The sequence below is a fragment of the Vigna unguiculata genome, chromosome 3 (assembly GCF_037176805.1).
Source record: "Vigna unguiculata cultivar grain cowpea cultivar isolate G323 ecotype 2 chromosome 3, ASM3717680v1, whole genome shotgun sequence".
Taxonomy (NCBI): Eukaryota; Viridiplantae; Streptophyta; class Magnoliopsida; order Fabales; family Fabaceae; genus Vigna; species Vigna unguiculata.
The window spans coordinates 37,199,027-37,343,205 of record NC_140794.1 but is presented as its reverse complement, the minus strand read 5'-3'; the positions used below and the strand labels follow the sequence as shown (position 1 = coordinate 37,343,205).

At 35.6% G+C, this 144,179-nt stretch overlaps 7 protein-coding genes, 3 non-coding genes and 1 pseudogene across 10 annotated transcripts; 2 read left to right on the top strand and 9 right to left on the bottom strand.

Annotated features, from left to right (window-relative positions):
• Positions 1 to 22,531: 22,531 nt before the first annotated feature.
• On the bottom strand, positions 22,532 to 22,603 carry TRNAW-CCA (transfer RNA tryptophan (anticodon CCA)). Its single transcript has one exon. It is a non-coding gene; the product is annotated as a tRNA-Trp (tRNA).
• A 4,344-nt stretch (positions 22,604 to 26,947) lies between these two features.
• TRNAW-CCA (transfer RNA tryptophan (anticodon CCA)) lies at positions 26,948 to 27,019 on the bottom strand. The gene has a single exon. It is a non-coding gene; the product is annotated as a tRNA-Trp (tRNA).
• Positions 27,020 to 39,679: 12,660 nt separating this feature from the next.
• LOC114177551 (uncharacterized) lies at positions 39,680 to 41,214 on the bottom strand. Its single transcript, XM_028062942.2, has 5 exons — positions 40,805 to 41,214; positions 40,481 to 40,558; positions 40,296 to 40,395; positions 40,102 to 40,217; positions 39,680 to 40,022 (listed from the first exon to the last, which is right to left on the bottom strand). The coding sequence occupies exons 1-5, from the start codon at positions 41,162 to 41,164 to the stop codon at positions 39,807 to 39,809; spliced, it is 870 nt and encodes a 289-aa protein (XP_027918743.1). The 5' UTR covers positions 41,165 to 41,214; the 3' UTR covers positions 39,680 to 39,806.
• A 26,948-nt stretch (positions 41,215 to 68,162) lies between these two features.
• Positions 68,163 to 69,273, bottom strand: LOC114175339 (uncharacterized). Its single transcript, XM_028060117.2, has 2 exons — positions 68,665 to 69,273; positions 68,163 to 68,513 (listed from the first exon to the last, which is right to left on the bottom strand). The coding sequence occupies exons 1-2, from the start codon at positions 69,271 to 69,273 to the stop codon at positions 68,163 to 68,165; spliced, it is 960 nt and encodes a 319-aa protein (XP_027915918.2).
• A 4,221-nt stretch (positions 69,274 to 73,494) lies between these two features.
• Positions 73,495 to 73,566, bottom strand: TRNAW-CCA (transfer RNA tryptophan (anticodon CCA)). The gene has a single exon. It is a non-coding gene; the product is annotated as a tRNA-Trp (tRNA).
• A 1,338-nt stretch (positions 73,567 to 74,904) lies between these two features.
• Positions 74,905 to 77,357, top strand: LOC114179749 (putative WRKY transcription factor 3). The gene is made up of 4 exons (XM_028066175.2): positions 74,905 to 75,472; positions 75,960 to 76,513; positions 76,595 to 76,753; positions 76,949 to 77,357. The coding sequence occupies exons 1-4, from the start codon at positions 75,221 to 75,223 to the stop codon at positions 77,232 to 77,234; spliced, it is 1,251 nt and encodes a 416-aa protein (XP_027921976.2). The 5' UTR covers positions 74,905 to 75,220; the 3' UTR covers positions 77,235 to 77,357.
• Positions 77,358 to 92,674: 15,317 nt separating this feature from the next.
• Positions 92,675 to 94,090, bottom strand: LOC146887809 (uncharacterized; annotated as a pseudogene).
• Positions 94,091 to 103,343: 9,253 nt separating this feature from the next.
• On the bottom strand, positions 103,344 to 107,306 carry LOC114176969 (uncharacterized). Its single transcript, XM_028062171.2, has 10 exons — positions 107,152 to 107,306; positions 106,250 to 106,771; positions 105,969 to 106,052; positions 105,770 to 105,874; positions 105,271 to 105,403; positions 104,995 to 105,157; positions 104,704 to 104,832; positions 104,117 to 104,311; positions 103,888 to 104,010; positions 103,344 to 103,803 (listed from the first exon to the last, which is right to left on the bottom strand). The coding sequence occupies exons 2-10, from the start codon at positions 106,539 to 106,541 to the stop codon at positions 103,690 to 103,692; spliced, it is 1,338 nt and encodes a 445-aa protein (XP_027917972.1). The 5' UTR covers positions 106,542 to 106,771; positions 107,152 to 107,306; the 3' UTR covers positions 103,344 to 103,689.
• Positions 107,307 to 114,937: 7,631 nt separating this feature from the next.
• Positions 114,938 to 120,493, top strand: LOC114178520 (putative protein S-acyltransferase 22). The gene is made up of 9 exons (XM_085671134.1): positions 114,938 to 115,302; positions 115,376 to 115,489; positions 116,814 to 117,212; positions 117,413 to 117,481; positions 117,561 to 117,632; positions 118,306 to 118,434; positions 118,583 to 118,663; positions 118,963 to 119,151; positions 119,555 to 120,493. Exons 1-9 carry the CDS (start codon positions 115,261 to 115,263, stop codon positions 120,323 to 120,325), a joined length of 1,866 nt encoding a protein of 621 aa, XP_085527260.1. The 5' UTR covers positions 114,938 to 115,260; the 3' UTR covers positions 120,326 to 120,493.
• A 1,583-nt stretch (positions 120,494 to 122,076) lies between these two features.
• Positions 122,077 to 123,345, bottom strand: LOC114176147 (uncharacterized). Its single transcript, XM_028061085.2, has one exon. It carries the CDS (start codon positions 123,239 to 123,241, stop codon positions 122,306 to 122,308), a length of 936 nt encoding a protein of 311 aa, XP_027916886.2. The 5' UTR covers positions 123,242 to 123,345; the 3' UTR covers positions 122,077 to 122,305.
• A 9,607-nt stretch (positions 123,346 to 132,952) lies between these two features.
• On the bottom strand, positions 132,953 to 135,330 carry LOC114177512 (UDP-glucose 6-dehydrogenase 1-like). The gene is made up of 2 exons (XM_028062888.2): positions 135,191 to 135,330; positions 132,953 to 134,724 (listed from the first exon to the last, which is right to left on the bottom strand). The coding sequence occupies exon 2, from the start codon at positions 134,700 to 134,702 to the stop codon at positions 133,257 to 133,259; it is 1,446 nt and encodes a 481-aa protein (XP_027918689.1). The 5' UTR covers positions 134,703 to 134,724; positions 135,191 to 135,330; the 3' UTR covers positions 132,953 to 133,256.
• Between the last annotated feature and the right edge of the window lie 8,849 nt (positions 135,331 to 144,179).

Genomic DNA, 144,179 nt, shown 5'->3' with positions numbered 1-144,179 from the left:
AGATGGTGAGACCAAAGCCAAGTACATCCAAGACTTGCATTCACAAGTTAAGGAAACCATTGAGAGAAGAGTTAAGAAACAACAAGAGGATGGTAATAAGGGAAGAAAGGAAGTCATCTTCCAAGAGGGAGATTGGGTTTGGCTTCACTTGAGAAAGGAGAGATTCCCTACTCAAAGGAAGTCTAAGCTCCTCCCTAGAGGGGATGGCCCCTTTCAAGTCATTAGGAGAATTAACAACAATGCTTATGAGTTAGACTTACCCCCAAGCTACAACATAAGTAACTCATTTAATGTTTGTGACCTTTCTCCTTTTGATGTAGGGTTTAAGAATTCGTGGTCGAATTCTCTCCAAGAAGGGGAGGATGATGAAGGCATGACCACCTCCTTAGAAGCTCCATCAAGAAGGATCACTAGAAGCATGTCTAGAGGGGAGTCTTCTATTCCATCACCTTTATCTTTGTTTTGCATTACTTTAGTTTGAATTCCCTAAGTTGGTTTCTAGTTGATTTATTTTGGTTGACTTGTTGACTTTGATCCAAAGTTGACCTTTGACCAAGATTAGATTAACTTAAACCAACATGTTAATCCTTGTTTGTCTTGTTTTGTAGGTAATTAAGAGAAAGTAGAGCATGGCTAGGTGGCACTTGGTGATTGGAGCACTTGGATGAAGTGAAAGAGAGAGGAAAGCAAAAAGCATAAAGCAAAAGCAAAAGTAGACATGTACCTTGTCTCCTTTTGCCTTTGTGGTTTATGTCTTAGAAGGTCACTTGGTCTCCTTCCTCTTTTGGCCTAGAATCCTCATGGGAATGCCTCCACCAATCATCTCCCTTCACTTGGCCAAGACTCACTCTCACATTAGGTTTAGGGTTTGCTAGTTAATCCTTTTTCATGTTTTTGTATTTGCTAAAGGACCTCTATGAACTCCTATTTAAAGGGTGCTCCTTGTCTTGTAAAAGGGTTGATCATTTTGTTTCTAAACTATTGTGTTTCAACCTTTAAATTTTCGTGAGCTCTCCTTCCTAGAAGTGAACTCACCTTTGCCTTATCTTGCTTGCAAGTGGCGGCACCATCACTCATCTCTAGGGCTTGGTTGGCTTAGATCCCCCCCTATGAGTGGCGTGCTTCTTCCATTCTTCATCTTCTATGCTTTCCATTTTTATTGTTTCTTCTTTCATTTTGCTCTTTAGTGTTGTTATTGCCGTGTGTGTTTAAGCTTGAATCCAACTCTCTTCTTCCTTTCATGAGCTTGAGAAATGAACCTTCACATCTAGATAGCATGCTATCTTAATGTCCAGTGGGAATTTTCAAAAAGCTTTCTTAAACAACTTCACCATATTCATAACTCTAAAAGGAAACAAGATAATCCTTCATCATTAATTAAGCTAGACATGTTTCTTCCCATGTTCACTACCTCTTTGTCCATAATACGCCTTTTATGTGTACATAATTCTTTGAGAAACTTGGCGTATTTAGGAATTTGTCTCACAACATCCAACAAAGGGATGTGTATCACACCTAGCCGGTTCCGCTAGCATATTAACATATATCACCCTTGACCGACAACTCATATCAGACAAGGCTGGGGGACTAGTGTACCACACCTAGCCAAACTCGACCAAATAAGTAAACAATGTGCACATCAAGGCAGCCAAGTATCCGGCCTAGGCCGACTTAACCTAACTTATACCAGTCTTGACCTAAACTAAACATCTAAAGGGACAACCTACACCAGCATAACCCATCAAGACAAATGGCAGGCCTAGACCGACTACTCCATCATATCCACTAAGTTTAGAACCTAGGTTGACCACTCTAATGAACTCAACATAATGGAAGTGTACGCGCCCAATAAACCTTAAGCGGCCTGGGTCGAACACCCTTAACTCGTGCTTAATTCGTTTAAGTTCCCCACCCTTACCATAAGTAAGCAGCCTGGGTCGAACACCCTTAACTCGTGCTTAATTCGTTTAAGTTCCCCACCCTTACCACAAGTAAGCGGCTTGGGTCGAACACCCTTAACTCGTGCTTAATTCGTTTAAGTTCCCCACCCTTACTACAAGTAAGCGGCCTGGGTCGAACACCCTTAACATACAATCGCTTACGCCATACATAACATACACCACAAATCATCAAAATCTGATACACACATCAACATACAGAAATTAAACGCATTAAGTATAAACGCGAAGAAATGTACCAACGCAACGAACATATTGTACCAGTTAATACAGACATAGGCTCAATAATACTTTTACATCATTAAGAAATCAATGTCCTATTCTGCTGAATCATGGGCCACCTCTGCAACATCATCCACCTTCCTCTCTTCCTCTACCGCCTTATCTTCCACCTCCTCATCATCCCCCTCGTCGTCCTTCACCAACTTTCCGTTAACTACGTTCTTATTCACATCGAACTTGGAATCCGTGACGTCCACATCTTGATGGAAGAAGGTCGCCTGCCGCAACCCCTTCTCAAAACCATTTATGTGCTCCTGGATAATGTTGTTCTTCAGATCATCAAGTTCCCCAACAGCCACATCGTACTTGTCCTTTAAGTCCTCATAGTCCTCCTCCAACTCCCCTATGCGCTTGTTCAGCTTTTCCTTAGAATCCAAGCAACGCACCTTCCATGTTGCCAGCCTTTTCCTCTCCGCTTCCCAGCCTTCTTTTTCCTTTTCCAAAGCCGCCTTCTCCTCCTCCAGCTTATCCACCTTACCCTGCAACTCCCCCACCTCCTTTACTTCCCTCCTATAAAGAGACCCCACACGTTGGCTCAGAACTAAGGCCTTGCTCCCAAACTCGACCATTGTTCTCACAATATGCTCCGCGTCCATGTTGTCGATAGAATTAACAACGATATCAGGGAGGGTAATTGAAATATCCTTCCTAACGGATATCTCCGGCAATTCGATCAACCCGGCTTCAGGCCCCTTCTCCCCACTAGCTGACCCCGCCCCACTAGTCGTTCCAAGAAGAGCCGCCCTTATCTTCTTCACATCTTTGCCCTTCCCGGGGCGGGGCGGTAGTTCAGCCTTCCTTTTCGTTCCGCCATGTACGTGTACCTCCACCACTGATTCCTGTAGGTTGGGAACATCAGCCTTCCCAGCCGCCTTGGCCTTAGCGGCCATTTCCTTCCTCAATGATTGAAAGAGCGCCAGATTCTTCTTGCCGGATTGCGCCATATGCCCTGCAATAACACGTCACGACTCGGATCAAAACAACTTAGCATCATTAACACAGCTTAAGTAATAAACAGATACCTTCAATATCTATTATCGGGTGCACCGAATTATAAACCCTAACTAGACCCTTAGTAGGCAACTTATCGACAAACTTCAACAACATCCCCACCACCTCCTTATCACTAGCCGACAACTCCTCCATTCCCATGTCTTTATATCGAGAAGGATTGCTGGTCCAGCTAAAGGGAAACTTGGTACTCCCATCCGCATTCAAAAAGTGAGATTTACCCCCTTCCTTGACGACGACTTTGAAGTACCCATCCTTGAAATGCTTGAAAGACTGGGAGAAGGCATCCAGTCTACTGATGCTAGGGCGACTTATCAAGGATAGCCAAGTAGCCGGCCGCCGAGGTCTAGTATCATAAAAATACAAGAAAGCGTAAGGGGTGGGCTCCAAGTATAAAGACTGGCACAGGATGTGGAAGGCCTGCAAATAAGCCCAGCTGTTCGGATGCAACTGTGTGGGTGCCACATTTAGCGCCCGCAACACGCCCATAGTAAAATCGTCTAGCGACAATCGTACATGTAGTTGAGAGAAGTGGCACATGTACATGTAGAAAAACTTTTCGGTAGCCCCCTCCTGCCCGTGGCATACCCGGTCGATAGCGCTGACCCTCTCCAAAGAAACAATGCCCCTACTGACACCCTTGGAGATAACAGGTGTGTAATTCAACCAAAAGTTCAGTAAGCAGGACCACCTGAACAGAGATGACTGATCACGAACATCACCCGTCACCCACCCGTAGCCGCCTTTCGTTGGCCAGTTGCTCTCCTCCAACTCTTCGAGGGGATCCTCCCGAACCTCCCTCATAACTTCCATTGACATCCCACTAGTACCAACCACAGAACTCGTACCCTCATCACCAAGTCTCCTATCTGACTCAGTACTCTCGCTACTACTAAACGTAGACATGTTATCACTACTAGACATACCTGGTTTTGATTTTTACGAGAGGATGTCGGTCGAAAGTGAGAACTAGTCGGACAATATTACGTGCACAAAATCTCTGGATTCAGAATTCTCGCAAATGAAACAAGTAACCCCCCATCTGTTTTCAAACCCACATTTATAGTCCACGATCCCAAACGATGGAAATCTTCCCGCCAAAATACCCCAGACCAATCGACATCATCATCACGAAAGATATGACGCTTCAAAATGACGGCGCCAAAACTTTTTCGATTTGACCAACTGACACCCCTTCACCTACCTTCTGACAGTTACAACTTCTTAGCCTTAACACTGTTCACCACACTTAAAGGCTGGGGGACTGGTGTATCACACCTAGCCGGTTCCGCTAGCATATTAACACATATCACCCTTGACCGACAACTCATATCGGACAAGGCTGGGGGACTAGTGTACCACACCTAGCCAAACTCGACCAAATAAGTAAACAATGTGCACATCAAGGCAGCCAAGTATCCGGCCTAGGCCGACTTAACCTAACTTATACCAGTCTTGACCTAAACTAAACATCTAAAGGGACAACCTACACCAGCATAAGCCATCAAGACAAATGGCCGGCCTAGACCGACTACTCCATCATATCCACTAAGTTTAGAACCTAGGTCGACCACTCTAATGAACTCAACATAATGGAAGCGTCCGCGCCCAATAAACCTTAAGGGCCTGGGTTAGGGCCCTGGCCCACTCACAAGCCCCACCTAGAGCCCAAGTCAAGGCCCAGCCCATGGAATGGTCAAACATCATTAATGCTCTATAAATACACGTGGACCCCATCATTTAAAGGTACGCATTCATTAATCATTGATTTGACTCTCTGAGAACTTTGACTTACTTGAGCTTCGGAGAATCTTCTGCAAGTAACCCCTCCTGGGTTCAAGCTGACATGTGTCGATCAAAGAGAGAGAGACCAACTGAAGAGATAGCGGACTACTTGGTAAGGTGAAACTTAGTGCCTAACTTATCTTATTTGTTCTACAGGAACAGGATGTTTATCTCCACTTTCTTGAAAGTATTCAAGATTTCTTTGTCTAACTCCTCCATCTTTTTAGTTTTTGGTTTCAAACGGTTTGGATAGGGAGGAGGAGGAGAATAAGGAGAAGAATTTTCAGAGGAAGTATTAGGGAATACCAACCTGGAGTTATCACTGGGTGCAGGCATTTCAGATGTTGCTTGTGTTGCTTCATCTGATCTTCCTCTTTCATCATTAGGTACAACTTCATTGTCCTTATCTTCATCTTCTTGGGCATCCCCAAGGCCTTGTATTTGCTTACCCAATCTTAAAGTAATAGCACTTACATTTCGCGGGTTAATTACAGTTTGTGCAAGCAAATTGCTCGAGCCTTGTTGAGACTTCATCTGATTTAACTCATTTGCCATTTGTCCAATCTGGTTCTGCAAATTTTGATTGGTTGCTTCCATCATCTGTTTCAACTCATTGATTTGTCCCTTCATCATGTCAGCCATCATTTTCATCATTGCTTCCATGTTTGAGTCACTAGAGGTTGTAGCTGGTTGTGGTTGTTGCCTCTGTTGAGATGGAACATAGACTTGTTGGTGTTGAGGCTGTTGATTTCCCCATTTCTGGCTGGGATATTCCTTCCAATCTGTGTTGTACTTGTTGGAGGAAAAATCATGGTTGTATTGCTGCTGAGGTGGTCTATTATTGCCATAAATATTTCAGCATATGCCTGAGGTTGTTCATTCTCTAACGTCCCTGTCTCTTTTAACATAGAACAAGCCTTTGTAGGTTGATTAGTAGAAGCACAAATTCCACATAAAGTAGAAGGGATAGGCTTTTTCTGTAAGTCTGTCAAGGTCCTTACCATGGCCGCTAAGTCATCCAACTTTCCTTCTATTTTCTTGTGATCTGCAACATATGAAGCTTCTACTCCATGGGTTCCCTTCAACAGAGTTATAGAATTACTCCTTGTTGAAAATTGTTGATGGTTCGACGCCATAGTTTCAATCAATTGTATTGCATTTGTTGGCGTTTTGTCCACCAATGACCCTCCACTTGCAACATCTATCATTTGTCTATCCATGATACTCAATCCCTCATAAAAGTATTGAATGAGGAGATGCTCGTTTATTTGGTGATGAGGACAGGAAGCACATAACTTTTTGAATCTTTCAAAATACTCGTGAAGATTTTCTCTTTCTTGTTGCCTTATCCCATAAATATCTTTACGAATAGTAGCAACTCTAGATGCTGGAAAAAACTTTTCCAGAAATAATCTTTTCAGAGTCTCCCAAGTATTGATGGATCCTGGTGGAAGGCAGTATAACCAATTCTTAGCGGCATCTTGCAATGAGAATGGAAAAGCCTTAAGCTTGATATGTTCCTCTGTCACTGTTGTAGGTCTCATGGATGAACAAACAACATGAAATTCCTTCAAATGATGGTACGGGTCTTCTCCTGCTAATCCATGAAATTTGGGTAGAAGATGGATTAACCCAGACTTAAGCTCACATTCTCCATCTGGATATTGGATGCACATGTTTTGTGTAATTGCTGCATCCGGTGAAGCCAATTCTCTTATTGTTCTTTCTTCCATTCTATCTTCTTGAATTTCTGGTTCAGGTGATGGATCAGAAGATATGTTAATCACCGGAGGTGATTCTAGTGGTACACTGATGAGTTCAAATTTTTGCCCTCATTTAATATTTAAAATTGGGGATTTAATTGAATTTTCTGTGCTTAAAGATTGATTTAATTAGGATTTGTGATTATTGGATTTATTGAGTAAGTTTGGTAAAAGTGGCGTAAAAATTGATTTTAGTTGCATAAAATATTATTGGATATTCTAACGTTTGTTAATGCAGCTGAAATTTATTTTTGGTCAATTAATAGTGTGATTTTAAAATGTTCAAAGTTACAAAATAAGTCCAAAATCAAGAAATTCTGAAAAAGAATAAATCAGGAGCTAAATGCACCCCCAGTTTTTACTTGCACACTCCTTTTAAAGTGGACCACCAAAAACCTGTTCTGCACCCCCAGTTTTCACTAAGTTGCACCCCTCCTACCACTTAAACTCCACTCAACCAGATCATGCCATGTGGCAATCCCCACCTCTTAAAATTAGCCAACCAGAACAAGCCACGTGTCATAATCCTACCCTCACCAAATTAACCAATCAGATTCTGCCACGTCATCACCTTCATCTCCCAAAACCCTAACCCTAATTTTCTCCTCTCCTTCCACCCTCCACACAGCCGCCGCCAACCTCGCCGGCCACCACAGCCCCTTCCACCGTCAACCACCATGAGCACCGCGCCACCATCTTCTTCCTCGCGCACAACCATGGCGGCCACCACAACAACCATCCTTTCCGTCGCAGCACCGCGAGCCACCGCGAGTTTCCGCAGCACCATCTTCTCGCCTTCGCGCCGCCGTCACGAAACACCACTACAGTTCCATCTTCTCGCATCCAACAGCGTCGTTCGCGCACCACCATCAAGCAGCCGCCGCAGTCACCTTCTCCGTCCACACGCAGATGCAGCGAACACCACCGTACCTCTGCAACGCGCGAGCCACCGCGAGGACGCATCCAACATCCACCATCGTTTTCTCGCCTCCATCGCAGCTCCACCACACCACCACCGCGGGTTCTTCTTCCCGTGAGCGCGTCAGCCACCACTGCAGCAGCACCACCGCGTCGCGCCACCACGCCGGAAAACGGCAGAAAACAGCCGCCGTCAGCCGCGCAGCCAAGGAAGAGTGTGAGAGAGAAACCCTAGTTCTGGAGAGAGACGCGCCACGTGTCAGGCTGCTATTGGACAGTCAAACTGGTCAACTGGTCAACTCTGGTCAACTGGTCAAAGTCAGCAGTCAAATTCTGGTCAATTTTGTAAAAATGCTTAAATAAGAGGGGCAGAATTGGAAATTGGACAGAAATTGAGTTGTTAATTAATTAAATAAAAATAAAAGATTTTAGCAACTGACAGATAAAGCCCAAAGTCCAGTGGAAGCCTATATAAAGAGACTTAAGGGAGCAGAACGGGGGGACTGACATTTTTTTACAGCTGACAGCTTAAGCACTTAGAACTCTCTGGTTTTGGCAGATACCATCTCCACCACATCTCTCATTCTTTCTTTTATTTTCTTTCCTTCATATCATCATGTATTTCATCAAAGCCATGGAGGGCTAAGCTTTTAGGGTTGATTCCACTGTAATTTCTTAAATGGATTCTGAGGTTAGATGAATTTATATGTTTTGTTATTTTGATTATTGTTGTGGTTTTTGTTTATCTATGTCCTTTGCTTCTTAATCGAATAGAAAATAATGATTTTAAATCTACATACATGTTAATCATATGAGTTAAAAGGTTTTTAAATAAAATTGAGACTTTACTTTGATTTTGTTTAGAAACTTTCATTTGATTAAATAAGTTTTTGCCAATAATTGAGACTTTAATTTGATTAGAGGTAATTACTTTAACTAAAATTAGTCAAGACTTTACTTTGATTAATTAAGTTTTCTATTTGGTAAAGAAACAAAGGAATAGACATGATTAGGCATAGTAAAATTAATTGAGACTGTACTTTGATTGAATTTACTATGGACAATCTAACAATTCTCACTTTTAATTGAGACTGTACTTTGATTAAAAGTGAGGATGCCAACAAATGAATTGAGTCTTTACATTGATTGATTTGTAAATCAACAACAATAATTAATTTAACAATAATCTCTAGATAACCAATGAAGAATCTTATTTAGAAAAAGCAGTGGAATTGACCTATTTACTATTACTGTGTTTACAATCTTCCGTGTCATTTTCTTTGCATAACAAAACCCCCCCTATTTTTATAGTTGCTAGTTTTAAATTTCATTTTTGAGAATCAAATATTTGAGATCAATTCCGTATTCGTTGTGAGACGACTCAGGGTTATCTTAACCCTAACTATTTTCTTCACTACAAACTGGCAATACTGAAGTTGCTAAAGTAGTGGTAATTTGATCGCCTAACGACAGCGATATCCTTCAGTGGTACACTTTCAGTGGTAGGTTCAGATGATGACGGTGCTCCTTCAGTAGAACACCTGAGTTCAAGTCTCCTGCGTGATTTACGTAAGTTCCTTTCAAGTTCTGAATCAAGTTGATAGAATTGACCCGGATTGGCCCGAGTCATGCCCTATGCAGTTCACCTGAAAGTGTTTCCCGGCAACGGCACCAAATTTGATATCGTTGTCGTTAGGCGATCAAATTACCACTACTTTAGCAACTTCAGTATTGCTAATTAGTAGTGAGCAAAATAGTTAAGGTTAAGATAACCCTGAGTCGTCTCACAACGAATACGGAATTGATCTCAAATATTTGATTCTTAGAAATGCAATTAAAACTAGCAACTATAAAAATAGGGGGTTTTGATATGCAAAGAAAATGACACGGAAGATTGTAAACATAGTAATAGTAAATAGGTCAATTCCACTGCTTTTTCTAAATAAGATTCTTCATTAGTTATCTAGAGATTATTGTTAAATTAATTATTGTTGTTGATTTACAAATCAATCAATGTAAAGACTCAATTCATTTGTTGGCATCCTCACTTTTAATCAAAGTACAGTCTCAATTAAAAGTGAGAATTGTTAGATTGTCCATAGTAAATCCAATCAAAGTACAGTCTCAATTAATTTTACTATGCCTAATCATGTCTATTCCTTTGTTTCTTCACCAAATAGAAAACTTAATTAATCAAAGTAAAGTCTTAACTAATTTTAGTTAAAGTAATTACCACTAATCAAAGTAAAGTCTCAATTATTGGCAAAAACTTATTTAATCAAATGAAAGTTTCTAAATAAAATCAAAGTAAAGTCTCAATTTAATTTAAAAACCTTTTAACTCATATGATTAGCATGAATTTAGATTTAAAATCATTATTTTCTATTCGATTAAGAAGCAAAGGACATAGATAAACAAAAACCACAACAATAATCAAAATAACAAACACATAAATTCATCTAACCTCAGAATCCAGTTAAGAAATTACAGTGGAATCAACCCTAAAAGCTTAGCCCTCCATGGCTTTGATGGAATACATGATGATATGAAGGAAAGAAAATAAAAGAAAGAATGAGAGATGTGGTGAAGACGGTATCTGCCAAAACCAGAGAGTTCTAAGTGTCTGATGTCATGTCGTTTCTGCTATATAGGCTTCAACTAGACTTTGGGCTTTATCTGTCAGTTGCTAAAATCTTTTATTTTTATTTAATTAATTAGCAACTTAATTCCTGTCCAATTTCCAATTCTGTCCCTCTTATTTAACCATTTTTGCAGTTTTGACCAGAGTTTGACCAGTTGACTGCCTATCAGATGCTGACACGTGGCGCAGAAGCACTTTCTCTCTCCAGACTAGGGTTTGTTGTGTTTAGGGTTTCATAGAGGCTTGTGGCTGCTGTAATGGCGCGGCTAACGGCGCGACTGCTCCGACTTCTTCTCCGGCGATGCTCACAGCATGGTGGTTCACGGTGACTTTGCTCCAGCAGCGTTTTCCGGCGTGGCCGTGACTGGTTTTGAAGGTTGCAGGAACGTGGCGGAGTTGCGGTGGTGATGGACGTTGTTGTGTGCTCGCGAGAAAATGGTGTTGCGCGAGATCTGGTCGCGGGAAGAAGAAGATGGTGCGTTGCAGTGATGGTGGTGCAGATTCCGGCGACAAGGCTGCGTGGAGGTGGTGCGCTGGTGGTTACGGGAAAGCTCGCGGTGGTTGCTGCTTGGTTCAGGTGGTGTGCGGAACCTCGCGGTGGTTGCTCGCGATGGAGATGCGTTGGTGGCGCGCGGTGGCTGTAGTTGTGCGGAACCTCTGCATCTGGTTCGCTCTCGCTCGCGGAGAAGATGGTCGCAATGGAGGTGGCGCGTCGCGGTGGCCGGCGAGATTGGCGCGAGGATGGCAGCTTCTCTTCTCCTCTGGTGGTGGCGCGTCGCGGTGGCCGGCGAGATTGGCGGCGGCTAGGGTTTGTGGAAAATTAGGGTTTCTGTTTTGTGAGATGAAGATGATGACGTGGCAGCCTTCCATTGGACAGCTTGTTAGTGCAAGGATTGTTGCCACGTGGCTTGCTCTGGTTGGCTAATTTTAAAAGGTGGGGATTGCCACATGGCATGATCTGGTTGAGTGGAGTTTAAGTGGTAGGAGGGGTGCAACTTAGTGAAAACTGGGGTGCAGAACAGGTTTTTTTGGTGGTCCACTTTAGAAGGAGTGTGCAAATAAAATAAAATCTGGGGGTGCATTTAGCTCCTGATTTATTTTTTTCCAGAATTTCCTAATTTTGGACTTATTTTGTAACTTTGAATATTTCAAATCCACACTATTAATGACCAAAAATAAATTCCAGCTGCATTAACAAACGTTAGAATATCCAATAATATTTTATGCAACTAAAATCAATTTTTACGCCACTTTTACCAATCTTACTCAATAAATCCAATAATCACAAATCCTAATTAAATCAATCTTTAAGCACAGAAAATTCAATTAAATCCTCAAATTTAAATATTAAATGAGGACAAAAATTTGAACTCATCAATTATAAAAATGAAACATCAAATGTCCATTTAATTAATATAAAAATAAAAAAATTGAAAAAAAAACTTCAAAAAGAAGTGTTATATTTATCCACTTTTATCTCTAATATATAAAACACGAGAAACCAACTAAAGGATATACAACATCATGCATACATACACTCTTATATATATATATATATATATATATATATATATATATATATATATATATATATATGTGTGTGTGTGTGTGTACCACACCTAGCCAACTCGACCAAGTAGTAATAAAACGATACGTATATGCCAAAGCAATCAAGTAGTCAGCCTAAGCCGAGTTGGCCTAAGTCTTACTAGACTAAACCGGTAACCTGAACGTCCAGAGAAACAACCTGCACAAGGAAACACATAACCAACATAAACTGCCAAGGAAAGTAGTCGGCCTAGGTCGACTACTCCAATATACTTAGTAAAACTAAGGTCCCCCCTAGTGTTCAGTGAGTCCTTTTAAGGGCCTGGGCTAGGGCCCAAGCCTACTTACAGCCCAAACTGAAGCCCAAGCCAGGGCCCAGCCCTTGGCATAACCAAACATGATTAATACTTTATAAATACACGTGGACCCCAGTAATTTAAGGTATGCATTCATTACTCCATTAATCACAGATTTGACCTTCTGAGAGCTTTGACTTACTTGAGCTTCGGAGTCCCTTCTACAGGTAACCCTCCTAGGTCCAAGCCGACATGTATCAACCGGGACGAGGCCAACTGAGGAGATAGCGGACTACATGGGTAAGGTGACGCTTGTGCCTAACTTATCTTGTTTGTTCTCTGTAGGAACAATTGGCGCCCACCGTGGGGCTCGAGACGAACACCTTTAGTACCCGTTTTTCTCCAAAGATGGTTTCCACCCGCAGCAGAGCTGGAGTGAACAAGCAAGCGGATGCTGGTCCCTTAGGACCTACTGGCATCACCCCTGACCTAGCCGTCATCCTGGACGGCTAGGCGAAGATGCAACAAGAACTAGCAGATCTGAAGAAACACAGCGCTGATGAGATGGAGGCGCTGCGGCAAGAAAACTTTCGCCTTAGGCGAAAGATCGAGGCTGATCCCACACTGAAGGGAAAGGCCAAGGAGGCGTCTGAGGCTGCAAGGTCCCCGGCCTTCCAGCCCACAGAAGAGGAAAGCGAATACAACCCCACCCCTCACACCTTCACCACCACCCAACAAACACCCATTTCCTCTACCCATCCCACTCAATTCCCATCCACTCACCTAGGGCATACTACAGCCCCAACCCCTGCTGTTACCCTCCCCACCACCCAGATCCCCTACAACATACCCACCACCCTACACACTACACATGTACCACCCTACAACCCACATTACCTTCCAACAACCCACATCCCCCCTCACAACCTTACCTCCACCTTCCCTACTATGATCAACCATCCCATCCCACCTCATCTGCTCCCTCCCCACCAGCCCAGACGTCATCATCCCTTCACTGACTTTATCGCCAACACCCCCCTTCCTGCCCAGTGGGAACCCTTCACGCTGGACCGCTACACCGTCGAAACCGACCCCAATGAACACCTCAAAGTATACATCACCCATGTCGCCCTATACACGTCCCAAGACGCAGTCTTCTGCAAAGCCTTCCCCACCACCCTCAAGGGCCCTGCTCTGGAATGGTTCACCACCCTTCCGTCTTACTCTATCGACAACTTCAACGTTCTTTCACACATGTTCTCCAGCCATTTCGCTGGCAGCCGTCCACACCAAACTACCACAATCTCCCTCCTGGGCATTAGATGGGAACAAGGCAAACCACTTAGAGCGTTCATAGATCGCTTCAGTAAGGCAACTCTTCGCACCCCACACCTCAACCAAGAGATGATCCTCCAATGCATGGCACTTACCCTACAACCCAGCCCATTCGCCAACAACGTCTACCTCCACCCACCTGCCTCTATGCACAAACTTAAATTACGTGCAGCCGACTATGTCCACATGGAGGAGATGCAGACCCTCCATACCAAATTCTGCAATGACTATGCAGCTACCACCGCCAACCCTACCCCGCAACCTCCCCGCCCTTATACCCGCCTACGTAAGCCCCGCCAACCCCGTTTCACCAGATATGCCCCTCTTACCGTAGCTCGCTCCCGCATCCTCGATGAGGCCCTACAAGTTGACCTCATCCCTCCACCATGCAAGACAACCACACCTCCTAATGCTGATATGACCAAATATTGCCGCTACCATCGCAACTATGGCCACACCACAGAAGACTACAAAGCACTTCAGGATAAGATAGAAGAATTGGTCTATGCTGGTCACTTTTGCCGCTTCATCCGTAGAGATGATCATTCCTCTCGATCCCACCACCCCCTCGCTCCGACCACAGACGCCCAGCCCAACCCGCTAACCAGGCACCCGAACCAGCCCGCACCGACATCACCCCCGCCGACCCTCCCCTACGTGGCACCATCAACACCATCTCTGGTGGCTTCGCTAGTGGAGGATCCACCTCTTCTACCAGAAAGAAACACCTCCACCATATCCAATCCATCAATCATATCACTCATTCCCACCATAAACGTCGTATGTCTCCCATCATCTTCACAGATGATGACTTTCATGGCCTTGACCATCAATCATATCACCCATTCCCACCACAGACGTTGTATGCCTCCCATCATTTTCACAGATGACGACTTTCATGGCCTTGACCATCAACAAGATGACCCCATGGTCATCATTGTTGAAATCGAAAACTACGCCGTTAAGAAAGTCCTCGTCGACCAGGGCAGCTCCGTTGACATCCTCTACTGGGCCACCTACCAAAAACTCCAACTACTGGACACTGCTATGGTCCCATATGACGAACCAATCTATGGCTCTTCTGACGAACAGGTATCCACCCGCGGCTACATCGACCTCCACACCGTGTTTCGCGAAAGAACCCAAACCAAAACCATTCCAATTCGCTTCCTTATTGTCGACGCGCCAACATCCTACAATGTCCTCCTGGGTCGTCCTTCCCTCAACACCCTTGACGCTGTTGTCTCCACCCCCCACTTGGCCATGAAGTTCCCTTCTCCTTCCGGTGACATCCTCACCATCCACTACGACCAGCCTGCGCCCACAACTCCCAATTCAACAAACCAACCATATTGAGCGACCACCTGGCTCTGGCATCGCCCTATCAGGCGAAGATCTAGACCCCAGAGTAGGTCGGGATGTTCGTCTCGAACCAGTTGAGGAAACCTCCCCTCTTGAGCTTCCCAATGGCTACTCCATCAACCTAGGCACCGGTTTGAACTTTGACGAGCGTGCCATCATCACACCCATCCTCATCAACAACACAGACCTTTTCGCCTAGTCAGCCGCTGACCTACCTGGGGTGGACCCTCTAGTAGCATCCCACAAACTATCCATCTACAAAGAAGCCCGCTACGTCTCCCAGAAGAAACGCAAACTTGGCGAAGAACGTCGGCTAGCGGCTAAGGTTAAGGCCGACAAGTTACTAAATGCAGGATTCATAGAAGAAGCTCAGTGCACCACTTGGCTTTCTAACGTAGTCTTGGTGAAGAAAGCCAATGGCAAATGGCAGATGTGTGTAGACTACACGGATCTGAACAAGGCCTGCCCCTCGCGATGCCTACCCTTTACCCAATATCGACCGACTTGTTGACGGCGCGGTAGGGAATAAAGTGCTCAGCTTTTTGGATGCATATTCTGGGTACAACCAAATCCCCATGGTCGCATCTGACATGAACAAGACCGCCTTCATCACGGACGATGCCAACTACTTCTATAGATTTATGCCCTTCGGTCTTAAGAACGCTGGAGCAACCTACCAATGACTAATGGACAAGGTTTTCAATCATCTAATGGGACAATGTGTTGAAGTCTATGATGACGACATGGTTGTCAAGTCTCCAAGCCACCACCAACATGCCGAGGACCTCTCGGCGGTCTTCTCCGCTCTACGCCAATACAACCTTCGCCTCAACCCTAACAAGTGTGTATTCGGCGTCGACCGAGGTAAATTTCTTGGGTTTATGTTAATCCAACGCGGCATAGAAGTCAATCCCGAAAAATGCAAGGCCATTATCGAGATGCGCAATCCCATTACCATTAAAGAGGTCCAACGCCTCATAGGCCGCCTCACAACCATTTCCCGCTTCCTACCCAAACTGGCTGAACAAACCCAACCCATAGTCCAACTTCTAAAGAAATCCACCTAGTTCACGTGGACTGACGATTGTGAACAAATCTTTCAAAAACTGAAAACCACCCTCACCTCACCACCTATCCTCCACAAGTCGGACATTCGCCAACCTTCCTCGTATACATCACAGTCACCGACCACACCGTCAACGCCACGCTCGTCCAAGAAATAGAAGGCATGCAGCATCCTGTCTACTTCGTTAGCAGAACACTGCAAGATCCTGAAACCAGATATCAAATGGTGGAGAAATTGGCCTTATTTTTAGTCCACGCAGCTCGCCGCCTACGCCCATATTTCCAAAACCACAGCATCACCGTCAAAACCGACTACCCAATCCAAAAAATTTTGCAAAAACCAGATCTAGCTGGACGGATGTCATCCTAGACCGTCGAGCTGTCGGAATTCAACATCCTACACACCCACAGAGGACCAGTGGACACTTCATGTAGATGGTTCCTCAAATCCATAAGGTGTTGGTGTTGGCATTGTGTTAGAAGGACCCAACAACATCCTCATCGAAAAATCCCTTCACTTTGCCTTCAAAACGTCAAACAACCAGGCCGAATACGAAGCTATCCTCGCCGGCCTTTCCCTTGCCCGTGAAGTAGGTGTCAGGACGCTAACATGCAAAACCGACTCCAAGCTTACTGTAGGGCACCTAAATGACGAGTTCCAGATTAAAGACCCCATCCTTCTACAATATTACCATCTGGTCCGAACAGTCATTCAATCCGCCTTTGAACGAGTCTGCATCGAACACATCCCAAGGACCGACAACATCAGAGTCGACGTCCTCTCCAAATTAGCCAGCACCAAATTAAAAAGCCGCCACCGATCCCTGTTGCAGCAAACACTATCTACACCCTCCATCACACAAACTTGTCAAAACCTAACCCACGCACCAACTGACAACACAACCCTTCCCCAAAGCCATAACTGGACCACCCCCTATATCCCATACCTAAAAACTGGCAACCCCCCACAAGATGCGGACAAAACTTGGCTGGCTAAGGCCGCCAGGTATACCATGATAGGCGATGACCTTTACAAACGCGGGTACGACCAATCTCTCCTCAAATGTGTCACGGCAGATCAAGCACAGTATATTATTAAAGAGCTACACGAAGGCATTTGCGGCTACCATTCCGGCACACGTACCATGGCTACTAGAGTCCTTAGAGCCGGGTACTTCTGGCCGATTATAGAAGCAGACTGTCAGGACTATGTCAGAAAGTGCAAACCATGCCAAAAACATGGCAACCTCATCCACCAGAAGCAGGAACAACTCCATCACATACTATCCCCATGGCCCTTCGCAAAATGGGGAATGGATATTCTTGGCCCCTTCTCACCCGGCAAGGGGCAAGTGAAATTTCTGGTTGTAGCCGTCGACTACTTCACCAAATGGATAGAAGCCAAGCCACTAACCACTATCACGGTCCAGCAAGTTCAGTAGTTTATTTGGAAGGATATTATATGCAGATATGGCGTCCCACACACCATCATCACCGACAATGGCCGACAATTTATAGATAAGGAGCTAGTCAAATTCTACACTAGCCTAGGCATCAAACACATCACAAGTTCTGTAGAACACCCATAAACTAATGGACAAGCAGAGGCGGCCAACAAGGTTATCCTAGTGGAACTACGCAAGAGATTAGATAGCGCCAAAGGCCGATGGCCTGAAGAGTTAGTAGAACTGCTATGGGCTTACAGGTGCACCCCTCAATCATCAACAAATGAATCCCCTTTCAGCCTAGTTTATGGTGCAGATGCCATGATACCGGTTGAAATTGGCGAACCATCCCTGCGCTGAGAACTATACGACCCAACCCACAACCATCAAAACATGGCCACTCATCTTGACCTCCTACCCGAACTCAGAGAAAAAGCCCAGATACGTAATTTAGCTGTCAAACGAAGAGCTGCCAGAAAGTATAACGCAAACCTATGTCCACGATCGTTTGCAATCAGGGACTTAGTATGGAGAATGGCCAGTAGTGAAAGAAAGAAGGATGGCAAATTCTCCACCAACTGGGACGGCCCATACCGCATACGTGAAGATGCAGGAGGAGGAGCTTATCGCCTTAAACATTTATCTAGGCAAGAGATACCTAACACTTAGAACGTGTCCCACCTCAAATTCTATTTCAGTTAAATGTATATTGCATTAAGCCGAATACTTGTAACCTTGGGTGTACTCTTTTTCCTCACCTGGTCTTTTTTCCCTAAGGAGGGTTTTGGCCAGGGAGGTTTTAACGAGGCACCCCATATTCAATAAATAAAACGAAGGGTTCTCAACTATACAACTTTCCTATGTTTTTACTCTCATCTTCGCTTAAGTTCCTCACCCTTACCACAAGTAAGCGGCCTGGGTCGAACACCCTTAACTTGTGTTTAGTTCTCTTAAGTTCCCCACCCTTACCACAAGTAAGCGGCCTGGGTCGAACACCCTTAACTTGTGTTTAGTTCACTTAAGTTCCCCACCCTTACCATAAGTAAGCAGCCCGGGTCGAACACCCTTAACTTATGTTTAGTTCGCTTAAGTTCCCCACCCTTAACACAAGTAAGCGGCCTGGGTCGAACACCCTTAACATACAATCGAACGCGCCATACATACACCACAAATCATCAAAATCCATCATTCACAATAACATACAGAACATTAATCACATTAAACATAAATGCAAAAGTGTACCAATGTAACGCAATGTACCAACTATTACAAACATAGGCTCAAATAATATTTTCCAATCAATAAAAATTGAGGTCCTATTCTACTGCATCAGGGGCCATCTCCTCGGCATCACCCGCTTCCTTCACCTCTTCAGTCGCCTTCTCCTCCGCCTCATCACCTGCACTGCTTTCATCTTCCTTGACAAGCCTCCCATCAATAACATCCTTGTTCAGATCAAACTTTGAGTCCGTAATATCAACCTCCTGGTGGAGAAAGGCTGCTTGACGTAGTCCCTTCTCAAAGTTGTTGATGTGCTCTCGTATAATACAATTCTTCAAGTCGTCAAGCTCACCTACAACACCTTCATACTTGTCTTTCAGTTCATCATAGTCTTCCTCCAACTCCCTTATTCTCTTGTTCAATTTTCCCTCTGAATCCAAACAGCGAACCCTCCACGTTGCCAACCTCCTTCTCTCTTCCTCCCAACCCTCCCTCTCCTTCTTCCACGCAGCCCTCTCTTCCTCAAACTTGTCGACTTTTTCCTACAACTCTTCTACCTTTTCCTGACCTCCCTCATTCACCTCCCGCCGATATAAAGACCCCACGCGGCGACTTAATATCAAGGCTTTGCTCCCAAATTCCACCATTGTCCTCACGATATGATCCGCCTCCATACCATTAATAGAGTTTATAATGGTATCTGGGAGGTTGATTGTGATATCCTTCCTCACAGATGTTTCCGACAACTCAATCAAGCCAGACTTCGGACCCTTCACCCCACTAGCCGACCTTGCCCCACTGGCCGACCCCGCCCCGAGTAGGGCCGCCCTCACTTTCTTCACATCCTTCCCCTTGTCCGGGCGAGGCAGCGAGGCGGCAACTCGGCCTTCCTCTTCATTCCGCCATGCACATGTACTTCAACCACGGACTCTTGCAAGTTGGGAACATCAGTCTTCCCAGCTGCCTTAGCCTTAGCGGCCATCTCCTTCCTCAACGACTGGAATAGCGCCAAGTTCTTCTTCCCCGATTGTGCCATGTGCCCTACAATAGCATATCAAACCCCGGTTAAAACAACTTAGAATCAATAACACAGTTTAAGTAACAAACAGATACCTTCAATATCTATAATCGGATGCACCGAATTATAAACTCGAACTAGGCCCTTAGTGGGCAACTTATCAACAAACTTCATCAAAGTCTCCACCACCTCCTTATCCCCCGCTAACAACTCATCAATCCCCATATCCTTGTACCGAGAAGGGGTGCCCGTCCAGCTAAATGGGAACTTTGTACTCCCATCTGTGTTCAAGAAATAGGGCTTGCCCTCTTCCTTCACCACAACTTTGAAGTATCCATCCTTGAAGTGCTTGAAAGACTGGGAAAATGCATCCAATCTACTGATGTTGGGATGACTTATCAGAGACAACCAAGTTATCGGTTGGCGGGGTCTAGTGTCATAGAAATACAGGAAAGCATAAGGCGAAGGCTCCAAATATAGAGATTGGCATAAAATGCGAAAGGCTTGCATGTAAGCCCAACTGTTTGGGTGCAACTGCGCAGGTGCCACGTCCAACGCGCGCAACACACCCATAGTGAAATCATCTAACAGCAGCCGCACATGTAGCTGAGAAAAGTGACACATGTACATGTAGAAGAACTTATTTGTTGCCCCCTCTTGCCCGTGACACACACGGTCGATGGCGCTAACCCTCTCCAGGGAAACGATACTCCCGCTTACACCCTTTGCGATGACAAACGTACAGTTCAGCCAAGAGTTCAGAAGGCGAGACCACCAGAATAAGGATGATTGATTACGGACATCAACAGCTACCCACCCGTAATCGCCCTTGGCCGGCTAGTTACTCTCGGCCAACTCCACTGGGGGGGATCTTCCTGGACCTCCCTCACCGTTTCCATAGGGATTCCACTTACATTACCTCTAGAACCGGTACACTCCTCGTCAACTTGCCTACCTCTACTCCTCCCCGACTCTACACTCTCACTCCTAGACGTAGATAACGACACACTATCACTACTAGACATACCTTTACTCGTGTTTCTGGAAAGATGTCGACTGGAATTGGGAACTAGTCGGATAAGAAAACGCACACAAGATCTCTGAATAGGAAATTCTCGCAAATGAACCAGTAAACCCTTACTTGTTTTGAAATCCATATTTATAGGCCAGAATTCCAAACGGCAAAAACCCCTTCCCGCCAAAACAACAACCCATACAAATCGACACAATCATTACAAGAGACATAACTCTTAAAAACGACGGCGCCAAAAACCCCCTGATTTGACCCCTGACACCCTTTCACCTACCATTAACCTTTCATCACCTTTAGCCTTAACACTGTTCATCACACTTAAAGGCTGGGGGACTGGTGTACCACACCCAGCTGATCCCGTTAACGTACCAACATATATCACCCTTGACCGACACCTATATCGGCCAAGGCTGGGGGACTGGTGTACCACACCTAGCCAACTCGACCAAGTAGTAATAAAACAATACGTATATGCCAAAGCAGTCAAGTAGTCAGCCTAAGCTAAATTGGCCTAAGCCTTACCAGACTAAACCGGTAACCTAAACGTCCAGAGAAACAACCTGTACAAGGCAACACATAACCAACATAAATCGTCAAGGAAAGTAGTCGGCCTAGGCCGACTACTCCAATATATTTAGTAAAACTAAAGGGAGATAGCGGACTACATGGATAAGGTGACGTTTGTGCCTAACTTATCTTGTTTGTTCTCTGCAGGAACAAAATATATATATATATATATATATATATATATATATATATATATATATATATATATATATATATATATATATTCACAAATTATACTCCCATTCAAAGATTATTAATGACAATCTTAACTTTTTTTCTATGATTCGATGTCCGATCCCTCAATTTATAGAAAGACAGGTGGTCGTTACTTTTTACTTCCTCTCGCTACTCAAACTAATATCTTAATATTATTATTATTATGTAAAGGAGATGTGAATAAACAAAACTCCTCGTTTCTCCTTGTACAAAACTCCTAATTTCTCCTTGTATAATACAAAGACACACACATGTATTATATGTATAAATATATGTTTATAATGTATAATGATGTAGATGTTATGATGTAAAAATATATATAAATATGAATATAATTTTATCTTTTTTTTTTGTCATAGTATATTGTAGAAAATAAACAAACATAAAATCAAGTTTTAGAAAATTTTTAATTTTTAATTAACTAAAATATAACTCAATTAAATAACTCGATAAAATTAGAGAAAGATATTCTAATAAGTTTCAAGTATCAAACCACACAAAATAATATCTTCCTTTAAAAAACCATTCAAGAGAAAGAGAACAAAAAAAAATACTAAATTCTGATTATGTAATAAATTACTTATTCAAATGAAAAATGTAACTAATTCAAATAATTTTGAATCTAGTACCTCCTTAAAAGTTAAATCTCAATTTTAAAGAAATGAGAATTAATAAAATAAAAAATTGATGCATACAACGTTATATTGTCTATATTTTAAAAAAGTTCTCTATTAAAATGTATATAAAAAAGAGAATTAAAAAGCGTAAATGTTAATTATAAAAAACGATAAATTGATATGAATACTTATAATGAAAACCAATTAAAATAATTATAGAAAATTTCTAAATCTTATAAGACAATACTGAATTAATTCCATGTGTTTAAAACATTATATATATATATATATATATATATATATATATATATATATATATATATATATATAATTGATTAAATTATAACACTAGTTGGTATCTAATTTTAAAAATAAAACATTTTTATGCTACCTAATATTTTTCTCGTAATAAATGAAATTTGTTAAATAAATGACAAAAAGATTAAGAATTGAACCTGACGTGAATCGAACACGCAACCTTCTGATCTGGAGTCAGACGCGCTACCATTGCGCCACAGATCCAATTATTCTAATTTAATTTGTTGTTATTAATCATTCATTAAGACAAAGGCACGCCACAGATCCAATCATTCATTATTCTAAAATTATTGTTATTAATCATTACAAATCTCAGCCATTGAAATTTTTTTAACAGAAAAAATGAATAAATTAAATTAGAACTGGGTTAGAAAGAAAATTACAAAGGCACGGGACTTTTAAAAAATATAATATATTTATTAAATCAATGTGTGTTTATAAAATATATAATTACAATTTAATATAAATATTTTATTTTATAAAATTAAACAATTTTGTCTGGTGTTTTATTTTCATGTCATGTTTTTGTATGATGTTTATTTTTTATTATTTTCATGAGTTGCTTTCTTTTATTTCTTTTGTCTACTTTCATCTAATTAGAAGTTTCAAAGTGAATCAACCCGACTCACATGGATTGACTCACTAGAGCTGAGCTAAAAAAGAGTCAAGTAAACCCGACTTATTTTTCTGTGAATAAAAAATTTTGCAACTAGAGTTGTCAAAACGAGTAACCCGGTCCAACCCACCACAGGTTGACCACTTAGTGAGTCAACCCAAGCCAATTCTACCCAACTCACTTATTAGTGAGTCCAAAAAAATTGAACCTGATCCAACACATTATAGGTTGGTGGGTTAAAGGTAGGGATGGCAACGGGACGGGACGGGGACGGGTTTCGCTATCCCATACTCATCCCTGTAAAAAAAATTCATCCCCATCCCCATACTCAAACCCAACGGGTATCAAAGTTTTATCACATCCTCATCCCTGTCGGGTAACGGGTATAATCTTGTACCCATACACGTACCCATTTCCTTACTACTTTAATATAAATTTTAATTAATTTTTATAATAATAAAAAATTAGGATAAAGGAAACATAATATTATCAAATATTCAATATTAGGATGATGATTGTTTCTTCGATATCAAATACTTTGAAATAAATTATATTTTTTTATATTTTAGATTAAAATACCAAATGAAATTTCATGAGAACTAAAACATTTATTAAATTTGCAAACTACAAACATTAATGAAACCTAGTTGATAAAATTTAAAAATATTTTTAAAAAAAATTAAAGGGAAACAATATTCAAATTAAAATTTTAAATGTTTGTTTACTTCAATTTTTTAAATTCTAATGGATCTCTTTTTTTATACACTAATAAAAATGATAATACATCACTTAATCAAAATGACGCAAAAAATAAATAATAAACATAATAATAAAATTTTAACATGGATATTGTATCTTTTGAACTCCAATATATGTTTGATGATGATAAAAAAATATTCATGACAATTACATTAAATTTTGATATTATAGTAAATAAAAGTTATTTATACAATTATAGTGAAAAATTACAGTATAATTGATATAATGAGTTAGAAAATAAAAAATAATTGGATAAAATATATTGAAATAGTATTCTACGTGATGAAAATAAACAACAAATAAAAATATTAAAAAATTAACAAATGTATGTCTTAGAAACAATTTGAGAAACTATTGAAAGAAATCACATAAAGGAAAACGAATGTATAATTAAGGATATGATAAGATGAAAAATACCTTAGACATCTAAGAACACTTTTCAAACATCAACATATATACTCAATGGTTGAGGAATAATAGTTTTAGCGAAACAAAAAGGTTCTTCAAATGAAACAAAAATTAATAAAAATAAGTAAAGAATTTTTTTATATTACCTAGTAAATGAAAGGTTTATGCTATTAAACATTTAAATTCAGAGTACTAAACATATTCATGTGAAAAGAAAACATTAAAAAAAATAGAAATATTCAAATATGAGACATAAAAAAATTTAATTAGCATACATCATTTTAACATAATTACATAAATGTTATGATAAGATGAAAAATATATTGGAGATGTGAATGAGTTTCATGACAAACTAAATAACTAGAAGAAATAAAAAATTGAATATATATATATATATATATATATATATATATATATATGGTTACTTAATTAATTGTGAATATTTTAATAATTTAAATGATGATGAAGATATGGCGGGGACGGGTATTATGGCGGGGATATGTACATCCCCATAACCATCCCCATACCCAATTAAAAAAGTCGGGGATTCCCCATACCCATACCCATACCCATACCCAGTCAATGCGGAGATTCCCCGTCAAAACGGGAACGGGTTCGGGCAATACCCATGGGGACAAGTTTATTTGCCATCTCTAGTTAAAGGGGATGGCTCACTAGCTACTTTAATTAAAAAAAATACATTTTTTTCTTCAGTCTCAAAAAAACTAAATTATAATTATGATTAAAATTTAAATAAACTTCAATAGAATCCAAATGCAATCCAAAAGGATGTTAAACTCCAAATACAAACCAAAATCACAAAAATACAAATTATCAATGTATTGATTAAAAAACAACCTAACTCGACCCAAATGCAAAGCCAATATAATAAAAAACACTTTTGTGACTCTTTATTTTTGGGTTGGTGTGCAATCCAGCTCACTAGGGTTCAATCCGGGTGAGTCGGGTTCTAGGTGGGTCAGGTCAAAAATTAATCTATAATGAAATTTGTAAAAAAATTTCAACTCAACCTGACTCGAACCCATGATGGGCTGGGTTGGCTCACAGGTTCCAACCCTTTTTGGCAGCTCTACTTGCAATATGACTCGACCTATCACGAATTGATGGGTTGACTCACTTACAAATATTTTACTTTTAGTTATTTCCTCCTTAAGTTAAGGATATGTTCCTTTTTATTTTAATTTTCGTAAAAAATTATAAAGTTGTTACACATGGAAAATGTTGTCTTTTTGTGCTCCTTGGATTGTTATTACTATAGAAAACAAGTCTTTAAAACTTCAAAACATACATACACACATCTCTCTATATATGTGTGTAAAATTAAAAAATATATTAAGTTTAACAAATAAAATAATATACAACTTATGTTTTTCAATACACATACAGTAAAATATTCTACGTAGATTTTTGTGTCCTTCTTATACTTATAATGTTATTAGTTGATGTCTTAACATATTGTCATTATAATCGCAAACACATAATGTATATAAACAAAGGATAAACTAGTGTTGTTTAACCCAAAATATAAAATACATGTTTTTTTATTATAAAAAATAGTGAATATTGAATTATACTATGTGTTTCTAATTCATTATTTATCTAATACATATAATTACAAGTACATTTTTCACCCATATATCTACTTTTACTTTAGAACCCCAAAAATAAAATAAACTCAATTCAGCTCATGACTCGATGACTTGTATAATAGCAAGTATTGAGCACATATATTAAAGGATAAGTGTTTTTCTTCTGACTAGTTTTTACTTGAACAAACAATAAGTGTACTTCGCCTTACATATGTATAACTGGAGCATTTCATGGTACATGTCAAACTCCTAAAGACCTATTCTTCATTCTTTTAAAAGGATCTCACAACATTATAACAATATTAAAATTTTTTAAACAATGTACTGAAAGATACTCCACGCAAACAACTTTTTTAAGAGTTAAACTCAATTCAATTCGAGACTCAATGACTTGTAAATAACAAGTATTGGACACATCTACCACATACTAACATATTGTTATATAGTAATTTAATTGACTCTTTTATCTAGTTTTGATTAAGTACTTAAACAACATGTAAAACATAAAAATAATAAAGAAAACCATAAAAATGTAAACTTTTTCCCAAGTAGAGAAGCAATACAAAGTTCAAACCCTAAATAAAGTTTACACCCCCTTCTCACACATACTAGTTATCACAAGACAAAATTAAAACCGTGAGATTTTATGTTTTTTATGAACGATGAATGCTTAATATCACACTTAACACGTTATGTACTATGAGAAAGACGAAAAAATGCTGCTGAAAAAACATGTTTAGTACTAATAAATTTTAGAGAATTTCAAAGGACACATTTTAAGAAAATAAACTTTAGTATTCATATTTTACAAGAAACAAAGCTTAAAGTTAATAAAAATTGATAAATGTTTTAACATATATATATATATATATATATATATATATATATATATAAAGTATAAAGCTAATAAAGAATTATATATGCAGTGTATATCCTAAATCCTGATTGTAAAAATAAATAGGATAAATTGATATGAATAATTAAAATAGTTATAAAAGATTTCTAAATCGTATAAAACATTACTGAATTAATTTCATGTTTAAAAAAGTGAAAACATGTAATTGATTAAATAATAACTCTATCTAGTTGTATGCTATTTAGTTTTTTAACGTAATTAACGGAAAATGGTATATAAGTGACAAAATATTTAAAAATTGAACCTGACGTGAATCGAACACGCAACCTTCTGATCTGGAGTCAGACGCGCTACCATTGCGCCACAGATCCAATTATGCTGACAAAACTGATTATTATTTATATTTTATGAAAACAAATACTGTAATTTTACACAGTCATTTGTTTTTTCTTTACCTAAACCGGAATTTCCCATTTGCATCAAATTTAAAAGAAAAAAAAACTAAGTTAGGAGATATATAGAAGATCCCTATTAAATGGGACAGTTTATATAAAATAATAATTATCATTATCAAATAATATATATATATATATATACATACATACATATATATATATATATATATATATATATATATTTATATCAATATATAAATTTGGGAGGTGAACAAAAATATAAAATGTTAATATATTTAATTAAAAAAAAAACTTGAAGATGATCACCTTACTACGCAGCATTGATATCTTGGTGTAAGTAAGAGACAAAGACGAACAAAAATCTGTATGTAGCTGGTCAAATGTCGGAGGGTGGTGCCAAAAGAAGTGAGGGGGAGCAAAAGAGAAACTATAAGAATCCTTATGAAGTGTTTTGTGAGGTATATGGAGGAGGGAGGGAAATAAATGCATAAACATGTTCCAACATAGGGAAAGTTGGAGAGACACATTTCTTTATCTATTATTATTATTATTATTATTATTATTATTATTATTATTATTTTTAGGTCATTTGTTTTATTAGTTATTCAGGCGTTCCATATCTTGATAAGCTTTTATTGCTATTAGGGATGGCAACGGACGGGGTGAGCACTTGTTTCACTATCCATATCCATTTAAGTACAAAAATTCATTTTCATCCCCATAGACAAATTTAACGGGTATCAAACTTTTGTTTTATCCCCATCTCTAGTGGATAATAGGTATAATCTCGTACCCATACCTATATACATTTTCTTACTACTTCAATATTAATTTTAATTAATTTTTATAAAATAATAAAAAATTATGGTAAAGAAAACATAATATTATCAAATATTCAATATTAGAAGGATGATTGTTTCTTCGATATCAAATATTTTAAAATAAATTATAATTGTTAGATTATAATACCAAATAAAATTTCATGAGAATCAAAACAATTATCAAATTTGCAAATATTAATGAAACATAGTTGATAAAATTTAAAAATATTTTTTTAAAAATATAAAAGAAAAAAAAACATTCAAATTAAAATATATTTTAAAGGTTTGTTTAGTTCAATCTTTTAAATTCTAATTAATCTCTTTTTTATACACTAATAAAAGTCATAATACATTATTTGAACAAAATGATACAAAGAACAAATAGTAATCATAGTAAAAGTTTAAAAAACAATTATAATTGCTTACATTTTAGATTATAATACCAAATAAAATTTCATGAGAACCAACACATTTATTAAATTTACAAACATTAATGAAACCTAGTTGATAAAATTTAAAAATACTTTTTAAAAAATATAAAAGGAAAACAAATATTCAAATTAAAATATATTTTAAATGTTTCTTTACTTCAATCTTTTAAATTCTAATGAATCTCTTTTTTATACACTAATAAAAGTTATAATACATCATTTGATCAAAATGATACAAAGAACAAATAATAATCATAATACAATTTTAAAATAAATTATAATTGTTTACATTTTAGATTATAATACCAAATAAAATTTCATGAGAACCAACACATTTATTAAATTTTCAAACATTAATGAAATCTAGTTGATAAAATTTAAAAATATTTTTTTAAAAATATAAAAGGAAAATATTCAAATTAAAATATATTTTAAATGTTTGTTTACTTCAATCTTTTAAATTCTAATGAATCTCTTTTTTATACACTAATAAAAGTTATAATACATTACTTGATTAAAATGATACAAAGAACAAATAATAATCATAATAATAAAATTTTAACATAGATCTTGTATCTTTTGAACTTCAATTATGTTGGATGGTGATAAAAAAATATTCATGACAATTACATTAAATTTTTATATTGTAGTAAATAAAATTTATTTATACAATTATAGTAAAAAAATTACAGTATGATTGATAATGAGTTAGAAAATAAAAAATAATTAGATAAAATATATTGAAATAGTATTCTACATAATGAAAATAAACAACAAATAAAAATATTAAAAAAATAACAAATGTTTACAAACAATTTGACAGACTATTGAAAGAAATCACACAAAGGAAAACAAACGTATAATTAAGGGTATGATAAGTTGAAAAATATCTTAGAGATTTAAGAAAACTTTTCAAATATCAACATCAATGGTTGAGAAATAACAAAAATTGTTTTAGCGAAACAAAAAGAGTTCTTCAAATGAAACAAAAACTAAAAATAATAAGTAAATTTTTTTTTATATTACCTAGTAAATGAAAGGTTTGTACTATTAAATACTTAAATTAAGAGTATTAAACATTCTCATGTGAAAGGAAAATATACAATAAATAAAAATATTAAAAAATAATAGAAATATTCAAATGTGAGGCATAACATTTTTTTAATTGACATACATCTTTTTAACATAATTACATAAATGGTATGATAAGATGAAGAATATAATTGAGATGCGAATGAGTTTCATGACAAACCAAATAATTAGAAAAAATAAAAAATAATATATATATGATTACTTAATTAATTGTGAATATTTTAATAATTTAAACGAGGACGAGTATTATGGCGGGGATATGTACATCTTCATCCCCATACCCAATTGAAAAAGTCGGGGATTCTCCCTACCCATACCCATACCCAGTCAATGCGGGAACGGGTTCAGGCAATACTCACTATGATACCCCTTTTATTTTCCCTTTCTCTTCTCATTTTCATATACACAAAACCCCTCACAAACTCAACATTCTTCTCTCTTCACTAATCTCCCTCACTTTCTCCAACCGTAGGACTTAAACCTCTTCTAATTCATCTTTTCTTCCTGTTGTAGCAAGCAAGTCTGAAAATCAACCCAGAACACCTCTCCCTAACTGAGTCTCCTTCCTATCCACGTAAGTCAATTTCAATACTCCAATTCTTTCAAATTCAAATTCTGGAAGCTCCATTCTAGCTAAACTGAATTTAGGGTCCTATGCTCACTATGTGAACCTCTATTAAAGTTCCTTAGGTGGTGAATTGGGGTGCCTCACGATTGGAAGTCATCTTTGCTTGTTGGTGGTCATTAGAGGTAAGGGAAGCTAGCCTTTTTCTTAAATTTTGTATAGAAATTGTCCTTGGGAACTTGGATTGCATAATTTTGTGTTTGATTGATGATTAGGATCACTTGTTTGTGTTGAATTGAGATTTTGGTATGAATTGTGGTGCTTTGCATGTGAAAACAGATTGGAATTCTGATGATTTCGCTCAGGCGAGAGCTGCTCTCGCTTGAGCGAAAATACCAAAAATTCATCCCTGTTACTGCGCGAGGTCTCGCCTAGGCGAGCTGGTCTCGCTTGCGCGAGAGTCACTCTCGTCTAAGCGAAACAGCTTAGCCTGAGCGAGAATTCGCCCAGAATAGGAGTTGCTCTTTGTTTGGGACCTCGCTCAGGCGAGAGTGACCCGCCTCAGCGAGACAACCCTCTCGCCTAGGCGAGATCTTCTAGCTTGGGCAAGTTCCACTACAAAATTTAGTTTATGTCTCTATTTTAATTAAATGAAGCTATACTAAATGAAATGTGATGTTTGTTCATTCTATGCTTCGGTTGTTGCGATTGATAGTATATGTGAGGGAATTGTATGGAGTTGATTCATTAGAAAATGTGATTGAATTAGGATTTCAAGGGAAATTCTAAAAGGAGTGTTTTAGTGAACGTAAGGGCATAAGGACTCAGGTTTGGTGATATCATGACGCTTCAATAACCATTAAGACTCATGTAGAGTGTAATGGATTATGTCGTGAGGAGTAGCAGGAGGTCCTAGTCTATGGACCCGATCAATCATAGATGCAAAGAGGATTTACCTTGGGAGTGGTTGGGTGATAACCTCTTGTGCCAAAACTCTGTAGAGTTTGAGAACCGTCACAGGTGTAAGCCACCAAGAGCTCCAATGCCTCTTACGTAATCCGAATATTGAGTCTAGAGTCATGCACATGTATTGTGGTTACAATGGTTTAAATAATTTTGACAGATGTGATAAGTCCTTGATTGATATCAATTATTGAACTGCATAAATTCTCTTAATCAAGTTAGCTTACCCTTTCTTGCCTATGTTTGTTCTCTTGTGTGTTTTTCCCTTACAATGATCGCCTACTTTTGGTGTGAGCAGACTGGATCGGAGTTGATTTGTGGCGTGAGAGATATAGCAGTAGCCTCTATTTCATGTTCTGTTTAAACATTGGGTGTTTTGTCAACCCTTTCTTAGTGTAGGCTAGATTGTCTGTATGTATATATATATATATATATATATATATATATATATATATATATATATATATATATATATATATATATATATACACACCTGGTGCAAAAATTGTTATTTTTGGATGACTGTATTGATACTTTATTTCAGTATATTCCTACTATCTGCGTTGATTAATCATAATATAATGTTTTTTTAGTAGCGTAAAAACTATTAAAACATGATGTTACATTTTGGTATCAGAGCAGTGGTTCCTTTAGGATCTGTAGGTGTGAGCTTGCTTGGCTTCTGTTGTGTATTCCTTGTAGTGTCTTTGGCATAGTTGTGGTATCTGTTAGCTAGACTGATGGTTCCTTTCTTTGTGTGGTCAGAGCTATGGCACCTAGGACTCCTCCTCCTCTTCTTCCAAACTCGGATAACCCTCATTTGGTGGGAGCAATTGAAGCGATGATTGCAACCATGCAACAACAAAATGCCAACATGGTGAATCAACACAACCTAGCTTTAAAACAAATGGAATCTGCTAGGCTAGCAATAGAGGCAACTCAGTAGAGGCACTTGGAAGCCCTACTCAGTAGCCGGTTCTTCCCAAGCTCCACCACCCCGAGTGCAAGAGCGGAGTTTGGAGGATTTCCTCCAGCATCATCCATCTCATTTTGATGGCAAGACTAGCCCGAATGGAGCCTATCAGTGGATGCGAGATATGGAACGAATCTATGATGCAAAGAGATGTCCTACAGAGAACATATTAGCATACACTGAGTACCTTCTTGCTGGAGAGGGCGTGTATTGGTGGTCCAACATGAAGATGATGTTGGAAGATAGCAGGGAACCCATCACTTGGGAGCTATTTAAGAAAGAGTCATATGCTGAGTATTTCCCAAATAGTGTAAGGTATGCAAAGGAGGTTGAGTTCTTGTAGCTGATGCAAGGAGACATGTCAGTGTCAGAATATGCTGAAAAGTTTAAACACCTAGGCAGATTTCACACCTTGAAGATGCTTGAGGACTGACAATGTAGGAAGTTTGAGAATGGGCTGAGAGGTGATCTCAAACTCATGGTGGCTCCACTCTCTATCAAGGAGTTCCCCGCTTTGGTAGAGAAAGCACGAGTAATGGAGAAGCTTAAGGCTGAAGTTGAAGCTCAACAATGATCTCAGCAGAAGGTGGGAGGACCATCTGGGTCCACAAGCAGGCATGACGACAGGAGGAAGCCATACCTTAGGCCTCAGCCTCGGGGGCCTAAGGGGTTCTAACATCAACCTCAACAATCTCAGCCTTCTAGGCCGCAATGTTTTCATTGTGGAGGGCCATCTGAAGAGCGCTTGCCCCCAGCTTGTTGGCAGGAGAACATGTCATAGATGTGGCCAAGAGGGCTACTTCATCAAGGATTGCCCCGCTGGTAGGAGTACAGTGTTGAGGCCTCTAGCACAACCTCAGCCACATCAGACAAGGAGAGGTGCAAGGCCTCAAGCGGTTGGCCGGTTGTACGCCATGAATAGTGCAGAGGTGGCCAGATCAGGTAACCTCATCATCGAGTCTTGTGTGATTGCTGGTAAGAGTTTGCATGTTCTATATGATTCTGGAGCGAGACACTCCTTTGTTCGGAATCTAAAGTGGTAGAGTTGGGTCTTCCGGTGAGGGAACTTCAGTATGACCTGGGGGTGTCCACGTCTGCTTATGGGTTCGTCAGAACCTCGACAGTGTGTACTAAGTGTTTTATCGAGGTTGAGGGACGCAAGTACATGATAAACCTTATCTATTTACCTCTAGAAGAGTTAGATGTAATTTTGGGAATGGATTGGCTATTTGCCAATCACATTCTCATTGATTACAATGAGAAAAAAATGTTGTTCCCTAGCTTGGAAGATGAAGATCTGTTGATGTCCTCACAACAGGTGGATAAAGAAATCAAGGAGGGATCTCAACGTTTCTTAATTCTGACTCAACTATCTATTGAGAATGGAGGCAGAAATATTGAAACACCTGTGGTAAGGGACTTCTCATATGTGTTCCTTAAGGACGTGCCTGGCTTACCCCCTTCTAGGAAGATAGAGTTCTCCATTGATCTGGTGCCAGGAATAGGGCCAATGTTTATAGCACCTTACAGAATGGCTCTTGTTGAGCTAGTAGAGTTGAAGAAACAAATTGAAGAGTTGCTAGAGAAACAGTTTATCAAACCTAGTGTATCACCCTGGGGAGCGCCAATGTTGTTGGTTAAAAAGAAAGACGACAGTTCTAGGCTTTGTGTGGATTATAGGCAACTAAATAAGTTAACCATCAAGAACAAGTACCCCCTACCAAGGATAGACGACTTGATGGATCAGTTACACGGAGTTGCGATGTTTTCTAAGATCGATATGAGATCAGGATACCATCAAATTCGATTCAAGTTTGATGATGTACAGAAGACCGCTTTCAAGTTCAGATACGGGCATTACGAGTACGTAGTGATGCCTTTTGGGGTGACTAATGCTCCTGCCTTGTTCATGGACTATATGAACAGAATCTTCAGGCCATTCCTAGACAAGTTCATGGTGGTTTTCATCGATGACATCTTGATATACTCCCAAACTCATTAGGAGCATGCAGAGCATCTGAGAATAGTTTTGAGCATCTTGAGAGAGAAGCAGTTGTATGCGAAGCTGTCAAAGTGTGAGTTCTGGATGACTGCAGTCCAGTTCTTGGGGCATATGATCTCAACTCAGGGCATATATGTGGATCCATCTAAGATGGAAGTTGTGTTAAAGTGGGAGCGTCCTAAGTCAGTAACTGATATAAGAAGCTTTGTGGGGCTGGCTGGCTACTATAGGAGGTTCATTGGGGGATTCTCTAAGATAGCGGCACCATTGACACACCTAACTCGTAAGGATCAGCCTTTTGCTTGGACCAACCGATGTGAAGAGAGCTTCCTAGATTTGAAGCAAAAGTTGACTAGCGCCCCCGTGTTGGTGATCCCTGAAACCAATAGACCCTTTGAGGTTTACTGTGATGCCTCCCATCAGGGATTGGGATGTGTTCTGATACAAGATTGGAGAATGGTTGCATACGCCTTAAGGCAGTTGCAGAATCATGAGAAGAACTATCCCACACACGACTTGGAATTAGCAGCGATGGTGTTTGCACTGAAGATCTGGAGACACTATCTATATGGTGCACAATTCCAGGTTTTCAGTGACCACAAAAGTCTGAAGTACTTGTTTGACCAGAGAGAGTTAAACATGAGGCAAAGACGGTGGATGGAGTTCTTAAAGGACTTTGACTTCGAAATGTTGTATCACCCGGGGAAGGCGAATGTGGTGGCTGATGTCCTAAGACGAAAAACAGTTCATGCATCTCACATGATGGTTAAGGAGTTGGGCTTGGTGGAACAGTTCAGAGACATGCAGTTGCAAGTGGTTTTAGGAGAGGGTGTCATTAAATGCAATCATCTAACTGTGTCTAGTTATTTCCTCGTCCTAATAAAGGAGAGGTAATTATCTGACCCCCAAGTTGTAGAGGACAGTGGAGTTGCTTGGCACCAAGAAAGCCAAGGACTTCATGATAGGAGGTGATGGGGTGTTAAGGTTCAGAGGCATGGTCTGCATACCTGAAGACATAGAAGTGAAGGGTATGATTCTTGAATAGGGGCACAAGAGTCATTTTAGCATGCACCCATGCATAACTAAAATGTATCATGATCTGAAAGAATCTTTCTGGTGGTCGGACATGAAGCAAGATATTGCTCGGTATGTGTCATCCTGCTTGACCTGTCAAAAGGCCAAGGTAGAGCATCAAAGACCTGAAGGGATGCAACAACAACTAGAGATACCAGTGGAAATGTGATACCATTGCTATGAATTTTGTTACCATTTACCACGGACCGTGAGGAGCTACGATGCCATATGGGTTATAGTAGACCGTCTGACCAAGAGTACCCACTTGCTAGCAGTGAACCTAAGGATGTCCATGGCAAAGTTGGCGCATTTGTATATCAGTGAAATCGTGAGGTTGCATGGAGTGTCGTTGAGCATAATCTCAAATCGAGACCTACGATTCACATCTCGTTTCTAGCAAACGTTGCAGAGTACCATGGGTAGTAGATTGGCTATGAGCTCAACGTATCACTCCTAGACGGATGGTCAGCCCGAGAGGACAATCCAGTCTCTTGAGGATCTCTTGCGGACATGCGTGCTTGATCATCTGGGTGCTTGGGATGAGGTCTTGCCTTTGGTGGAGTTTACCTATAATAACAGCTTCCATGCAAGCATTGGCATGGCACCATATGAGACCCTCTATGGTAGGAGATGCAGGACGCCCTTGTGCTGGTACCAAGATGGGGAATCAATGGTGGTGGGACCAGAGCTACTGAGGCAGACTACTAAGAAGGTCAAGCTCATACAAGAAAGAATGAAAGCATCCTAGAATAGACATAAATCTTATGCTAATCAGAGGGGAAGACCTTTGGAGTTTGCACCTGGGGACCATGTCTTCTTGAGAATTACCCCGACTACTGGTGTGAGAAGGGCAATTCGCTCGAGAAAGTTGTCTCCTAAGTTCATTGGCCCCTATTAGATCTTGAGGAGAATTGGACCAGTGGCTTATGAGATCCCCCTTCCTCCTCAGTTGGCCAACCTCACTCAGTGTTTCACGTCTCTCAACTAAGGAAGTATGTACCTAACCCTACCCATGTGCTTGAGATGGAAGACTTGCAGATTAGAGGAGATCTTTCAGTGGAGTTTCAGCCTGTTGATCTTGGTGATACCCAGACAAGACAACTTATAGGGAAGTCCATCAGTCTAGTGCAGGTCATCTGGGACAAGAGAACATGTGATTTCACTTGGGAATTTGAAGAGGACGTGAAAAAGGCATATCCACACCTGTTCTCGGGTAAGTCTCAAATTTTTGAGTCGAAAATTTTTATAGTTGGGGAGAATGTGATACCCCTTTTATTTTCCCCCTCTCTTCTCATTTTCATTTATAGAACCCCTCACAAACTCAACATTCTTCTCTCTTCACTAATCTCCCTCACTCTCTCCAACCAGAGGACTTAAACCTCTTCTGATTCATCTTTTCTTCCTATTGCAGCAAGCAAGTATGAAAATCAACACAAAACCCCTCTCCCTAATTGAGTCTCCTTCCCATCCACGTAAGTCAATTTCAATACTCAAATTCTTTTCAAATTCGAATTCTGGAAGCTCCATTATGGTTAAACTGAATTTAGGGTCCTATTCTCACTGTGTGAACCTCTATTGCAGTTCCTTAGGTGGTGAATTGGGGTGCCTCACGGTTGGAAGTCATCTTTGCTTGTTGGTGGTCATTAGAGGTAAGGGAAGGTGGCCTTTTTCTCAAATTTCATATAGAAATTATCCTTGGGAACTTGGATTGCATGATTTTTTGTTGGGTTAAGTATGTTTTTAGTCCCTGAACTTTAACCCAAAATTGGAATTCGTCCCTCATCGAAACTTTGATAAATTTTGGTCCCTAAACTTTAAAAATGAATAAACATAGTCCTTTTAACCCAATTTTGTTAACTTTTTGTTAGGTTTCAAATACATTTCTCAGTAAATGTTGAGTTGAGAATGTGTCAAATGGTGTAAAAACTCCAATATTTACTAAGAAATGCGTTCGAAACCTAAAAAAAAATTAACAAAATTGGGTTAAAAGGACTATATTCATTCCTTTTTAAAGTTTAGGGACCGAAATTTATCAAAGTTTCGACCAGGGACGAATTCCAATTTTGGGCCAAAGTTCAAGGACTAAAAACATATTTAACCCTTTTTTGTTTGATAGATGATTAGGATCACTTGTTTGTGTTGAATTAAGATTTTGGTATGAATTACGGTGCTTTGCATGTGAAAACATATTGGAATTCTGATAATTTCGCCCAGGTGAGCAACTCTCGCCTAAGCGAAAATACCAGAAATTCACCCTTGTTACTGCGTGAGGTCTCGCTTGAGCGAGAGTCACTCTCGTCTAAGCGAAACAGCTTAGCCTAAGCGAGAATTCGCCCAGAATAGGAGTTGCTCTCTGTTTGGGACCTCGCTCAGGCGAGAGTGACCCGCTTAAGCAAGACAACCCTCTTGCCGAGGCGAGATCTTCTAGCTTGGGCGAGTTCCATTATTGTATTTAGTTTATTTTTCTATTTTAATTGAATGAAGCTATACTAAATGAAATGTGATGTTTGTTCATTCTATGCTTCGGTTGTTGCGACTAATAGTATATGTGATGGAATTGTATGGAGTTGATTCATTAGAAAATGTGATTGAATTAGGATTTCAAGGGAAATTCTAAAAGGAGTGTTTTAGTGAACGTAAAGGCATAAGGACTCAGTTTTGGTGGTATCTTGACGTCCAATAACCATTAAGACTCATGTAGAGTGTAATGAATTATGTCGTGAGGAGTAGCAGGAGGTCCTAGTCTATGGACCCGATCAATCATAGATGCAAAGGTTACTTACCCTGGGAGTGGTTGGGTGATAACCCTTTGTGCCCAAACTTTGCAGAGTTTGGGAACCGTCATAGGTGCAAGCCACCAAGAGCTCCAATGCCTCTTACGTAATCCGGATATTGAGTCTAGAGTCATGCATATGTATTGTGGTTACAGTGGCTTAAATAATTTGACAGATGTAATAAGTCCTTGATTGATATCGATTATTGAACTGCATAAATTCTCTTAATTAAGTTAGCTTACCCTTTCTTACCTATGTTTGTTCTCTTGTGTGTTTTTCCCTTGCAATGATCGCCTACTTTTGGTGTGAGCAGATAAAAGTACAGGTGAAGACACACCCTTCCTGGATAGGAGTTGATCTGTGGCGTGAGAGATATAGCAGTAGCCTCTATTTCATGTTCTGTTTAAACGTTGGGTGTTTTGTCAACCCTTTCATAGTGTAGGCTATATATATACCTGGTGCAAATATGGTTATTTTTGGATGACTGTATTGATACTTTATATCAATCTATTCCTATTATCTGTGTTGATTAATCATAATATAATGTTTTGTTTAGTAGCGTAAAAACTATTAAAACAGGATGTTACACTCACATAAGCAGATTTATTTGTCATCTCTAATTGCTATTATTATCATTGTCTCTTTTTCAATTTCTGAATGTAAATTCATTGTCCTTTATTTATGTGATCATGTATTTTATATTTTAAAAGTTCTTTTCTAAATATTTAATTGTATCTCCAAATGATTTTTTATTTCATAAAACTTTGATTTTGAAAATAGTTTGTGCTAAGCTTTTTAAAAAAAATATAAAATTACAAAATTATACTTGTTTGGATTTTAATGTGGAAAACCAAACAATTCTAAAAGTAAACATTAAGTATTTTACTTAAAATTAAATATTTACATTGAAACCTTTTATTACTCATACATTTCTATTACATACAGTTTTTTTTTTAATTTATTAATATAACTAAGAATAATTCTTAACTGATATTGTTTTTATTAGATTTAAATTTTTAAAACTAATTTTCACCAAAAACAATGACAAGTAAGTTTTTGTCCACAAACATCCCCTGGTATACCAACTTGTACTATTAGTTGAGTTGCAAGACAAACATTATCTTTTTTTTCTTCATGCACCTCCTAATTTCTAATTGCTCTCCTATAATTTTTAAAATGACATTTTATCTTTGTAAAATGATTTCTGATTATCTATTCAAGAAATATTTCATATCAATTTTTTTGGAATTTCCAGAAAAGGATTTTTGGTATAGGATTTTCGTAATAAAATTTCTGGAATAGACCTTTCAGGAAATGTAAAATGCATTCTGAATGAGATTTTCGGAACAAAATTTATAGAATACATAGATGCTTTCCAACATGATCTTCTGGAATGAAGTTTTTAGTGTAAACTTTCTAGAACATATAAAATGTGTTTTGAAATATGATTTCTTAAACAAAATTTCCAGAACATGTATAAAAAAATTTAGAATTGTTTATTGTGTTCCATAAAGCCATTTCCCTTTGCACGGGTGTTCTAATTTAATTTCGAATCCAGATTTTTTATTGAATTTTTTTTTATTGTCCTTTCTTAAACATTAAAGACATATTATATTGATATTTTAAAATTCTTTTAATGTATTTTAAAATTTTAAAATTAGTGATCATTAATATACTTTGAAAACACGACACAGAAAAAGTATAAGTATAGAAAAATCATGCTGAAAATCTAAATTCTTCGATTTCTTTTGCAAATAAAATTAATTACCCTTTTGTTTAACTTTTTTGTTTACTTTTTAACTCAATATTATATTGAACCCAGTCAATTGTTTTTGTTAAGCTCCAAATTACAAATAAGTTGGTACAATTAAACCACTGTGATTAACAAATTATTAACTGAAAAACGAACAAAGGATACTATTGGATAAACGTGTCCTCTAAATTGAATATTTGAATGAGTTACAAATAAAAAATGAAAAGAATAGCTTATTTGTATAGAAGATGGGAAGAATATGAAGTTGAAAGAGTGATTGGATTTACATTTACATTAGTATTGATGGTGAAGTCTAGAGAGGACAAAAATGCATGCTGAGGATGTGAGAACTGAAGCAGCAAAGCAAGCAAGATCAAGTCCTGTCACTAAGGGAATGTCCTTCAACTTCTCCAACACTCCCACTTGAAGAATCATCATCACTGCATGCCCAATCTTCAACTTTGCCTCTGCAATTGATTGCATCCCTAACCACCCTGGTGCTGCCTCAAACTTCATTAAACATATATCAATGTCTTAGCTTTTGTTTTATACTCTTAATACTTGTACTTTCTCATTCAATATGTAATACCTTCATAAGAAACCTTGAATCAGCTTCTGTTTCTTTACTAGTTGTGTTTGATCTCACAAACATAACGTACATTCCCATCCCAAATATCAGCAATGCAGTTCCCACCAGAAACGAGTCTGCATAACATGCATTCAGATATGTCACAAGAAACTAACTGTTATAGACAAATTGTATATATATCTTGCTTTACAAACCTATGGCTTCGATGAGTAGATGCATCATATGTGTTTGATCCAACCCTTGAGATAACATATGGAAATAATGCGCGAATGACTCCATAACAAGAAGGCATCCCTGTGCAAGCACACGTTTGTTCATAAGAGTTTTCTTTCTTCGTCTTCAAATAACAAAAACAAAGCACAAAGCTTCATAAACATACCTCAACAAAACACAGTACGGATCCAATTAAAGATCCTGCGACAGCGAACAAAGTAAAGAATCTGCAATCGATTATGGCCTGCACCAGAGAAAATTGTACATATTAATAATCACATATACTGTGTAGTCACTGAAGGCACACACATGCACAACCTAATCGTTATTGAACTGCACATTTACACATAACAGAATAAAAATATTTGTAATTGGACTGCATGCAACTACTTTGCACATACGCTAGTGGTGAGATGAGTAGAAAAATAAGAATAAAACAAATATAGGAGAATATATTTAATAAGAATAATAATAATATATATACACAAACCTTTTCAATTTGCATCTGAGGTTGTAAATTGCTTGGTTTTTTCCTTTTGACAATAGACCAAAAAAGAACAAGAATGGCAGTGAGAATACTAGCGAAGAAAGCAGCAAAATCTGAGAGTCGTTGTTGAAGCATTGGTTGTGATGTGGTTGTGTGTTCGGTGGTAGCCATCGTTGCTCTCATGGCTACAACTGGTTTTGTTTCTCCTTTAGCAGAAGCCATGTTAAGATCTCCATTGAAACTTGCCCTGCTATGGAGCCGTACACATTTCATATAGAAAGAAGAAGAAGAAGAAGAAGAATGAGATGAAGGAGGAAGTTGAATTGGCCTAGAGTTACGCAGCAGTATTCTAGTGGTTGCCATTGAGTTGAAATGTGTTTGGTCCAATATTGGGGTTTGAATTTTATGGCTTACGAGAATGTCTTAATAGATACCACGAATATATATGCATGCATCATGCACACAAATCAGAGCGAAGATTCGAGGCATATTTTGGTCACTTTGGACACATGCAGAACTTTTGAACGGATTCAGAAACTTACTAAGCCAACACGCGCATGCCAATTTTACGTTTCAACTTTCCAGAACGTGTGGGTCCTGTTGTGTTTTGCATCGACCACGTGTGTCATTACGTTTTTCTTTAAGATATTTAATTTTAGATACCAAAAACGTGATTTTATATTAGAATAAGATATTTTCACATTTCACAATCATCTTTTATTAAGAAAAGATCTAACAGTGAAAAATTATTTAGAGTTTAGGGGCTATAAACTTATTGTAAACTTTTAAGAAATTTTAAACTATTGGCACTTTTTAGATTAAATCCATACGTTTTACGTTTTGTTATATGATAAAATTGTTGATTTCTCAAAATGCTTTAAAAGTAATAATGCATTAAAATTGTAATAATGCATTAAAATTGAATTCCTTAAATTTAAGTGATATTTAATAAAACTAAGAGGCAAATATATATTTTCGTCAAATAAATAACTATCATATGTGCTCGCTCTCAATGATGGGTATTATACTTAATTATGCATGTAAATGTAAATTGAAGAGATAAAACTGTTCAGTTAAAAAAATATTAAAATTAAATTATTGGAACAAAAATATATACCAGTTTATGTTTATTAATTTGATATGGCATCAATATTTTTTTTAATAGAACACGTTTTTAATCAACGATACTAAAATTAAATAACTATCGGTAAATATAGGAATTAAAATTCATAAAATCTAGTAAGGACTAAAATAAAATTTTAATTTATTTTGAGGAATGAAACCTGCAATTTTATTTTGTAAACTACATTGATGTCCTTATGTGCTCCTTCTTTCCAGATAGCATGGCATGGAAGCAGTCAAGCTGTACCAAACAGGCTTTAGTGAGAGAAACAAAGAAAGTTGGTTCTCAACTCTTTTTTTTTTTTTGTTTTCATAAAATTAAAAAAATAAAAAGAAAAAAGAAAAAATTTCAACCACTAAAATCATGAAGACAAGTTCAAAATGTGTGAAACCTAACTATTTTGCAAGCCACTTGAAACGCGAAATTGTTTTGGAATTGTGTGACAATTCTTGGCATGTGTTTCATTAACAAGTGCCAAAGTTTGATTGTCGGTTTGGCGCATACATTTTATATGCAGATCCAACTGCGCATTCCTCGGTTTTTTAATGGTGCATTTTTTTTATTAAAATTTAAGGAAATTGCAAAAAGAAAAAAAAAGAAACACTTCACAGATAAATCATGTTTGTCAATACCACTTCAAAATGGAAAGTATTATTCTGAAATACCTTGATATTGAAATTTCTCTTTTAAACTTTTCTCAGAAAATTAAGTTCAAACAACAACTTTAGCTTAAATGTTGCACACACAACTTCCATTTTATTGGTTATTCAAATCGAAGTATGATTTCATGTATGATCTCAATTTAATCTCTTTTATAACTACTTGGTTCAATTATTTTTTATGTTTGCATACATTATTTTTAACCAATGGAGCAAAGATTTGTTAATTGTACTTTGTATAGATTTAATATCTTTTTTTTTTTTTTTTAAAAAAGGTTGAAATACTTTTGGACAAACCAATAAATATATAACATCTTGTATACATACATTTGTTTGATAAGTTTTTACTTAGGACAGACAAATAGAGATATATAGATCGAAGCATTTCATAATATATAATTTATTTATTTATTTATTTATTGTAAAGAATTTTATTTTCAAATTCTAAATTGAAAAATGATATAAAATAGGAAAGGCCGATCAATTCTTTCACAAATTGGGGTTATAAAGATATTGTGACGATGAAAAATATAAATTAAACTTTCAGAAGATACAAAATCATTTCAAAATAGACTTTGCATGCATTACAATACTAATAAAGTTTCACAAATAAATAATAAATATCAACATGCCCTATTTTTTTCGTGGTCAATGGTGAATATCATTACAAGAAATATGCTTATTACGCTCAGAATTCGTAGATAATGGACAATTTTCGTAGGTAACTTGATATTATCTAAGAATTATCTACAAAACAGATTTCGTAGGTATTCAGCCGGTAGGTAATTTTATCTACAAAATATTCATTCGTAGGTAATTTTATCTACGAAAATTATCTACGAAAGTAATCGTAAGAAAGAACTTTAGTTACCTACAAAAATTTTCGTATGTAAATTATCTACAAAAATCTTCGTAGATAAGTTACCTACAAAAAGCTTCGTAGATAAGTTACATACGAAAGTTTTCGTAGATACCTTACATACAAATTTTTCGTAGGTAACTTAAATATATATAAGAAAAAACAGATTCTAGACTATATATAGAAACTAGTGTATTTATTAACAATTCATACTCTTTAGCTTAGTGGTAGAGCATTTGTCTATAACTCAAGTGATCATCGATTCAAAACCCTAATGGGCCATAATTTTTTATTAACACTATCTATAATTATGAAATTCAACACTATAATTATACATATATAATTCCAAGTGCATTCACAGTAAAAAATTCAACACTATAATTATACATATATAATTCCAAGTGCATTCACAGTAAAAAATACTGAAGTTGTGACAATGATAAAAATTACAAGGACGATATTAATATCCAAGTTTATATCAAAGTAAAAGTACTATTTACAAAAACTAAGCAAACTAATAATACTATCTTCTTGCTTTCCATTGGAAAAAGCTGCCACCTAACGATCTGCAAAGGTTGAATTCAAATACATAAATATAACAAAATGAAAAAAACTTTATTCACCATAATAAAGTTCAAGAGTATACCAGCTTTATTCACCATAATAAATAGGAAGCCTTCTGCATAACCTTTATTTATACTAATACAAGAAGTAAATCTTGAAATATTAGAAAATATCGAAACTAATCCTAAAAGATAATCCAACATATTCCAGATTACTATTAAGATATAAACACAGTATTGTTTGGAATTTTAATATATTATAACATCTTAAGTAAAGCTTATTAAACTTTAAACTTGTTAACAGTAAACCCTTTAGATATGAGTTTAAAAGTATATACAATCCTACTATCTAATATAATATTGTAGCAGCTGCAGTGTTTTTTTTTTTCTATATTAAAATACATGCAAAAATATATTTTAAATATGATTAGTATAAAGTTTTGGGTCATTGAAAGATCATGAATGATTCTCTATAGGTTACATGTCTCTTTCTTAATGCTTAATTACATCATTATTTACATGACATGACTTTTAAGTTATATGAAAAAAGAGACATTATATAAAACTGTTTCAGATACATGAAATTAAACTTAAATATTGTTTCTAATTAAAGCTACATTATAAAGTCCTTGTCTCTGATATACTTGTGGTTGTTAAACATGACAAATCAAAGTCAGTTAGGGACACATGCCCATTGCTATGGATTAACACATTTTCAGGCTTCAAATCTCGATATATTATCCCTATTAATACTGACCAAACAATATCATGTTAAACTTTGTTCTAATGAGCAAGTGTCTTATTTAACTCGCAAGATTTCTTTCATGGAAAGAAATTTCAGTAAGTCACTCCATGACACTTGATGTAATGAAATGAAAAATAATAATATTGCAATAAGATAAGCTCATCCATGTAATTCTGAAAGACAGTTTAAAAAAAGAAGACAATAATGGTTATATATCATGATGTTATATACAATATACGTGTATATAAGGCAAATAAGAGTCTACCTTGACAGTGAAGATACTACATTGCACTACCTCAATTGCATAAAATCTGAAATAAACATGTAAAAATAAATTTGATCAAAACTCTTTCTCATTTTCTTCATTCCATCATCTTAAAAGAAACTTTAATGGCGCCCCATATGTATTTTTATAAATTCAGTATGAAGTAGTATAGTATACCTTACAATGTCTTCCTTTAGAACCTTAGTTGGTTGCTGGTCAAGAAGCATGAACAATTCTCCTCCAGGACAATAATCAGTTATCAAACAAATGTGTGTTTTGGTGTGCAACTTAATCAAGTAAACATAATCACGTGAATATCCTTAATACTCTGCAATTCATGATTAGATGTAAATGAAGAAATTAATTCAGGTTAAGACAATGTAATTCGTTAAATTACTATCCCTTAAACAAGGATCCCATGGTAAAAGGTTGATATGACATATTTTAACTTATGATAGTTGATAAAAAATAATCAATATGCTACTTATGTAAAAGTACTATTCAAGTTTCTAACCTGAAATGAAGCATATAATGCAAGTAGAAAAAGGTGGTCCAACTTGTCAAGAATTTCTCTCTCTGCGCAAGCTCTATGCACCTGTGGAAAGTTTATAAAGGTCAATCTATTACAACAGCAGGGGTAAATGCTGCTATAATATTTACACAATTACAATTAGTATTTCGATGCTGAGAAATCCTTATTCACATAAAAGTTAGATGCCAAAAGGAAAAGAAAACAAAGCCAATACAATATGTAATGTTTACTTTTACAGAAAACATGTCGGTAGGACATGGTAAATAGATCCAGAAGTTAGAAACGAGAAGCTAAACGGAAACTTATGTTAATCATAGAATTCATATTAGAATAGAACCTTGTTACGGTGAGCATACACAACAAGAAAATTTCTATTTAGCTAGAGAAATTAGCGAGGGAAAATATTTGTAGCTAATCCCTAGCTAATTTGCGAGGAAATAACGAAAGAATAAAATTGTAGCAATTTTGTAACAAAATAACTACAGATTTGCTAGAACATATATTTGTATCTAATTCCTTACTAATTTGCGAGAAAATGGCGAAAAAAATAATTTGTAGCTTCTTCGTAGCAAAGTAGCTAGAGATTTACTAGGATATATATTTGTAGCTAATCTTTTACTAATTTGTGACGGAATAGCGGAGGAATAAAGTTGTAGCTGGTCCATAGCATAATTGCTACAAATTTACTAGAAAATATATTTGTAGCTAATCCTTCCTAATTAAAATGTATTATAATTTTTTTTAATTTTAGTAAAGATATATATTTTTCAATTTAAATTTTTTAAAATTATTTTTAGTTTAGATATTTTAAAATTATTTTTAATTTAAATATTTTTAAAATTATTTTAATTTAAATATTTTAAAATTATTTTTAATTTAAATATTTTAAATTAATTTTAATTTAAATGTTTTAAAATTATTTTTAATTACAATATTTTAAAATTATTTTTTTAAATATAATTGTATATATTTAAATATAAATTATAAGTATAAATATTAATAAATTAATTAAAATATATAATAAAATAAGATTGGAGATTAGATATATAAATTTTAATTTTAATAAAAGAATTAAAAGTCTAAGATAAATATAAATTAAAGAAAGAGATAGCTTAATATACTTTAACTAAAACTAATTATATTTTTTATTTACTATAACAGTTTTAAGAAAGAAATATTAAAGTTGTTTTCTATTTTTTTATTTAGAAAAATATTATTAGTTACCCTTATAACTATTTTTTATAAATTTGAAAGAAATAACAGTTAAGTTATATTAGAAAGTTAAAATTAAAATTAATTAAATATATATAAAGTAATTAATTGTAAGCTTTACATTTATTTTAGTTAAAAAGAAATAGGAATATTTAGATAATTTTGTTTACATAATAACATTAAGATAGATTTAATTTTAATTTTAGTAAAAGAATTATAAATTTTAAAAAATGTAAATTAAAACAAGAAAAAAATATACTTGATACTTTAACTAAAAAATTATCCTATCTCTTTATTACGATAGTTTTACAACATTATTAAAAATTTTCTCTGATTTACTTATATTTGGTTATTTAGAAAAAATGTTTTTTATTTGTTCACTAAAAAAATTAATTTTTATTAGGGATTGATTTTTTAGGATTATACGGAACCGTTAGAATAAAAACAATTGTGTTAGGATTTTTTAATCGTAATAACATTTTTTTTTATTTTAATATTTTTAATTTTTAATCTTTTACACTCCTTTCTTCGTGGTTATCTTTCTCAAATTTTGTTGCATAGTATACGTGTCGGAGTGTGCGTGAAGATCAATCCATGGATGGTGAACTACTCAAGTTGTAGTGACAATTCGAGTACATCACCGGCAACTCCAAATTATCGATTTTGAACTTCTCCACACTATCTTCGGCAAAGAGTACATCACCCTTGTACGCTCTATCTGCTTCATCTTTTTGCGATTAGGTTTCATCACTCGCAATTTTTATTTTCAATGGATTCAATAACCGATAATCGATTATATTCTCGGTTTCTTTTCCTTTCTTTGTTCTCTTGTTTCTTTTCCTTTCTTTATTTCATTATTGCCTTGGTAACGTCTGTGATTTGATTTATTTTTCTTGTACTTATGCTTCAGTTAGTATTTCTCTGCTTCAGTTTAGCTTGATAATCATAGGTAGTATTCTAGTACTTTTAAATTCTTGTAATCAATTTCACTTAGCAGTTGTTATTGTTAATTTTAGCATTTAGGAATAGTTAAATATGATTTTAATTCACTACTTTCAGTTTCACCTTTAAATTTGTTTTGTTATACTAAGTTGTCATAGGTTTAAGTAGTAGACATTTTAATTAGGTGTTGTTTTTCTTGTACTTATGCTTCAGTTAGTATTTCTCTGCTTCAGTTTAGCTTGATAATCATAGGTAGTATTCTAGTACTTTTAAATTCTTGTAATCAATTTCACTTAGCAGTTGTTATTGTTAATTTTAGCATTTAGGAATAGTTAAATAGGATTTTAATTCACTGTTTTCAGTTTCACCTTTAAATTTGTTTTGTTATACTAAGTTGTCATAGGTTTAAGTAGTAGACATTTTAGTTAGGTGTTGTTTTGTGAATTTGACCTTTTCATTAGCTTTCTTTAATTGATTTAAACTTGCTTATATATAAATATTGCATTTTATACATCATATAGTAGAGTTAAATGTAGAAGTAGTTTTAACGATTGTTACCATTTGTCATGTTACTAATTTTTGGTATAGATTGATTTTCATATGCACTTTTTCCTTATCTTTGTTGTTTTCAGTCTTTAGCTCGGATTTTAATTCTCTTTTGGTGCTTTAAACTTGTATGAGTAGTGTCAATTAGGATATCTTTTGTTTTTCTTTAAAAGATATTTTTTATATTAGCAACAACATATATCACTGAGATGTTGAACTGATTTAATACAGAAGATGGCAATCCTACCCACACTCTAACAGAGGATAATTTTCTTTCCTGTCTCTAGTAGTTTATGGTATGTGATAAATAATACGTGTGTATTAAAGCTATATAAATGAAACAAAGCATCGTGTAATCACCCTACTAATTAGATTGGACTCTTGAGCATACATTTGTTTTTTCTGAAGTCTACACACATTAATTGAATACAAATCTGTATTCAATTCCTTGAACTTATACACACACTCACACTCATGACCTTTATGTGACAATTTTATATTAAAATTCATTAAAATTTGATATTGCAGCCCTAATACCTCACACATATAAATTTTATTTATAAATTATATTTGTTGTATTTAGAATTGTTCAAAACTTTATTTCCCAATCCCACTAAACATAAAGATTTTGCATATGTTTATGTTTTTGTAGTTTTACATATTGTTTTATTTTTAACTGCAGAATATAAATACTTATACTTTAAATTTTATGTTTATGTTGACTTATTTTTATTTGAGAATGAGTAGTGGAAAGAAAAATTTATTTTCATTAAATTAATAGGGTGATGTGATATTTTAATTATGTCTTCAATTAGTGTCAATCCATTCTTTTCAAAATGTTGACCAATATTTAAACTATCTACAAGGACAATGAGACTTGATAAAGGATGGATGTTGGGAAGAAAAGATCAATTTGGTAGTATAATTGAGGAATTTAGAAATGATGTTGATGGCTTCATTTAAGTAGCTAAAAGAGATCCGAAGTTTGCTGATGTAACAGGGCGCATTCCTTGTCCATGTGAAAAATGTAGGAATCGTTATTGGGATATATCATTTAATGTGGAAAAGCACTTGTATCACCATGGATTTATGGATGGGTACACAAATTGGACCCTTCATGGTGAAGAAAGGTGGACAGATGGTGCGTCTGTTGTCCAAGACCGTCTTGAAGGAAGTACAAATCCATATCATGATATGGTTATGAATGCTTTTCATGCTAGATCAAATCCAGAAGTACAAGAGGTGGAAGAGGATCCAAATCCGTCAGCTAAGAAGTTTTTTAACCTATTAAAGAGTGTTAATGAACCTTTATAGGATGGTTGTAAGAAGCATACAAGATTGTCAGCAATAACACAACTCCTAAACTTGAAGTCATAGTTTAACATGAGTGTTAGTTGTTATGATCGAATGATTGCTATAATCAAAAGCATGCTTCCAGAGTCAGAAAGATTGCCATGATTCACACAGCAGGATCACGAAGCTTTGGACAACACTTGAAAAAAATGGTATTTTTACTTTTCACATTTGAATTTATAAGTCAAATATAATGCATTGTAATTTGTCACATTCAAAATGCAATATCAGATAGCAATTGTCTATCAGATAGAAATGAGTTGGTCACTTGATAGAAAGAAACAAATATTTTGGAATTGGTTAGCTGATAACTTACTAAAAGGAGATATGATACAGAAAGATGGAGTTATATTGTACATGTTTGATATAAACCAACTTCCATACTAACATGGCAGAAAGTAAGATGAATATGTCATTTTACTGTCATTAAGGAAACTAATCAGTTTTTATACATAATTTGCATTTTTTTTACAGGAAGAAGAATACAAACGCCCAATTTCTTATGGTGAATTATACAACAAAGTTCACAAACGAAAAGATGGTCAATATGTGTCTAACAAAGCAAAAAGCTTCATTGTAAGAATGTGTTTATTTTATAAATGTTAAACTACTTATTTATATAATATTGCTAACATATTGATTTGATGTAGGAATCATATGAAAATGCTATTACTGAAAAATATGGGAATGATGTTGACATGAGAAGCCAAGGTGGTTTGCTTCTTGAAGATTTGATGAAGATTGAATGAAGCTCTTTTGAATTATCTTGAAGCCTTAACCATTGGAATGAAGCCTACATTGATGAAGGAAAGGAGATTTGATGATATCCATGGTGATCAAGGCTGGAATGTGTGCTCTTAAGTTAAAATGTCTCTTTTAGTCTGTTGAATGGTTTTTCAACAGGTTAAAAGGTTGGTTGCAGTAGTCTTAAACTGCAACAAATTCAATAAGTTGATTTAGTTTTTAATCGACTGATTTCACTTAAGTCAAGTGAAATCAACCGATTGATTTGAAAATCAACCTGTTGAATTTCGTAACAGTTTGACTATAAAAGCTGTGATTTTCGAAAGAGAGGTCAGTTGATCATTTTAGAGCACGATTTGGTTCTTGAAACTTGTGGAAACTCTCTCCTTCGTGATCATAGGTGTTGCAGTTATTGAAGATTGATCTTGGATCAATTCTTGAAGTTTTTGGCTTGGTTTAAAGCTTGGAGAAAGTGGTTTATGGTAGGCAAGGTTGTGCTACCACTGAGGTTTGATCTTTCTCAAGCTTTGTGTGTGTGCCTGGTGGTTTTCCAGGTCTGCAAGAGGGTTCTTGTTGTGCTCGTGTGATTCTTGTGTGATTCAAGAGTCTTTTGTGGTGTTTTTGCATATTTTGTAAGTGTAAGGGTGGATACTTTGTAAAACTTTTGAAATAGTGCAAAGTCAAGCTAAGGTTTCCTTGACAAACAGGATGTAGCTCAAGTTTGAGTGAACCAGTATAAAAATTTGTGGTGTCCTTTCTTCTCTAATTGCATTTTCATTTTAAAGTTTCAAGAACTTGTGCTTTAATAATCTTTTTCATGTTCTTGCAAGTTTTCATAGCATCTGAAGCATTGAGCATATTTGTATAATCATTTGGAACTGATCTTGATAATTCTTGAACATTGTTTCTGGTTTAGAATTCAAATTCACATTTCTGCATTTTTCCCAGTATTTTAGTCGACTATTTTTCAGTTTCAATCGATTGATTATACCAAAACAGAATCTGTTTAGTAAAATCAATCTGTTAACTCTGTTTTTGATCGATTGAAAGTGTATAGTTCAGTACTGTTTGCATCCTAACTTGGTGATCTATTTGATTCAATTAAAGGTGGTTTTTAGCTTGCAAAGATAGCCTAAATTTTTAACTAGTCAATTCAACCCCCCCTTTCTTGGATTTTTAACCATTTCAAAACTAACAGAAGACACGTCAAAGCACCCTATAGTTGACTCTGGTGTTTGGATAAAAACAGTTGGTGAAAATAGGAAAGGTAGAATCTATGGAATTGGTCACAATTTGGATCTTGGCATTGGCCCACATGTTTTATCCTCAACAGTTGAAGGTTCCTCTTCCCAAAATCTAAATCCAACAACTGAACAAATCAATACACTAACTACACAAATATCTAATTTGCAAGAGTAGGTGAAAACACAATTGCAAGCACAGACTGATATGCAAGCATTAATGCAAGCACAAATGAAGGCACAAGCATAAATGCAAGCAACTATGCAACAATAGATGCAAGAGCAAATGCAACCCTTTAAGAGAGAATTATTGTCTGCTTTGAAGAAACAATAATGAAGACATGTCTTAAAGAATCCAAAACTTTGTTTGTGTTTTAATTGTGTTGATGCATTACTTTTTGTTGATACCCTCCAATGCTTTTGTGTCCTAGAACTATTATACATTGGTGGAAACTTTTATGTTGTTTTGTACTATTGGATGGATATATTTTGATCATTGTAGGATTGATTATCTATCCTTTTTAAATATTGGAGGTATTTAGACACTTTTTGTGAATAATTTATTTTCTTTGTCTTCTTTTTTTATTATGGGCATAGGTTTATGGACATGACTCATAATAGAAAGTGAATAACAATTAAGTAATTGCAATTAACAAAATTATATTTGTAGAAGATTAATAGAATTGCAATAAATTAACTAATCAATCATGATACAAATTAGTGATAAAAGAATTGCGACAAATTAGCTACGGATTAACGAGAAAAAAATTGCAACAAATTAGTTACAAATTAGCCATGGATTAGCGAGGGAAAAATTGTGACAGATTAGTTACGGATTAGAGGGAATAAAATTGCGACAACAGAATTGTGTCGGTTTCGCTACGGATTAGCGACAATAGAATTGCGACAAATTAGCTACGGATTAACGACAACAAAATTGCGACAAATTAGCTACGAATTAGCTACGGATTGGCTAGAAATTTTAAAACTTTTTCACTTCAATTAAAGATGGAATAGAGAGGGATTAGCTATGAATTAGCTAGAAATTGTAAAACTTTTTTACTTCAATTAGAGAGGAAATAGAGAGGGATTAGCTATGAATTAGCTACATATTAGCTACGGGTTTTATCCCTCTCTAATTAGCTACATGTATTTAGCTACAGAAAATTCCCTAACAATTTGATAGTTAATCTGTCTCAAAATGGTTTAGCTACGGATTAGCTACGAAATTTTCCGTAACTAATATATAAAATTTTTGTAGTGACAACACTCTTATCCATAGCATTCATGGCAAAATATTGACATGTTGAACGTAGTGAACAAAGGGCCCATAGCACCATTTCATTATTGTAAATTTAGCATTATTAAAGATCATAATCATCTTCTAATCATATTAAAGCAATTTTCTAAATACAATGAAACAAGGGGAGATTTTTGTATTAAAAACAAGTGTTGAGAAAATGAATACCTTGGGAAAACATTTTTCCTGAACCTGCACAACACTTGTATTCCAACCAATATATCGTCGATGGAATATATCAGCTTGTGTCATCCCAATGTAAAAAGAGGATTGTTAAATTGACGAATGTTTATGTAGAAGTGATTTTCTTCTTCCAAAACAAAGCACACACAAAACTCAACAATAACTTCTCCAATAGAAAAAATGTCTAAAAAGGTTTGAACTCAATTAAGAATCCCTTCACTAGTGCAGCAAATACTCTTCCATACAGAGACAAAGGAAAGCGAGATAGCGAAGTACCGAGTCAGCGAAAGAGCACGAGTCAGCGGAGGAGTGCGAAGTAGGACAACGAGTCAGCAGAGAGGAGCGCGATAGGCAAGCGATGTTGGGCACGACAACGAGCTCTGGTTCGCAAAAGCAATAGTTCGACTGAGAACGAAGTGAAGAAAAAGATTTTGTGTGAAATTGGAGTTAGGTTTTATAGATAATACCTTGGGGAAGAGGGATTCAGCGAGAATTCTTCTATCGAGCAAGGGTTTGACGATGCTAGGGTTCAAGGATGTGTTGGCATGAGGGTTGGACAACGATAGGTTTGTCGGCGACTGGATTCACGATGGCCATTGGAGAAGGTGTCAAAGGTGATTATAGAAGGCGGCGAAGGTGACAGAGAAGGTGGAAAGGAAGATAAGAGAATGTCGTGAAGATGTGTAAGTAGAGTACAAACAAAACCTAAGCCTAATAGGTGGAAAAATATGTTATCTACGAAATTTTGAATGTAGATAACATATTATTTTTAATTAAAAAATATATATAATTGTTACATACGAACTTTATTTTCGTAGATAATATTTTTAAATTTAAATTTTATTTTATTTTTTATAAGATTTATTTTCTATAATTTCTTTCGTTGGTTAATTTTTATATGAAAAATATTTGTTAAAGTTATTTATTTTTATCTACGAAATTTTCATAGGTAATTTTTTTGTGTTACCTACCAATGTTGATGTTATCTACAAAATATTTTCGTAGATAAAACAAAATTATCTAGAAAAAAAATTTCGTAGATAGATTTTCATAGATAATCAACAATTTTCTTGTAGTGTATAATGTTTTTACTTTCCAATTCCAAATAAAAAAACAATACAAAATATTAAGAGTCCTTTCACATATTTGATATTCAATTTTTCACAATTATCGATGCAAAACCATATGGAAATAGCCTTGGAAAGCATTAAAAATATATTACAATTTTAGAGATACAAAACAATTTCAAAATACATGAAAGTATGGTTTGGGAAAACATTAAAAGCAGAGATGGCTCCACATGTAGTTCCACATATACGGAATGAGACTTTATGAGTGTTATATTTTGTGTGAAAATGAAAAATAAATAGGTTTTCAATAATACTGCAAAACTTATAGATATGACCAAATTTTTACTCGAAAGTAATAAGTGTAACGATTTTCAATGAATATTTTTCAAATCTTAGATGGAATTGAATAAGTATGAAAATCAAAAATAAAAATACCACATACATGAATGAGAGAAGAAATTACACATATTACATTTTTTTTGTCAAAAAAAAAAATTATAATACTAACAAAATATATGCCATAAATTTAGGATCGAGAATTTACGAATTTATACCAAAACTTATTCATCCACAAAATTAGAAGAAAGAAAGTTTTAAAAATACGAAAACATATACCAATTTTTTGTCAAAAAAAAATTTATAAAGACTAACCAAATATATGCCAATAATTTAGGATTGAGAATATATGAATTTATATCAAAACTTATTCATCGACAAAATTTGAATTAAAAAGTATTTAAAAATATGAAATATTATGCATTTTTTTTCTAAAAACAATTATAAAGACTAACGAAATATATGTCATAAATTTAAGATTGAGAATATATGAATTTATTTCAAAACTTATTCATCAACAAAATTTGAATTAAATTTTGGAAAAATAGTTAACTTTAAGTTATGATAAATTATGAAGAAAGATAATGATAGCTATCAATTCTATTTAAAAAAAATAGCAAACCTAACGTTACATAATATTTAAATCTTCATTCGAATCATGAATCTTTATTAAAGTCGTTTTTTTATGATATTTTATAATAGATGATTAAGTTGTGAACTTATTGTTTTAAAAAATGTAAAGTAAATGAGAGAAGATGTACAATACCAATAGGAAATGGCAAGTATTACATCAACCGCGGACCATCGTAGGGACAGGGGAGCCACGCCTCCCCAAAATTTTTTGGATTTTTTTATATATATTTATATATATTTTTTAAATTATAATTATATATTATTTATATTAAGTTTATATTATGGAAAATAATAATAAAAAATAAAATAACAAATGTAATGGAAACATTGATTTACAAAAGAGATTAGGATTTTGTTTTTGCTATAAAATTTTTTTATCATGTAAGTTATTATGAAAGTCTGTGAGGGCAAAAAAAATACGAAGAGATAGCTTGGAAACAGAGGTTGGAGAACACATAGATTGAGATTGAAATATACATTTATGGATGATCTCTCACATATCACGCTTATATCTTATAATGATTTATGTATGTTAGATTTATGATTCTTCTTAGGATGTTTATCCCAAATTAGTATAAACCCAAATTATGATTTTATGGATTCTTTTATGAAATTGGTATGAACCCTACTTATAATTTTTTCCAAATTAGTATAATCTTTAATTATGAAATTTTGGGATTTTGTGTTTTCTCGCCTATGGTAAATTTTGTAAAGTTTTGAATCTACATAGGAGAAATGATAAATTTATATTAGAAAGATTATAATAAAGAGTAAAAGAATTATTTTTTTTTAAGGAGTAAAGTTTGTGATAAAGGTGAAAAAAAATTGCATCTACGTTAACTAAACTTGAGAAATTTCATGAGAACTAACAATTAAAGACAATGAAAAACAAATCTCTAAAGTTCCTAGAGTTACATATAATGAATTTAAAAATTCATTAGAACGCAATTTGAGAAAAGTATCTTCAAATTTCACAATACTCACCAAATAAAATTGATGAGGTACGAAGGGCTTATCTAAAATGATATTCATGGTTTGGTATTATGATATAATAACGAATGATAGTCATATTTTTTTGAATTTTATTATTATGTATGCTTGTTTTAAGTAGAAGAAATGAGAAAAGAAAATGAAGAGCTTTTTTTAACTTATATATATATATATATATATATATATATAATATAATATAATTTGGCACCTCCAAACTTTTTTCCAAGTTCCGCCACTGTATTACATATTGATTTATTAATAAGTTTGTTCAGTAAAATCAGTTTAAATATAAGTTACATATCTCATAATTATGTTGACAATTTTATAATTATGTCAACACAAAATAAATGAGCTCAAAAAGTGATAAAGGAGGAATATTACTTCATACATACAATGAAGAAAAAAAATAATACAATAACAAATAATTGAAAGAAAAATATGATAAAGAGAACAAAAATCAGTAAATAATTAGATTTTATGTTCTAAAATGAAGTTCCATTTATTGTAGGTGGCATGTTAATATTGACACACTCTTATGATGTCAATATGATGTCAAGATATCTACAACTACCCATGCATGTGAAAACCAAATCAAATTAAGTATAATGAAATATAAATACATAATGGATTGAAAAAAATCAAAACTATATCTTTGAACCAACATCAACATTGACTGAATCAACATCAACATTGAGTACAATAAATAACGGAAAACCAAGATGTTAAACCAATAAAAAATTATAAATTCAAAGAACAATAACGGAAGAAGAAGAAAAAAAAAATAGATTATGCATACATGTACTTGGAGTGGTTAGGAAATGAATTTTAGGCCTAACTTAATCCTACATAACCAGCTTGTAAGGTGAGGTTTGCACCACCACTCATATGATATGAAATTATTTTATCTCTAGTCAATGTGAGACTTCCACTAGTGCAGGAAAGAGATTATGCTATGGTTATTTTGACCTTTTGGCTTCGGTTTTACACCCGAGACATATGTTGGCGAGCTAAAAAAGGGATATGTTTATGCATCGGTTATAAACTGAGACATATGTGAGGGTTACTACCGGTTCTAGAGGGAACCGAGGCCTAATGTCCATCACAAATTAAAAAAAAAAGTACTTTTTGACCTAATAACAACATGACACGTATCCATGATCCATGTACACACACCTGCACCAACCATAGTGTGCCACATCATCATCTTCAACCTTCTCCCAAATCAAAAACCCTAGCCACCATTCAAACCCTAAATGTCGCCAGTGTGTCGTCACCACCATCTTCGACCATCGCATCATGCCGAAACAACTTCCTGACACCTTCATTCATCTCGTCGACGACGCAAAACAACCTCTCTTCACCACCATATATGAACATAAAACGTGAAACCACCCACGACTGAACCAGCGTGAGCCAAATCGCGACTTCGACACACATATCGACGTTCGAAACCCACAAGAGGGTTTTATGATTAGAAAAAGAAGAAGCACATACCTACAAGTGGGATTGAACGACGACAATCGAGGCAGCTTTGCAACCTCTGCGACGACAATAGTGGAGGAGGCAGGCGTGACGAAGGAGGCCTGCTCGATGGCGGACTGATGGTGGAGAGACGAAACTACAACTGTGTGGAAGAAAGAACCTCTGCGTTCTGCAACAATGGTGTTCGAAAATGGAAGAAAGAAAAATGGTCGTTGCTTCACGCGAAAAAGACGAACAATGGCACAATTTCTTTAAAATCCTAAGAAGGCTTATTGCCTTGGTTGATTTTAAACTGAGGCATAAACATCTATTTGCGTTGGTTAGATGTCACCCGAGGTATATTCCACTTGAAAAGCAATCAAATATGCCTCAGTTAAAATAGATATGAGGCATAAACATCTATCTGCATTGGTTAGATGTGACCTGAGGCATAAAAGTCTGCCACCAATTTAAAAATATCAAAGCAGTAGGAAAAATAAAAATTTTAGGAGGTTTATGCCTTAGTTCTAAGTACAACTGAGGCATAAAAGTTTGAAAAAATAACAAAAGTGCCACCGGGTCTTCATATGCCTCGTTTGCAGGTGAACTAAGGCATATAGGGCGTTGTAAAAAACCCATTATGCACTAGTGTTCCAACAGTTTAATTCGCCTATGGATATGAAAATTCAGATTCAATGATCCTTTTAATTCACCTATGGACACTCAAATTAGACATTCAATGACAAGAAAATTATATTTTATAAGAAACATCAACCAAAAAATCATCATTAAACATCAGGGTATCTCCTTCGACCTTGCCTCTGTATATTAATATATAAAAGATGTAAAATAAAATGTATAGCTAACAATTGTCATAAATAAATGTTTTGTATAATAAAAAGACTGATTAAGTCCAAAATGAATCCGTGAAAAATGTGAAATCACCCAAAAAAATACCATGAAAAGCTCTTCATCACTTTGTTTGATAGCCTAAAAGTTTGGACTTTAAAACTTCTTCGGTCTTTTCCTTCTTTGTTAGTGAAGACATACCCAAAAGGAACAACAAAACCAAGTTAGAAAAAAATATAGAAACAGTAATCATCTACACACGAAACACCAACATCTTACCAAACAGTGGTTGAATAAGCCATTAATGAAAAGTGTTTCGGGTGTAGGGGCCAAGCACCTACTAAGAACCACTTCGAAATTACTCCTTTCTCCTTTATGCCTCCTCTCCAAGTAATCTGCTAAGACTTCCTCTCCACGTAATCTTCTCTATTGCTCGATCGGTTGAACAACCGATCAGGGTACCTGTCTAAAAGGCTCTGATGCTTAAGTCAGTCGTTGGACCGATCGGTCGATAAGTGTAACTGCTATATTAAATGCGAATTTAAGATCCCCACCAACCTACCTCTGGGCCCTATTTATAGTTTTCGGTGTGGGCCTATGATTAGGGTTCCTTAATCACGGCCCAATGATCCCTTAATCGTGATTACTAACTTGTTTAATTTTAATTAATCCAGCTGATTGATTCAGGTTTTCTGTTTGGCCGATCGACCAATGGTCGCTTGGCTAGGCGGGTTATTTTCTATGGGTTTAACAACCTTAAGTGATATATTTAACCTATATGGCCGATCGACCGATGGTTATATGCAAGGTGCTACGCGATTTACCTATGGGGTCGATGGACCGATGGACCTCTATAAGGAAATGTGCGACTTACCCGCGAAGCTGATCGACCAATGGTCCCATGTGAGGTAACGTGAGTTCCCTATGGGGTCGGTCGACCGATAGTCCCATGTGAGGTAACGTGAGTTACCTGTGGGGCCGGTCGACCGATGGTCCTTTATGAGGTTCATATGTAGCTTATTTAAGTGGCCGATTGACCGATGGTCCATGAGTTCGCATGGTTTCTGTGGGCCGATCCACCGATGGTCCTTTTTCATATGCAAGCCCTCCCAGTCTTGTTCGATAGACCGGTGAATTATGCGTTGCCAATAGCCCGATGGGACATATAGTACAAAAAGAAATTATGATAAGAAACTATGATATGACGAAAATCAACATTAGGATTTGAAATTCAAAAAGATTTGAGTTAGGTAATTGAGAGATAAGATCGTAAGATGTAGTATACATGTTTCGTAGAGGGTTGCCTTGATGATGGAAGAGTAAGAAAAGATTTGAGAGAATTGTAGGGTAAGGTTTCAAACAAGTAGAGAGGTGGGAGAGTGATAAGAGAGAATTTTAGAAAGATTTTAGAAAAAATAAGATAGAGTTTTAGAAAGTGATAAGAGAGAATTTTAAAATGTGTTTTGATTTTAGGAGGAAAAAAAGTGAATCACGTACGTGACAAGCTGAGAAGATGTCGTGCATAAAAACTACTAAATGAGAAAAAAATAATTTAAATTTTTGATGAGGAGGATCGACAGAAGTTCCCCCTCTATTGGACGACGATGCCCCCGCCAGTCGATCCTTGGGCGGAGGACTGATTGACCCCTGCCGAGCGGGCCGACCTTACCGTTCTCAAGACTCTTCCCGAAAAGATCCCACCGATGCCGCTGATCCAATGTCTCCGCTCTCCGGACTTACCGAGGGCGGTTTATGGTTAGTTGTTCTGATCTTCCCGATCGTCTTAGGGGTTGCATTAAATTATCGAAATTTTTTGTTTGTTTGCAGATATCATGGCTCGAACGATAATCTCCAACGCTGAATTCATGGCCTGCACGAAGACTCGTCGAAGGGCCAAGGTCGGTCCTTCAACAGCTCCTTCTCCAACGACTAACGCACCGACCGGGGCTTCGGGTGTCGGGACTAGGCCTCAGATACTCGTCATCCCCCCCTCAATACTGTTCCTGCTGCTGTATGGGATAAAGGGAAAAAGACAAAGAAGGATGATTCCCCCGCTGGCCGCTCGTCCAAGCGAAGCAAGAAGGCAGAAGCTTCGGGGTCATTAGCTATTGCCTTCCTTGGCAGCGAGGTGCGACTTGACGAGGAGGTCTCCTTTCACTTAGGCCCTCGTGTGAAAGACATGCTGAAGGACGTGTCTAAGGAGGAGGCTTTGCGGACGATCGGAGAATTTAGTCTAAGGCTGTCAGCGATTTGCACCAAGTTTCCCAAGGCCGACTGGAGCAGGATTGATAGTTTGGAGAAGGAGCTCGCGACGACCATGGTAGAGCTGCAGGAGGTGAAGGCCTCCGCTTCGGATTTGAAGACGCAGTTCGATCGGCTGAACGTCATGAAGGCCGAGCATGCCAAGTGTGCCGGCCTGCTAAAGGCGGCTGACGATCGGGCAAAGGAGGAGCAGCAGAAGGCAAAGGAGGCAACAACGAGCTGCAAAAGCTACAGCGCCACTTCGATGACTTGTCATTGGAGCACCTAGCTTCCGTCGGGTCGACCGCGAATTGGCAGAAGAAGGCCAAGGAGTATGAGGCCGAGCTATGTATTACCAACGAGCAGGTCTATGCTCAGTACGAGACGAGCTTCCAGAATGTCGTCGATCAAGTCGTCTACTTCTACCGCTGCCCCACCGATCGGTTTGACGTTCACTTGGGGGTCGTGGACGAGAAGCTGGAGAGGGTCTACGAAGCACTCGATGAAATGACCATTCCCGCTCCTACCTTCGCTCCTCCTGCGACTGATTCCTGACTAGTATTTTAGGCTTCTTTTTGATTTTTAGTTGTATATTTTGACATAACTAATCAAGTTCGATCGGCCTTGTGGTCGATCGCGCTCGATCGGTTATTAGGCCATTTTTTGTCAAACAATTATATGTATATGGCAAGCATATTTTCCTTTCGCTCTATCGAATTTATCTTTGTTTATTTTTGTTGGTGGCGACCGGCCTCTTATGAATGTTCAGGCGATCGGCCTTATCTATCATTATACTGCTTGCGTTGAGTGCTCAGGGCGATCGGCCCTTTTCTTTTTAGCTAATTGTTGGGGCGGTCGGCCCATCTTTTATTAGTTTCGTGTTGAGCAGCGAGGGCGATGCCCCTTTTCACGTTTAAAATGGTCGGGCGGTCGGCCCATGATTATGTCGGTTCGGCGTGCTTGACTCTTAGTTTAATTGCTGCGCTTAAGGCCCGAACGGTCGAGCTTTATTCTTATGCGTTTATCTTTAACCAGTTTGGATCGTTGGTGTTGTGCCTTGATCGTGGCCGACAGCTCGTGTCACTTATTTTACCCGTGGGGTTAGTTGGATCGCTTGGATTAGTGCTGACCAGGTGGGGCTTCCTCGTGGAAGCCCACACCTTGACCGGTCAGGCTTTTGCTCGGGTCCCGTAGGGAGCCCCGTCAGTTAGTTAGTCGGAGTTGCATGAAACACTCGTTTTATTCATAGTGGCATCAATTGTAGTACATTTTTAAATGCGAAGCGTTCCATGTGTTTAGTATTTCCCTTCCGCTCAGGTACTCTAGCCGGTAGGCTCCGTTCCGTAGGCGTTCGGTCACGCGGAACGGCCCTTCCCAGTTCGATGCCAGCTTTTCTTGTGCTGATTTCTTGCGCGTTTCATTGGTCTTCCTCCACACCAGGTCTCCTCGGATGAAGCTCCTAGGTTTTACCTTTTCATTGTACCTTCTCGCCACCATCCTCTTGCATGCTTCAGCTTGCACGGTCGCTTTTTCTCGTCGCTCGGTCGTCCAGTACAACTCTTCTTGCATGCGCCCACAATTCATGTCAAGATTTTGCATTTCTCGTCGGAGCGTCGGTTCTCCCACTTCAACTGACAGCATGGCGTCTGTTCCGTACGTTAGGTTGAAGGGGGATTCTCCGGTCGTCCCATGCGGGGTGCACCGATAGGCCCAGAGGATCTGCGGTAATTCATCTACCCATGCTCCCTTAGCTTCTCCCAATCTTTTCTTCAACTCTGCCACTATGACCTTGTTCATGGCCCGGCTTGACCATTGGTTTGAGGATGCTCGACTGAACTGGTTAGGTGGCGTATTCCTACCTGCTTATAGAAGTCCCTTAGCTTTTTATCGATGAACTGCTGGCCGTTGTCGGTGATGATGGTGTGGGGCAGGCCAAAACGGCAGGCGATGTTCCGCCAGACGAACGAGTGGACCTGCCGAGCGGTGATGTTGGCTAGGGCCTCTACTTCGACCCACTTGGTGAAATAATCCACAATGACTAGTATGAACTTTTTATGCGCCCTGCCGATTGGGAATGGTCTGACTATATCCATACCCCATTGCGCGAACGGCTAGGGGGGCGTTAGGCTATTGATGAGTTCAAATTTTTGCCCTCATTTAATATTTAAATTTGGGGATTTAATTGAATTTTCTGTGCTTAAAGATTGATTTAATTAGGATTTGTGATTATTGGATTTATTGAGTAAGTTTGGTAAAAGTAGCGTAAAAATTGATTTTAGTTGCATAAAATATTATTGGATATTCTAACGTTTGTTAATGCAGCTGGAATTTATTTTTGGTCAATTAATAATGTGATTTTGAAATATTCAAAGTTACAAAAGAAGTCCAAAATCAAGAAATTCTGAAAAAGAATAAATCAGGAGCTAAACGCACCCCCAGATTTTATTTGCACACTCCTTCCTCAAGTGGACCACAAAAACCTGTTCTGCACCCCCAGTTTTCACTAAGTTGCACCCCTCCTACCACTTAAACTCCACTCAACCAGATCATGCCATGTGGCAATCCCCACCTCTTAGAATTAGCCAACCAGAACAAGCCACGTGTCATAATCCTACCCTCACCAAATTAACCAATCAGATTCTGCCACGTCATCACCTTCATCTCCCAAAACCCTAACCCTAATTTTCTCCTCCCCTTCCACCCTCCTCGGCAGTCGCCGCCGCCAACCTCGCCGGACCTCCGCGCAGTTCACCACCGTCCCTGCACTTCGCCGGAATCTGCACCGTGACATCGCCACCATCTTCCTCCATTCGCGCCGCCGTTTCCGACAACCACCGCGAGCACATCATCGCGACGCCACTGCACCACGAATCGTGCAATCATCTTCTTCCTCACGCAGCAGCCATGGCTGCACCTGTTCCGCCACCATCTTCCTCCATCGCGCAACAACCTCCGCGAAGCTTCTCCACAGCTCCGTCGCGCCTCCGCACCTGCAGCGACGCGCAACCATTTCCGTCCGCCACCTTCAGATTCACGGCCACCGCGAGATCTTCACGTTCTCTGCACCACGCCACAGCTCCTCCACGAACACCATCTTCTTCGTCATTCACTCGCGCCACCACAGATCGCGCAAGCTCCACCACACCACCACCGCGAGTTCTTCTTCCCGCGAGCGCGTCAGCCACCACTGCAGCAGCACCACCGCGTCGCGCCACCACGCCGGAAAACGGCAGCAGCCGCCGTCAGCCGCGCAGCGAAGGAAGAGTGTGAGAGAGAAACCCTAGTTCTGGAGAGAGACGCGCCACGTGTCAGGCTGCTATTGGACAGTCAAACTGGTCAACTGGTCAACTCTGGTCAACTGGTCAAAGTCAGCAGTCAAATTCTGGTCAATTTTGTAAAAATGCTTAAATAAGAGGGGCAGAATTGGAAATTGGACAGAAATTGAGTTGTTAATTAATTAAATAAAAATAAAAGATTTTAGCAACTGACAGATAAAGCCCAAAGTCCAGTGGAAGCCTATATAAAGAGACTTAAGGGAGCAGAAGAGGGGAACTGACAATTTTTACAGCTGACAACTTAGACACTTAGAACTCTCTGGTTTTGGCACCACATCTCTCATTCTTTCTTTTTCTTTCTTTCATATCATCATGTATTCCATCAAAGCCATGGAGGGCTAAGCTTTAAGGGTTGATTCCACTGTAATTTCTTAAATGGATTCTGAGGTTAGATGAATTTATATGTTTTGTTATTTTGATTATTGTTGTGGTTTTTGTTTATCTATGTCCTTTGCTTCTTAATCGAATAGAAAATAATGATTTTAAATCTACATGCATGCTAATCATATGAGTTAAAAGGTTTTTAAATTAAATAGAGACTTTGCTTTGATTTTGTTTAGAAACTTTCATTTGATTAAATAAGTTTTTGCCAATAATTGAGACTTTAATTTGATTAGAGGTAATTACTTTAACTAAAATTAGTCAAGACTTTACTTTGATTAATTAAGTTTTCTATTTGGTAAAGAAACAAAGGAATAGACATGATTAGGCATAGTAAAATTAATTGAGACTGTACTTTGATTGAATTTACTATGGATAATCTAACAATTCTCACTTTTGATTGAGACTGTACTTTGATTAAAAGTGAGGATGTCAACAAATGAATTGAGTCTTTACATTGATTTATTTGTAAATCAACAACAATAATTAATTTAACAATAATCTCTAGATAACCAATGAAGAATCTGATTTAGAAAAAGCAGTGGAATTGACCTATTTACTATTACTGTGTTTACAATCTTCCGTGTCATTTTCTTTGCATATCAAAACCCCTTTTTTTTTATAGTTGCTAGTTTTAATTGCATTTTTGAATCAAATATTTGAGATCAATTCCGTATTCGTTGTGAGACGACTCAGGGTTATCTTAACCCTAACTATTTTCTTCACTACAAACTGGCAATACTGAAGTTGCTAAAGTAGTGGTAATTTGATCGCCTAACGACAGCGATATCAGCTATGCAGCACGGTAGGGGACCTCTTGACGTCGTTCCCGTGCGCCTAGCAACCCTCACACTTTTTTATCAACACCTCGCAATCATTCTCCATAGTTGGCCAGTGGTAACCTGCTCGGAGTATCCAAGCCTTCATCGTTCGTTGGCTGGTGTGCATCCCGAAACGCCATTGTGGACCTCGTTCATGACGTAGCCTGCTTCGTCCTCCGACAAGCACTTGAGGAGCGGTGCGGTGAACCCTCGCTTGTACAAGTCTTCTCCGATTATGACAAATCGGAGCGCCCGACGCCGCTCGATCGGCTTCATATCTTCCCCGGTGTCGCTTCTCCTCAGGAGCTCCCGCACTTCACTTCTCCAGTCCGTCGGTCGGTCAATGGTCGAGCATTCTCCTGCTAAGGGTTTTATCAAGGTTTGCCTGATGATGGTCTTGAGCTGACCCTTCTCTTTCCCAGCCACTAGTTTGGATAGCCTATCGGCTTTGGCATTCTCCACCTGGGGTATGTGGTGAACGGTTACTTCATCGAACTCTCTCATAGCCTCTATCACTTTGTGATAATACTGCAGCAGCAAATCGTCCTTCACCTGGTATTCCCCTTGCACCTGCCCGACCACCAGCCGTGAGTCGGTATTGCATCTTAGTCTTCGTGCCCCTAGGTCCTTCGCAAGTTTGAGACCTGCAATCAGCGCTTCGTATTCTGCCTGATTGTTCGATGCCTTGAACTTGAACTGCAAAGAGTGATCTACTGTGAAGCCGCCCGGTCCTTCGATGACTATCCCCGCTCCTACGTTGCGCTTATCTGACGAGCCATCGACAAAGAGCACCCACGTCTGTTCCGGATGGGAGGCCGATCCGTGGAGTTCTACCACGATATCTGCCAAGTGCTGCCCCTTGACGGACCCCCTCGACTCATACTTGAGGCCGAATTCGAATAACTCTACTGACCAGGCTATCATCCTTTCGGCCAGGTCGGGTTTCCTCAGTATCTTGGCAATGGGATGATCGGTTCGGACAATCACCTGATGGCTTTGGAAGTATTGGCATAACCGACGGGCGGCCGTCAACAACGCTAGGGCTATTTTCTCTACCAACTAGTACCTGGTCTCTGCTCCCTGCAATACCCTGCTGATGAAATATACCGGCCGCTGCTCCAGGTTTTCTTGCACCAGTGCTGCGCTGATCGTGTCATCCGAGACAGACAAGTATAACTACAAAGGCAGTTCTTCCACCGGTCGGCTCATTATCGGAGGGATACTGATCATCCCCTTTATCTGTTGAAACGCCTCTTCACACCGATCGTCTCACTTTTCAGCGGTCTGCTTCTTCATGATCTTGAGGATCGACTTTATCCTCTCTGTTAACTTAGGCAGGAAGCGTGCGAGAGACGTCAAACGGCCGACCAACCGTTGGATCTCCTTGAGGTTTTTGGGACTCCTCATCTCAGCGATGACGGTGCACTTGTCAGGGTTGGCTTCAATCCCTCGGGCGGTCATCATAAAGCCCAGGAACTTACCGGCCGGTACCCCAAATACGCATTTCTCCGAATTGAGACGCATGTTATACTTGCGTATTTGGTGGAAGACCTCCTTGAGCTCACGAACGTGGTCTTCGACTGTCTGCGATTTTACAACCATATCGTCTATGTATACCTCCATGGTTCGACCGATCTGGTCTTTGAAAACATGATCCATGAGCCTTTGGTACGTCGCCCCGACGTTCTTTAGGCCGAACGACATGACCTCGTAGCAATAATCAGCCCTGTCGGTGATGAACGTTGTCTTTGATCTATCCGAACCGTACATCGGGATCTGGTTGTATCCTGAGTACGCGTCCAAAAAACTCAAGAAATTATGCCCGAACGCTCCGTCGACCAGCCGATCGATGTAGGGTAGGGGGTACGCATCCTTCGGGCACGCTTTATTGAGGTTCATGAACTCGGTGCACATTCTTCACTTCCCGCTCGCCTTCTTCGCCATTACCACGTTCGCCAGCCACGTGGTATACTTTATCTCCTTCACGAACCCCGCTCCCACCAGTTTTTTCACTTCTTGCTCGACCGCTAGTCTCCGCTCCTCCCCCATCTTTCTCTTCTTCTACGGTTCCGGTCGGGCTTCTTTGAAGATCGCCAACTTATGAGACATAACGTCTGGGTGGATGCCCGACATGTCGGCTGACGACCAAGCAAAGAGATCTCGATTCTCGACGATGACCGCACCCAAGAGCTCCTCCTCATCCGGCTTCAGAGCGCCACCTATCTTGGTGACCTGGCCTAGTTGCGTCCCAATGGACATCTCCTTGGTGTCTCCGCCAGGCTGGATCCGATCCTCCGTGTTCGTTCAGGGATCCAGATCAGTCATGGCGACTTCCGATCGGTGTTGTTTTCGGGGGCGGCTATAAGGGGCGATCCTTAACCCAGCTTCTTAGCACTGCCTCGCGATCTGCTGGTCCACATTCACCGTACATATCGTCCCTCTATCCGACGGGAACTTCATGGTCAGGTGCAAGGTCGAGACGATCGCTTCAAAGGCGTTCAAGCAGGGTCTTCCTAGTAAGACATTGTAGGAAATGTTAGCCTCAACTAAAAGGAACCTAACCCTTACCTCCCGTCCGTCTTTTCACGAGCTGATCCTGGTGCGGAGGTCCAGGTAACCCCTCGTGTTCACTCGCTCGCTCGAGAATCTGACGATTTGCTCATTGTATGGGACGATCAAGTCCTCGGACAGGTTCATCCTCTGGAAAGTTTTCCAGTATAAAATGTTGACGGAGCTTCCCTGGTCCACCAAGACCTTCCCGATTCCATACTCTGCTACCTCGATGGAGATGACATCGGGCCATCATGATCGGGGTCGGGAGCCTTGAAGTCCTCATCGGTGAAGGTGATGGGGGGCATCGATCGCACCTTCTTCTCCACCAGGTGGACCGACTTGAGCGCCCGGACGTGTCTCTTTCGAGCAGACGAGCTCGATCCTCCTCTAGTGAATCCTCCCGAAATAGTATTGATGTAACCCCTTAAGGGTTTATCCTTGCTCCGATTGCGACTCCTCCTCGGGCTTCAGTGTGCTCTAGATGACTCCCTCCTTCGCCTATCGGGCTCCCGCTCTCGTCGCTTCTCCCACTTAGCTGGGGCCTGTCTTCGTGCCGAGCTTCGTTCCTGACCGAGCTTCGTTGGGGGTGATCCTGCTGGATGTATTTCTTCAAGTGCCCTTGGCATATCAGCTCCTCAATCTTATTGCGGAGCGTGTGGCACTCTTCCGTGGTATGGCCGATCGTCTGATGGTACTGACAATGGTTGCTGCCATCGACATCAGGAGGTGGAGGTTTCTTCCTGGATGCTGGGAGTGAGTCAGCACTGAAGGCCTCCTGCAAGATCTTCGCCCGGGGAACAACCAAGGGGGTATACGTGGTGAATTTGGGCGTTTTCTTCTCGTTGGGCCGAGTAAGGGGTTTGCTCGGTCGGGGGGGGGGGGGGGTTCTTCTGTGAAGCTGCGTCTTCCTTCTCCCTCTTCTTCACCATAAACTCCTGCATATCCTCCATCTGGATGAATTTGGTCGCTCGCTCTCTCATCTCTTCCATCGTCTTTGACTTCTTGCGGCTTATCTTATCCGTAAACACGCCCGGCTGCAGTCCGTATGAGAAGTGGTGCCGAACAATTTCATCGCTGAGGTCCTTTATCTTGATCGACATGCAGTTATACCGATCGAGATAACTCCTTAGCGACTCCCCATCCTCTTGGCGAATGTTGACTAAATTATCCACCGTCAGTATGGTTGGCCTCAAGGGGGCGAACTGCATGCTGAACCTGGCTTTCAGAGTGGCGAAGGAGTCGATGCTGTTGGCCGGCAGCTTGGAGAACCATTCTAGCGCCTCTCCCGTCAGGGAGGTTGAGAACACTCGACACCAGATCGGGTCGCTCACAACATGGAACATCATCTGGTGGGTGAATACCGGCATGTGATTGTCGGGGTTGGTCGTGCCGTTGTACTTCTCGAAGGTCGGCATCTTCCATCTCTCGGGCAGGGGGGTCTCCAGTATGAATTGGGTGAAGGGGAAATTACCCGAAGCGTGGATCGATTGCCTGGAAGGGTGTCCCCCCTCATTGGCCCCGAAACTCTCGTTCATCGTGTGGGAAGCATTCCCCCTTGACGCCTACGTCCTCTCCACCCACGGGGGCTGCGACTGTTCTTGTTCCGTGGGAGGGAGTCTGCTCTCCACCCGCTCGGCTTCCCGATGTTGTTGCACCCTGCTCAGTTGGAGCGGATCGGGCATAGTGGGGGTTGAAGGGATGGCCTCATCCTTTTGCTGAAGGGCGGCATTTTCTTCTCGCAGAACTTGCATCTGCACTTTGTAGTTTCACTGCATCTCATCCATCCTCTACTGCATCGCCCTAATCATCTCTCTCGTGTTTGCCTGATCGTCAGCCATCCTTCCTCCGTCAGCATTGCTTGTTCAGTTTCTTATGGTCACTATAAGGGTATAAGGTCTATAGGCGACTGCTCGGCCCCACGGTGGGCGCCAAAATGTTTCGGGTGTAGGGGCCAAGCAGCTACTAAGAACCACTTCGAAATTACTCCTTTCTCCTTTATGCCCTCTCCAAGTAATCTGTTAAGACTTCATCTCCACGTAATCTTCTTTGTCGCTCGATCGGTTGAACAGACGATCGGGGTACCTGTCTAAAAGGCTTTGATGCTTAAGTCAGTTGAGGGACCGATCGGTCGATAAGTGTAACTGCTATAATAAATGCGAATTTAAGATCCCCACCAACCTACCTTTGGGCCCTATGATTAGGGTTCCTTAATCACGGCCCAATGATCCCTTAATCGTGATTATTGACTTGTTTAATTTTAATTAATCCAGCTGAGTAGTTCAGCTTTTCTGTTTGGCCGATCGACCGATGGTCGCTTGGCTAGGCGGGTTATTTTCTATGGGTTTAAGAACCTTAAGTGATATATTTAACCTATATGGTCGATCGACCAATGGTCATATGTAAGGTACTGCGCGATTTACCTATGGGGCCGATGGACCGATGGACCTCTATAAGGTAATGTGCGACTTACCCGCGAAGTCGATCGACCAATGGTCCCATGTAAGGTAACATGAGTTACCTATGGGGCCGGTCGACCGATAGTCCCATGTGAGGTACCTTAAGTGGCCGATTGACCGATGGTCCATGAGTTCGCATGGTTTCTGTGGGTCGATCCACCGATGGTCCTTTTTCATATACAAGCCCTCCCAACCTTGTTCGATAGATCGGTGAATTGTGCGTTACCGATAGCCCGATGGGACATATAGTACAAAAAGAAATTGTGATAAGAAACTATGATATGACGAAAATCAACATTAGGATTTGAAATTCAAAAAGATTTGAGTTAGGTAATTGAGAGATAAGATCGTAAGATGCAGTATGCATGTTTCGTAGAGGGTTGCCTTGATGATGAAAGAGTAAGAAAAAATTTGAGAGAATTGTAGGGTAAGGTTTCAAACAAGTAGAGAGGTGGGAGAGTGATAAGAGAGAATTTTAGAAAGATTTTAGAAAAAATAAGATAGAGTTTTAGAAAGTGATAAGAGAGAATTTTAAAATGTGTTTTGATTTTAGGAGGAAAAAAAAGTGAATCATGTACGTGACAAGCTGAGAAGATGTCGTGCATAAAAACTACTAAATGAAAAAAAAATAGTTTAAATTTTGAAATAGAAGTTGAGAGGATTGATTAAGAGATGATTTCTAATATGTGTTAATATTTTTAAAGAAATTACATTAGTATATTATACGGCATACATTATAAAAAAAATATAGTAATAGTTTAGTTACTTGCTTTATTTTTAAATAAAGTAGACATAATATATTAATTAATTTCTTGAATATTTAGTCGGAAAAAATCATTTTTATTTACTAAAATTATACTAAATTACACTTAGTTTAAAAAAAATTTACTTATTTATTTTATATTTTTAATAAAATATTTATTTTATCAATAAAGAATTTATAAATAGTAGAACATTTGGGATACTCAAACCTTTTTATAAAAATTGATTGAAATCTTTATCTTAGACGATCATAAAATGTTATATGTGACATCCCATTCAAATAGAATAATCTACTAAATAAAACATCACATAGTTATAATAATAAGGAGCACACGAGATGAACAATACACTTAACAGGATCCACAATTACAGTCATCCATCAAATGTATTTAGATAAGAACTTAGGCATTCCACCAGGCCATAAGCAAACATGAATCTAAAAGTTAACTGTTTTGCAAAAGAGGCTGACCATACAACAAGGGATTTCAAAGGCAATAGAACCCTAAAACTACTCCTAAGAGCCACACCTAACAAGCCATCTAAACTGCACCACCGCCACCATCAGATCTTCCTTCAACATTTCCTCCATCTGCTCCCACCAACAAGGTGATCATTGCAAAAGAGAAAGCGAGACAAGAACATACACGAAACATGAAAGGGTAAGCTAGTGAAAGATGAATTTAACATGTTATAGCAAACAGGTACTTAAAACAGTTCTCAAGCATACATCAAAGTGGCATCAATTCATGTTAGAGCAACCAAGCAAGACACTATGACTCAATTATCCGGATACATATACTAAGATCGGATTCACCGGATGCTTGCACTTGTGGTGGCCTCTACTGCTCTGTAGAGCCATTGCCAATGGGTTTCACCCTACCACACACAAGGTTAGCCTTTAAGCGTCTAAGGCCATTATCCTGCCAGAGACTAGGGCCTCCCGCTACTCTCACCACTTGGGTCAGTTTGCTCTATATGAGACACACTGACCCTTTAGAGTTTCGGGATGTGATCCTTACTTGAATCCTTATCTTAATATATACACTACACACCACCATGAGATCTCCCCACGAGACTCATGGAATTACGTCTATCTCACAATCAGAATCATGTTTCTCATACAATTACCACCTCATTTATTTCATTCATCCAATTCTCATGTTAAGACATCACAAATCCATAAATCCATGATCAATCTCATACCAAGCATGCCAATTTCATTCATAAAATTCAAACACCCAAGCATATTCACGTACATCTTGTTTAGGAAGAATAATCTAGATAAGACATGTAACAAATCATCTAAACAGTCCAAAAAACAATGACAGCATGCACCATTGCACCAACCTTGCTCAGGCGAGAAAGATTACCTCGCTCAAGCTGTGGGCTCTCGCTTAGGCGAGACTGCAACAATGACCCCTGGGAGATTTCATGAGCTCTCGCTTAGGCGAGGCCTTCTCACCTGAGCGAGACAGGGGCGTCGCTCAAAACGTGAACTGGCCGCTTAGGCGAGCGCTCGAGGCAGAATCTTGGGCGAGCTTATGCTATTCTCACCTAGGAGAGACGAGCTCGCTTGGGCGAGAATACCAGTTCTCCCCCACTGTTCTACGCATGCAACCCAGAAACAATCAAACCAAACATCTTACTTTTGATCTCACACAAGCACAAACATTTTCCAACTCATTTTATGCCACAACAGAAGGGAAAACAAGCACCTACAACGAAAGACGAAAAAAAAAACTAGCTTCCCTTACCTTGCTTAGGTGCTAATAAAACGCAACAGACCCGCAACTAAGGAGTACTTCAGCTCCAAGGGCTAGAGCAGTGAGCTGAAACATAGAACGAAGACAAACTAGGGTATGAGACTAAACCCTAACCAAACCAACACACTTAAACGGTGAGGAGGAAAACAGATCCAAAACCTTAAGGTTCAACTTACTTGAAGGTGGAATGGTCTTTGCTAGCTCGGAGATGAAAGAGTATTGTGCCCTAGCAGAGCACCTTGCTGGAGATATGAGAAGGAGAGGAAGGAGTTGTTTTTGAAAATGTGACAAGTGAATAATGAGTCAGCTGGAAGGGGTATTAGGTCCTTTGGAGGACTGGTCTTGGGCCTACCAAAAGGCCAGGCCCAAACCTTTATAAGCTGAAAAAGGGGCTTACATTATTGATACTAGGTATTTGTCATTTAAATGACATTATCCTCTTATATTTATAATAATATCGTCACTTGTCTTTATTTATAATTTGTTTTAATTTTTTGCATATAAAAAACTTAGATTTTAAAATTTTAAACTTGAAATTTTAGTTTTTATAGTTTTTATTCAAATTCAATGAATATAGTTTTTTAAAATAAAAGAAATCATTTTATCAAAAATATGCAAAATATGAATGTCATTTGAAAAAAAAAATAATATACGAATATTGAATACTCACGATTAAAATGAATAATTGAACAGAAAATTTTTTGATATTTACTTTTTAATAAAAAAATGAAACCATTGTTACATTAATTAACAGTAATAAAAAAATGCAAAACAGTGAACCTGACGTGAATCGAACACGCAACCTTCTGATCTGGAGTCAGACGCGCTACCATTGCGCCACAGATCCACATATGATTTGTTTGATATAACAACGTAATTATCCATCAAAATATACAAGTTTATTTTTTATACATTTGTGTCTTTATTCCTTCTGATTTTTTAGTTTTATATATGATTTAATCCTTCTATCTATTTTTATTTACCTAATTTTCAACGAATATTTTGAAAATAAAAACATTTATTATGTTAAATAATTTATAATCGAAACAAAAATCTTTAGTGTTTCTTCAACCCAAAAGATTATTATTTTTTGTTAAATTACGATAACTAGAAACATCAAGTTTTTAAGTTTATATAAATAAAAAAATATTCTGAATTTGAGAATAAAAAAGTAATAAAAAAATAAAAATTTCCTGTCACGATTCACACCAAAAGAAAATAGAATACGAGAGATCGTGAGAGACTTACCAAGTTGCATATATAAAGTATTGAAATAAGGCTTTCCCTCTTAAGAAAAATATAAAAAAAAAAAGTCGCTAACAGAATTATATTTTTTTTCATCATTTAAAATTAAATTTCAAATTCATAATTAGAGTAGAAAATAAAACCACCATCTGTTATATAACATTTATTTAGTCTTTAAAATACTTTTAATTATAATAACAAATTTTAAATTTATTGCTTCTTACTAAATAATCCCATATAAAAGAAATGGAAAAGTAAGTATTTTTAAGAAGTTTAAAGAAAATGAAAATAAATGGCATTGTTATTGTTTAACTCTTTCGTACGTAATTTTTTAAATAAATTAAAAACCAAGTAATTTGTTTTTTAATTTAAAAAAAAAAATCCTTGAACCTATCTTTATCATCCTCCTGTGGCGGCAAAACTTCCCTGAGTATTATAGTGACAAACGTTGTTGTCAGTTTTTGTGACTTGACTGAGTTTGGTCCTTATTTTATCTTCACAAAGACAAACACAACGCAACAAAATTACTCCTTTCTCACTACTGCCCCTCACGTTACCACACACTATTGGTGCACCTTCCCTGAATCCATGTAATTTCTAGACTCTTTTGAGGGCAATATCGACAATGCTCAAATCCCCTCACCCTTCTTCACGCATCGTTCTCATTTTTCTCGTAAATCATAATCAGAATGAAACACAAAGACCCGTCACTTACAATTTTACTTTTACATTCAAAACTAACTTCAAAAATATGCATAAATACAATCATTTTTTAACATGAGATTAAGCTCAGGTAAAATCACTTTAATGATATTTTTTAATAGTGGACAATCTAACATGAACCTTGGACGAAATAGAAGGAAGTTATGTTTCACTGTTACTTAAATTACAGAATAATGTTCCTCGTGCTCAGTTTTGTAGATAAGAAAGAAAATGATGATACCATTATGCAATTAAAAAAAAATCAAATATATATAACTTTGTTGATACGTGAGAGAGAAGAGAAGATGCGGGAGCCGAACTGTGGGTTTTTTCCTGCAGTATCAGAGGCGTGGACTTTTTGCCGAAATTGAGAATTGAGTTTGAGATCCACGAAACCAAAAAAAGTCAAATCATCCAACCAGAACACAAGAATCATTGTATAACATACACAGAGCATAAAGGTTGGATATTTTGATTGGGTTTGGTTGAGGATAGAAAAAAAGAAAGAAAAAAGAAGGTTTTTTTTTTTTTAAGTCTTGGTTCATTCAAGGTGAATGGTTGGCGGTGGAAATGGAGAGGGAGCACCACACTCCACGGCGGCGCGTCCCAGAAGTGATCTCCGCCCACGCGCTACCGCAGAGAGCGTTTTCAACGGCGGGGACACCGCGGGGTATAGCCCCGGTCCCCTGACTCTGCTTTCTAGCTTGTTCGGCGACGGCGATGAGTATAAATCGTTCTCGGAGTTTCTTGCCGGCGCTATGATGGACCCCACCCCTCCTCGGTTCTTTCCCGATTCATCTACTCAAGTAACACATCTCATTTGCTATATTTGTTCCCACCGCATATTTATGCCTTTCCTAAATTTATGTAATCTTAGATCTTTACATAATTAATTTTTATTTTTAAATCAAGAAATATGATAAAATAAAATGTGTGGGTATGTAGATTTTACGTTAGGACGTTAGGATAAATATGGTACATGATGACCATATAGCCTTGAATTTTGGTCACTGCATAGGTTTTCTTAAGTATGACTTTCTGAAAGTTGTCTTTAAAGTTCATTCATTGATTAGGGAAGATGGGGTTGGGTTCCTTTTGGGATATCTTATGATGATACAGAAAGTTTCTTCAAAGGTATTTCTCATTCATTTCACGTGACACCTACCAAAAGCAAGAGAAATTATTGTATGAGATTTAACATATCTAGACAGAAATTATTAGAAAATTCTGCAGCATCACTTTTTGGAATCCTAATCAATATTTTGTATAACATATTCAAAGCCTGTAATATAGGGACACTTTGGAATGACACAGCAGCAAATTGAAGCTGAACATCCATTCTCTGCAGCAGCACTTCCTGCCACCTCTCTGACACAGCACCTGATACCACAACCCGCATCAGTGCCAGCTTCTGTGATGACAGAATCCTTTGGTTTTTCTCACTCTGACAAAAAGTTACAGTCTTCCGCTGTCATTGTTGAGAAGCCTAATGATGATGGCTACAACTGGAGGAAGTATGGGCAGAAACATGTAAAGGGTAGTGACTTCTCTCGAAGTTATTACAAATGCACACATCCAAATTGTCCTGTTAAGAAAAAGCTTGAGCGATCTCTTGAGGGTCATGTAACTGCAATTATCTACAAAGGAGAGCACAACCATCAACGTAAGACCACAAAAGGCACCCTAACAACATCAACTGAGAATTCATCAGATAGGTTGAAAGAAGAGATGAGTTCTCAGTCGGTGTCTCAGATGGATCTAGAATCTGGAACAAGTGACAGTGAGGAAGTAGGTGATCATGAAACTGAAGTGGATCAGAAAAATGATGAACCTGATCCCAAGAGGAGGTAAGGATTTAGTTCATATAAACCTGTGGTGGGACAATTATTTGACCTTATGTGATTTTTGAAAGTTTTGTTCTTTCGCAGAAACACAGAAGCCAGATTCCAGGATCCAGCCTCTTTGCATAGAACTGTGGCAGAGCCCAGAATCATAGTGCAAACAACAAGTGAAGTGGATCTGTTGGATGATGGATATAGATGGCGCAAATATGGGCAGAAAGTTGTCAAAGGAAACCCATATCCAAGGTGATATTGCTTTTCCTCCACATTTGATTTGTCTCTTAACAAAATGGGTTACGGTCTAGTAAGAACAGACAAATAGAGCCACTCATACATTCATTTGACTTAACATTGTAACCAACTTCCAAGAAACATGGTTTCCATGATGCTTAGTTATTCCTCATACTCAGTCATGCATGGTTTTGTGATATATATATATAGGAGCTATTACAAGTGCACGACCCCAGGTTGCAATGTTCGGAAGCATGTTGAGAGGGCTTCGACGGATCCTAAAGCTGTAATAACAACATATGAAGGAAAACATAATCATGATGTACCAGCAGCTAAGACTAATAGTCACACACTTGCAAACAATAGTTCATCACAGCTGAAACCACAGAATGCCATTACTGATGAGAAGAAGCATAGTTTCAGTAGCAGAGGTGTTGGGGGCAGTGAGCAACGACCAGTGCCAAGTCTAAGACTGAAGGAAGAACAGATAACTTAGCTTTTTCTTCCTTTCATAAGTTATTGTATCTTTTATTTGTTTCTCATAATTCCACGTACATACAAAATATTATGTTAAACTCACACACTAATATATATAACACAAAAGCCGAAATTCTGTATAGTTCAAGATTAGCTCAGAATTGAAGTCAATGTCAAAGTAAAACTAATTAAACAAGTTTTAAATATCGAGAACTTTTAATTAAATTTTTAGTTTTTATTGGATTTTCAACATTTTAATAATTTTTAGTTTTAAAATTTTTTAATTAAGTATTTATAGTTAAATTTTTCTGTGATTAATGTTTGTTAATTTTATGACGTAGAGATTATGTTGTACTGCAATTGCAATTAATTTAAATATCGTCATAGATTACAAAATATCGTGATAACGAGATCTTAAAAATTAATTATATTAAAAAAATTGATTTTAAATGCAATTAAAATTATAAATTCTAAAATACAAAATTATATAATTAAAAAAATAGAATTACCTAAGAATTAAAATATTTAACTATAAAATTATAAAATTGAATTTCTAAAATTTTAAAATTTTAAAATTCAAGAATGTAGAATTATTAGATTTTTAGTATTTTACAATTTTAAAAATTTAATTTTATAATTTTGTAATTTTATATTTTATTTTCTATAGTTAAATATTTTAATTATTTGTAATTCTATTTTTTTAATTATGTAAATTTGTATTTTAAAATTTTATAATTTAGAATATTAAAATTTTAGAATTCTAAAATTCTAAAATTACAAAATAAAAAAATTATAAAATTATAAAATAGTAAGGTTATAAAATTACTATGAAATTTTAAAATTATGGAATTACAAAATTATAAAATATGAAATTATAAAACTATAAAATTACAAACTTATAATTTTATAATTTTATATTTTATAATTATATATTTAAATTATTTTATTTTATTTTTTTAACTTATAATTTTATAATTTTAATTAAATTTAAAAACATTTTTTGTTAAATATGTAAAATTTTGAAAAATGATGTTTACTGATAGTAATTTGAAAATAATGAGACTTGATTGTTTTAATATTAAAAAGTTTTAGTATAAATAAAATTATTATAGTCGAGTTTTATTATTTTAAAAGATACAAATTTTCTAGAAATCAATTTGGTTCTACATCCTGACAATCTTTGAGGTTTGAGGAGGAAAGTTGTGGAAGGTTTGAAGTTAAAGCTAAAATGGTAGATACTATGAAGTGTATAAAAAAGACAAATCTCTAGTGGGAGACTAAGATGAGGCAGAGCTTGATGTTCAGTCAGGTAGGTTGGTGCTTCCTAAGTAGAGGGAAAGGCAGTCTTTTGAGGAGAATGGAGTATCATAGAAGTGTTATGTTAAGTTCAACAACCAGAAAGATATGGTTAGATTTCTCAAAACGTAGCAACATTAAATTCAAGAGTAGGAGGGATGTTTTAAGTAATATAGCTCACACAAGAGAAATGTTTGACCTTGGACATAAGGTGGAGGGTTTCAAGTATTAGAATACAAGGCACATCTTTAAGTTTATTTTTGTTGGGAATGACAACTTGTAATGTCAAAGCACAATGAAGGAGGAAAGGAAAAGAAAAGTCTTAAGTAATTGAAAAGGTGTTTGCGATAGTTGGTGCCAAAGTGATTAACACACATGATCTAATTCAAAGATACAAGTTATAAAGGTGGTGCTTGGACTAAGAGTTTTGGTTTCGCTTAGGGTTGTATATCGCTTGTGATCGCCAGTGTGGTATATAAGTCAGTGGTTGCGTATCAAGTATGGATCAAGTTGAAATGTGAGGGCAGAGACGTTGACAAAGGCAAGTGAAGAATAAATGTAAAGGATTTTAGTTGTGGAAGAGTTTCTAAAAGTGTTCCAAAGCAAGTCCTAGAATTTTCACCTAGGAGCGGTGGAGTTCATTATTGTATTGGTGTCTGAAGCAGAACTAGTGCCAATAGTTCCTAATTAGATGGTTTCTACTGAGAGTCTGAAGTAAAAGAAATAGATGGAGAAGTTGTTAGAGAAGTAATGGTTTGAACTTAGTGTAATCACCAAAATAGTTACAAGTTTGGCTGATCTTGGAGAAGTAGTAGTATGTCAAACTGTTTAAATGTAGGTTTTGGCTAAAAAGTGGAGACAAAGTTATGGAAATGAAATGCTAAGACTATTAATAAAGGGAAGTTTTAAGGGTCTTACAGGTTTTCTGAATGTTTTGAGGGAGGTTTCTCAAAGGTGATTGTTTACTTGTCACAATGTACATGAAAGGATCATCCTTTTGACCAAACAAAGAAGTGAGTTTTGTGTGGATCAGAGTAGTGCAATATAATAGTGATAGACTATGTTTCTCAATGGTGAGAGGTCCATGAGAAGAGTTACCTTACTCATGACCTAGTGGTTGAGCGGTAGGGAGTTCTCTAAAACAACACATGTGTCATTCTTATGAGGATTAATTAAAGGTGTTAAGTGATCATCTATAGCTATAAGTGTGGAGTTAAACAAAGGAAGTTGGACAAGAGAAGTGAGAGATGAACAAAGTTATGGTTCCAAGTTAAGGTGTCAACCTAGGGGTGAGAGTAGATTCTTAACTAGAAAAAAAAGGGGTTTCAAGTCCTTGGTTTGACGAGGTAAGAGTAAAAGTTTATGGATAAGTACAAGAATCTGAGCTGGGATGTAAAGTCGGAGGAGATTTCATTAGTGTAGTCACCTAACTATAGCTAGTGAGTGTACCATAAAACTGCTAGGTACTAATCAAACTAGTGGTTTAAAGTTGAAAAAAGATGTGGTTCTAAGGATATTAAAGAGGGATGTTTATTGGTTAGTAGTTTAAAAGGTGTTGATGGAATGTTAGAATTTGGTTTTGTCATTGCAATAGTTGAAGGTTCCAGTTTGGAAGTGGGATAACATTGTTGTGGACTTTGTTACCCACTGACCCAAGTCAGTAAAGGAATCATCATGTAATGAGGATGGTGGTGGATATGGTGACCAAGAGTGTTCACTTTTTGTTGGTATGTCAGGAGTCATGTTTGATCAAGTCAGTTGAGTGGTACTTCAAGGAGGGGATCAAGTGATGTGAAGGGATAACTAACATGTTTAAGATTGAGACCTAAAACTATCTTCATATTGAGACCTGAGACCTAAGACCAAAAGTGACCAAGAGTGTTCACTTCTTGTTGGTATGTCAGGAGTCATATTTGATCAAGTCATTTGAGTGGTACTTCAATGAGGGGATCGTGTGATGTGAAAGGTGTAAGACTCGAGAAATTTAAATAATTAAACAAATAATTATTTAATAAAGGCAGGCAGTAGAAGCCTTTATGGCATTTAATGCGGATTGCTATGACATGAGAAAAGTACTAGTTCAAGTGGTTGGGAGTACTTAGTGGTGTTGAAAGGACTTGGGTTTGAGTCTTATGTGTGCTAGTTGTATGATATTTTATTATGTGCATTATTTTAATGTTATGATTGAATGTGAGTAGTGATAATGTAATCCTAAAATTATAGGAATTATCACAAAACATGATTGGTTGAATTGGTTGTGCACTTGCTTTGTGATTTAGTGGTTGTGGGTTCAAACCTTGTTAAGAATGCAATTAACTTCTTTCATTTTGCTAAACTTAATTTTGGTATGAATGTGAAAGGGTAGAGAAACCCTAGTGGCAATGGGCAGCCAAGAGAGGCAGGGAAAAACAGCCATAATGGTCTTTGATGGGCAATTATATTCATTTAAATGCCATTTTCGTTTTTAGTCATTAACCCCAATTAAGGACCGTATTAAAAAGGCAAACTAAGGCAAATAGAAGGGTTTTAAAGACTGAAAACTTAGAGTGTTTTATGGAGCACAAATTCTAAGTGAAACGTGAGTTTAAAGTGAAACAAAGGAGCTGAATTGTGGGAGCACTAAAGGGAGCCATTTTAGGTCAAGAAGAACTATCACCCATTCAAATTTAAGCAAAGGAAACCAGGTTAGGGGGGTTGTGCTTATGTGTTTTAAAAATTAAATGGTATGTGTTGTGATTGTGAGTCTTGCTTTTATCATTTTATGCTTGCGTGCCATGAATTTTCGTGATCAATGTGATGTGATTGAGAGGTTTGATTTTCTGATGTTGTTTGATAAGTCACTTATGCCTCTATACGAATATGATGAGGGTTTTGTACTATATGGTTGTTTATAGTTTAATCTCAAGTTTTGGTGGTCCAATTGGGTTTAAAACATGTTCATGAGTTTGGCTCGCTGTTATAGATTGCTTGGTATCAATTGAACTGTGATTTGGTATTTTGTTCTAGTGTTTGCGTGTGTAAACAGGGAAGATGTCTGCTATTTTCACTCAGGAGAGCAAGCCTCACCTAGGCGAAAGTAGCAGAGACTCGGCCCTGGTTCTGCTCAAGCCTCTCGCTCAAGCGGAGAGCCTATGTTTTGGGCGACAAAGCATCTCGCTCAGGCGAGAGTTCCTTGCCTAAGCGAGAAATTGTGGGGATTGTGTGGTTCTGCTTGAGCATCTCGCTTAAGCGGAGAGCCCTACTTTGGGCGACAAGTCATCTCGCTTAGGCGAGAGTGTCTCGCCTAAGTGAGAAATCGTGGAAAATTCGTGTGTTTCTGCTTGACTCACCGCCTAGGCGAGAGACTTTGGTTCTAGATGAAGAAGATCTTGCCCAAGCGAGAAGACCTCGCCCAAGCGAGAATCCCCAAATGTTTTGCTACATTGTCTCACCATCCAATTATGTCAGATTCACAAGCAATCTAGATAGCACAAGGCATAAACATTACTACGATTAATGTCCATTACACACTGAAATCAGGTTCCTAATACCTCTCTTCCAAGCTCTCTCATAATTCAAGGATCACCCACTCGCCATTGCCATACGGTTTATTACGCAGCCTAATTCCACGCAATTAATAGCATTCATCATTACATATAAAGATTTAACCAAAATTTCCAGAAGTCACAACAGCCAGAATTCTATAACGTGGCATGCCATTTTTCGCCAATCTTTAAAAAAAAGGAGATCATCATTCATTTGTTTTGGAATTAATTATCTATATTTAATCAATAAAAAAAATAATAAAGAAATTATCATTATTTTGTGTCTTGTTGGTCCAAAGGAATGCAACATTGATATTTATTCTACCGCAAGACTTGACTTTGGACCTAGTAGGAATATCATGACTAGAACATGGTTGCCTAGGTAAAAAGAAATTGCAACAACATAATAGTAAAAACATTGATAAATAAAACAAACCAAATCTTTTTTTTTTCAAGTAACATAATTGTGGTTGCATGAGGGGCAATTAAAATGTCTATCGCTTAGCAATCGATATCTTCCAGAATAAGTAGAAATTTATAAATAATTATAAGACAATGTAGAATGGTATTAGTTAAAAATCTATCAAACATGGGAGAAAATGAGATGGGAGCACCAATCACCACAATTGTATAAAAAAAATCAACATAGATAAATTATCACAAAAAGTGACATCAAACATTTCGATTAAGAGTTTAAATTTGAAATTTGAATTAAAATATTTGAGATGGATATCTTACCAAATCATCCACATCAAGTAACACATTAGAAACTTATCCCGAACGTGAAACCCTAAATAACCTCAAGAAAAGACAAAACTGTCATATTAAAAAATGGAAACTAATGCATACAAATATAGCAGACAACACAACACATACATTAGTATATGTATAGAGCTTTGATTTTTTCAGGGCGAAGGGCAAACATTGAACCCTTAACCCTAGATGCAAAGCATTTTGTTTTTTCTTTCTAACAAAGGTAGAACATGGTGAGAGGTTAGGTTTTAAAGGGTAATATGTGAGAGAAAATCATTATTATGCTCCTTGCAAATTACATTTTATGCTTTCAGCTTGTTGAGAAAGACAAAAAAATTATTTTGCTCCTTGCAATACACGTTCTAGAAGACCACATGTAAGAAGGAGAATTTGTCAGATGTTGCATTGAGAGGTGAGGAGGAAAATGGTTTATGGTGCTATATGTCACAAAATAAGAGTGGGTAGAAATTTCTACTTTTATTGTGTTTTGCATTTTGTGATTGTTTGTGACAAATTTTTTGCCTTTTGTGATGATTTTAATTGTAATATGTATAGATATATAGCTAAAATTGTTTTTTTTATTTGATTTTTTTCCCAAAATCTTGAAGTTCCATTTGTGTTCTTTCATTTTGTATTACTAATAGATAACCATTCAAAAACCTACACACTTGAAGTTGTCTTGACTTTCAACTTAAAAAAAAAAATTATAAGTGGTTCATGAGGAGTATGACTTTTGTGCAAAGCTTACACACTTGAAGTTGTTTTGCATGAGATGACTCTTAATTGTTTTTTAAAATTAAAAGTTGTGCATGGAATGCACAACTTCAATGTAAAACCTACATACCTGAAGCCATCTATTCAAGGGACGATTTTCAACTTTTGTTTTAAGAAATCAGAACTCAAGCATGAACGAATTTAGTGGAAAAATATTATAAGAAGTCGTGTGTGGCTATAACAACTTATATGTATTTTTTTAAGCAAAAATATTTTTTGAAAATAAAATAAAAGGATTTATATATTATTTTAATTTTTTAATATTGTGGGATACAAATTTCTATTTCACTTAATTGAATTTATTTTAATTTTTTAAGAAATTTTGTAATTAATTATAAGATTTATTTTAAAAGTTATGTAATAAAATTTTGACTAAGTTTTATTAATTTTAAGAAAATAAAAATACAAGGAATTGTTTGAAGTCTAAAAAATATTTGCTTTAATGTTGAGTTTGAATATATATATATATATATATATATATATATATATATATATATATATATATATATATATTTTTTTTTTTTTTGAAACCTAATTTTTTTATAAGTATATGGTTGAAAAAGAAAAAGTGTAATTTGTGAATTTTGATGCGTAAAAAAATTTGATAAATAAAAGAATATGAGTCTTGGTAAAATTGGAAAAGTAATAATGGATATTAAATAATAAGAATAGAATTGTTATAAGATTACAATAAACACATCATTTATGAGAACCAATGTCATGTGGTGGTCATCTAGGTTTTTAGGTCTTTGACGGTCTTATTCAACACATGGACTATCATCATCATTGTCTTTGGGTTGACTAAACTAAATTGAATTTTTGAATTCTTGTAGGTACATGGTGGTTTCATGCTAGAAGTGACAAACATATTTAATGGACTTGTAACAAAACTTGGATGAGGTGGAAAAATAATGTAAGTGGAGGGTACTTGTTGGTATGACGATTGAGATGACATGTTGTATAGTGGGTGCATATATTCAAACATTAAGTTGGCGGCACACTTGACTAACCAAATGATTATTGTTGAAAATTAGAAGTAAACTCAACATGGTGATGATATGGTTGCCAATGAGGTGATATGTAATAGATAGTATTATGGATGAAACATCACATATATGTCATATTGTTATGCAAATAGTCATTTTAACTAAACAAAGTTCCTTGAATGACACGACTATGTTAGTCATTCCACATGGTTGTCCATCTTTTGTGATAGTTTGGCCAATATCTATTAGTTCTTCCTTTCATGTTGTTTTTATGGACCTGATTTAGGTTTAATGGGTTAGTTGGAATGCTTTGATGAAACCCAAATTGTCGCATGACCTGATCGACTTGATGAAATTTGACTACTGTGAAACAAATAAAAGGAACAATTATATGACTAACAAGAGAAATATTAACTATAATCAACTGAATAACTTTATCACTCTTGTAAATAGTCCACATAAGCTATCAAAAAAAGAATAGGCTTATCTTTAGTATAAAAAAATATGAAAATAAAACTAAAATCATATGTAACTTTCGTTATTTAGTAAATGTCTAGTGTGCAATTGATTAAGTGTTTTACGTATTTGACTAACTATGGTTGTACTTGTATTAATCATTTGTGTTGCTTGAGTCCCCTGATGATAAACATAACGAAATATTTCAAAAGAAAAAAGGTGAAATTATCTATCTTTTCATTCATTGTAAAATTGTTCGATAAATAAAATAAAGAAATTTTCATAAGAGGGAAACCAAGCCTTAAAACAGTTTCTCCATTACTTAATGACTTAATAAACATAAGAAATGCATGTAATGAGTTGCCAAATCTAGTATTTTGAAAGTAACATGCAACCTCTGATGTTGTTTTGATTAAATTTGATATCGTGATCTAGTGCACTATATATAGACATTCCAACTGTGGAGGTGACAATGCAATGTATTTGTGTTGAGGTGACAATATAATAGCTTGGCTCACCTAATTATATAGAGAACAACCTTAAAAGGTTACAATGTAGTAAATTTTTGTGTGCAAGCAACATTTATTTGTGCATTTCTTTTTAACCACATGACAACTCAATGCATTTTAGCAACAAATAACAACCTTAATAATGTGACAATTCATGGCATGTCTTTAAGTGGGTGCAAGATCCTTGCCTAATTGTATTTTGGAATCAAAGGTAACTATTAAAACAAGAAGCCAAAACAAACCAATTCATGTTGCTTCATTGAATCCATTAAACTCTACATTTATGCAAAGAATCTTTGAATCAAGGCTATTTAAGCTTGTGGGAATCAATGCAAAAAGAAACTGAATGTGTGTCTATGAACAAGGAGGACTTTGTCCACTTAAAAGTCATGAGGGATGAGAACAACTTCATCTAGGCTTAAGTTGTGGGCAACATGAACACCTTTTTCTTTTCTAAAGTCGTACAATAGCATACGTCTTCCTTTTGGCTGAAGTCGTGTGAGACATGTACGACTTGTGTTGTGTTTCAATTTGCCTTGAAGTCATAAGGTTTGTCCATTACTTAAGTTCTAAATGACTACTCAATCATTTAAAACTTGTTCAAGTTGACATATTTTTCAAACCTCATTGATTGTGTACTGTAATAGATGTAGGGAGAGTATGATTCTATAACTGTCGGGACCAAAATAGAGAGAATATAATCGTGTAGGTAAAGCGATGAGATTGGACTTGGCTTGAAAGAAACATTTGCATTCATGAATTATAACTTCAATGAATCAAGCACAAGATATTAGTTCTTTTAAATCGAGCACAATGTTATGTATATTAACTTACTAATCTTCTTCCAAGCTAAAACTTTTCTCCACCTTTACACTTCAGACACACATACACTTAACTAAAATTCCATATTATTCTCATATAAGGTTTGAAGCAATGCGTATCATCACAAAGATAGATTCGTTGTACGAGGGTGAAACTTCTATGTCTATCAATGAACAACCTATCGCCACATATATCGTTGAAGATTTTAGTGAAGATGAGGGTAACCATGAGTATGAATCTAAGGAAGATGTTCCGAAAACATCAGCCCAAGAACTTCAATCATCTAGTTGCTCAAGCCAATGTCCTTTATGAACACATGTCTTTTGATACAAAGTGGGATACATTGTCTGCCATTAAGCAATATGGCATTGACAACGACTACATTATATTGTGGTAGAATCCAAGACAAAGAAGTGTATTGCATGATGTATACATTATATTAACAAGTGCCAATGGTGAATATGAGCTTCTTTTGTAAAATACAACAATTGGGAGATAAAAACTGATGCATCTCAAATTTTCTTGTCAACCATTCTTTCTTAAAAATATGTAAATTTGGATTCAATCCAAATTACTTCCATAATGTTGAATTCATTCAAGGAAAATTTGTCCAATCCCATCAAAAGTTTAATTGCAGAAATAAAATGTTGTCATGGGTATTATGTCATATAGAAAAGCTTAGATTGCAAACCAAAAGCTCTTGACATGGAATTTGACTGATGGCAAAAATCATATAATGATCTTTTGAGGTGGTTCTCCATTACCATGATGTGGCACTCCATTTCCTTCATTTCTTCATCGCACGCTCACCTTCACGCATCATCTTCTTCCTCACCTCCATTATCACCTTCGTCATAAGTCATTTATCATCTCCTCCATTATCACCCCATTCACCTCCATTACCTTCTTCCTCTCTACCCCTCCATGCAAACTCTTTCTCTTTTTTTTGTCAATCACCCATCCACTTCCATCCTCTCAAACACCTTCCACCTAACCATTCATAATCATCTCCATTTTTTCTCCACTTCCAATCCGTGACTATGGACACTCTTGAGGAAGTAGGTGATGATTTAAAAATTGAATAGAGAAGCATGGGCACACCTAAAACCCCTAATTTGAGCCACACCTTCCATTAACACCAGGGGCACACCTTCCACTTCCTTTTCCAATCACTTTCAATTATGAGCACACCTTCCACTTCCAATCATTGTGATTGAATAGAATGTTGCGATTGTGGATGATTTAGAGATCCACAATTTGGTGTTAATGTTGCTTCCTCCTAAGTAGAATCTGCATATTTCTTGTGCTTTTTGGCATTCATCCATTTCCCCCTATTTCTTCTTCTCTGCCCTAAATGCACAAACCTAAAACTTTTAAAATTGGAAAGCAAAACAAAAATTAAACTGTGTATGAAAATTGTGGAGATGAATCGGGTTTCAATGATTGAGGTGATAATGGAGAGGAGGAACTTAATGATGTGTGAAGGTGAGCATGTGATGAAGAAATGAAGGAGGTAGAGTGCCACGTCATAGTAATGGACCATGTTGTACACTATATCGTTAACGATTTGGACGGTGTTAGCAAAAAGGACTAAATTAAACAAAATCAATAAAAGTTGTTGTAACACCCCATTTTGGGATGTCACAGAACGTTAGAAAATTTTTTCGTTTAGCGGAAAAGGATTTATCATTGAAAATGTACTAATAGAAAAACTTTTAATTTGATTTAAATACATAATTCAAAACGTCAATTTGTCTAGAAAAATATAGACTAAATTAAACACAATCAATAAAAGTTGTTGTAACACCCTATTTTGGGATGTCACGAACGTCAGAAAATTTTCACGTTTAGCGGAAAAGGATTTATCATTGAAAATATACTATAAAAAACTTTTAATTTGATTTAAATACATAATTCAAAACGTCAATTTGTCTAGAAAAATATAAATAACAATTTTGAACAAAAGAAAATTACATAATTTTTAGTATCTGATTTAAAATAACTAAATATATTATAAAAACTCTCGAGTCCATCCCAGCCTCTCGTCAATCTACTTCATGCCAAGATTATCTGCAATATCATCTGCTCTTGTATAACACACACGTTATACAATCATCGCACATACTACAAACACACAAATAAACAAATAGGGGTAAGCTAGCCATAAACAATGATATATAAAAGAATTTCATAAATAAAACATGACAAATAATACTCAACACCTCATTCAAGTAACACTTAAGCATTAAGATCACAATCAAACTTTATTTTGAACACATAACCCCCAACATCCAAACAACCATATCAAACCAACATACTATCACATTCATCTAAAATCTTTCAACAAAATAATCATAATCAAGCTTTTGTTTTTCGTGGCCTTTTACCCCACAACAACATCTAGTTTCCTAGAAATAGATGGTTCGTCGTGTCCCACTATCGCAGCCAGACTGTCTCTCTGATTCCTCAAGGAATTATGAGTAAAAACGTTGATGCATCGCACACCAGACACTATACTCGCAACGAGCCGAAATAACGTGAAACATCTTTGACCTCCCCATTGCTTCACACATGCGAGAGAGTACAACACTCGAACCAATCCTCTACACTGCTTCACACAGGCGAAGAGGACCCATTCTCATTGCTTCACACAAGCGAAAGAGTCTTCACTGGGTCTCTAGGTACAGAAAACCTCACACAACACTTAATTCCACCAAGAGTCTTTAAGAAAGGAAAAATACTCTCAACATGCAATACATCAGAGTTACAAATTACCAACGAAATCCACACCATCACATCATGCATGGAAAATACGGTTCCATCAAAGCCCATTAACTTACCAAACAATATATTCAATCATCGAACTCAACGAATGACATTCATTCAAGCATAACCATAACATCACACACAAGTAATTATCCTCAAACTACCACTTAAACTCCATAACCATGCAACCCATGAAAACGTATATCATTCCAATCAAGCGAAGTCACACTAATAAGTATAGATAACCAAATAATATCATAGCATTATTTAATATTATCATGCATCAAACAATAACTAAAAAAACCCATAGAAAATAAGAAAACCATTCCATGCATCACGACAAGAGAAAGAAAAGGAGTGGCTGGTTGCACTGTATCTACGTTAGGTAAAAAAAAACAAAACTTGAAAGCTAGAACAACAACTAAAACACGATAACCATGATGCACCCATGCGGCCCCCACAGGGCTTAAGATTAAATACATTACTTTTCCACCCAAAGAACTTAGGTACTGGTCACCGAGAATTTAACCGAACCACTACACTTAATACCTTCAAATGCACTAATTCCATTAAAACCAAAGATGGCTTACAATAAGATAAATAGACTACTAGGTAATACCTACGACCCCACAACCAACTAAAGTTTGGCTAACACCCCAAGCTAGGGGAAACATTTACTATCATGGACTGCACCAGAAATAAAAAGGAATAAAACTAGGTTTATATGTGGTAATAAAGAAAAAACAATTTGATACTAGCTATTTTTAAGCTTACTGCAGCGTAATAATTGTGGAACAATTCTCATCCCATCAAAATAAGACAAAGCACTAGACACTAAGTCATACTATACTATTTATTACAAGGTTTGCACCTACAACCCATACTTAAAGAAGCAATTTCACATGTGTGTGGCCCAGCTATTAAATCCCATGCATTTACGTGAAAAAAAAAATAATGTAAGCAAGGAAAGAGAAACAAGCCATGCCACCACCACAATCCTTTTAAAGTAAATACCTACTGCAGAACGTAAAAAAGAAGAAAGAAATCAATACAACACTACCTAAAAGTTCAAAGGAGTAAAACAAATTCATATGTGATAAAAAAAATAACCAAGCTGCACCAAGTAGTCCACCCCGTGAGTAAGAAGGAACGTATGCAACCTATGGGTTCTTTTCAAACCCACATTAGGATAAAAGAATGGAACCCAAAAAGAACATGTTGCACCCAAAATATAATGAAAGGAAACAAAATGGCATGTGGTGAATAAGAGCCCATAATTCCACTAAGAAAAAGAAACCTGCACTTAAAAGTTTAGGTACACCTAATGCAAAGAAGAGAAAATATGACAAAAGAGAAAAAGAGATGTCCATCATACCTCCATTCATTTACGTTTCAAATACTGCACCATCATATACCACAATTCAACTCAATAGCTTAAAGAGAAAACAAACCTTTGCATGTGGACCCCACCCATGCACCAACCAAACATGTTAAAGTTGAGAGAACTAGAAGAAAAACTACTACCCCTGGCTGCACCTTTAACGTAAATTTTTACAGAACAAGAAGAGTGGAGTTACACCAAAAACTTAAAGAAGGAAACCAAAATTAAAGTTTGGAAAATGATGCATGACCAACAACTTAGAATTCTCTCTACATTGTAAACATGCACACCTTCATAGTTTCTTGTGCCCAAAGTGCTAAACAATCATAAAACCATTGATGGATGATATTGGTGAAAATATAGGATTACAACATGGAAAAACAATCAACGTGGCTGTACCGAGACCTTAGAAAAAAAATAGAATGCCCATGCATCCAGAAATCGAAAATAAACCTGCAGAAACGCATGCCCTGCACTTCCAAACCTTCAACGCATGACACCACAACACTCATATAAGCAAAAGAAAAACATAACCATAAAACAAACCAGTTTGAAACTAAAGGAAAAATACCCACACATGTTTTTCAAAGTCTCATTCATCAAACAAACAACAAGAAAACAAGAGAAGAAAGCAAGGTTGGCTTCCCTTACCTGGTTCTGCAACACTCCACAAACATTTTCCTCCTAGCTTCCAGCTTCACTCTTCACGACTCCTCTTCCATTCCATTTGTTTTCTCTTCTTTCTCCCACTTAAAAACCTAAAACTAGGGGTTTTTATCATCAACCCAAACCTAACCCTAGGTTATCTATTAAAGTGAGAATATAGGAAGGAAAAGATAAACAAGATTTTTACCATTTTTATTCACTTCAAACTATATGGCAGCAACGTTTTTTCTAAAAGAACCATAACAGCAAAAAAAAAAAAAAACCAACATGAAACATGGATTGAGTTACAATTTCATTTTGAAAATCCCTGCACCGTGAATGAGGAGAGAGAAAATTAATTGCAAGAGTTTCGAGAGCCCCACAATTAATTAAAGAAGAAAGAGAAAAATCCATATATTTAAGAAATAAAACCAATAATATTATCCCTACCAAGTTCAAACCCAAGCCCCTCCACACCTCAAATATACTCTCCAACCACCAATCCAATACTTTCTCATATTACAATATGCACCATTTAATTATATACACATATCCGCAACATTAAATATAATATTAAAATTTAAAATAACTAAAATAATAACTTACATCACTTAAATAATAATTATTTCATATTTCATAATTTTAATAACCTAATTGAATTAAATAAATCAATAATATTAATCAAGCCATTAATTTTTTCCATGTGTTTCCCTTTAGTCTTTTCCTAAGTCTTACTGTTGCAATCTCATTGAACCGAAAAAAAAACTAGAACCACATTGCAAAACTAAATGAAAATAGGAACTAAATTAGTATTTAAGCTTACAATTAATTACAAAATTTCTTCAGATAATTAAAATGAATTCAATTGAATGGCACTAGTAAAGATGAGACTTTTTATGAAGGTTCTACATGACTTTTTATAATGGTTTTTCTAACGTCATAATTGTGGGTGATAAAGACATTTTATGCTTTTTACGTCAATTAAGAAGACCTGACATAATAAGCCCAATTTATTATGATAGATATCCAAAGATTTGACATAATAAGTCCAACTTACCATGACAGGTCCTATCATAATAAGTCTAACTTAATATGACAAGTGTTTGTAGACTTGTCATAATAAGTGACTTATCACAAATATTCCTAGACTTGACATAGGAAGTGAGCTTTTTTTTATCTTTCTAATTTTGTCAGTTTTCCTTTATTCATGATAATATAACCTGCATATAAGATTAGACAATTTCAGACAACAATTTTATTAACTTACTTTATCCAAAAAACTTCAAATAAATCAAAACTTCAAATCACAATTTTAATTTGAAATATGATTTTCATCACAAAACATAAGCTTCAAGTATCATCAAAGGGATAACTTAAGACAACTAAAAAATTAGCAGTTTAGTTCATAATTTCAAAAATTAGCAATTGACATCACCAAAATTACTTGAAGCCTAATTTTAAACTAAATCATAGGAATAATCATCACTTGGAGGCAAACTTTTGCTTGTTAGAATGGGATGTTGTTATATTATGATACTTGTATTTATCTAAAGAATTAATTTCCCATAAGATTTTTCATAACTTTGTATAAGCTCATATCTACAAAAAGTGAGATCAAGAATTAATTTAAACACATTCAAGTATGCATAATATAAAATTTAACAAACACATTATTATTTTTTAAAATACAAATATGTAATACACTGAAATGGTGCACATTTTCTATAAATTTCTTCAACTATTTTATCCAGTGGTTTACTTATGTTACTGGACATCCCAAACACCTAAAGAATAAGAGTAATAGGTAAAATATTTTTTAACCATACAAATTATATGATTCATATAATACAACAAATATATATAACTATTTATAAAATGAGTCATAAAATAATGAGTGATTTTGATTTTAATTAACAATTAAATGGTACATAAAGTTTAAAAACAACCTTATATAAGTATCTTTTTATTTTTGAATTAGCTTGAACTTTCTCATACCTTCCCATACACACTAGGGTTAATGCAATGGAAAATGGACCAAACCTTTTAAACTTATTCAATCTAGAATACGCAAACAAACTCTCTTTCCATTTTCATATTTCTCTAATATAGAATTTTTCTCTACTTTTTAGTCAATTTGATAATGTAACTTGCTCACATTCCTAGCCTACAATGTTTTTTCCAATTTTCTTTTCACCTATTTCCATAAGTTCCTTTGAATTAGGAAAATTTCCTATTCCATCTTTTTGTGGATTAACTTTTCTTAGTTTTTTTTATTTGAACTACTTAAGAGTATTTAAAGCTCACATAGAGATTTATCCATCTTTAGAATTTGTTGCCACATGTTAATACAAAATCAATTATAATTCAATCAATATTAAACAACAAAACCCATAATTATCAAATTTTCAAATCATTGGACAATTATTTCTCATTTAAACATAAAAATATCACTCCCCAAATTACATACTACATTTGAAAAAAAAAAACTTAAAAAAGATTTCACCCAATCAACAATTCTAAAAATGATAAATAGTTTGACAAAATTACAATAAATATGAATTTGAAGGTGATTTTATTTAAAAGTAATCAAAATAAGCATTTCTTAAAATAATTTGATGTAAAATTCAAATAATTTGTCAAATATTTTAGTTTAAAATTATCAAAATAAACATATTTTTAAAATAGAAAGTATACATGATATCTTTAAAACTCCCATGTCCAAATACATCAGCAAGTTGAAAATATCATATTAATACTTTTTAAAATTCAATGAAACAAAAGATACTAAAAAACAAGTAACAATAACATTAATTAGCCATGCATCTCTATTAATTAACCACAACTTATGAGCTATAACAAATAACCAAAGACATAACAACATCTTCAAAAATAGAATGAGATCGAAATATTCTTGCAAAACCTTCTTCTTTAGCTTGTGGGTAATGTTCTTGAAATTCAGTTATTGTTTATGCGAGACCTGTGTCTAATAAATCAATATCATAAAAAAATCTCCATCCAAATTAATAATACGCAAAAAAATGAACTTGTAACTAATTAAAGATGCTCACAAATAAAAATATAAACTTCAAAAAAGATAAATGAAGAACTATGAGATATAACAAATTTGTTTTGTATGAAAACTACAAATGAAATAAAATAATTTAATTATACATTTAGTAGAAGACACAATGCATTTTGTTTCTTTGAATAGACAAATCTAGCTACTTGTAAGTGTAGAGAGCACATGTGCTCTCCCTCACTTCAATCATTAAACTCATAATGCTTTTGGAAAACAAAATGAGATTCAAAATTCAGAATCAGAACTAGAAATAACCTAGAATAGAGTTTTGTTTAAGGCTTATTTCTTCAAGACAATCCTAGAGGTGAAAGTCTAATGTGCTAATCACTTTTGTAGGATGTTTATGCCATTAACTAAACCAATTCCCAATCATATCCATGCCCCAAATGACAAAATTTTTAAACTAAATTCATATCCTTTCATTTATGCAAACTTAGCATAACAATGCATTATTAGAATATAGTGGGTAAACAATTACATACTACCAAATCAAATATAAGTAGCCACGTCACATCTTACTTAACAAAAAGCAACATGATAACTTGGAAACAAAAGAGGAAAACTTAAAGCATACTCAAACGAATGAGCAAACAAATGAACAAACTCACAAATAGTAAGAAGAAGGCACAAACCACACCACGAACTAGGGCATAGACCATTGGAGAAGAGAGAAGAAACTAGAGCACATATGGAGTGTGAATTGGACCACAAATCCAACCATGAATTGAAGCACAACTTGGATGGTGAACAAAGAGACACTACAAGAAAATTATTGATTATCTACGAAAATCTATCTACGAAATTTTTTTCCTAGATAATTTTGTTTTATCTACGAAAATATTTTGTAGATAACATCAATATTGGTAGGTAACACAAAAAAAAAATTACCTATGAAAATTTTGTAGATAAAGATAAATAACTTTAACAAATATTTTTCATACAAAAATTAACGTACGAAAGAAATCATAGAAAATAAATATTATAAAAAACAAAATAAAATTTAAATTTAAAAATATTATCTACGAAAATAAAGTTCGTATGTAACAATTATGTATATATATATATATATATATATATATATATTAATTAAAAATAATATGTTATCTACATTCAATATTTCGTAGATAACATATTTTTGCACCTATTAGGCTTAGGTTTTATTTGTACTCTACTTACACATCTTCACGACGTTCTCTTATCTCCCTTTCCACCTTCTTTGTCACCTTCACTGCCTTCTCTAATCACCTTTGACACCTTCTCCAATGGACATCGTGAATCCAATCGTTGGCAAACCTATCGTTGTCCAGCCCTCATGCCAACACATCGTTGAACCCTAGCATCGTCAAACCCTTGCTCGATAGAAGAATTCTCGCTGAATCCCTCATCCCCAAGGTATTATCTATAAAACCTAACTCCAATTTCACACAAAATCTTTTTCTTCCCTTCGTTCTCAGCCGAACTATTGCTTTTGCGAACCAGAGCTCGTTGTCGTGCCCAACAGCACTCGCCTGTCGCGCTCCGCTCTGCTGACTCGTTGTCCTGCGTCGCACTCCTCCGCTGACTCATGCTCCTCTATCTTGCTCTTCCGCTAACTCGGTACTTCGCTATCTCATTTTCCTCTATCTTTGTATGGAAGAGTATTTGTTGCACTAGTGAAGGGATTCTTAATTGAGTTCAAACCTTTTTAGACGTTTTTTCTATTGGAGAAGTTATTGTTGAGTTTTGCGTGTGCTTTGTTTTGGAAGAAGAAAATAACTTCTACATGAACATTCGTCAATTTAACAATCATTTTTTTACATTGGGATGACACAAGCTGATATATTCAATCGACGATATATTGGTTGGAATACAAGTGTTGTGCAGGTTCTGGAAAAATGTTTTCCTAAGGTATTCATTTTCCCAACACTTTTTTAATACAAAAATCTCCCCTTGTGTCATTGTATTTAGAAAATTGCTTTAATATGATTAAAAGATTATTATGATCTTTAATAATGCTAAATTTACAATAATGAAGTGGATGCTATGGGCCCTTGTTCACTACGTGGAACATCTCAATATTTTGCCATGAATGCTATGGATAAGAGTGTTATGCTCAATCGTAACAAGGTTCTATTATGATATGAATTCTATGATTAACATAAGTTTTCGTTTAGCTTCTCGTTTCTAACTTCTGGATCTATTTACCATGTCCTACCGACATGTTTTATGTAAAAGTAAACATTATTGTATTGGCTTTGTTTTCTTTTCCTTTTGGCATCTAACTTCTATTATGTGAATAAGGATTTCTCAGCATCGAAATACTAATTGTAATTGTGTAAATATTATAGCAGCATTTACCCCTGCTGTTGTAATAGATTGACCTTTATAAACTTTCCACAGGTGCATAGAGCTTGCGCAGAGAGAGAAATTCTTGACAAGCTGGACCACCTTTTTCTACCTGCATTATATGCTTTGTTGTAGGTTAGAAACTTGAATAGTACTTTTACATAAGTAGCATATTGATTATTTTTTATCAACTATCATAAGTTAAAATATGTCATATCAACCTTTTACCATGGGATCCTTGTTTAAGGGATAGTAATTTAACGAATTACATTGTCTTAACCTGAATTAATTTCTTCATTTCCTGTTACATCTAATCATGAATTGCAGAGTATTAAGGATATTCACGTGATTATGTTTACTTGATTAACTTGCACACCAAAACACACGTTTGTTTGATAACTGATTATTGTCCCGGAGGAGAATTATTCATGCTTCTTGACCAGCAACCAACTAAGGTTCTAAAGGAAGACGTTGTAAGGTATACTATACTACTTCATACTGAATTTATAAAAATACATATGGGGCGCTATTAAAGATTCTTTTAAGATGATGGAATGAAGAAAATGAGAAAGAATTTTGATCAAAATTATTTTTACATGTTTCTTTTAGATTTTATGCAACTGAGGTAGTGATTGCAATGGAGTATCTTCACTGCCAAGGTAGACTCTTATTCGCCTTATATACATGTATATTGTATATAGCATCATGATATATAACCATTATTGTCTTCTTTTTTTAAACTGTCTTTCATAATTACATGGATGAGCTTATCTTACTGCAGTATTATTATTTTTCATTTCATTACATCAAGTGTCATGGAGTGACTTACTGAAATTTCTTTCCATGAAAGAAATCTTGCGAGTTAAATAAGACACTTGCTCATTAGAACAAAGTTTAACATGACATTGTTTGGTTAGTATTAATAGGGATAATATATCGAGATTTGAAGCCTGAAAATGTGTTAATCCAAAGCAGTGGGCATGTGTCCCTAACTGACTTTGATTTGTCATGTTTAACTTCTAGTAAGCCACAAGTATATCAAAGACAAGGACTTTATAATGTAGCTTTGATTAGAAACAATATTTATGTTTAATTTCATGTATCTGAAACAATTTTATATAATGTCTCTTTTTTCATATAACTTAAAAGTCATGTCATGTAAATAATGATGTAATTAAGCATTAAGAAAGAGACATGTAACCTATAGAGAATCATTCATGATCTTTCAATGACCCAAAACTTTATACCAATCATATTTAAAATATATTTTTGCATGTATTTTAATATAGAAAAAAAAAACACTGCAACTGCTACAATATTATATTAGATAGTAAGATTGCATATACTTTTAAACTCATATCTAAACGGTTTATTGTTAACAAGTTTAAAGTTTAATAAGCTTTACTTAAGGAGATGTTATAATATATTAAAATTTCAAACACTACTGTGTTTATATCTTAATAGTAATCTGGAATATGTTGGATTATCTTTTAGGATTAGTTTCGATATTTTCTAATATTTCAAGATTTACTTCTTGTATTGGTATAAATAAAGGTTATGCAGAAGGCTTCCTATTTATTATGGTGAATAAAGCTGGTATACTCTTGAACTTTATTATGGTGAGTAAAATTTTTTTCATTTTGTTATATTTATGTATTTGAATTCAACCTTTGCATATCGTTAGGTGTTGTAATTTTTATCATTGTCACAGCTTCAGTATTTTTTATTGTGAATGCACTTGGAATTATATATGTATAATTATAGTGTTGAATTTCTTAATTATAGATAGTGTTAATAAAAAATTATGGCCCATTAAGGTTTGAATCAATGATCACTTGAGTTATAGACAAATGCTCTACCACTAAGCCAAAGAGTATGAATTGTTAATAAATACACTAGTTTCTATATATACTCTAGAATTTGTTTTATATATATATATATATATATATATATATATATATATATATATATATATGTATATATGTATATATATTTAAGTTACCTACGAAAAAATTTGTATGTAAGTTATCTAGGAAAACTTTCGTATGTAACTTATATACGAAGATTTTCGTAGGTAACTTATCTACGAAGATTTTTGTAGATAATTTACATACGAAAATTTTTGTAGGTAACTAAAGTTCTTTCTTACGACTACCTTCGTAGATAATTTTCATAGATAAAATTACCTACGAATGCACATTTCGTAGATAAAATTACCTACCGGCTAAATACCTACGAAATCTGTTTCGTAGATAATTCGTAAACAATATCAAGTTACCTACGAAAATTGTCCATTATCTATGAATTTTGAGCGTAAATAATAAGCATATTTCTTGTATTGAGAGAACGAACCAGAGCACAATTAGTTTCGTTGTAGGAGTTTAGGGTTTCAATGGTTTTGTTGTCGAAACAAAGACAAAAGAGTAGAAGTTAGGGTGCACTTATTATGTCGGTTAAAATTAAAACTCACATAATAAATAACTTATTGGTTCTATATTGAATAGACATAGTAAGTATTTACCATGTTAGTTTCAATTTTAACTAACATAATAAATTTGGCTATTATTACAACAATGTCATCGCTTCCTTTTTTTATGATAAGTGTGTTGCACCTGACAAAACAAGCTTTAGTGTTTTACACTAGTAAGCATTTTCTATGTCAGTTAAAATTAAAAATAACATAGTAAGTGACTTATTATGACAAAGTGAATTACATCAATCATAATAAGTTTCACATTTATTACAAAAATATTATTGCACCACTTTTTATGATAGGTGGATTACACCCGTCAATCATTGTTTTACATTTTTTCAATAGTATGTCGCAAAAATTTGTATCCCACCAAATTAGAAAATTAATGTAATATATAAATTATTTGATTCAATTTTCATAAATTTTTTGTTTTAAAAAAATTAAAAATAAAAAGTTGAAGAAATAATACACAAAAAGTTAGTGTAGTTGGACATAACTTCAGTGTAATATTTTTTTTTCTATGACGTTGTGCTCTCCATCTGATTTAAAAATAAATTGAGAGTCATCTTATGCAATGACGTCTTTAGGTGTGTAGGCTTCGCAATGAATTCGTGCTCCCCATCATGACTTCTGATTTAAAAAAAAAAATTGAAATTCATCCCATGCTAAGACAACTTCAAGTGTGCAAGCTTTTTAATTGAAGTCGTGCAACTCATGCACAACATCTTAATTTTAAAAATAAAATTGAATCCCGTCCTCAACAAATATGACTTCACCATATTAAGATAATCAAAGTTGTGCTCACGATGATTTTATTGGATCATATTTTCTAAACTAAAGTCTTCTTTTTGTTGCATGACTTTTGTAGAAGTTCAAAAATCAATGTGAAGTCCTGTGCATGAAAAACACCATATTACGTGAATTCATTCCTTGTATGCTCAACTTACCCATAACCCATAAAAGTTTTAGAATCTTTTTTTATTCTAGTAAAATTGGTGTAAAATTACACCATTTTGGTAAAAAAAATGGGGAAAGGAAATACAAAGATCAATGTATTATAATTTGTGAATGATACAATCTTCCATAAGGAGGTTATAATGCATAATGTTTCGATGATTGAAAAAATGCCAAGGAGTTTTGAATTAGCATTAGGCATTAAGGTGAACTTTTCTAGAATCATATATGGTGTTATAGGGGCCGACAACTAAAGAATAAAGTTGGTGGATAAAATGTTGATTTATATAATTAATTCGACCTCATTTGTTTACCTTAGAAAGGAGACAATGTTGAACTCAATCATCCTAAAGATAAAAAAAAAAATTGTCCCTATAGAAGAACAAACAACTAGCCTTTAGTAGAAGAGTGTGTTTAAATAATTTTGTTATGCTTCTTTACCTACCCCTCCCCCACCCACCCACATACACTCACTCAATCACTCACCTACTCACATTCTAGCTTATAATTATAAAAGATTTGTTTCTCATTATCATGATCTCTATTATGAAAAAAATTCTAAATTATAAAAATAAGAAACATAATGAATTTGATTCAATATCATTTTGTGAATGGATTAAACCTACAAAAATTTATAAAATAAAAAATAATATTATAAATAATTGATCAATGCAAAAATACTACATATAAATATTATTAAAAAGGGATAAATTGATTAGTCCAAAATTATAAGAACAATTATTATTTTACATACTAAATTTTTGTTATGTTTGGATACCTTACTCTATGTTCTTATATTTTGAATTATTGTTTAGTTTTGAAAGTTGCTATGAGGAAATAGGATTGTAAGTAAGTCAAATTATTTATATGTTTTACAGAACCTTAGGATAAATGATCTGAATGCGAAGATGATATGATGACAATATATTGAGTTTTATGCAAGATTGTGTTTTTTTGAACTTATTTTTGGTAGGAACAAGGCAATAAAGGAAACAATAAAGGAGAGAAAAATAGACACAGAGAATTTAACGTGGTTGCGTACAATGTGTATGCCTACGTCCACGACTACACTAGGAAGTATGTTTATTTCTGGTGTATCTCAAAGCTTTACACAAAGTCTCTTATATAGTAAAATAGAGAACCACATCTCACAATTCTAAGCGATGTGGGACTAAATCAAGCACCATAATACTAACAATTCTCCCACTTGGGGTTTGATTTATATTACCACCTAGTGTAGTGCCTTCATCATCAATTTTCTTGAAGGCCAGTTGAGGCAATGTAAAACCTCAACTTATGACAGTCTTGGTCAACATATCAGCTGGATTCTCTGCACTGGAATCTTCAACAAAATCAAATCTCCATCGTTTATCAAGTTTATGATAAAATGATACTTCAATTCAATGTGTTTGCATCTGGAATGAGGAATTGGATTTTTAGCAAGACAAATGGCATTTTGATTGTCACTAAATAATGGAGATTCATCTTGCCATTTCCCTAATTCTTTTAGAAGATTCTTCAACCATATAATCTCTTTTGCTGCTTCTGAGATAACTACATATTTAGCTTCAGTGGTTGAAAGGGAGACTCTACCTTCAAGTTTGGACTTCCAATTGATAGTTGTACCACCTAACGTAAAAATGTAACCTGTTGTGCTCTTTTTACTATCCAAATCACCTCCCAAAGAATAAAGGAGAGAAAAATAGACACAAAGAATTTAATGTGGTTTAGCGTACAATGTGTATGTCTACGTCCATGACTACACTAGGAAGTATGTTTATTTCTGGTGTATCACAAAGCTTTACACAGAGTCTCTTATATAGTAAAATAGATAACCACATCTCACAATTCTAAGCGATGTGGGACTAAATCAAGCACCATAATACTAACAATTTTTTATGTTTAAGTTTGAAATGAGATTTGTTTAATTTAAATGAATACAATTTGTTGTGTTATTATTTTTTTCAGTAATTAGATTAGTGCATTTGAGACAAACTAGTTTAATATGTGGTTATTTGAAGCAAAATATTCAATTGTTAGATTGAGCTTGACATACAAAATATTCAATGACTAAGGTTGCATTGAAATGAGTAAAGCATGATATGTGAAGAAGTTGTGATTTAGATTAATCATTTGAATTGTTTAGAAGTTGTATTGTTAAAATGTTTTTGAAAATATCTTTGAAAATTTATTTGATTCTACTACTAAGATTGATTTTTCTAATCTTTTCTCTCAAAGGAAAATAGAGTTGAAAATCAACCTTTTTCAATTCTATTTTCCCTTGAGAGAAAGACTTTTTGCTCAAGCAAAGTTAACACTACAAGTCAACCTATGTTTCTATCCAAAGTTTACTCAAACAAAGAAAACATTTTCGCTCAAACTAAAAAAAATGGATTTTTTTTCTTTCTTCCCTTTTCTTTTTCTTGTATCTTTAATCAATTATATTTGAATGTTTATTATAAATGTAAAATGAACATTAGTTTGAATATTGATTTGAGATTTTGTTCAAAAGAGTTATCATGTATGAAAATAATTATTGCAATGATAAAACATATATGAATTTGTAGTCACATATTTGGAATATGTGAATGATTGTTTTACTTGTATATTAAGTACACTGACACCTATGTTTTAAGAGAGATCTTCTTTACTTCATTAAAATAGACTAAGGTGAGAAGTTGAGAATTTTTGCACACTGACATATGTAGATGTGTAGCTTGAGTATTGAATCAAATGTTAGTATCTGATATAATATATTTAATATGAGTCTTTCAAAATGTGTCCGTTGATAATTAAAATGTATCTTTGTGTATATTTTTTTGTTTCTTACATTACAAATTTGTTTTAATAATTTACTTTGGCATGTGTGTTGTTTATATTATTAACTACTATGTGTCTTTTATGTATAAGGGATGATATAGATACAAGTAAAAGAATGTGTGAAAGAGAATATTTTCTTTTACTCCCATTATATAAATATTACAAGATCTGTACCTTCTTTGGTAGATTTATGATATAGTACATAGTTTAATCAAATACAAACTATTTAAAAAAAATTATTTTCTATATTGATTTTAACAAATGTAATACTTTTACATCGCTTATGCAAAAAGATCCCCAGTTGTCAGATAAATTTATTTGTAAATTAAAAATAAAATTAAACAACCTAAGTAAGAAAAATTATAATAAAATATGAACTAATTTCAACTTACGAAAAACATCTGATTTTATTTTGTCGAAGTGTTTCCAGATATACTTATCGAAACATTCTCTTACTCAGACATTTCCATAGATATGGCAAAGCCCTTAATTTTTTCCCCCAGTCTACATCTACGATGTGATCATGCTAAAGGGTGAAGAAAACAATTTCGATAAATCACACAACTGATAAAGAATCAATGCTTTCTATTCAGCAACTCCTCCTCTGGCAACCACAAATTTGCATGTCCTCGGGGAGCCTCATTTTGAGCATCACCATGAACAATCCTTAGAATCTATGATCTATGGGATATCAAAGGTGCAAGAAAGACATAGATTCAGGACTTGAATACACTAAAAGAAAACAAAAATCTTGCATGTGAGAGAAAGCACAGATTCTCTTCTTTTGCCTCCATTGTTAAGTAGATTCAGCACCCAATTCTTACAAAACAGCACTCAGTCTTGTCTTTTCTTTTCCCCCTTTGATGATCATGAGGATCTTACCCCAATTTGCCACCTGATGCCTACATGAATTAGTTATCATCAAGAGCTACAATGGTAGGAATTTGACCATGGTTAACAAAATCAATTTTATTCAGCCGTAAGCAGCATAAGACTTGCTCTGGCAGTTCCTCCTGCTTCTGTGCCTGTCATTCATACAATAACTGATGAATCAAAGAACTGAGTCTTTTATCTGTCTAAGAGAGTGAACAGTTAAGACCATATTATACCTGGATAGTTAAGCCTAAATTAAGTACAACATTTTTTGTACGGTCTCGAAGTGAATCAAGTGCTTTCCTTGATATAAAGCTAAAGCGATGTATATCCAAGTCAATCTCAAAGTAGTTATGTCCCTGCAATGAAGAATTGAAGACACATAATTTAACAGCTGAAATACAAGGACATAAAGGTTTATTGTATTGCATGATAATTAAATTTAAAGACAAAAATTTGTGTAACCTTAAAGAAACTATGTTGAGGGCGTGAAAGCACTGGCTTTCCATTGTAGGAATGAATAAGCTTTTTCTCTGCAGAATTTAGCTCAAGGTCCTCTGGATTAACTACCCCAGCCAAAATTTTTAGCCTTTCACCAAAGGGAACCAAGTTTTCCTTTGCAAAGCCTTTCACCTTTTCCATCTCTTCATCTATTAGTCTCTGTGAAAACAATACTGTTAACAAACTGAAAAAAGTAAAGTAGCCAAGTGGGAGCCGCTGCAGCAAAACTATGTAGACATTCTATACTACTACTACTAAAACCAAGAATTTATAGAACGTTGATAACTGGGTTATATATCATGAGGGTAATCAACCACTGGAAACAAAGTCTAATACTCTAAATCAGGGATCATTTGATGGTAGGGAAAGAACTATTTAATATGATACAATCCAATGAAATGTTGAAATTCTATAGTCCAGGAAGCAAATTAAGAAAGCTGTGAACGGTTAAAGATTTTTTTTACTTGAAAATTCCTTTTAGAGGAAAATTACTGTAAGCATACAGATTTGGGATTCAAAAGATGCAATTATTAACGAGAAGAAATAAATACCTTGATGCTCTCCTGAAAGTGTGGAGAAGTATCTGTATCAAAATTCTCAGACAATTTAAAATATAATACAAGGCTCAAGCCTTCGCCATCAGCATCACCAAGGAACACTCTAGCAGGATATGTTGGCAACTGAGACAAAAAGAAAAGGAACATAATTGAGCTATGTAGCATTCTTGTACGTTGTTCAAACAGAAACACAATGTGTCAATATCCACAAAACCTAGTTAAGGTGAAGTTATCAGTTGATTGAGTTCAGAAGGAGCAATATGTGGTTTGAGATGGAGAGTGAACCTGTATATTAACAATTAGAAGGGAAGGCACGTTCTCATGTTCTTTTAGAGGCGGAAGATCAAGATGCTTAGCAATGTGATTTATCTTCCGGGGACAGGCAAATAAATCAACACCTATTGGTTCATAAGGGCTAAAACCTGGAGCAGGACACTTCTGCTTATCTCTGTATAAAAGAAGTTAACAGTATCAAGCTAAACCAAAAGGAAATCAAATGATTAATGGATATAGATTGCATAACATAAAAAAAAGATTGACCGATAAAATTTGCTGACATGCCTGAAATAATTCTCTCCACGGAGGCTGAAAACTGAAGGTGAAACCACGGACCAGGAACCAGGGCATGGCTTCTCTTGAGCTGTATGTAGAATCTGAAGCCCAGCTCTTGGACGATACAATCTCTCGGATGCACCTGCCCATTCACTCATTTATTGTTATTATAAGTCCTCTAGGTCTAGATACATAGATAGCTTATATCATCATATTTTTTTAATATTTTAGTGCTTTGACCAGACCAAATAATAGCTAAGAAAAGACAATTGTTCAGTTGAATTAAATACAGATTACATTGTCATGGTTGAACAAGGAAAGCTCCAAAGCTTTAAGACAATAATTATTATATGTTTTAAGATTTTCAAGAAATAAAGATCTGAATAGTGAAATATTCCCGACAACCACTAAAAGTTTCATCAAAGGATTTCTTATTCACAGAAAGCATGGAATCTGCCTGTTGCTGTTTTCTTTGTACATACACAGAATGCATTCTTATTGTTACTACCTTTAATGGAGCTTTCATTACATCCTGAATCTGCAAAGTATGATTCATCTTCAAGCTGAGCGTTCGGGGCACTTCCCAAAGCATTACTAACAAAGGGAAAACAATCTGTTGGCCACAAAGAAAGAAAAAGAGAAATTTCATGAGCATAACAAAGTAACAATGATAAATTAGTGACAAATTCATGATATAAATGCATCACCTCCGAGTACACTAATGAAATCGTCATCGGATTCAGACTCTATAATGCTAACTGAATCAAACCAGGCATCCTCATTGTTTTTTCCTGCAAAATATAATAGATCATCATTACTATCAAAGTAATCTATGTCCACCACACAAATCCAATTCCATCAGAACATCTTCAAAACTTCTCCAAGAGCAAAATAGAATCATAAATCGCACCAAAACAATATACTACAAGTCTCATATCTCTTAACTGCTTTCATTCCAAGGAGGGAGGGAGGGAGAGAAAAAACATACCATTGAGATGTTTTTTGCTATGACTTTGATAAAAGTTTTTGTTAGAAACATCAGATTTGAGGCAAGTGGCTGGAGCACCCTTCTCAAAGTCCATAGAGTCAGAAAAAGGAAAGTCTCCCACACGGCTTCCAGCATTGCTAGGCCTTCTCACAGGCAAGGCAGCGGGTGAAGTGGAAACATTTCCCTTGCGTTTCCTAAAATGTTTCTTTTCTCTTTTATGGATATTGTTCCTCTTCCTGTTTGGATTGGAGGCACAGCCTCCGATGACTCTTTGTACAAATCCCCCAATCATTGTTGTCAACTTATAATGAATTCAGGCCCAGTGATAGATCGATGAATTTATTAGTGCATGAACTGGATGGACGATGCACAAATAGATCGTTTCTCACCCCTAATCTGCTAGATATATATATATATATATATATATATATATATATATATATATATATAATGCACCTACTTCTATATTTGACATGGACCTCGATCCATGGTAAAACAGTGATCACCTTCTTTTGATAAAACCTGAAGAATGAATATAGAGTTGAAAATATACTATTCATTAATAAGTTCCTGAAGGAGAGAAAACAAAAATCCAGAGTTAATCAGTGTCAACAATTTTAGACCAAACTTCATTGTGCGTGCTATTACTCAGCCCAGTTTGATTCCTTCAGACTTTTTTATTCAATGTGTTTTCTCTAAAATAATTTCACGCCACTTAGCTATCATTGAAAATATAAGGCGAAAATAATAGAAAGATTGCACTGGGAAGGCATGCATGCATGAAGGAATTGAGTAGGATCACAGGGTTGAAACAGAAACACAGAGAACGTAACAGAGAAGGGTCATGATCGTTATTTGTGATTCATAAAAAAAATGTGAGATAGAGAGATAAAAAAGGAAACCTGAGAGGGAGAAAGTTTAAAAAGCACGAAAGAGGAATCGCCGTTCCTGGGAGGAACTTGGATTCCTCGGCAGTTCTTCCTTCTCCTGTCTCAGAATCAGAAGGAAGGAACCAAAACACAAACAAAAGCGAAACAAAGAGATTCCCAAAATAAAGAGACAAAAATAAAATTTCAGAACTCATACCCACATAGTTCCTTTGTTTTCGGATCCTGAAATGTTTGTAGTCTTTATTCCTCTCCTTCTAAATCTCTTCATTTCATCTAAATTAGATAAATAAAATTAAAATAAAATAAAAACCATAAACTGAGAATGAAAAGTTTATGGATCAATCAAAGCTCTACATCCAAAGTCTTTACTATATAGAGAGAATAGAAACATTAATTTTTTGCGAGTATTATTTCTTATATAATGATTTTTTTTCTCTAGGTAAAAGTTAGACCGAATAATTTAACAAATTTCAATTACTTCCATAAAAATAAACAAAGTGGGATTAATAATGCATTTGGACCACTATTATTATTATATCGGATAAGGAAAAATATTGATGATAAAAAAATCTTTATAAAGTTATAATGAAAATCTTAATAGGTTATGACAAAAATATTTTGGTAAAAAGTAATAATGCCGTCACATAATTTTTAATGAAAAAGTAATGATAATATGTCTAAAAATTCAATTAATAACATCATATGAAAACACCATAAATTTAAAGTTCAAAATATAAAATATCAATAAATCATAAAATAAATGTATTAAGTTTCTTTCTAATCATCAGATTCTTCTTTAATTACAATATAATTGTCTTCAATGTTATCCTCAAATGGTGCATATCCTTCTTCATCTTCCCCTTCTGAGAGACTCTTGTCAAAGTTAAGTAATCTTTCAAACTCGGAATTAAAGTTATCACACAATTCATTTTGAACTTGAATTTGAGTCTTCTCATTAACCTTCTTGGTTTGTGTTCGAGTTAGAGTTGCACTTGGACCTTTCTTAGAAACATGGGAAAATCCAATTACAATATCACTACTTGATGGTTGCTTTCTTTTATTAGTTTCTTATCTCCGTGTATAAACTACTGGTTTTTCGATACCTGAAGCTTCATAACAGGTTCCCGATTAAGAGTGGGATCATCATAAAAAATCAACTAATTACCCCTTCTTCATTATCGTTATCATCATCAACTTCTCCCATTAACCACTCATTATATTCATTAATGTCATTCAATAGAATAGGGTCTATTTCATCTCTAATATCGTATCTTTTGAGCAAGTTGTTGATTATACTTTATGTAAACCAAATCATGCAATCTTTTGTGATCCAGCCTATTCCTTTTCTTTGAATGAATCTTTTCATTATGAATAAGTAATATGTGAATTAATTTCTTTCTACACTTTACAAATATGATAATAATAATAATAATAATGAAATGATTAATGTCTCATTACTTGCTAAAAAACACTCCAATTTCACTCACATCCCGATGAACTACATGTCAAACTTAAAATCTTGATTGCTAGCTTTTGTAAATTGGGAGTTGCATGCCTATAATTCTTCCACCATTGAGTTACATAGTCATAAAATTAACTTAGAATGTAAGCATTATATCTTAGCACAATTTAAAAAGTGTTTAAGTGTCTAACCTAGGGTTGTGGTCTTCCTTGATTCTTTGGAAAAATCATCACCAAAGAGCCCATTTGCACTCTTATAAAGAGACAACTCAATTAAATTTTTTGTTGCACATCTTTACTTGGCACCAACCTCTTGCTGCAATCATATAATCCATTTGTAACTTCCAAATAATATTCCATATCTGGGTTGGAATAAAAGAACTTTGGGTTCAAAAAGTGACCAACAGCATATAAGGGACGATGAAGTTAACATGTCCATCAGTTATCAATGATTGTAAAATTGTATTTACTTTCATCGCTCTTGAATGACTTCATTATTATTTCTTGGCTTTCTCCAACTCTTTATATATATATATATATATATATATATATATATATGTATGTATGTATGTATACATAATTATATATATATATATATATATATGTATGTATGTATACATAATTATATATATATATATATATGTATATGTATGTACATAATCATATATATATATATATATATACATATATATATATATATAATTATGTATACATACATACATATACACACATATATATATGTATGTATGTATATGTGTATGTATGTATACATATATATATATATATATATGTATACATACATACACATATACATACATACATATATATATGTGTGTATATGTATGTATATATGTATGTATATATGTATATATATATATATATATATATATATATATATAACCTACAGCTGTTTTTCTTTCCCCATCCACTAGACGAAGCACATGAATAAGAGGAGTCATGACTTTGAAAGTAAATACTACTTGATTCCAAATTGAAGACATAAGAAAAAATTGTATAGCCTTCTTCCCCTTGACTTCCTTAGATAGCTTGTTATTGTTCCATTCATCAAAAATGAACATCTTTCTCAAATTTCCCTTCTCTTGATGCAACATTTTGTAATGATAAATAAGAGGTAGAAAATTGTGTAACAACATGTCTTAGTAATTCCCACTTATTTGTAAATTGTCTTAACAAACTCAAGGTACTAGAATGGCTATAGATAATGCCAACAAGACTAACTCCTCTTTGAATTGTCTTCTTTATCAAAGGAAATTTTCCAATGTCCTCAAGCATCAAATCTATGCAATGGGCAACACAAGGAGTCTTATAGAGATGGGTTATTTTCTCTTCTAAAACTTACCAGCCAATAAATAATTCATTATCTGTTATAACTTGAACAACATTTTCTTCTCCAATTTCTTCCACAAAGGAATCAAGCATCTCGAATAGTTTTTCTCCTGTCTTCACAAAGTTTGAATCATCAATGGACTTGACAAACATTGTTCCTGTAGGGGAGCTCACCAAAAAGTTAATCAAACATTGTTGCTTTTAGTTAGTCCATGCATATGACATAATAGAACAACCATGTTTGCTCCATTACAATTTATGATCTTGCAACAACTTCTCAATGTACTACCTTCCTTGTTGAGAAGTGGAACGCTGATTTCATGATAACTAGGAGTGGGTAAATTGGGTCCATAAGCACCTATGGCATCAATCATATCTTGAAAACTTTTCAACCTCACAAGGTTGAATGACAAGCCTGCTTGGTACCAAAATCAAGCAATATATTGATGAACCAAGGTCTTTAAATTCCTGTCACATGCCTCTTTGATGTTAGTTTGCCTTAGTTTTTCCTTTTTTCTCTTATATATTGTAGCAATTGGATTTCTATAAAACATATCAATTGGTTCTTTTCTTCCACCACCATTTCTCCCTTTTATCATTGCTAGCCGTGGAAATTTCAACTTCATCTTCACTCTCATGGTTATCATTGGCTACACTATATCCAAGATTGACGAAGGAGTTGTATGTTCTTTCCCTATATAATTTTCAAAGTTGTTCTCTCACATTTTTCAGAGTCTTGGCGCAAGCAGTGACATTGCCCTTCTTTGCCATTAGATGTTCTTTTTCTCTAGTAAATCCTCCTTTCATAACTTTCCCACAATAATTGCAAACAGTTGTATTTAAATTTGATTCATCCATTAAATGGCAGTGTTTCCAACTCAGGTCACTTCTATGAGATATTCTTGAAGTATCATGATCATTGGCCATTATTGTTGCCGGAAAATAGGTATATTTTTTGGAAAATAATTATAGTGAAAGTAGAGAAGTAGAAAAAAAAAACATACTTGGCAATGACCAATGGCGATGGTAGCCGGTGGCAGCTGTTGGCGATGGTAGCCGGTGGCAGCTGTTGGCGATGGTAGCTAGTGGCAGTAGTGGTTGGCATTAACTGCAGTACCGTGGTGAAAGAATAACGTGCTTTGCTATTTTGGGTTAAAGAAAAGTAAGAAAATTTTCAAGTAAAAAGTTTTACTACTATGGCTGCAGTAACTTAGGTGAAATAATAAAATAGGATAAAAGAATGAGAGTGAATGGTGAGAAATTTGCACAAGTTTGTTTAAAGAAATATTTTAATGGGCCAGGCCAAATTTGTTAAACATTGGAAGAAGTATCAATTTACGGTTTCAAGTTATCTTCTTCCTCCCACAATGTCGTCGCTACCATTCTTGACAATTTTTCTCTTCTCTTCTGTTCACGATCATGGTTTTTGTTTTTGAGTTCAATTTTTTCACCACAACTACTACATCATCGCCACCCACCATGCCAAAAGTGGCCATCATAGGCCGCCATGAAAAAACTAATTCGCCTCTGCCTTGTTGTGACAGAAAGCTGGGAAACTTAATAACACTAATTTGTAGATAAACATATGAATTAGAAATTAAAAATATTTTTTTAGATAATGTATAATATAACTTATTCTCATACATAATTCTACCGTTAATGGATCTCTTTAAGTCATTCACTAGTATTTTTTTCTTTAAATATTTTGTCATGTCAAATTAACTATGATTTTCAATATTTTTTCATTGTTACTGTGATTTACAACTCTAATACCACTCTGTTGATATTTCATAGGTGTAAAATTGTGAATACAAAATTTACATCCAGTAAAATATAATTTGGGAATTAAATTGGTCTCTATTTTAGTTTTTTTTTTCAATCTGTTTGATTATATTTTGTAGTATATTCAAAAAAATTTAAGTATCACATTTGAAAGACATTTTAAATATTGAAAAGACCATGTTAAAGCGAATACAAATCCATATCATGATTTGGTTATGAATGCCCTTTATGTTAGACGAAATCCAAATATGCAAGAGGTGGGAAATGATCTAAATTCATCTGCTAAGAAAATTTTAAATTATTAAAGAATGTTGATGAACCTTCATGGGATGGTTGTAAGAAGCATACAACAACAATAACAAAACTCTTAAACTTGAAGACAATGTTTAACATGAATGTTAGTTGTTATGATCAAATGATTTCTATGATCAAAAGCATGCTTCTAGATTAGAAAGGTTGCCTGAAAATTTGTATAGGGAAAAGAGAATGGTGAATGAATTGGGATTTAGTATGAAAAGATAAATACCTGTCCTAATCATTGTATGCTACATTACAAAGAAAATAGTGACAAAAATGTTTGTTTGGTGTGTAAAGAACCACGAGTTTAACCCAAGACTACAACAAAAAACAAGGATGTGTCTTACTCGGTGTTAAGATATTTCCCCATTATTCCAAGACTTCAACACCTCTTTATGTGTGTTGATACTTCAAAATATATGCGATGCCATGCAGATGGAGTACGTCAACATAAATTAATGATGTCGCATCTAGTTGATGCAAAGTATTGGAAAAAATTTAAAGTAACTCATCCTACATTTGCTTTGGATCCACAAAATGTTAGGCTTGGACTTTTGCATATATGGTTATAATCCATTTTGTAATTCAAGTAGCTCATAGTCATGTTGGCCGGGTTTTTTAGCACCTTACAATCTTCTTCCAAGCATGTGTATGAATATATGGCATTGGATAAAAATAGGTGGGGAAAATAGCAAAGGTAGAGTCTATGGCATTGGTCACAGTTTGGATATTAGGATTATTTCACATGTTTCATCTGAAGGTCCCTCTTCCCAAAATCCAAATCAAACAAATGAAGAAATCACTACATTAGCTATACAAATATCTAATTTGCAAGAGCAAGTAAAATCACAATTGCAAACATAGACTGATATGCAAGCATTAATGCAAGCACAAACAAAAATGCAAGCAGTTATGCAACAACAAATATAGTCTCTTAAGAGAAAATTATTGTCTACTTTAAGGAAACAAGAATGAAGATGTGTCTCAATGAATCCAAAACTTTATTTCTATTTTTTGTGTTGATACATTACTTTTTGTTGATATATTCTAATGCACTTGTGTCCTAAAATCATGATATACTTTGATCATTGCAAGATTGATTGTCTACTTTCCTTTTTCAATATGTATTCCAAATATTAGAGTTGTTTAGACACTCTTGTGAATAATTTATTTTCTATTTCCGTTTTCCTTATGGGCACAAGTTTATGGACTTGATCTATCATGGAGAGTGAATAACTATGAAGTAATTGCAATTAACAAAATAATATTTGTGAGGGATTAATAGAATTGCGACAAATTAGTTATAAATTAACAAGAACTGAATTGCGACAAATTAGTTATTGATTAACAAAAAAAAATGCAACAAATATTAGCCATGAATTAGCCAGAACCAAGTTGAAATAAATTAACTACAAATTAGCGAGAACAAAATTGTGACTAATTAGCTACGAATTAACGAGAGCACAATTGTGACAAATTAACTACAGATTATCAAAAATAAAATTACGATAAATTAGCTACATATTAGCGAGAACAAAGTTATACAAACTATTATAAATTCTAAGCTTTCTCACTTTATTTAGTAAAAGATTAAAGACAAATTAACTCTAAAATAACAAAAATTATATATATATATATATATATATATATATGAATTTATCTACAAAACATTTTCTAACAATTTAATAATTAATTTATAACAAAAATTGTTAACGAGAAATTACTTAATAAATTTTCGAAAATTAATATGGAACTTTTTTTAGTATATGATTTTATTTATTTGTCTTAATCATTGTTGTGGATATACATTACGATTTGAAGATCTAAATTAATTAATATATGATTTTAAAAGTTACTTTATTACTTTAATGGATTTTGGTACAAATTTCATAGCTAAATGATGAGGTATATACGAAAAAGTTTGTTGCAAAAAGTATGAAACTTAACTACTGTCAAATCGAATATTTACGTCTTTAGATTTAGTATTTTAGGTCTTATAAACTTAATATTTAAGTCTTACGAAAAGTCTTAAATAAAGCACCCTACTGTCATATAGTCATAGTTTTAAATTCAAGAATTGAATATTGCATCAAATCATAATTCTGAAGAAAAAACAAAATATTCATTTATGACAATTAATTTATGAAAATAATATATATATATATATATATATATATATATATATATATATATATATATATTCGTAACTATTTAATAACTATATTACATATATATGATTATTTTTCATAACTTTTTTTTTATGCATATATTATATTTTTATCAATAAGAATTTTTACTTTTTAAATTTTGGAACCACTTTTGAAAATATATTTTTTATATGCTTAGTAATATTTTTTTTATTTTAATGAATTAAAAATTTAATTTTTATTTTTCATTATTATAAAATAAAAAAATGATACATATACGTGGGGCTGCATGAATTTTCACTAATATATAGGTTATATATGATGAGAACGAATTAAAATAAAATAAAATAAAATCTTAAACGTTTATTAAGGAGATTTTCTTAGTGCCCTGTGAGACATGATTTTGCCAATTCAAAAAGATAAACGCAGTTAGCAGCAGTGGTGGTGGCAGGTAGCGCCAGAAACCAAAAAGCAAAAAGTAAAAAGGGTGGGTAAAGTATTTTCATAATCACATCAAGTAAAAAGTTTCTCTAACCAAAATATTTGTATAATTAGAGATCATAACACTAAGATTTTAAAGGAAATAAATTTTATCTACAAAGAGCCAGAAGAAAATAATTTAATTTTTATTTTAACTTAGAACACCTAACTTTGTTCTAACTCGCTGAGCTGTAAAAGAGCTTTTTGCAACCAATAAACAAACCACACACCAAAATCCAAACAAGACCATACCTTTAGTCCAGTTTTTCCTCACTAAAACATTCTTTGAAACCAGACAAAGACAAAAGAAAAAGCTTCCTCTGGACACACTTCACACCCACCACCATTATCCTCATTCAATTCTCTCTCTCATTCACATCTCTTTCCATTCGCTTCAACCTCCTTTTCTTTGTCCTTCATAAAAACTCTCTCATTTTTCATTCCTTTCTTCCTTAAAAAACGTGAAAAAGTTGGCACAAAAACAAAAATAACTGTCCCTTGTTGTTGTTCTTCTTCTTCTAGTGTTCTCTGTGTTCTGTGTTGTTCTTTTTGATCTTTCAGTTCTTCCTACTCAGAAGTTTTGAGTTCAACTTCAAAGTAAACAACTATGAGGAAACATGGATGGCAGTTACCTTACCACCCTCTTCAGGTACTTGCGAAATTTGATTCCTTTTCTACAAAGTTTTTCTCTTTGTTATTCATCGTGGAAAATATTTCTGAAGGTGGTGGCTTGTGCTGTGTTTTTATCTCTGGGCTTTGCCTTCTACGTGTTCTTCGCTCCTTTTGTTGGAAATAAGACGTATCAGTATATTGTTATTGGCCTTTACTCACCGCTGGTAACTCATCTTCCTATATCTCTGCCTTTTTTGATATATAATATTCTCATTTTCTGCTTTCTAAGTTGGTTTGTGAAACGAGTGAGATCTGTGACTTTTCTTTTCTCTCGGATTCTTGTGTCTGGTTTCTTTTGTAAATCTGAATTCTATTCAAGTTTTCTGGTTGCTTTTTATTATATGATCTTCCTCTCTGTTAAGATTGTCGTGTATAGTTCAGTGAAGGGTTCTATGGAGCAGTCTCTCTACATGATAAGTCTATTTCCCTTGTACATTTTTCACATCCATTTTAAGAACACGCGGAGTTATGACAAATAGCCATCACGAGACATCTGTGAACTACATTTCAAGGATTTTTTTTTTTAATTCTTTGGATTATTTATTAAGTTAAACTTTGTTTAACCTGAAGTGATTTGTATTTGAATCACTTCTTACTCATTCTTCATTTGACCCCTACGTGTAATATATTTTTGTTTTGGTTTTTCTCCCTATATGTGCCACATATTCTTAATTGATATTTAATATATTATTAATTTGATCCCTAGTTGCAAGGGGGCATATTAAAATATGCTACATGTGTAAGGACCATGAGACTGTCTTAGATGGGATATATATATATATATATATATATATATATATATATATATATATATATATATATATATATAAGGGGTAATGTTGACAGGGACCAAAACAGTGACACTTTTCTTTTTTCTTAAATTTCCTCTTAGAACTATATTTGTGGTTCTATTTTCTTGCTCCTAAAACATGATCGAAGCTAGTTTGAAATTTCATAATTTAGTGAGTAGAGATTTTATTTTAACATAGGGCATGCTTTTCAACATATAAGTAAATTCTAATTATAAGATCACACACATACATGTGTTCTATTCACCTAAAAATATGAACTGCATGATGATATCATATAATAATTCTATTGTTATGAGAATTGTGTGTTTAATAGAAAGTTATAGGTGTTGAAGTATAAAAAACTTACACTTTAAGAGTGAGTGAAATCCTTACCTATATATCTGCAGTTATTTTGCTGATAATTGCCTTGTGTAGATCTTCGTTTATGTCAACTAAATCCTATGTCAAAACGAGACACCGTAGTGGAACAACAGAAAACTCCATACACTATTCAATACTTTAGTTTTATGTACTCACAAACAATTCTCCAGAGCACAATATTATCAAGTTTTAGAACTATCTATGTATGCAGATATGCATTCTATATTCTCTTATGTTCACCCCATTTGTGAGCTATTTACTATGTGATTTCCCTATGAAAGACATCATAGTATGGTGATATTTCCTCTCTTGCCAGATTACTAGTGTCTTTGGACTGTACATTTGGTGTGCAGCATCAGATCCAGCAGATCCAGGGGTTTTTAAGTCGAAAAAGTATCTCAAAATCCCAGAAAGTAAAAAGCTTGCTGAAGTTAAGAATTCTAAATTAGGTGAAGAATCAACTTCGTCAATGCATGAAGCATATACATCAACAGCTGGAGTTAATTATGTGGAAAAGGAGGGATTGGGAACAAAAGGGGTTTCAAAAAATGCTTCGAATTCAGCGGAGAAGAGTACATCATCATGTTCATCCTGTGTATTCTTGGTTTCTTCTCCTTGTGCTTATATCTGCAGCTGCTCAAGTTTAACCGAGAAATCTTCAGACAAACAAATAAGTGAAGATGGTATGTTCTATTGCAGTTTGTGTGAAGTTGAGGTGCGTAGAAGATTTTTGAACTAGAAATGTGTTATCCCTTTAAAATTACTGTTGGACTTTATTCCTTAATATGACATGTGGGGGTGAAAGAATGCCTTGACATTTGTGCATGGAGAACTTCATAATTACCTTCTGTTACAAAATCATGCTTACTCTGCAATTCTTAGATGGTATGTCACTGAAGAATAACATTGATGTAGGTTTTCAAGTACAGCAAGCACTGTAGAGTTTGTGACAAGTGTGTAGATCACTTTGATCATCATTGCCGAGTATGAGTATATATCTTACTATTTCTTTAGTTATCACTCGAGTTATGTTCTGAAGGACTGTTGCTACCTTGGTTTGCAGTGGCTTAACAACTGTATAGGGAAGAAAAACTACTGCCAATTTTTTGCGCTCATGGTTGCTGCTATGCTCTTGGTAAGCAATATTGTCCATCTTAATCCATTAAAATCACTAAAAGAGGATCTTAAAGTGATTTTAATGGATGAAAGTTTGTTTTAATTGATTGAAAAAGAGTGTTAACCAATTAAATCGTGATTTTAATCAATTAAATTATTCTTCTTTGTACTTCCAGCAACTTGAAGAACATTATAATAGATTAAAATTGTTTCTAATCCGTTTAACACTTTTTTCTGCATTTAACCTTTAACAAGACAGCTCAGAATGAAATTTTTCTTTCACAATCTATGCCTGATCAAAGGCAAAAGAAACATTTACACAAGATTAAACACGAAAATTACAACTCAAAACACAGAGATCAAACAACCAAACTACATCAAAATCACCAAATCTTCAACCTTTTGTATCAACACTCCTACGTAATTGGAAAATATAATTCTGATTGAATCATCAGTGTTTGGAAGTCAACCTCTATTGCCAAAAAAAATCTTTCAACTTTTTTACCTTGTCTCCGTATAAAGAGTCAACTATTTCTGTTTGAACCATCCCAAACCTGTCTTAATAACTTTTGCAACATGCCATAACCTATAGAGCATCACAAGTATGGATTTGTATTTCCTAGTCATTTTCATTTTGACTAACTAATGACAGGTCTATACATGATTTTTGCACATTGGGATTGAGATTGCAGTTTATTCTTCAATGGTTGACTGGGATACTAGTGCTTATCTTCTGTTTTGTCAAGAGGAAGCAATTTTCTGTGGATATATCCTCCAAGTTAGGAACCAGTTTCTCTTTGGTTCCCTTTGTTCTTGTGGTGGTGAGCATTCTCCCTCTCCCTCTTATGTGATTACTATATTTCTCTCGTAATGGTTATATATTCTTCTGATAAACTGACTTATTTGATAAAATTCTTTGAGACTATTTCCTGATGCAGCTATTCTTATTTTCACTTGTGAAATTTTCAGTCCATCTGCACCATTCTTGCAATGATTGCTACCTTACCAGTTGTTCAGCTTTTCTTCTTTCATATCCTCCTCATTAAAAAGGTAAGTTTGGCTGCTGTTTGGTATGTTGATTGTTCGTTTAACCTTTGTCACATAACTTTTTCTGTTTAAACCGGCCATGTGTAGTGGTTGATGGTTTAGCCTACATACTTCTTGTACATGCAACAATTGACAAGACTCATCTTTTAGTTCCTAGTAGGTGATAAAACATTTTCCTCGGTGGAAGATGCATGTTTATGTCTTAATTCTCAGACAATGACAATATTAGTTTTACTGCTAAACATTATCAATCTATGTTCCTCAATCTGAAGTGTTAATAGTTAGTTTGCTATGTGATTCAGGGACTCAGCACGTATGATTACATCATAGCTATGAGGGAGCAGGATCAGGAGCAGCAAGGTAACGGAGGTCAGCAAAGTCCACAAATGTCAACTGTTAGCTCATTTACTGGATTGAGTAGTGCAAGCTCCTTCACTAATTTACACCGAGGTGCGTGGTGCACACCGCCACGCCTCTTACTTGAAGATCAGGTAACATTTTTTCAATTTAGACTTGCTTTATATCTATGTTCCTTGTTTCTGTTTTCTTATGCTTGGATGCTTTTCTGCTTAAAATGCCTTTAGGTATTACCATCCCTGCAAAAGACTCTTGCATTTGAATGGTTTTCATATCTCGTGTATATCCAAAGAAAATTTATTGTTATGGAAAACATGACACATATCAAGAGTAGCTTCTTGGATGGTTTTTGATATTGTGCAGATCATGTACAACATGGACTAACCTTTCACCAACTGGAAAACTAAATTTATGAACTGTTAAGCTTGATCATTTAGTCGTTTCTAGATTGTTACTAATATTTTCATTTCTGTTCTTTCTTTCGTTTGCTGACGTTTTCATTTTTTCCTTCTCTTTTTGGGGTGTCATCGGTTGTAGTTTGATGTGGTGCCCCCAGACACAGGTTCTGTTAGTTCACTGGGAAAGAAGACAGTGAGAGAAGATCCGTTAAAGAAAAAGAATCCCGGAACAGTAAAAATTAGTCCTTGGGCATTGGCACGCTTAAATGCAGAAGAAATTTCCAAGGCTGCTGCAGAAGCAAGAAGAAAGTCCAAAGTTCTGCAGCCTGTAACAAGACAGGAACCAGAAAGCAGTTTTGGTAGCAGTGGCCGAAAAATGCTTCCCAGAATGGAGAACAATAAGAAGCGAGCTGGTAAGCGGGTTCATCTTCTTGCCGACATGTCTATGGAATCTCTGACAAAAGATTCTGTCAATAATGTCGAAAAAGGTTTGAGTGGCATATCTAGATTTGCCCCTCTACCGTTTGAAGGACGCAGAGGATTTCAGACAAGTAAAGCGATTTCGAGCCTAGCGGGGGGGATGGTTCCTTCATCACCTGAAAGCAGTTTAGACTCTCCTGATATTCGGCCTTTTGGGGTGTTCGCTTCGGGTGTTGAAAAAGCAAGACAAGTTGCAGGGCCTTCAGCCGCTGATGCTGCTGCAACTCTGAAGGAAATCCCTGTGTCAAGTTCAACTAGTGATGGATATGAGGCTTCTGGTGGGGAAGACAGTGATCGCGTTGTTCCTAGTAGGATTGTTCAGAGATCTACAAATTGGAGTAATGTTCTTTTCAGAGCTCATATGGATGAAAGTGCCATTAAAATGCCTGAATCTTCATCCGGTGTTGTTGGTCACAGTAGAAAATTGTGACCCCTTTTTGTTTTGTTAGTCACATCCAGTTTCATTCTTTGACGTGTGAGCAATAGGTTCTTAAACATTTAAGATTGTACTCGCAAATTTTGAACCTTTTAATCATGTGGGAACCAATGTACAAAGTTTCATGTTGATTATAACTGATCAGTTGTAGCTGTTGGTTAAGTGCGGTCGGTCTGTGTAGAATGCCCTGCTATTTTTATCATGAGAAGTACATGTTGCTAATTTTGGGAACATAATTGTTGTCTCTACCTCAAACTCCAAAATGTTACAATTGTTTCTTTAGGTTGTGTGTAACAGCTCTTTCCAAACATGTTCTTCTCCGACGAGTTTTGCTATGTCTCGAATGAGTTCAAGGCCATATGATAAGTAAGTACTGTTTAGTGTGTATTTAAGTAAATATTAAAAGAAGAGGTTCGTGTAAATAAAAATGGTGTAGAGTAGCAATATATTTGTACATTTGAAAATGTAACCCAACGTCTATCCCGTAAGTGTAGTTATATGTGTGCAATGCGCTTAATTCACTTGTTATTAAACATTCTAACAACTTCATTGCTTGTTTAAACTTTTTTTTAGAAAAGAAAAAAACATTTTAATAAAATAATAACGAGTGATGATTCTCTTTTTGTCTCACAAACTATGAAGTTATAAGAAATTTTAATAATATCTGAAACACTAATTATTTATCTTTTTTTTTAAAATAAACTAATCGATAACCTGAACACTAAACAATAAATTTATTAATGAGATGATTTTAGTAAATTATTTTAATAAATAACATCTATTATTATGTTTAAAAATGTAAATATTCAATAAACAAATTTATTTTCATATGTAGGCAAGTTCATCTAACTATCAATAAATACATGAGATCTGGAATTTCGGCTTTAAGAAAGGATGGATTTTGGAAAAACAAGATAAATTAAGACATGTCTTTTGCACATTTAAGCAAGTTAGCTGAAAGGATACTCTTTCAAAATGAATCTGCCACCTGTTTTATAAAAGAAAAAGTATGCCACTAGTTCCATCACCCATATTCTAAGAATAATAAAGATCATATCTTCATCTGTACTCTGATCTCCACTTCTTTCAGACTATCTTAATCTTTATTTGTCATCACAAATCAGCGTGGCCAATATTTTGTTTCAACTTCCCACAACATTTATACAACAAAGTAGCACACACTCAGTCAGACAACTACAATAGAACCTTTCTGTCTTTCAAAGACATTTTCAAATACAATTATATTTTCTCACTTATTTTTATCATCTCGTTTTATCATTTTCTTATTCACGCATCTAATAAACAAAAACCAAAATAAAAGGAGTTCATTATGCTAATTGTAGAGTGCAAACATCTTTCTATATGCCACCTAATATACCACCACTATTATTCTTGGCTATATTAAATCCCATGTCTCCAACACCAAGACTTGTGCGAAATTGGAACAAGGTGACATCAGTTCACCATTTCTAGTTTATTTTCACTGATGAAGATGGCCTAAACAAACAAGCAGACATATCTCAGGGAAGAAATTCCAAAGGATCACAAGATGATCTACAAGCTGATTAGCTTCACTTGCAACTTTAAAATCATCGTCCTAACTGATTCCACCATGATTCAAAAAGATGAGATTGATTGCACCCAAATGATTCTAGTTCCAAACCTTCTGTTACACTTCGCATTCATCTAAACTCCAACAAACCAAAAAATGATTCCAATCATACACGATCAAACCATTAGCACAATTTGTTAACTACTTAACTTAAAAGACCATTCATCCATAACATGATTGTGCAACTTAACAATAGCTGCCATCAATTTAAAGTTTCACACTAAATTACAATATATACATTTGGCAACCACATGTTTCACATCCTCTGGTAAACGATAACAAAAATTTACAGGAGCAAGAGAGAGGATCCACAGGCGATGTTACAAAAAGTAACGTTGTACCAACCTGGGACGCTACATTGATTAAACATGAACAACCGAAACAACGTGAGGAACCTTGCCGTCATCGAACGGTAAGCAAACGTACTGCCAAGCGAACTCCTGGGCGATGTCGACAGCGAGCTCGCCGTGAACGGCCTTGCAGTACATGTAGAGGACGGTGTCGGCGGCGGCTCTGTAGAGCATGAGGATCATGAGGAGGGTGGAGGTGAGGACGATCTGGGTGATGAAGGCCCAGTCTTTCCAGGCCCAGCCGTCGGAGCGAAGGAGGAAGGCGGTCCAGAGGAGGAGGGCCTGAAGGGAAGCGAAGAAGAGGAAGGAGGAGGCGGCGACGGGGGTCATTCCACTGACGAGAGAGGCGCTTCGGCGGAGAGGTTGGAGGCCCCAGGTGGACTCCGCGACGACGATGACGGGGGCGAGAGACCAGGAGACGCGGAGGTAGAGCAGGGCGAGGAGTAGGGCGAGGAGGAGGAGGGTTGAGGCGGTGAGGATGAGCGGGGAGGCGAGGGAGAGGCGGAGGAGGAGGAAAGGAAGGGGAAGGGAGAGAGAGAAGAGGAGGAAGTGGGAGAGGAAGGTGGTGAGTATGAGGCGGGGGAGGGAGGGGGGGATGGAGAGGAGGGCGGAGGGGAGTTTGACGGGGCGGCCGAAGAAGCCGTGGAAGACGCTGTGGGTGATGGAGGCGAGGGCGCAGAGGGAGAAGAGGGGGAGGGAGAGGAGGAAGAGGATGAGGGGGAGGGAGAAGGGGGTTAGGGTTAGGGTTTGGGAAGAGAGTTGGAGGTGTGTGTTTTGGGATTGGTGAGGGGATAAGAGAGGGAAGAGGAAGGGGGAGACGATGATGGAGAAGGAGAGAGGGAGGAGGAAGATGACCGAGAGGGCCAGGAAGTGGCGGGAGTGGGCGTCGATTATGCGTTTGGATTCCGATAGAATGCCCCAGAGGTTCAGGCTCGTTGCTCCTGCCATCACTGCACCTGCTGCGTCAATTTCGTCAGGCTACACCACGGACGAAGGAGGAAGGGGGTGCCGTGTGGATCGCAAATTGCACATAAATGGGGAAGAGTTATTGGATAAATAAATAAATAATAAACTTACGTCGTTTCGACTTCTTGCATCCACCTGCCATGCCATGTCTCACTCATCTATTTTTCCTTCTAACTTAAAACCTAGAAATGATTTCTTTTTTCCAAATTAATATTGTGTTTAAATTTTCGAAAACACTATTAATTTTTTTTCCATGTTTAAATTAAGAATGTGCTTTTTTTCAAGAAATGAAGAAAATTTCTAATCTAATTATCTTTATTCAAGCTTATATTTTAATTTTATTTTAATATATTTATTTTAAAATTAAATTTATAATTTTAGATTTTAATTTTAATTAATTTAATTGGATTATATTAGCGTAAATTAAATAATTTTTAATTTTGAAAATTAAAAATTAATGAGATTCAATTTAAATCATGAAAGGTTAAATGAGATAAAATTGGATCAAAAATACCAAATTCATGCAACGTCGAATATGTTGTGACCAATTGTATTAGGTCACACCAAAGTCAAGTTAAGCTAGACTAAACACATGTGAGACTAAGTTGAATCAATCCTCCGATTGAGTTCATGTCAGGCTAAGTAGGAATTAGCACAAGTCAAGTTGGGTTGAGTCACTCGAGACCCATTTAAGACAAAATCAACATATTCACCTTATGTCAAATCAATTTAGGCACATTTCAAGTTAAGTTAGTCTGGGTCTATGTAAGATAAAATTGAACTAAGACCAAGTCAATCTAAGTTGAACCAAGTTAACATGAGTTGAATCAATCAGGGCCGAGGTAAATTTGACTATGCTAGAGTCCACATTAAACAAGGTATAGGTCAAATTTAGTCAAACCCAAATGGCCTAGCTCGAGAAAGGTATGTTGGTTCAAAGTCATGTAAGGTTGGGTCAAGTGGGGCCAACCTTAATTTAGGTTGGATCAAGTTGAGGACAAGCAAGTTAGGTTGGGTCAGATCTAAATCAAGTTGGGATTGAGTTGGTTAGACCTAGTCAAGTTAGGTCGACCTTAGGTTAGTTTGGGTCATGTTGTGCCTTGCCCATGTTTGGATGAGCCAGACTTGGTCGGGACTAATCAAGCTCAAGTCAATATTAAGCCAACCTTAATTCATACTAAGTTTGATTGGATTAAAGTCATGTCAGGATGTGTTTGACATTAAACACACTTTAGGTTGTGTTTAGTAGGGTTGAGCCTATGTTAGGTTGGGTCTAGTTGTGTCAAATCCAAATCAAGGCAAGTTGAGTCAAGTAAAAAAGGTTTAAGTCAAGCTAGGTTAAGCCGAGTTGGACCTATGTAAGTTTGAGTATGCTCGGGGTCCAACATTTTAATTTATAATTATATTATGTAAGTTCTCTTTAGTTACAACATCTTCAACATACCACACACATGTAATGATTATAAATATCAAACACATATTTTCATTCTCTTAGATCATCACCCATTCAAGTCTTTTTCCTTTTTGTAATGTAGTCTCACTATCAATTTCACTTGTTTTTTCACACATAGAATTCAATATTCATCATTGTGGACTACGACAGGATGTTGAACGAATGTCCCATTGAAGGGATTTCATTTTCTTCTATAACACCCAAAGTAGTCATTTTCAAAAGAGGTATCTTCCTACAAAGGATGAAACAAGTCATCATTAGACGACTTCACAAGGATGCACAACAGAGGGTACCCATTGACAATGCATTTATATTATCCAACCAGACTTGTTAGAAGGGTTAAGTCATTACATAGACATCGAGATGACAATGACAACGATGTTGAGGCATTTTTTTTGGACCTATGACTCAATTGAACTCCAAACTAGACCCAAGGTATATGTAACATTTAAAATGTTTTCATCTTCATCCACACAACCACAACCCATACAATACTCTCCTCCACCAGCATCTCACTATGATGCCCTACATTAGTATCTACCCTCATACGACCATAAACCACATTTATTGTCCCACCAAACCACATGAAATCATATACCCAATTACTAATCGGTCCCTACATCAAAATGAAAAATGCTCACTACAATCAACACAAGATCATTAAGAAGTTGGTATGGATTAGGAATGTCAACGGGGTGGGGCAGGTGATATCGTTGTCGTTAGGCAATCAAATTACCACTACTTTAGCAACTTCAGTATTGCCAGTTAGTAGTGAAAAATTTGATCGCCTAACGACAACGATATCAAATTTGGCGCCGTTGCCGGGGATGGTTGCAGATGCAGTGGTTCTTCTTCTCCGATCTGGTGCGTGCTAGTGCAGGGATGAAGCGCAACCGTGACTGGTGGTGCTGCCATAGTTAGACGCGGATCTGGTGCAGAGAAGATGAAGCTGTCTCGCGTCTGCAATGGTTGACGCAAACTGGTGCAGGTTCGTGGTTGCGGGAAAGCTCGCGGTGGAGATTGTAGGAACGGTGGTTGCGCGAGAATCTATGGTGGTCGTGACTGGTCACGCTGGTTGCACGTTGCAGGTGCAGTGGTGGTGTTGCGGTGCTGTTTCCGACGTGAACGAAGAGGTGCGGTGCGCTACTACGGTGCTGGACGTTGCTGTGTCTGGTTCGATCTGCGGCGGTGGCTGCGGAAATGGAGCAGGTGCAGGCGCGGTGCGGAGAAGATGGAGGCGGCGCGGTGCTGCAGAGGTGATGAACGCTCGCGGGAATAAGAACTCGGGGTGGCTTCCATGGATGGTAGAGTTGCTGCTGCAGCATGGTTGCTCGCGTGGAAATGGAAGTTTGCTTCTGTAATGGAGGTTGCAGGTGCGGTGGCCGGCGAGATTGGCGGCGACGGCTGTGTGGAGGATGGTCATGGTGGCTGAAATTAGGGTTAGGGTTTCATGAGTGAGATGGAGGAGATGATGACGTGGCAAGATCTGATTGGTTAATTTGGTGAGTGGAGGATTATGACACGTGTCAACTTATGGTTGGCCTGATTTAAAAGGTGGGGATTGCCACATGGCATAATCTGGTTGAGTGGAGTTTAAGTGGTAAGAGGGGTGCAACTTAGTGAAAACTAGGGGTGCAGAACAGAGTTTTTGGTGGTCCACTTTAGAAGGAGTGTGCAAATAAAATCTGAGGGTGCATCAAGCTCCTGATTTATTCTTTTCCAGAATTTCTTGATTTTGGACTTATTTTGTAACTTTGAATATTTCAAAATCACACTATTAATTGACCAAAAACAAATTCCAGCTGCATTAACAAACGTTAGAATATCCAATAATATTTTATGCAACTAAAATCACTTTTTACGCCACTTTTACCAAACTTACTCAATAAATCCAATAATCACAAATCCTAATTAAATCAATCTTTAAGCACAGAAAATTCAATTAAATCCCAAAATTTAAATATTAAATGAGGGCAAAAATTTGAACTCATCAGCAGGTACGGATAGTAGCTCATCGTTACCCTCCTCACTGCATAATTATCTACCTCGTATTCGTCCCTATATCCATATGGGTATTTGTTATGCAGATACCCATATTTTTTTTAATATTTGCGGATATCATAGGGTACCTGGAGATATTTACAAAAAAGTTCTAAAATTATTTAACCATAAAAATGTATAAAAAATTTTGTTTAAAAATATATCAAAATGGTATGAAGTTATAAAAAATGTATAGTTATGAAAATCTAAAAAAATACCTATATAAAAATTTATTAAATATCTATATATAAAATTGAATTTTAAACCATCAATCAAAGATAACAACGTCCAAATAAATTCAAATAAAATATAATATATAACTATCATAAGTTTCAAACAAAATTCAAATAAATATAAATTCATACAAGTTGAAATTAAATTACAAAAGTAAATATTAAATCACGTTCAATACAATAGAAGTTCTTCAATTAGTGTTTGAGTCAACAACCACAATTGTACGATTGATTCCTGAAAAATAAACAAATCGATTCACTTACAATTGATATTGTTGTTTATTTTTTGAAGGAAATATTAAATAAATTATTATACAATATTTTGTATAAAATTATAATGCAAAATTATAATTTTGTACACAAAAGTATAACTTTGCTAGTATGAGGAGCATACATATAATAATTCCTTAAAATTTCTTAAATAAAGGTTGCAATAAGACAAAATTATTTAAAGTTTATGTGCTTTTAGATATGCTCGCTCGATGTCTTGTGTTGTTCGAAGCTGGAAAGACCTAAAGCGGGTCATTAAGAGTGATGTTCCTTATCTTGCCTCCCCAAAAGTATTAAGCTACAATAATTGCAAATGGATTTCCACTTTCCATCTATTTTTTGTCTTTTAAAATGATTTCATACAACCGAAATGCGTCTTTTTTTTTCAACAAACATTGTTATGCTCTGTTTGAAATGAACTTCCAGTTAAGACCTGCCTTTGTTTCTAATGTTAACATATCCTCTTTGTCCCATTTTCCTAAAGCCACACTAATTTCCTTTTTATCATTTTCACAAAACCAAAAACAAACTCTATCTCAACCACAAACTTGTACTTCTGCATTTTCAATCTCAACAATAAACCTATAGCTTCTTTAATTTATAACATAGTAGAATCAATTGTCTTCCTTAAGATATAAATGAAAAATATTTACAAACGTGGAAGGATGTTAAAGGTTGTACTTGGAAGACAACGAAGGAAGGTTACTTGAAGAATGAAGATGAGATACGCAACTATATAAAAAAAATCTAGATCACTCACTTCTTTACTAATATATATATGTATATATATATATATGTATATATGTATATATATATATATATAAAGATATCTTTGAATCTTTGCTCTAAACTTTCTTTCTCTATTTTCTCTTTCTCTCACTCTTCTTTCTCTTTCTCTCTGTCCTTTTCTTTCTCATACTTTCTCCTTTCTTTCTTTCTCACTTTCTCACCTTCTCAACTCACGTAACTTCTCTCATTCCATATATATATATATATATATATATATATATATATATATATATATATATATATATATATATCTATATCAAGTCATGTGCATGTTCTCATGCTTTTATCTAAATCATCATTGCTTTTATTAATGAAGAAATAATGTTTATCTCTTTAATTTTCTTCTTCTTCTTCTTCTTCTTTTCCTTTTTCTTTTCTTTTATCTTTTTTTTTGTTCTTCTTATGTTCTCTCTTTATCTTCTTATATCTTTAGAAGATTTTTTTTAATACACACCTATTTAATAATATTTTAATTAATATATTTTTACCTAATATATATATTTTTAAATATATATATATATATACATATTTTATTAGTTTTGTTTTCTTCTTATTGTTATTTTCAATAAGTAAAAACTACCTCATGATAAAATATATTTTTAATATTTAAACTACATCATAATAAAATATGAAATATTAGTAAAAATAGAAGATTTTCTAAGTGTTTTATTTAAAGTAAATAATACAGTTTATAAAAAAATAGGGATATTACAATACACACACACACACACACACACACACACACACATATATATATATATATATATATATATATATATATATATATATATATATATATATATATATATATATAAGGTATTTTGATAAATTAGAGATTAATGGGCATAGGTATCCACAAGTACGGATATTATGATACCCATACCCGCTTCGTTAACATGCGGTATTAAAAATACATGTACTTGTGATCCATGGGTATCCATTTATAATATTCATTTCATTCCCGTTGCGGATTTTATCCACAATACGAATTTTTTTGACATCCCTAGTCTCAATCCTTTGGTGATGATGAAGACGAAATCCTTGCGAACATTGACGACGATGAAGGGGATGACAAAAATAAGCAAGTCACAAAAATTAAACCACATCAGCTTCACCCACCCTATCAACCACTACAACACTTTGTATACTTACCAATTAAAGCAACTGTATTGAACCCAAAATTTGGTCATGCCTTGGACCGTGACACTTCATTTTCTCCTTTGGGTACACTATCTTGTAAGACGATGATTTAAGATAAAGGAAGAAGTGCAAGATGCCATAAACCGTTTTCACATTGTATCCCATTACATATACACGACTCAATTTTCAAATCTTTGTGGTGCAATATGTCAATGTTGATTGTGCCAGGAGGTACAGAGCAATTTTGTGCACCAAGGATTAATATTGAGAAATTATGAAGTTGGAAGGTGTGCACAACAATGTTTCTCCCATGATCTCACAAGACCGCAATAACTTGAGGTATTAAATGATTGGACAATGTATCCATAAAATCATCTAGGTCAACCCTTCCTCCCTAGTGTCTGTCATCATAGCTCATATAAAGTCAATCCTAAAGTATACAGTTACCTACAATAAGGCATGACTTAGAAAAGAACTGACCATAAAAAATGTTTATGTCAATGGGGAAAGTTGTATAAAAAATGGTCTTCCCTTCTAAACGCAATGCAAATTTATATTAGTGGCTTTATTTGGAAAAATGAATACCCAACCAACAACATTCTGAGACAAATAATTAGACAAGGACCACGTCATCTTAAGAGGGTAGTCTGGACATGCAAAACATGCATTGATAGTTTCATATTTTGTAAGCCAATTATATAGGTTGATGGGACGTTCTTATACAACAAATATAGAGGGACATTATTGGCCGCAGTTGCACGAGATGACTGCAACATATTACCAATTGCATTTGTTGTGGTAAAGGGTGAGACTGTTGATGTATGGTTCTTTTTCCTATACAACTTACATAGATATGTTACTCTAAAAGACAACCCTTGTCTAATTTTCAACTACCACGAAGCAATCAAGAATGAATATTCCAGAGAAGCGTAGTAGTTGAAACAATAACATTTTTGTACATATGTACTACATCCGTCACATTACACAAAAACTTCATGAGGAATCACATTACACAAAAACTTCATGAGGAAATTTAGAAATGTATTACTAAAGAAAGATGTTGTCAACATGGATAACTCGATTTTTAGTTCTCTTATGTGATTCATTTGTAATTGTAGTTTCTTTAGGTTCAGTTATTTTACTAACTACATTTCTAACAAATAATTGTAGCACATGGAATGACAAGGCTATACATTTTTTTACTATTACTACATAATCATAGAGGATAATATTGAGGCAACACAATATATAGACAATATCCCTAGAGATAAGTGAACTCTTACATGGGACAATGCCCAACAATGACAACATATGACTACCAATCTCTTTGAGTCAATGAACTTAGTACTGAAGAAAACAAGAAACCTTCCAATCTCTTTTATGGTGATGACACATACACTCGTTGTAACAAATTATTCACTAATAGAAACAAATAGATCACAACTATGATGGTTGTTGGTCATGTCTATTTTGAAGTCGCGATGAAAGCATTAGAAGATGCACAATTTAAGACAAATATTCATATAATAGTTTCCTTTGATACGAGAAACACCAATTTTTTTATATAAGAAACACAAAATCTAAGAGACATGCGATCACCAAGAAGATTTACCATATGCTTGAATGAATTGTGGTGCAATTGTGATAAATTTCAAAAATTACACCTAGTATACTCACGTGAAATTGCTTACCGTACGCAAATATAATTGCTACTATGTTTTAAAATCCTCCAAAACTTTTTCCAATAACTATAGTAACAATAACCAATTTTTCACTTTATATCATTGATTTTAACATTTAAAAATATTTATAATTTATATAAATAAACTGATATTTCACCTCATAGAATTTTTTAATATCGTCCCTCCCTCAAACTAATTAAAGTTTATCTTACACAATTTTATAAATTTGTTTAAATTAAATTTATCCACCAAACACATTTAATTTTTGTATTACTTTTTTTTTTTCACTTTTTTTCTTCCTCTCCTTCAACTACTGCACAGTACTACAATTGTTTATGGAAAACGTTAGGGGTGGGCATGGATTGGATTTTTAATGATCCAATCCACATCCATTTTAAATCTAAATAATTGGACTAGATTTTTGACCCAAATCTATTTTTTTAGCAAAAGTAGTTTGGATTTTTTTTTTAAATTCAGATCCAAATAATTGGATCAAGATTTAAATCCAATCCAAATATTTGGATCAAGTTCAAAATCCAGAATCCATTTTTTATAAAAGAAATTTAAATTGAATTTTTTAAAACTTGTGTCATTGAGGCCCGAATAACCCGGATGGGCTCGACGACCCGAACGGGCTCGACGACCTGGACGGGTCGGACAACCCGGACAGACTCGACAACACGAACAGGCTTGACGATGCGAACGGGCCGGACGACCCGAATGGGCTTGATGACCCGGAAGGGCCAGACGACCCGAATGGACCCGTAAAAAATAGTCGGGCCCAATCGGGTAGTCGGGCACGTTCGAGTCGTGGGGCCCGTCTGGGTCGTCAGGTACGTCAAGGTCATCAAGCCTGTCCGAGTCGTCGGGCATGTTTGGGTCGTCTGGCCCGTCTGGGTCGTAGGGCCCGTCCGGGTCGACGCGCCCGTTCGTGTCGTCGTGCCATCCGGGTCGTAAGGCCCGTGTAGGTCGTCAGGCTCGTCTGGGTTGTCGGGCCCGTCTGGGTCGTTAGGTCCGTTCGGATGGTCTCGCCCGTTCGTGTCGTTGTGCCCATCCGGGTTGTAAGGCCCGTGTAGGCCGTCAAACTCGTGCGGGTCGTCGGGCCCGTCTGGGTCGCCGGGCTCGTCTAGGTTGTCTGCCCCATCCGGGTCATCGGGCCCGTCTGGGTTGTCGGGCTCGTCCGGGTCTTTGGGCCTGCCTGACCCGTTCGGGTCTTTGGGCTGCCTAACCTGTTTTCGTCACTTGTCTTGCCTGGTCCGTTCGGGTGTTCGGGTTCGCCTAACCTGTTCGGGTCTTCTGGTCCGCCTTACCCGTTTGATTCTTCGAGCCTGCCTGACTCGTTTGGATATTCGGGCTTGCCTAACCTGTTCGGTTCTTCGAGCCTGCTTGACCCATTCGGGTCATCGGGCCCCCTTGGCCCGTTCGGGTTTTCGAGCCCGCTTGGCCCGTTCGGATCTTCGAACCTGCTTGGCCCGTTTGGCCCGTTCGGGTCTTCGGGCTCACTCGAATTTTCCGGATCGTTGGGCCCGATCGACTCGTTCGGTTTGTCGGGCCCGCCTAGCCTGTTCATAATTTTAGGCCTGCCCAACCTCTTATGGTCGTCGGGCCTGCCCGATCCGTATAGGTCGTCGAGCAAGGTTCGTCGAAGTCTGAATTTAGCATAGTCCATCTCAACCTTTAGTCTAACCCAACTAAAAATTTAAATTGAAAATTTGGATTGGATTGTTTGGATTATCCATATTTAAAAATCTTGATTTATAAAATGGATATCCAATCCATAAAATATATAAAATGTAGATTAGATTGAAATCCATATCCATTAAATAGATTTTAAATGGATTGGATTTTTAATAAAATGAATTATAAATGGATTAGATTGGAGCAGAAGTGGATTGGATCAAGAAAATTAGATATTTTACCCACCGCTAGAGAACGTACGTGGCGAAGAACGTAAAACAAAGGTCTAAATTCGTTCCTCAGATAACAGAGAAAAAGTATAGGGCAATTTTGGGTGGCAGGAAGAACCGAATTCCGTGCGTGAAGAGAATGTGGTCTAGTGAAGGAAGTAAAAAAGCTGAAGTGCTGAATCATTGATTTTATTATCTACATTGCAAAACACATTTTTGTATAACAATCAAACTAAGTGTTGAATCAACACATGCAACTGACCCTGTGCAAGAGTCAGGATTCCATGCTAGTTTATTACATGAAGGAATGGCAAGAAATTAGGAGTTTTTACCTACCTAAAACCACAAGAATTGACACTTGAGTGCCACCAAATCTTGTAAAACATAAGTATAAATAAATAAAAAAGAGAGGAAGAGAAATGCAATTATAAGAATAAGAATAGGATGATGAAATGCATTTTGTGGAGAAAGTGTTTTTCCCTTTCAAGCCACCACTGCAGGCATGTCCTTGAGCCATGGATCTAGTGGCTTGCCAATGGAGAAAACTATAAACCCAATTTCCCTGGCCTTTTTCACATCCACAACATTCCTGCCATCAAATATAAATGCTGGCTTCTGCATGCTGTCATAAACTTTCTTGTAATCAAGTTTCTTGAACTCATCCCACTCAGTCAGAATGCAAACACCATGTGCATCCTTCACAGCCTCATAAGCATCCCAAACCACAGAAACTTGTTTTATGGAAGTGGGGCTTGGAGGTTGAAGATGAGCAGGGTGGTCCTTATCAAACTTCCTCATTGAAAGGTCCTTTGTGATCTGGTCTTCAGTGACCTGAGGATCATATATACTCAACTTGGCCTTGTCTCCCAATAGCCCCTTGCATACATCAATTGCAGGGGTCTCCCTAGTGTCACCTGTGTCCTTCTTGAAAGCAAAACCAAGAACTGCAATCTTCTTGTTTGAAATTGTGTTGAACATTGAGGACACAACACGGTTCACAAATCTTGTCTTTTGATAGTCATTCACCTTAACCACTTGCTTCCAGTAATTTGCCACCTCAGGAAGCCCATTGCACTCGCAGATATACACCAAGTTCATTATGTCCTTCTGGAAGCAAGACCCACCAAACCCAACACTCGCATTCAAGAACTTTGGACCAACCCTTGAGTCTGTCCCAATGGAGTGGGACACCTGTGCCACATCAGCACCAGTTGCCTCACACAGTGCTGACATCGCATTCACAGAAGAGATTCTCTGTGCCAGAAAGGCATTGGCAGCAAGCTTTGAAAGTTCAGCAGACCACAAATTGGTGCACAGGATTTTCTCCACAGGAACCCAATTTGCATACACTTCTTTCAGAGTTTGTATGGCCTTTTGCCCATCTGGGGTCTCCCTCCCTCCAATCAGGACTCTATCTGGTTTGAATAGGTCTTCAATTGCTGTTCCCTCAGCAAGAAATTCTGGGTTTGAGAGAATGGTGAAATTGATGCCTTTGTTGTTGTGAGTCAGGATCCTCTCAATTGCCTCTGCTGTCTTCACAGGGACTGTAGATTTTTCAACCACAATTTTGTCTGATTTTGAAACATCAGCAATCATCCTCGCAGCACTCTCCCAGTAAGTCAAATCAGCTGCTTTGCCAGCTCCAAGACCATGAGTTTTTGTTGGGGTGTTCACCGACACAAACACTATATCAGCCTCCGAAACATGCTTCTCCACATCGGTGCTGAAGAACAGATTCTTCCCCCTGCACTGCTTCACCACATCATCCAGCCCCGGCTCATAGATCGGAAGGTGTTCGCTGTTCCACCCGTTGATTCTCTGCGAGGATATATCCACCACAGTTACCACAACCTTAGGACACTTCAATGCAATCACGGCCATGGTGGGTCCTCCCACATACCCAGCTCCAATGCAACAAATCTTCACCATTTTTGTTCTCTCTCACAGCACCCTATACACAGATCAATATCAAACAACACAATAACAACAGCAACATAATTACTTCCCACAAATTCAAAGACCTGAAATATATATATATGCATGTCCTCGATTTGTGTGTGAGTGTGTGTGGATTACACTATTACGTGACGTTGTGACAATAATGTCGCAGAATAGAATGATTCCGGTGATTATAAATCATGTACGTACATGTTCATTTGATGAGATAAATTTAGAGATCTAATTTTCAATTCGGAGATACATGAAAAAATAAAAAATCGTAAATCCAGAGGGCATTCAATCATAAAAATGGAACTCAAATGTTTTATTCAATTGTTGTTTTATAGTTTCTACACAAGCATGCAAACAAACGACACGAGACAAATTGAAGAATCTGAAACTGCAGCATATATAATAGAATAACAGATCTATGGCATGTCACAGAAAAACACAGAGATAAAAGAGATTTAATAAATTACCTTTTGTGATAGATGAAAAGAAGATAGTGGGGAGGAATAATAGAAATTTGTTGTTTTTGTTTGTGGGGGAATGAATCATGAAGCAGCAGCATGTGGATTGGATCTATTTATTATGTGGAGTTACACACGTAACTCACCCAGGTATTTCGTCGATAAAATAACATGCATTACCTTGCCATTCATTTTTAACACTTCCATCATCTTACACCAAAGACTTTTTTCTTTCTTTTTTTGGTTAGTGTCACTGAATAGTTTGTGAATTAAATTAGACTGGTGGTTTGGGAAGATTGCTTTTATTGTTTTTTAATTTAATTTAGAGTGGTGCTACTACATTTTCTAAATTCATTCTAATTTTTTTCACCATTTTTTCTACAAAAACCAAATTAATTTTCACTTCAGATTTAATTAATCATTTTACATAAAATTTAATATTTGCTACTACATTTTTAAAATTCATTCTAAACTTTTTCACCAATTTTTCTACAAAAGCAAATTATATTTCACCTCACATAACTTTTTAATTTCTTTCTTTCTCCAATCAATTAAAATTTATTTTACACAAATTTAATTGATTTCTTTTAACAAACTGTTTTCGTAGAAATACATTATTTTTAATCTTTATTACTTTTTGTTTATTTTTCTTCTTTTTCCTCTTGCTCCTCTTGTGTTCTTTCCTCTATCAGAACCGGTACTCTAAAATTAGCTTGTCGAAAACGAACTCCAATTACATTTTATGAGCCTTTTTTTTTTATCTTTCCCCTCAGTTTTCCTTTAACCTTTTCTACTTTTGGGTTAAAATATACTATAATATATTAGATTTAAATATTTAATAACTGATAAATACTCTATATATTATTAAATTAATTTCTGATTTAGATATGTTGTAAAATCCTCTTTTTTGCCCTAAAAAAAATTTAAAGGAGCCTAACCCATATGTTGGACTTAAGGGTTGGCCCATAGGGTGCACAAGACTCTAAACAGCCCTAACACTTTCATTATGCTCATTTGCCAGAAACAACTCCTTCCCTCTCTTAGAGCAGCAGCCAAGCTCTGCTAGGGTTTTACTTCCACTTTCCGTTGAGCCAGAAGAACTCCATTCATTCCACGTAAGTTGATCTTCCAACTGATATTTTCTCTATTCGGGTTTTGCTGTCTTGGTTCCAACTAAGGTTTTCCCTTATTGACCTTGTTTCCTTTTTGTTCCACTAAGTTCCAGCTCACTAAGCTGCTCCCGAAGCTACGGTACTCACTGTTTGAGTGTACGAGTCGTTTGCTAGCTCTTTCTAGGTAAGGGAAGCTAGGGTTTTGTATTCTAAATCTATTTCTGCTTGCTCTTGGTTCTGTGTTGCATTTCTGATGCTTGTATTATGTCCACGATGAGATGGATATGCATGGTTTTCTGTTTGGACGAATCTCTGGTTTTACAGGCGTAGAACAACGAGGGAGAACTGCTACTTTCGCTCGAGCGAGCTCGCCTCGCCTAGACGAGTGATGAAGGATTATCTTGTTTCTTTTTAAGATTGTTGAATATGGTGTGAGTTGATTAAGAAAGCTAAGTGAAATCCCCACTCGACATTAAGATAGCAAGCTATCTAGATGTGAAGGTTCCTTTCACAAAGCTCAAGAGAAGAAGATGATGGATTGATTCAAAACAAAAAGGAAATGGAAAACACATAAACCATAGAAAACCAAGAACAATTAAAGGAAGAAGAAAACATAAAAATGGAAAGGAAAGAAATGGTAAAAATGTGAGAAGCACGCCACTACAAGGCTAGGCTAGAAGCCATGACAACCTTGATGATGAGTGGATGTGTGCCGCCACTTGCTATGCAAGATAAGACTTAAAAGTATTCACTCCCAAGGGAGGAAACTCTCACAAATGGTTGAGACACAAGAGTATTCTTACTTCAAAATGTTCAACCCTTTTACATGTCTAGGAGCACCCCTTATATAGAAGAGTTTAGGGGCCTCTAAGCAAATAAAAGATACCTAAGGATGTCTCTACAAAAACCTAACCCTAGCTTCTAGAAACTAGGTCAAATAAGGTTACAAAAATGAGAGACAAAAGAGCCAACTATGGTGTGTGCAAGGCTAATTTCGTTCTAGCACAAAAGGAGGCAGAATGTGTCTCATATGTCTCCAAAAAGTGGCCAAAGTGTGCTAAAAACAAAGGAGACCAAAGGTACATAGGTACACTTGTTTTATGCCTTTTACTTTATGCTTTATGCCTTTGCTTTACTCTCTCATCCACATCATTTATGCTCCCCAATCACTATGCGCCACCTAGCATTGCTTTCTTACTCCTAATTAACCTATAAAGCAAATAAACATAGATTAGCATGTTGGCTTAAGTCAAGTCAACTATAGTCAACAAGTCAAACCTAGTCAAAGGTCAACAAGTCAACTAAAGTTGATTCAACTAAGTCAATTTAGGGAATAAAAAATAACAAACACAAATGAAAGGGATGAAGGATTAGTGAACTTCCTTTCTAAACATGCTTAGTCTTCTTAAGCATGTGCCTTCATCCTTGGTTGGGGTCAATCCTTCATTAGTGAGATTAGTAGAAGCTCGCCCAGGGGTTTTCGCTCGAGCACTCGCTCAAGCAGGAAACTGTGATTTTGAGTGAAAAACCATCTCGCTCAGGCGAGATGGCCTTGCTTAAGCGAGAGTTCGTGAAACCCCCAGGACCTCAGTTCGCAGTCTCGCCTAAGCGAGAGCCTACAGCTTGAGCGAGAGCACTCCTTTCGCTTGAGCGAGGGCTCCTACCTTGAGCGAGACTTGACACAGATTGAATTGTTTACTCGCATGCTTGTTATTGATGGTATGATTGGATGGTTTGCTCTAGTTAAAGTGAGAGGCATGTGAGTATGTATGAATTCTTTGATGTTATGGGTTGTAATAATGAGTTTGGCATGATCTTGGCATATAATTTGTATGGGATGGTTGGTTATCTATGTTGGTATGGAATTGACTTGTTAAATGAATTTATGTTGGTTGGATTATTATGTTAAAGTATGAATTGAGTGATGTTCCATGTATTGATTGGTTCATAGGTTGGAAAGGATGAGTTGGTAACGAACTTGGTATGGATTATGAATGAAGGATTGGTTATAAGTGTTGGCATGAGATTTGTATGTATGACAATCACATACTCGGTTGGTGAAACATAATTTTGATGTGGTTAGGACGTAATTTCACGATAGTTTCGTGGTGGTGCCTCATTAGTTAGGGCATAATTCCATGAGCCTCTAGGTGAGACCTCATGGTAGTGCCTCAGTTGGTCGGGACGTAATTCCATGACCCTTGTTAGTGGGAGTTCATGGTGGTGCACCATTTATATAATTTAGTAAGGATTCAAGGTAAGGATTGCACATAGAGCGTACTGAATCAAGTGGTGAGAGTAACAGGAGGCCTGAAACACTTTAAGGGCTAACCTTGTGTGTAGGGGAAAGAAACATTGTAACAATTAGCTCGGTAGAGCAGGAAAGGCCACCACAACCGCAAGCATCCGTTGAATCCGACTAATTATATGTATCCGGATTAGTCACGTCTTGAGTCTTAGTGTATTGTTTGCAAGTCATAACATGATTGGTTGACGTATGCATTTTGGACTGCGAAATTGTATGTACCTGTATGATAAACCATTTTTTGCTCTAGCTTACCCTTTTGCTTGTTTGATTGTTACGTGTGTGGTTTTCTCTTTTTGCGATGATCATCAAATCATTGATGTGAGCATATGCGAGAACTCCTTGTGGTCAACAGGGAAATGGTGATTCCGCTGCATAGCCTACCTGGGCTGGATTCCACTTTTATGTTTTCCTTTAGGGTTATGACCCATGTACTGCCTTATCTTGACACTTTATGTTGAATACTTTAGATCCCTTACGCTATTTTTTTGTAACTAGCATCCTGGTGTGCCCTAGTTTCTTTTCTGTTTTATTCCGGACAATTGTAAGGAGTAATGTTTATACTCCATGACTTTACTTATCATACTAATATGTGTAATGTTTCATTAAATTCCATTATTATTTAAATGGGACGTTACATATGTGATTCATGTTATCTTTATACATCCATATAAATTGGTATGATCATAGCCATTATTACATGTTTAATATTTAATAATTTAAAATTATTTCAATACAATAAATACTTAAATAATTATTTAAATATATAACCAAATGTATTAGCTTATGTTAAAAATCATTCAAATATAATAAAATTAAAGTATTCATATAAATATATCTATCAATATATTTGTCATCTTATATTCAATATTTAATTATTTAAAAATTATTTAGATATAATAAATTTATATTTTTAAATAAGATTTACATAAAAATTTATAATATCAATATATAATGTACATTACAATTGCTCATTGTATGAATTATAAATATATCAAATTTAGTATGAGGTAAAAGTATTGTGAATAATGTGAATTATAAAAGAAAATACATAAAGTCTATTTTAATACTAAAAAATATTAAAATTTTAAAACTTAAAAACCCTTACATAAACATTTTCGATCTTTTTTCCCAAAAACTGTTCACCACTTTTTTCACTTAAATAGCATATTGTGCTTTTAAATTTACATGGATAACACAATTTTTATTTTAGTTGGGAATTCGGTCCGCCAGGAGCCGAATTTCAACTTGTGATGTTTTATCTTTTTTTCTATTCCAAGTCAGAATTTGGTCTCTAGGGACTCGAATTTTGAACTTTATTTTTTATTTTTTTTCGTTTTTTTTAAATAAATTAAAGGTTAAAATACTCCGTTGGTCCTCGTTTTTGTAGCAAAATCTCAATTTGGTCCTCGTATTTTTATTGGTCTCAATTAGGTCCTCATTTTTGTAAATTAGTATCAATTAGGTCCTTTCCGTTAATAGAAAACTAACACCGTTAAGTAGGTGCCACGTGTCAGCTTCTCATTTTTTTGAATTTTTTTATTTTTTTTTTAAATTTTTTTTAAAAAATATTTATGCCACGTGTCACTTCTGTAATGTGCCACGTGTCAATCTAATATGGTGACACGTGTCAAATTAATGTATGAATCTCAATTTGGTCCTCATATTTGTTAATTTGATTTGATTTCAGTCCTAAATTTTTTTAAAATAATTTTAATTTCATATGCTCCAAATGTAGAACAAATTTAATTTTTTTATAAATGTAATGATGATACTTTTATTACAAGTGATATTTCTATTACATATTTTTAACAACATTTAATTTATTTAAATTTATATTTTACATTAAACTTTATTTAAATTTTATTTTAAAATTATAAATATATAAATTAATAAATTTATATTCGAAATATTTGTATAATATTCAATATCAACAATATTTTAGAGTTGGCTTAAAAATAACAATTTTATAAATTCAAATTTAAAATTTTAAAATAATTTTATAAAAAATTAAAATAAATATATTTAAAATTTTAATATTAAATATAATTAATATTATTAAAATATTTAATAAAAATATCAATTTTAATAAAAATAATCATAACATTATATAAAAGTAAAATTTGGTCTAAATTTGGATTGCCCGAAATTGAAATTTTTTTAAAAAAGTTGGGACTCAAATCAAATCAATTAAACAAATATGAGGACCAAATTGAGATTCATACATTAATTTGACACGTGTCACCATATTAGATTGACACGTGGCACATCACAGAAGTGACACGTGGCATAAATATTTTTTTAAAAAAAATTAAAAAAATTTAAAAAAAAAAATTCAAAAATTCAAAAAAATTCAAAAAAAAATTCAAAAAAAATTCAAAAAAAAATTCAAAAATTCAAAAAAACGAGGAGTTGACACGTGGCACCTACTTAACGGTGTTAGTTCTCTACTAACGGAAAGGACCTAATTGATACTAATTTACAAAAATGAGGACCTAATTGAGACTAATAAAAATACGAGGACCAAATTGAGATTCTGCAACAAAAACGAGGACCAACGGAGTATTTTAACTTAAATTAAAATTAATGTTTTTTTTAAATTTTTTAATAAAATAGATATAAGAGCTATTTTTTGTTTTCTTTTTGTAAAATGTTACATTAAAGGTTAAATATATATTTTTTTTAAAAATAGATCTAGTATTGTGTTTATTTATTATAGGTATTATTTGAAAGAAAAAAATAATAAATAATATTTTTTTCTTTTTGAAATTGTTGATTTAAAAATAGATTTTGTATTGTGTGGTAAGTTATTTTATGTGCAATTTTAAAATATAAAAGTCAATTTAATTTAATTTTTTTCTATAATTTGTGTAATATTAATTATTTTTAATAGATTTTTATAAATATTGAAATTACAGTTATTTTTTAATTTTTTATAATTTTAAAAAATTGTATATTATAACCTTTGAAAATTTGTAAAAAATATTTTGAAAATGATGGAAATAACTAAAATAATTTAAAAACATTTCATTATTGTATTTTAAATAATTTTGTTATTTGTTTTTGGTTTAAGTAAAATAAGTAACAATAAAAGATAATAAGAAAATATGTACCACTGAATTGAGTCAAGTACAAATTTATTGAACACAATTAAAAGTACAACATAAACTAAGTGGTTTGATGTGGATCATCTAAGTGGAGAGTTATTAGGACAATGATTTCTTGTGTGTCCTTCAGTTCCACAATAGGAACACTTTTTATTGTCTTCATTCCTTAATGTCCATCTCAGTCCTAATTCTACTTGATTTAAGACGACCCCTCTCGCTCCTTTTTGTGGCAGGATGAGGTCAAACCTGTGGCCCTTGGTTTGGTGACCAATATTCTTCATGTCTTAACTCGTCAAATAAATTGTCATATACTTTTATGATGACATCCAACCTATAATGGGGACTTATTTACATGTTGAAGTCGTGATGTGCATGCTTGCAAGCTGCAATAACATGTGAACATGGTAGATGTATTTTTTGAAACTTTCCACAATCGCACCACCTTTCGTCTAATCTGACTACAAATTTTCCTACAGGACGTATTTCTCTGGTATTGACCATCTCTTCCACTCTGAATCTTGTGATATTTTTATCAAATTCAATGACGTGGTGCGTGTTTGACTTGGAGTCAGTATCTTGTAGGAAGTTGGTCGCATATTCATAATACACATGACCAGCATTGACCATTGCAGTTATTTGCCTACCTCTTTTTGTGAAGTATGTGTTGCACCTGGTGTACGTGACCAATACTATGGATGAAATTGGCAAATGCCTTGTCTTCTTTAGGACATAATTTATTGCTTCAGCAAAATTTGTTGTTATGTGACCCCACCTTCTTCCTTGATCATATGCAATACACCACTACTCCCTTGGAATTTGGTCTACCCAAGTTGTTGCTTCTGGGTTGTCTTCTCTAATAATGTTGTAGCAGTAGTTATAGTGTGACTTCGTCAATGTGTACGCTAAAAATATAATTATAAGAAGAATTTATTTTCTAATAATGGGTGTGTAAAATTAACAGCCAAAAAAAATGAAAAAGACAAATTTACATGTAATAACTTACCCATGTTGACGAGGTCCTTTTTTAGAGTTGTATTTTCTTGAATCTTTCTGTAAAATTTTGTGTAATGTGTCGAATACAAAACACCTGCACGCAGTTCCCTTCAGTCCAGCCACTACTGGGTCTGTTGAATGCTGCACTGATTGAATTGTGGCGGTCTGACATTAAGCATAAATTTTGTTGAGGCGTAATGCGTGTCCTTAGATTTTAAGGAAAAAAACCAAGCTTCGGTGGTTTCAACCTCTACTATAGCAAATGCAATGGGGAAAATGTTATTTCTCCCATCTTGTTCAACAACTACTAGAAGGGTGCCCCTATACCTCCCGTAAAGAAAGGTTCCGTCCACTTGCACTATTGGTTTGCAAAATGGGAAGCCATCAATGCATGGTTTGAATGTCCAGAACACTCTTCGAAAATGTTGTTGATTTTCTAGGACCTCCTCCCCATGTGTAATTGGACTGGTTTTCAACTTGTATACAAACCCAGACAAATAAGTTTGCATGGCTTGTAGTAGGCACGACAATCGATTGTAAGACTGTTCCCAGTTTCCGTACACATCTTCAATTGCTTGCTGTTTCATCAACCATGCCTTTTTGTAGGTTGTGTTATATCCTATAGAGGTCTGGATGGAAGAAATTATTGTTGCAATTGGTGTGGATGGGTCTGACTCCACCATTTGTCTTACATGTTGATATATTATTCTTGAGCCTAGGTGTCTATGGTCTTACGTTTTGCGTTGTGTGGCACATGTGTGCACACCTTCAACCTTTCTAATTTCCCACACTTGGTCCCTTGTACGTAATATTGTCTGACATTTCCAAGGACACACATGTGGCACACATTGCACCCTCAACCTTGTTGTGTTTGAGTGTGTGGTTTTGTAGGTGCAATGGTTTGTTATGTGGTACCTATTTAAAACATCTAGAAGTTGTTCCTTTGTTTGGAACCTCATTCCTTAGGTCAGTGTACCAACATCGTGCTCAAAGTTGTCATGCAGCATTGTGTGGTGGTCATATGCGTTTGGGAATTCCTGGTGTGGGGTCTGATTGTATTCTTCATATAATTGAAGTGTTGTGGTGGGTTATAGGGGACATGTGTCTGAGGGTGAGGGTGTTGTTGTTGTATGGGGTGGACATCTAGGGTTTGGTCATGGTCATCATGTTGATAAAAAAGTATATTGTCCTCATCTTCGCTAAATGCATCTAAGGATGTTGTAGGTAGACCTAGGTTTTCAACTTCTACGATAGCTAGAGGATAGAACCTTTGGATGTTGTGATGTGCGGGAGTTTGAAAAATATTTGAGGTAGATGGACTGATTAGTAATTCGGTATATGAATGTATATCATTTCCCCAATCCCCTAAGTAGGTAGTGTTAATGTTAAAAAGTTCTTGTTGTGGTTTAGTGTTTGGATGTGGATGACGCACATCAAAATGTGTGACGAGTCATTATTTTCTTCCATTCCACTAGCCTTTG

Coding starts and splice junctions, on each gene's coding strand:
- LOC114177551 (XM_028062942.2), bottom strand. CDS start 41,164: ATGGCAACCACTAGAATACTGCTGCGTAACTCTAGGCCAATTCAACTT. Junction 40,559..40,804: donor CTCAGATGCAAATTGAAAAG/GTTTGTGTATAT, acceptor TCTCTGGTGCAG/GCCATAATCGATTGCAGATT. Junction 40,218..40,295: donor TCTACTCATCGAAGCCATAG/GTTTGTAAAGCA, acceptor CATGTTATGCAG/ACTCGTTTCTGGTGGGAACT.
- LOC114175339 (XM_028060117.2), bottom strand. CDS start 69,273: ATGAACGAGAGTTTCGGGGCCAATGAGGGGGGACACCCTTCCAGGCAA. Junction 68,514..68,664: donor AGGATATGCAGGAGTTTATG/GTGAAGAAGAGG, acceptor AAGATCTTGCAG/GAGGCCTTCAGTGCTGACTC.
- LOC114179749 (XM_028066175.2), top strand. CDS start 75,221: ATGGTTGGCGGTGGAAATGGAGAGGGAGCACCACACTCCACGGCGGCG. Junction 76,514..76,594: donor GAACCTGATCCCAAGAGGAG/GTAAGGATTTAG, acceptor GTTCTTTCGCAG/AAACACAGAAGCCAGATTCC. Junction 76,754..76,948: donor AAAGGAAACCCATATCCAAG/GTGATATTGCTT, acceptor ATATATATATAG/GAGCTATTACAAGTGCACGA.
- LOC114176969 (XM_028062171.2), bottom strand. CDS start 106,541: ATGATTGGGGGATTTGTACAAAGAGTCATCGGAGGCTGTGCCTCCAAT. Junction 104,312..104,703: donor ACTTTCAGGAGAGCATCAAG/GTATTTATTTCT, acceptor TTGTTTTCACAG/AGACTAATAGATGAAGAGAT. Junction 103,804..103,887: donor ATTTAGGCTTAACTATCCAG/GTATAATATGGT, acceptor TATGAATGACAG/GCACAGAAGCAGGAGGAACT.
- LOC114178520 (XM_085671134.1), top strand. CDS start 115,261: ATGAGGAAACATGGATGGCAGTTACCTTACCACCCTCTTCAG. Junction 117,633..118,305: donor TGGTTGCTGCTATGCTCTTG/GTAAGCAATATT, acceptor TTGAGATTGCAG/TTTATTCTTCAATGGTTGAC. Junction 119,152..119,554: donor GCCTCTTACTTGAAGATCAG/GTAACATTTTTT, acceptor CATCGGTTGTAG/TTTGATGTGGTGCCCCCAGA.
- LOC114176147 (XM_028061085.2), bottom strand. CDS start 123,241: ATGGCAGGAGCAACGAGCCTGAACCTCTGGGGCATTCTATCGGAATCC.
- LOC114177512 (XM_028062888.2), bottom strand. CDS start 134,702: ATGGTGAAGATTTGTTGCATTGGAGCTGGGTATGTGGGAGGACCCACC.